This window comes from Heterocephalus glaber, unplaced genomic scaffold (genome assembly GCF_053883595.1).
Source record: "Heterocephalus glaber isolate CG9 unplaced genomic scaffold, H.glaber_assembly_v1.0 deba00001509, whole genome shotgun sequence".
NCBI lineage: Eukaryota > Metazoa > Chordata > Mammalia > Rodentia > Bathyergidae > Heterocephalus > Heterocephalus glaber.
Window position 1 is genome coordinate 17,786,489 of NW_028258325.1, and position 144,179 is coordinate 17,930,667.

Genomic DNA, 144,179 nt, shown 5'->3' on the forward strand with positions numbered 1-144,179 from the left:
ATGTGCACACATACCCATACATGCGCCACATACAGAAACACACTTGCACACCAAGCATAACACATTCATAAATACACACAAAGTACAGTTGTAAACCTTCTCACAAGCACACACACACGCAGAACACACTTAAACATTCCTGGATACATGGTGACACACATGTGAAACACAAACACATAAGCGCCACAAGCATCCCTGTACACAAAGAAAATGCACACATTCACATCCATGCATAAATGAATTTACATCCTTATTTTAGTAAGCATGGGACAGGGACAATAAATATTCTGAGAGAGCAGATACCCTGGAGTTTAGTATAGTAGCTTTAAGAACAAATCTTCTGGAATCAGACTTCCAAGCTTCTAACCCCAGCTTGAACCCATCCTAGCTGAATGGCCTTGAAAATGTTTACTTAATGTTCAGTCCCTGTCTCTTCTCATCAATAACTTGGGAAAGATAGTGAGCACTTAGTCACGGAATTGTTTAGAAATTTAAACAAATTTTAGCATGTTGAGAAACTGACGCAGTGCTTGGCACATAGGAAGACATGAATACATAGTGACAACCTTTTGTAAAAATTTAGATTCCATGCACAGAGTACAAGTCTTTGGGATCCTGTACAAGTTGAGGTGCTACAGATTTAATTTCTCAGTCATGCAAGAAATCTGCAGTGTTTGGGTGTCAGTATTTCAGTATTCATATTATGAAAACATCTTAAGTTTTCACTTATTTAAATACTCATAAAATTGTTGAAAGAGTGGGGCATTTAAGGAATTCTGAAGAATCAGTTTGTTATGTGATTTTGCTTTTTTAAATGTTTAAAAGATCTATGGACAATAATGATTCATCCCTAATCAATTTACTTATTCATTCAGCAAAATATTTACTGTTCAATGGCTGTTTGCTAGTAGTGTTTTTAACAGTTTAACTGATATATGATTGACAAATAATAATGTATATGTTTTTAAATGCATACAATTTGATACATTTTGCTATGTTCATTCCTGTGAAACTAACATCACATGAGGTTAAATATATCTGCCAGCCTCAAAAGTTTACCAGTAAGCATGTATCCACACTTTGAACCTGTCACCAGCCAACCACTGATCTGTTATTTGTCACTGTAAATCAGTTATATTTTCTAATGTTAGTGTTGTATGTGCCTAGAATTACACACAATGTTTTTTTCCTTTTGTTTCACTCAGAATAATTACCTTGGAACAGGTCCACATTTTCATGTGCATTAATAGCGCGATCCTTTTTACTGTTGATTAGTAGTCTACTGTATGAATGTACCACAATTTGTTTATTCATTAACCTGTGCTGAAATTCCGGGGCGGGGGGGGGTTGTTTCATATATTTTTTCAATGAGTGCTTATTGATAGCATGAATTAATGGCTTCACTTTGGCAGATTAATACATGCATATACCATACGCTTATCATTTTTATTCTCCCGTCACCCACTTTGCCCTGCCCTCTCTCCTATTCTCACATTGGCAAGAGGGGACTCAATGCATATAATGGTAAAATAAATAAAAATATTATATGAATTCAAGTACATGTTTTGTATGAACTTATGCTTTCATTTATCTCAGATAAATACCTAAACATAGATTGGTCTTATACCAAATACATATATAATTAAAACAAATGCAGCTGCTTTCCCAAACTGATCTTAATATTTTACATTTCCAACAGTAGCATAGAGTATTTACTTCATTCACACTACCTCTTCAACCCTTGATACAGTCAGTAGCCTTTTCATTTTTTGACATTCTAATTATTGTACAATTATACCTCATGGTTTTAGTTTAAATTTACCTAATGACTAATGATGCTGGATATCTTTTTGTGTGTGCTTACCTGACATCCCTCTTTCTTCCTTAGCTAAGTATCCAAATTTTTCAATTTGTCACTGGGTTGTCTGCTAGCTTATTAGTGACTTTAGAGAATTTTTTAGAACATCCAATTTACTAGCATACAATTGTCAAAAAATGATCCCAATCTGTAGCTTGTCTTTGCATTTTCTAAACAGTATCCTTCAAGTTTTTTTAATGTTATGTCCAATATATTAATTTTCTTATGATTTTTTATATATGTGTGTGTATATATATATCTTCTCATAATTAAATATTTCAAATATTTACCTTATTTATCTAACAGTTCCTTTGAGAAGTCTTATAATTTTCATTTTACATTTAGACTATGTTACATTTTTAATTAATTTTTCTAGATGATGCATCGTTTGAAGGCTCATTTTTTTGATATGTGAATATCCAACTGTCCAAAATAACTTTTTGAAATAAATATATTTTTCCCTTGCCTTTGTACCTTTGTTGGAAATCACTTGTTTCTATGTGTTGTTCTACTTCTAAAATCCATTGATACGTTTGATCTATCTCCAGATGACTGCAAAACTGTTTTGATCACGATAGCTGTATAATAAATTTTGACAAGGTCTCTTTCAAAGGTATTTTAGCAATTCTAGTTTTTTTTACATGCATAAGAATTTTAAGGTTAACTTGTCAATTTCTACAATATAGCCTGCTAGTATTTCGATTGCGATTATATTGAATCTGTTATTCAGTTTTGGGAAAATTGATATCTTGATACTACTGAGTCTTCACAAAAATGAATTCAGCATGTATATCTATTTAGGGCAACTTTAATTTCTCTCTACAATGTTCTATAATTGCCAAGTATAGTTTTTGTACATATTTTGATAGATTAAATATTTTTCAATTTACTCTAGGTAATATTGATTTTTAGATTTAGTTTTTTATCATTTTCTGTATATATGTAATTATCTCTTGATTACATAGACCGTATCTACACTTATTAGTTCTAGTAATTATTTTGTAAGTTAAATAATATTTTCACTGCAGCCTCAAATAGTGCAGCTTTGCTTATGCCATTCCAACCTGAATACCTCTTGTTTATCTTTCTTTTCTTTTCTTCTTTTAAAAAAAGGCCATTTTTATACTGACTAGAATCCACAGTATAGGATAAAGAGAAATTTGACATCCTTGCTTTTTTTCTAAACTTAGGAGTTAATATTTTAGTTATTCAGTTTTTGTTGTGATATTATCTGGAGATTTTACTTAGATATCTTTTATTGGGTAGAGAGGTTTCTTGCCACTGCTGAGAGTGATTTTTTTAAGTTTTTGTATTTATCAGTAATGAGGGTTTGAAGTTTTCCAATAATTTTTATCAACTATTGCAAAGATTATATGCTTTTTGTAATTTTTTTGTTAAAATGATTACTTATGCTGACTTTCAAATAATAAACTGGTCTTTACACTTCTAAAATAAATCCCACGTGATCATGAGGTTTCCTTTCCATGTATTATTCTGAAAATTTAGCAAGAATTTTTGCATCAACAGATATTATTTTGTAGCTTTATTTTTCTAAAATACGTTTGCTTTCAATAGGGTAATCCTCACCTCATAGAATATGTTGGACAGAATTTATCACAAATTCTTTGGAAGCATTTTCATAGATTTGTGACCTAGATTAGAATTATGTTTTATAACTACAAATTCATAGCTAAGAAAGTATAATTGTATTCAAATTGTCTATTTGTTCTTGACTGTAATCAGTAGTTAACATCTTTTAAATGATTATTCTCCTAAATTAGTGAATTTATTTCTGTAAAATTGATCAATGTTATCATTATTGTGGCATTTGATCTGTAGTAATACTTTTTAATTACTTATGTAGTAGTACTATAATTTCCTGTCTTCCTTCATTTTTCCTGATCAGCCTGTCTAGAAGTTCATTTTATTAATTTTCTCAAAATATTAGATTTTTATTTTATATTTTACTTTTTTATGTATTATACTTTTCACACTATACTTAATTACTCTTTCTTGGTTATTTTTATGCCATATAAATTATGAGGATTATATCTTACATATTTACCCAAGGACTACTATTTCTGGTGCTTTTCATTCCATGATGTAAATCCATATTTTCATCTGATCTCTTTTTCTTTCTGTTCAAAATATTTCCTTTAATATTTCTTGTCATCAGAGTCTGCTAGTAATGAACTTTTGTATGGTTGAAAAGTGTTCTATTTATGTTTGAAAGGCATTTTGCTATGCACAGAATTCCAGATAAAATTCTTAGTTGGCAGTTTATCTTTCAATACATTCAAGATTTTTCTCTTACTTCTTACTTGCAGTTTCCAAGAAGAAATCTGCTGTTCTGTCCTTTTTCACATTTTTTCCTGCACATTCTCTCTTTAAATAAACTTGTAAATTTTAGATTGACAGACTACGATTAATAAATTGTACTGATTTTACTCAATGCTGTTTTATAATTCTAACCTTGTCATCTAGGATACTGTATTTCCCTATAGTCTTCTCTTGGTTATGATAGTTTATAGGTGTCTCCCCTTGCTCCCAGCTAATTTTTTTAAATTCATTAAGTTTATTGGCACATTTTAGGTATACAATATGATGACATTCATCATAGGGAATTTGTACCTTTACATGATTTATCTTGGTTCTTATTTTTTCCCCCTTCCCCTGCCCTCTCTTCAACCCCTCCACCCCTCCCTATTTACAAAGGCTTTGATTTCGTTTTTTCCTTTTCTCATATTTTTCCTTTCCCTTCTTTCCCTTTCCCTATCCCTTTTGAGAAATTTCATTATAGTGTGGGGCCACAGTTTCTTCAAGTATTTTATTTTAATTCTTTTGGGGGGGGGGTTATTGAGCTTAGTGGATCTGTCTGCTTATAATTATTTTCAGATTTGAAAAATTGGGGGATACTGATACTACAAATGACTTATTTTTGCTCCTCTTCTTTTTCAGGGATTCAAATAAGGTTACCATTATGTTGTTTGCTGTTCAGCTTTTTATTCCTTTCTCTGTTCCCTTTGAATAATTTTTAACTACAGTATTTTTAAGTTAAGTATTTTTTTCTTATAGCATCTAATTTTCCATTAGTGCGATCGAATATACACACATTGCTATTTTCCTCTCTAGAGTGTGATTTGACTCTATTTTTTTATGTATTCCATGTATCTACTTAACACTTTGAATCCTTGCTTTAGCTTTGTGAACATATGGAGCAGTTATAATTGTTTTATTATCCTTGTCTGCTAATTCTAACATCTGTGTTACATCTGTGTCCGTTTCAATCAATTGGATTTTCTCTTGATTTTAGGTCATGTTTTTCTTCTTTGTATGCTTTCTAATTTTTGATTGGATGTCAAACATGAATTTTATCTTGATTGGTGCTGAATATTGTTTTGATATCTGTAAATATTTTTGACTTTTAGGACACAGTTTAATTAAAAACAATTTATCTTTTAAAATTCTTTAACTTTTGTTAGGCAGGACCAGAGCAGCATTTTGTCTAATAATTAATCTTCACTACCATGACAAAATATTTCTGATCATTCCAACCATGCCATGTGCATTTTTTTTTCTAGCTGGCTGTAAGAAATAGGGACTGTTTTCAGCTTTGCGTGAGTGCCAAACATTCTTCCCTCTAATCCTCTTATGAGTTCTTTCTCCAGCCTTTATTAGTTACCTCATGTGCATGTTCTGATTTTTACTTTCAGTTGAATGCCTGCACACTTCCAGAGATTTTTCTCCCCCAAACTCTCTCCTCTTTTATAGTCTACCGTGTGAATTCTTACCACCTGGGTCTCCCTGGCCTCTCAGCTCTTTCTCCTAAACCCAGGTTGTCAATTAGGACTCCCAGGTTCCCCCGCCCAAGGTCTCATTTTGATTCTTTCTGTCTCGGTAATCACTGGGTACCCCTTAATTTACCTTAGCTCTTAATATTCAAGGACCTCACAAATGCCTCTTCTTTCTTTGTTCACTTGTTTGCTGTTATCACTTTATCTAATTTATATGCTAATAATGCCTAAATTTATATTTCAGTCTTGGCCAATTCCACTAAGAACCTATTAAAATATGCTTAATATTTGGGTTAAATTCTAAATATCTATTCTAAATATTGGCTTAAATGGGTACTTCGAGTCTCATACATTAAGATGGCTTATATGAATCCAAATTGTGCTTCCCCTGAAGTCTTTCCCATCTTTGTTAATTGTTACAATTCCGTCCAGGTTTTTAGGCTCAAAACCAGGGGGAAATCCTGGAATCTAGGTTTTTTTCTTTACCACTAATCCTTCAACAAATCTGCTGATTTTATCTTCAAAATATATCCAGAAACTAACAATTTTTCACTACTTCCTTTGCAAAATACATTATATCTCGCCAGATATAATTTAGTTTAAATCTCAGTATTAACCAATTGCAAATAGAGTGCTTAAATAGAAAACATGTACAGAATTGAAATATGACAAATTTTGTAAGTAGAGAACAACCAGAAGAGTTACTGTATATTTGAAGCCTAGATATTGTCTAGACTTTCATCAATAATATATTTTCAAATATTTTGAGTAAATGTTTTAGTTTGATTTAATTTTATATTTATAGAAGAGTTTCAAAAGTAGTTCAGAGTTATATTTTTATACCACTTATCAAGTTTCAGTTTCTCATAATGCCATTTTTACAATATTATGTTTCATTTATGAATGCCAAGAAACCAACATTGGTAAGTTATTATTTAACTGAAGTCCAAACTTTATGTTTCATCAGTTTTTCCATACTCTTATTGATGTTCTTGGACCCACTACAGAATACTACACAGCATTTAATTGTCGTGTCTCCTAGTCTCTCCTGCTCTGTAACATTTTTTCATGATCTAAGCAGTTCTGAACATTCCTGGACAGGTGTTTTGTGGTACTTTTCTCTGAAATATTTCTCATCATTCGAATGGACTTGTTGAGTTTTGAAAGGACTTCACAGAGTTATGTCCCTTTTCCATCATGCTGTATCAGTGGACACGTGATTTCCATACGGCATCATTGATATTAATCTTAACCACAGGTAGTCTTTACTGGAATTATAAGGTACAAAGTTACTACTTTTGCTTTAACATACACTATTCATTGGAGCCAAGTCACTGAATTCAAGTCACACTAAAGTTTAGGGGAAGATTTATAGTCTTCTGTAAGAAAAATTTATTTGTTCTTCTCCATTTATTTATTTTTAGATAGTATGTCTAATGTTACTATACATACATGTTTGTTTATTTCACACTTTGGGGTAACATCCATGATATATTACTTATTTCGATGTTCAAATTTTTCTAGCTTTGTCCAGGTAGAACACTTTCAGGTTACCTCCTATGTCCCATTGACAGAATTCCATATTTTATGGCCATTTTTTCAAACATTTTACTTTCAAAGAATGAGAAAAAGTAATAACAGCTGAAAAATGTTTAGGTTTTCTAACATTGTGCTCTTTATGAAGGCAGCACATTTGTCATTGGTTTCAATTACTTGCTATAGCAAGATGCCTGGGGACAACTATTTAATTGGGTTAAGACACACTGTTAAAGTGTTTCTCTTCAGTCTAGCTCAAGGCTGACTGGTGCTTCCCAATCTACATAATTTCTTTGAATTCCTCATTATATTACAGAGTCCAGTGGTATCTGTCATAAAACAAGCAAATGTGTCTATACAAGCCCCTTTACATTAGTATACATGGATATTTTATATCTAAAATTTTTATATTTAGTTGTGTCATTCTTTAAAGAAAATAAAGTCCCTAATATATTTTCTTTTAGCCAATCAGAGTTAGCCGATCAATGTGCCTAGTACATGAGGTACATATACAATGGATGATGAGAAACTCTGAAGTCAATCAGGTGACAGCATATGTGATCAATATTTTTACATCTTTGACCTTTTTATGGTTCATAATATGAATATGTACACAAGTAAAAGCATGAACCAAATTTATAAAATGAATTTTATATAGCTAGGACTTGACTATGTGAGTTATAAAATACAATATAATATTTAAGATTGAATAAGTTAAAACTAGTATCATGATTGTTGAACATGCATTTTTATAATATTATCAGGTTTTCTATCAGACTATGCAATTACCTACATTAATATCACACAATAAATGCTCGGAGTAGACCTTATACCTGTATCTTTTTTTAATCAAATGCACTGACCAATGTTAACATTGTGCAATTCCAGATGTCAACTATTAAACTAGATTCAACAAAACCTTCCTCAGTCTGAGAATAAATGTGTGTACTGGATTTTTGGTCTATCTTAAGATAAAATAGTTGTGTTTAGTGACTGAACATATCATTACACAGATGCCTGATCCCCTTTTGCAGCTGTTCTTGCTGTTTTGGTTCTACATAGCCCCTTGGCTTGTCTTTCTTTCCTGTGGTACTATATGGGGGATGTCTGCCAGTGAGGGGTTCTGGCTGATTTTTGTAATGTGCCTGCAGAAAGCTAAGCTTGCATTGTAATGAGGTCAGATTTCATTTCTAAGCAAGGTCACACGCCAGGGTTGGTAGAGCTCCAAGGAAAATCAAAGTGCTGACAGAAACATCTAAAAGGTGGTGTTACAGTAGGTGGCACTCTTTCCTTCTCACAAACCACAAATCCTGAGGTCAGTGCTCAGGCTGAAGTTGTCTTTCAAAGTAGATTTACAACTTAGCTTCTTTTGACCATTAGGGATTCTATTAGAAGTATCTGGCGGTGGGAAGAGTGTGGTTTGTAGTTTTTCTCAGAAAACAGAAATGTTTCCTTTAGTCCCTGCATCCTGGATAAGCATGAGTCCTGAATTTTGGTTTTTCTTTACCTATAATTTTAACTTGATGAGCCAGACTTACTGTGTGGGCAGTATGCCACTGAAACTTTTATTCTGCTTGGGAAACATTTCCTTATCTCCATGTGAGCTTTCCTTTGTCAGATTATTTATGAAATTCTTGTTTAGTATCCAGAGTTGCACAGATCTCAAAATTATACTGCCCTGGAGAAGCTTCTAGTTTTAATGACTACCAAAAATATAAGTAGTGATATCTCTGTTCTTTCTTCAAGAGCTCAACAAATAGCACGCTTAGCTTTTATTACACTGACTATCAACCAGGAATCAGGGGAATGACTGATTAATGAATTAGTCTTCTTGACCAAAGTCTCTTTTTCCTGCATTGTAAAAATTTTAAAAATGAGGCAGGAACTTTTCTACAACAAAAATTAGGATAAAAAACCCCATAAAATGAAAATTCAGTCACCAGTGTTAAGCATCCTTACCCATTATAAAAAGCTGAACCCCCTTCATGAAAAGTACTCATGATGTTTCATTGTTTCATTTATATTTAGTATAAGTAATAAAGAAATGGGAACTCCCTCCCTGCCCAACCTCATAAAAGAATCTGGACTATGCTAGACAATGAGCAATGATCTAAAGCTAGTTGAAAAATTAGTTTCTCTCATGAGATTATTAACCACACTTTCTTGTTTTCTTTTCAATTTTTTCTTCCTTTTTCTTTCCCTGGTTCCATTAGTCTTTGTTTGCAATGTGACTTTGCTTTTGTTAAAACGAATAAAGAATGTCAGGTGTGACTGAACTTGGGATTTACAAAAGCAAAGGAGTATAAGTAAATTCATTTGAGATTCCATAAGTGCAATCTGAAAAGGTTGCCTGGTTATGATGGTTTGACATTTACTCTGTGCCCCTTAGAATGTTGAGCAGAAAGGAAAAGAAAATCGCATGCACTTGCTGGCACACGTGTACATGCAGCCATTCACAGACAAGTACAGATGGTCAGGGTCCACTGAGTCCGGTGAATTTGATCAGTTTCAAAGAAAAATGAAAGATACAATTTTCTAAGAATGTAATAATGATATAAACCATTATCATTCTTTGGTAATGTTCTCTGAACCCCTTTGAATGGCTTCATTTGGACCTCCATGATTCCTCTCACCGTTAGATTTGACACACCAACCAGGGCCACCCGCAAACTCTAGTTACAAAATTATATGACCTGCAAATCTCCCTAAGCTCCTTTGGCTCCTAGTCCTAGAGCAATACTGTGCTGTACATAGTATTAATTGTTTCTGATGACAGGGATAATTTTAGAGAGGAGTTGGCTGGCTTCTTTGGTCACCTTATTTGCACTTTGTGACAAGTACTGGAAGAAGCCAGGCATAGAAGCTCTGAATTCCCTAGGAAGCTAATTCACAATCCTGAGGTTATTTGCCTCCTTGGGAATACTGCATTCTTTTTCTTAAACAGGTCAGACAATGCAAAGGAGGATTTAGGCTGCATTGTTCGTGCTTGATTCTGTGTAAACTCAATCATCTTTTCTGGATCTTTTGACTTACAGATTTTGAACAAATCTTGACTGCAAATAAGAAATAACCAAAACAGTTTGGAACTGGGATAGATTAAAAAATATCATGTCTATAGAGAGACTCATCATCTTATTAAATATAGTACCTCCAACTTATTTCACTTAACAGTATGTTCTCAATTTTTTGCCCATTCCTGTAGGATCGTGACAAATTATATATTAAAAAATAAATAAATTATATTAGCCCTATCATCTTTTAACTTCATATTCTAGCAAAACTTCTCCTATGTTCCATGCTTTTGTATATTTTCTTCTTTCTCGCAGAATGTCTTCCTTGAAGAAATCCCTCTCGTATTTGCCTTGTCTGACAGCAAACTTTTATCTTTCAATATCTATTGCAGATCAACTTATCAGTGAAACTTTAGTTTGTTCCCTACCAAAGCAAATTGAGCTCTTCTCTCCACTTCCTATTCAAGGACAGGAAACGATTTTAGGCTCCATGGTATGGCCTATGTCTTGAAGTGATGATGAGTACCATCTTCTATATACATGATGGCTTTGAATTTGTTCAAAGAAGCAGACATTGTTGAGAAGCTACCACAATGATCTATGACATAAAATGTTCTCAGAAATAAACTGAACTGAATTTATCTAATATAAAACCCAGAATTTCAACCATTACTCTGTTGGAATTGAAAAGAATTTTTGACATAATTAAGTTCAATCCACTCAATGTATAGATAAGTAAATCACACTCAATGCTGTTAATTGACATATTTATTTTGCAGTGGTAGATAATGGCAGATTGGATTGGATACTAATGCAATTTTTGTCTGTGTATTCCTTCCCCAGCAGCAGCACACTGCCCAAATGGCTGAAATGAAATGGTGTTATTCCACTGGAAAAATATTGACTATAAAATCCTGACCTTGGAAAGTGGACCTGAAGAGAGACTCACATTTATTTCCAGTGTGTTGGATGACTGTGACTCTAACTAAATGGAACAATGTCTTCATCCATTTTTGGTACTCAGGTAAAATAGCACTCTGTACTTCTTTCCTTCTAAGATCACAGAGTCCTGTACAGGTATTAATTAGGCCTACTGGCACTCCCCTGTAGAAATGATCGTATTATTATGACTAAAATGATACTAAATATATTTAAGATGTTTAACTTAAAGTGAGGATAAGGTATTAAGTGGTTCATTATCAGATTCCTGGGACTGAAAACATACTAGGGTCAGAAAGCTCAGTAGAGCACCTGGTACCAACCGAGGAAGTGGACAAAGGTTTGTCGAGGGCACATCTTCCACTCAACCTGCTCTACCTTTCTCCTTTCCACTCCCTCTAATTTTACTTTCTCTAGAAAATTTTCTCCTCTTCACTCTTACCCCTTTGATGTTCAATGCAGAAAATTTCTTTAGTAACCTGATCCTTAACCCCAACAATTGCCCGTTTAAAGGCACAAATTACAATGCCTTTTGTAGGTGGCCATTCTTTGGAAAATTTCATTACTAGGCCTCTAATTCTGCAGTGCAGGATGAAAACTTATATCTGGTACATTTTATAATTTTTCATGTCACTGATAGTCTGCTCTAAGCATCTACTCAGACTTCTGCCTGGAGATGTATTGCGACTCATATTGTCTGGGAGTTTTTGTTTTGTTTGTGCATACCATAGTACAAAAATTGCATTAGGTAGAGAGGGGACATCTCATACAATGAAGACCATTTATAAAGAGAGTATAACTTTGGAGCACAGTGGTTACTGTTGAAATGGTCTTAACCTGGTTTCCCTGCATTTCCTGAATGGAGGGACAGTTTGGCTTCCGAGCCTCTCTTGGGAATTGAACATCTACATACATCTCTTGACCTGTGAAGTCATTCTGTCTCAGTATAACATTAGAAGGGCCTCTAGGAAGACCTCTTGGCTCATAAAACCTGTGCCTTTTAGTGTTTGGGAAGCTCTACTCGCCATCTTCTAATGTGCAGTTTCTTGTAACTTCCTATTCCATGACTTCCATCCTCTTTCTGCTGAGTATATGCTGAAAAACCTCCTCTAAAAGGTCTTTATAAATTAAATTCTGTCATCTCTTACTTGGGGAAGGGGTGGAAAAGAACATCATCATTGAAATTGGTTTCACGTACTCACTCTCTTCCTTCATTCCTCCTTCTCTGTTGCCTGTCTGCCTGCCTTTCATTCTCCTCTCCTTAGACCTAATCTTTACCTCCTCCATATATCTTAATAAGGAGGCTCAAACCTAGTTTCCATACTGCCCTTATACAATGCTATTTCTCTCTTCCTTACATATTTCCATTTCTGTAAACTTTCCTCTCCTACCATTGGATAAGCAAACTCCCATCTCCCAACCAAAATTAGCACTGATGTCCCCTCATTTCGTTGTTTAATAATTATTGAATTATTCCAAAATCTAGAGATATTTCAGTTAGAAAAAGATGTTTGTTAAACCATTTATTGACAAATAATAATTGTATATATATGTAAGGGGTAGAATGTGGTGTTTTTATGTATGTGTATATTGTAGAAAGATTAAATCAAACTAATTAGAATAAACTAGCAACTCATATATGCGAGGGAAGTACTCTACCACTGAGCTACACTTGGGTTTCTTTTCTAAAAGGTTTATTATTTTAGTAATTTTGAAAGACATCATGCATGATTATTAACTATGGTAAACATAATGTGCAATAGATCACCCAGTGTTATTCCTCCTATCTAACTAAAACTTTATATCCTTTGATGACCATTTCCCTTTTTCTCATTTCACACTAAGCTCAACCTTACCCCAGGCTCTCATAACTCCAGTTCTACTCTCTACCTCTATGTGTTTGATTATTGTAGATTTCAAGTGTAAGTGAGATTCTGTAGCATTTATCTTCTTGTGCCTGACTTATTTCAGTTATCATTGTGCCTCAGCAGGTGAGTGAAAAGTAGTGGCATACATATACAGTGAAATACAATGCAGCCTTAGAACAGGAGGGAGGAGAAATGTTTCTATAGTGTTTATTTTCCATATGAACCATACTCTGCCCTTTCAAAAGTCGCTTCTTTTGTAAAATCAGTTCTCAACCCAGGTGAATTATTGCTGACATTGTGCTATATTTTAATTGTTTTTTATATCTGTATTTCCAATAATTCTGAAAAGACATAGGTTACTACTTATGTCTCTGTGTTTTTAGCACTCACCGTGCCCCCATTGTCCTCTTGATTGTTTCCTTTGCAGTGTAGATTCATGTAATCCCATTTATCTAGTTTTGCAACTATTGCCTGTGCTTTTGGTAAGATAAAGGCCCAATTTCTTTTATCTGTTTATGAGTATCCAATTTTTTCAGGCCATTCATGGATGAAACTCTCCTTTGGCCCTCTGTGTATTCTTGGTACTTTTATCAAGATCATTATATTGACTTGTATTTAATGTGGGTTTATTTCTGGGTTCTCTATTGTGTTCCATCAGACTATGTACTTTGTGAGTGTGTGTGTTTGCGTGTGTGTGTGTGTGTGTGTGTGTGTGTGCCAGTACTGTGATGTTTTGAATACTTCAGCTTTGTGTTACGTTTCAAAGTCAAGTAGTATGATGCCTCCAGCTTTGTTCTTTTGACTCAGGTTTGGCTTTGCTATTTGTGAACTTTGGTCCTTCCATAAATATTTTAGAATTATTTTTTATATTTCTGGGAAAACTTCTGTGGGAATTGTGATAGGGATTGCAGTGGATCTGTACATTGCTTTGGGTAATATGGATATCTTGAGAATATTAATTCTTTCAATGTATAAACATGACTATCTCTTCATTTTTTCTCTCTTCCTCAATGTCTTCATTTCTGCCTTATAGTTTTCAGTGTATAGATCTTTTATGACTTTAGTTAAGTTTGTTTCTAACTTTAGTTAGGTTTATTGATGCTATTTCATGTGGAATTGAGTTCCTAATAATTTTGTACAGTGTATTACCATATAACATAGATAGTGATTTTGTGTGTTGATTTTATATCTTGCAAATTTGCTGAATTCACTTATTCTAACAGTTTTTGGTGAAGTCTTGAAGGTTTTCTATATAAAAGATCATGTTATATGCAAAGAGTATAAATTTAATCTCTTCTCAATTTGGATTCTTTATTTTTCTTATCTGATTATCTTAGTTGTGATTTTCAGTATTATATTGAATAGAAGTAACAAGAATGAACATTGTTTTCTGGCTCATGATCTTAGAAAAGAATCCTTCCAAATTCTGACTACTGACTATTATGTTTGATATAAGCTTGTCCCTTATGGTCTTTGTTTTGGTGAATATATCCTTGCTATATCACATGCATTAAGAGATTTTAGAACTTCTATGCTCATTTTAAACACTATTTATAAATATCTCATTTTTAACAAATTCCCAATTTCCCCTTGTTTTAGTTACTTCTTTCATTGCCAATACAAAATACCTGACATCCAAAGTTAAAGGAGGAAATGTTTACTTGGCTCATAGTTTGTAGAGGTTTTAGTCCACAGTCAGCTGGCTCCAAGGCAGAGTGGCATGCAGAGGGGTTGTAACAGAGAGGAAACAGTCCAAGGCAAGCCGGCAGGTGAGAGCACATTAGCCTTCTTTCTGTTCCTTACATTTTATGCAGGCTACATGCCCTAAGGCAGGTGTTGCATTCACACTCTTAATTACAGCCCGAACTATGTCAAACCAATCAGTGGACTGATTTAGTAATCACACATCCTTGATGCCAGCACCACACACTCTAGATCCAGCTACCACTGACCCACCCCCCCATGACTTCATGAGGCTTTGGGGGAACATCTAGACATAAACCATAAGGTCATTGAAAGGACTAGCAAGACAAAGTCAAGTTTTTTCAGAAAAAGACAATAGAAAAGATAACTCGAGTGCATCACCAGAACCAGCAGGACTCCGGCATTTGCAGCTTCAGAGTTGCAGAGGTGAAAGACTTTGCTTTGAGAAGAAAGCAGCAGAGCACCACGTTCTAGAATGGCAGTGGTCTAGAGAACTTTTCCTCAGGATGGGGTTAGCATGCTCACGAGGCATGTGACCCCTATAGCGAAAACAGAAGGAAGCTTGGCTACTGCTCCAGCTGGTGGCAGACCTTGGCATCATCCACATAGGGCTAGTTTTAGATGCATGCAGAATGGAAGAGTTGTGGTGTCAGGAAGGCTTCCACCCAGATTTCAGAAGAGGGTCTGGGAGGCCAGGCAGGGTGCCCCTGAGAGGGCAGTGTGTGCAGCTGTGGGTATGAAACTGAAGGTGTCATGAAGACCCTAGAATGTTGGAGAAGCCAGGAGGATGGATTGTCTGAGAAAAGCAGCAAGGAGTGAGCAAAGCAGTCCAAATAGACAAGCCATGGAGTTCCTGCAGTGCCGTAGAGGTAGAGTCACCCAATCCATTTGAAGTTTATATCTTGCCACAGATTGCCTCAGATGTTGGACATGGAACTACAGGACTTAATGTTTGCCCTGCTGGATTTTGGACTTGCTTGGTCCCATTGCTTTGTATCCCCCTGTTTGTAACTTTTGGAATGGAAATATCTATCTTGTGCCACTGAATGTTGGAAGTGTTTAACTTTCTTTTCATTTGTATTGGGGCTTGCAGCTAAGAGTATATTTTAAATCTCAGAGGAGATTTTATTGTACTTGAACTTTTCAGCAATGCTGAAAATGTTAGAACTTTAGCAACTCTTGGAGATGGACTCAATGCCTTTTTGCATAAAGGGATGTGCATGTGTCTTTGGGGGCCAGGGGCGGAATGTTATGGCTGTGTCTATGTGTCCTCCTAAAGTCTCAAGCAGTCATAGGGGTCTTTTCAAAGGTGGCTGGATCTAGAGTGTGTGGTGCTGGGGTCAAAGGTGTGTGATTACTAAATCAGTCCACTGATGGGTTTGGTATAGTTCTGACTATGATTAAGGGGGTTAGTGCTACATTCACCCTAGGGCAGGTAGTCTGCATAAAATATAAGGAACAAAAAGAAGACTAATGTGCTCTTACCTGCCTGCTTCCCTTGCGCTATTTCTCCTCCGTGATGATCCCTCTGCCATGTCACTCCACCTGGGAGCCAGCCAACTATGGACTGAAACCTGTACAAATTGTGAGCCAGACAAACCTTTCCTCCTTTAACTATTTGTCTCAGCAATGAGAAAAGTAGCTAAGATACCCCTACATCACCTTTGCCTGGAGAAGAGTAGAATGACAGACTTTTTGATCAGTAATGACATTGAAGAGAAAGCTGGAGTGTCATGTCTCTGGTAGCTCTCAAAAAAATCTGTCCTGTGAAAATGAAGGCAAACATTAGACAACTCATCTCTGAAGCATTTTGATGGTAAAGTTAAATGGAGTTGGGCTATTTTCTCCAAGGGTTACAAGATTGTATAAGACATTGTTCTAACATAAAAGACCTAAGAAATTATAGGCAAAGGTTTCTACGTTGTATGAGAAAAGATTAAAAAAAAAAAAGATCAGATTCAGGAGGTCCTTAAGAAAACAAAAACAAAATTAATCTGGGGAAAAGGGGAGCATATTCTTTTTCCAGACATGTAGAGAAGGTCAAGGTCTACCCAAAGATAAGGAAAGATGAAGAGCTGATATAGCAAGATATTGGGAAAAAGAATAGTAATTAAGTGAAAGAGAAGAGAAGAAAAATCACTGTCACAGATAAAATCACTTTTAAGAAAATAAATAGTATATGAAAGTGATAGAGAAGACAATTTATCTTGGATCACAAGAAAGTTTAAAACAGACTGTTGCAAATGGTATTAGGCACCCATAAGTAAGGAATGAAACAAACTTGAAACATGGAGCATTGATATAAGAAAGAAGGAAATTAGCTCAGTGGCTAACATCATCGATAGGCAAAAAGAATACAAAATAAAATGGCATCATTTCTTGTATCTGAAACTAAAAAGTGCTGAATACAAAGGAGCCAGACTGGTCCTAGGAAGGCAGTAACTCTAAGACAATTTGAGTTTCAAAATAATTAATGACACTAATGAGTTATAATCCATTGAATAAAATAATAATGCATGACCCCATACTGGTAATAAATAAATAAATAAACACTTGGAGAGGCCACAGTGGAATAGCAGCTAATGAAAGTAGAAGAAATGAAGCTAAATCATCTTTGTGCAGTCACCGTCATAATAATGGAATAAAGAAAGGATACTAGATGTACTTGTGAAACTTTGATGATGAAAATGATTTTTACTAGGCCTTAAAGTATTTTCCCACAAATTACTTAATAATAGAGGAAAAATAGTAACTGAGTGGAAAAACATAACAATCATCACTTTGACAAAGCAATTGAAGTCAAAATTACTAAAAATGATGCAAAACAATTGACATTATTTACCTCTTGATATGATGCACTGAGAATGACACAAATTTATATTTATGACATCCTGTCCTAAAAGGTCATATTTTGAATCTAATCATTAGAAACCTTTGGACACCAGACTGAAGGATATTCTACAGAATAACTGGCCTGTGCTCTAGAAATAATGATATCATAGAAAACAAAAAAAATGGCTAACAGACATTTCCAGATTAAAGATAACTGGAGTCATGACAAGTAATGAAGTGCATCATATTGCATTGAATTCTTAAACAACAACAACAAAAAGAATGAACTCAAAAAATTAAATATTGACTGCTGATATAAGTATTAATATTAAATTTCTAGACTTTTATAATTTTGCTATGATTTGATAGGACAATGTGCTTTCTTCTTAGGAAACATGTACTAAACCATTTAAGTGGACAGGCTTCATGTTTGCAATTGGCCCTCAAGTAGTTCAGAAAAGAATCACTATGTTTTCATAGAAAGAGGAAACAGAGAGACAAATGTGGCAAGATGTTAACAAGTTTTGAAACCGGATGGAGGGGATATAACATTCTTAACACTATTTTTTAAAATTCTCTGATATAATTATTCCAAAATAAAAACTGAGAAACATTGTATGTACCTGTAATCCTAGCAATCTCAGAGACAGAGGCAGGATGATCACTAGAGCCCAGAAGTTTGAGGCTAGCCTGGGTAACACAGCGAGATCTCATCTAAGAGAGAAAAGAAGGAAGGAAGAAAGGAAGGAAGGAAAAGAAAAAAGAAAGAAAGAGAGAAAGAAAGAAAGAGAAAAAGGGAGGAAGGGAAGGAAGAAAGGAAGGAAGAAGGGATGGAAGGAAGGAAGAGAAGGCATGCATGCAGGCAGGCAAGCTACTCACTACAAATAAGTAACTACTTAGCACCTACTAAACAACAGGGCTGTGCTGAACATACAGCACAGTGAAATACAATTACTACTCTTAAGTAGTTCCCAGTTAACAGGAACAAATAAGACATTACTCCAGACACTGTGAGATCAGAGCTACAGTGGAAGAAGAATGGACAGTTCTAGAAGGTGAGGTCTGAAGTTAGATTATTTTATTTATTTCCCTCCTTGAAACTTTCAAAGGGTTATGTATTGCCTGCCAAAACCCAAGGCCGAAACCAAACAAAAGTTCAAATGCATTCACCCAATGGCTATAATCTGCCTGGCTAATCCTGCTGGGACCCTGGGAGTTGTTTTAAGAAACTTTCTGGGCCACTGAGGTGCGGAGGCAGCATCTGCCTGGCATGGATGACCTGGGGTCACCGGCTCCTTCATTAGTCTCCTCAAGCTGACTTTACATGTATGAAAAACTGTAGAGCTTCAACAACAGAAATCTATTGTCTCACAGCCTGGAGGGCTGAGATGAGGGTGTCAGCAGGGTGATTCCTTCTGAGGTTGTGAGGGAGAAACTGGTCCTTAAGTCTGCCCCAGATTCTGGGGCTTTGGTGGCCATTTCTGGTGCTCTTTGGCAGTAGACACATCAGTGCCACACTCTGCATTCTTATCCTCATGGGGTTCTGCTGTATGTGTCCATGGACTTCTGCCTCACCCCCCCACCACCACTTTATAAGGACCCAGTCATGTTAGATTAGGAGCCACTGTAATGACCTCTTCGAAGATCCTATTTCCAATTAAGGTCACATTCACAGGTACTGGGTCTTAGGTGTTTCAGGAGGACACAGTTCAATCTCATTGCTTTTTCTCCCCAAACTGTCTTTCAAAACTTATTTCCTCTTCGGTCCCATGAAATTCGCTCTCCCATATAAGCCATAGTACACTTGGCATAATTGGTCCCTGGATCTGATCATGGCTCCTTCCATTCCATGTGGTCATGACTCACCAGGCTACTGGACCACTCTGTGGCTCATTATGCTGCTGAATAGCTCATTTATGGAATTTCCACTTTGATTTCTTTGTGTATCCACTGATTATTATCTGTCTTGCTACAAGATTTTAAGCTCCACAAAAGTGAAGGTTCTATTTGTTTTTCTCACTAACAAGTTCAGCCTCTGGCAGTTAAGAGATGCTGAACGTACTTGGGTTTGCAATAAGCATAAGGACCATTTGAATTTTCATTACATGTTTCATTTTTTAAAATGTTGGCCAGTTCCTCCTTCACTGGCTCAAAGTAGGCATTCTAGGTTTTGAATAAGTACATAAATAAAAGTAACCTGAATGACAATAACAAGAGATTTATGAGAACAAACAACATGTCCTACTATAGGGTATTATGAAGGCAAATTAAATGAGCATCTTTTTATGACTACAAATAGCAAAGAGAAAAACACAGCTGGAAGTAAATTAGAAATGTGAAAATGATAAAGCATAGGAAAACAAAAACAACAACAACAGCAAAACAAAATATGTAACATGAAAAAATGTTTAAAAGCACATGAAAGCTTAAGAATCTACCTGGTAGTATATCCAAATCATTGACAATGGAAAATTTGTTTTTGTTCAACTTGCTTTTGTGCAAATTGCTTTAGTGTATTCAGCTTCAGTGCTCTGTGCATTTAAAACAATAATTATCAAAGCCATACATTAAATCACTAAATATTAGTAATTGTTATTCTTATCATCAGTGGTCTTTTTATTATACACCTGTATAGGAGGTAGAAAGGCAAATGCATGCTCAAAGTTTTTAGTGCTTGGTCCAAAGTCATACAAGGCAGGATTGAGGATCCAAAAAGCCTCTTCTGTCCCTGTCCACACTGTTTTCTTAGATCATGTTCGTTCAATGATAATTTGAGACCAAACTCATTGGGGACAGAGAGCCTCGGGTCCTGTTTCACCTGGCTTTCTTAGATTCACATTGCAAAGATGTAAGTTTACCCAGTGTGACTCAGCTGCCTGCTGGGCTGCCAGTGGACAGGCACATGGTCCACCCCTCCCAGCAAAGAATGTCACTATTCCTAGTTTAGTCACCTGTGTGTGAGCAAAGCAAGAGGGCCCCAAAGGTAAAATTGCAGTCACACTGATATAATTACTCAGATGTTCTGTCCGTGCACTGGATAGCAAAGCACAGTGTGACACTGAAAAACAGACCCAATGTGACACAGAAAAACAACCATTGGAGAAAAATACATCCTTTGATGGTAAAGGGATGGAAATTGTGCTTCCAGTTTGATTTTTAACTGATATTCATCAATACTTAAGAGCAGCCATATGAGTAGTTAGACACAGTTGGAATATATTTTAGTCATAGCATATTATGTAAAGAGAAGAAGGTGAATTCTATCACTGAGTTCACATTTAGGAATGGTAAACCACCTTCTAGGAAAAAGAGAAAAGTACACATCCCTCCACATAACAAGATACCAGGGTCTAATACAGGCTGCATATGCAATGATATATTTATCATTTCTTCCTTGCCATCCATTCTTGGTGGCCTTTTGCATAATGGTAAGCTATGTATCACATACTCGACACAGAAATATATACTTTTTTAATATGCAAGTCTAATGGTTCTGTTTGACAAAAGAAATTCCAGTGATCTATATTGTCTCTTAAATTGATCCAACATGTTGTGGTGTTCAGGCCAAGTTATTTCCTGCTAATTTCTTAACAGAAAATGGAAAGACAACAGCATTAGTAAATCAAACCAAATGTGTGATTAAATGACTCTGGAATATCAGGGATTCGCTTCAGTTCCACAAGCCTGATTTGGTTGCCACACCTCCAGAGGAGGAGGTCGTGTCATTTGCATGCTACAGCAAGGTGCATTATACAAATCACTCTAAATTATCGACTGCAGTGAGGAAATGGGATGCTGGTATATAAAACTCATACATCAAAGGCAAACCCCCAGTATGGGTACACCTTGACTTCTCTTTTAAGAAGCTACACTGTGTTTCCTTAGCAGTACTTGCCTTTTCCACATACAATCATTCAAGCTTCCCAGCAGGTTTTTGGTGGCTTAGCCATCATGGAAAACCGGCAGTAACCTCCTACTTTAAAACTACTACATTTTCTGCATGTCTCTCAACACCTCCCACTTTCACAGTATTATTGGTTTTAAAGTTGGCTTTAATTCTAAACAACAGCTTTCAGTCTCACCCTATCTAGTCTTTTGTGTGTGCATCCCATCTCAGTTTGAATGATTATTCTACCTGTTCTTAGTTCTGATTTTTAGTTTGGACTACTCGGGCCAGGGATATGTCTAATTTTCACAGTGGTGTCTTGGTGCTGCTGGGCTCTCTGACACTTTCAGTCCGTGACACGGACACGTGTTATCTGGACTGTCAAGAATGATGTGAGAAATGTAGGGGCTGTGAAGTTTTAGAGCTAACCATTTCTTCCTGTATCAGGGTTCCCTCCAATTCTTCTCGAGGACCCCTTTGTCAAGGTTTTACTGAGAAAGCTCTGATTTAGAGGAAAAGGTCATGTGTGCGTAACAAAAATAGGCTTATTCATTCATTTACTTTGTATATTTATGGCTATGAAAAATGTAGAGACATGCATCAGTGCCCATTAGGGCAAAATTCTATGTCATCTTATGTGCTTGACTTTATTTATTTATTTGTTTTAGTCAGACATTAGGAAGACAACGAATACTCATGATTCTGTTACCAAAGTCCTTACATCTATCAACCCACTTCCATTTCCTATACCCCACAAAGTAATCACTAGCGTGAGTTTGTGTTTCCATTGCCTTATTTAGTTTCTAATTATTTTTCTTCATAATGCTCTCTTTATTTCGGTTGTTTTTGAATTCTGTAAGAAGGACATCATGTAGCTTTCTGGTATGTGCTATATTTTGCTCAGAATTACATTATTAAATGCATTTATCTGGTTGTTATACAGTTGATCCTCAATAATCTTACTGGCATGCTATTAGAAGTCATTGAGAATGATGAATTAACCAATACTGAATTGTCACTCCAAGGGGAAATACAGGTTTAGGTTCCTATTAGCCTCTGGTTGCAGAATTTCCATCAGCTAATCGATATATGACCTTGTTTATGGGTATACCTGTTCTTTTAAATAAAACTTTTCAAATACATATTGTTGACTTAGTAGCATTGAACTCATGGCCAATAGTACTCTAACCAATGACTTAAAACCTTATCTAGCACGTGTATTTAACATAGCAGCCTTATTGTATCCAGAAACACAAGACAGGAATTCAACCTTCACTTGTAGACCCTTCTGAACAATGACAGTATAACAAGGAACACAAAAGTGACAGAATGGGGCACTAAACAGACCATGAAAGGTCACTGGTTTACCATATGAGAAGCTGAAGGACAAAGTCAGAAAGTCTCCATGATCAGTAGTGGCTGGGAAGGTGTATGTCAAAACTCAAATTTTCCACTCCACAGCATGACAACAAATGACACCAAAAGCACCAGAAATACTGATTTGAAATTGAAATTAAATTTTATTGAGTAGCTAAATTTTGAATTATACAATCTATGAATAACTATGGTTAGATTCATTCATTTTCACTGCTGTATAATATTCTATCCTGTGAATGTGCTTAGTTTTTAAAACCACTCTTCTCTTAATTAATATCTGAGATCTTTACCTGAAAAATTTTAAAAGTATGTAATAATTTTTATCATGTATGAATTTAACACATTATTTAAGTGATTGTGTTGTGGAAAATGCTATTTTTTAGAAATAAAATATTCTGCATTTACAATAACATGATGACCATTTCCCTGTTTAAGCAAATACTATATATTTGTAACATCTGACTTTGTAAAAAACAAAGGTGCATTGGATTTAGAGCATTATAATTCTTGAAGACATATGTGTATAAAATACCTTCTGAGTACATTGCTATATACTAGAAACATAGAGATAAAAAGCATAATTATTGCTTTCCAGAAGTTTCGATTTTAGATGCATGGAAATGGTAAGCAGAGAATTCCAAATCCTGACTGCATAGTGTGGACACTACCAAGTATTGACCACAGCTTCAAAGCATCAGATAAAGCTTCCAGGAGGTGCTAGAGATACTATTGATGTTTGGCACATAATGATATTCCAATTGGAAGCTTTCTATGGTATTTTCCAGTGAAAATGTTCCCTAGGCCTAATGAATCCTTAGATTTGACATAAAGAGAGACCAGGTTTGGCTTTCACACATGGCCATTTATTTGACTCCTTGCAGGCCTCTCTGTTGACAGTAACTAAGAGCTTTGGATGCTGTAGGCTGGTTTCAGATGCTATGGGTTTTGATGGAATTTATCCACCTCTTTGTACCCTTAACGCTGTTGGTTACATGTGTATCGCACTTGTGCTGTTTATGAACATGATGGTGTCAAATATGATTTGCCATCTTTGTCCAAGTGGTAGGTTCCTCCTCGCAGGCAAATAGACAGTGTGGCTATGAAGCAGTGGCTCATCAAGTGTAGTTCTTAAACAGCAGCATTGGTGTCACCTAGTTCCGTGTTAGAAAGGCAAACTCTTGGTCACCAACCAAGACTTACTGGATCAGTGTCCCCTGGGATGGGGTCCCAAGGTTGGAGATTGAAGACTCCTTTCAGGTGATTTCAATGCATGGTATGGTTTGAAAAGCAATACTAGAAGCAAATCTGTATCGATTTAGCTTGTCCCTAAGCACCGGGTTTTGTCAAGACTGTAAATTGATCAAAGGATGTATTCTGACTCCATCTTAATTAAGGAGTTAGGGTAAGAATTAAGAGAGTAACTGATGAGAGAGCTACAAGTTATAAATCACAAGCAGTAGGGTACATAAACATCACAGAAAGTAATGAAGAAATCTGCCACTGTAGCTAAACCTGGGTGTCTGTACCTGGAAGTAGCATGTATGCCTGCTTCTTTAGAACCTCAAGTGGATTCATAAATCCACAGTACATGTCTCTGCCCATTCTATACAAAAGCTAGGCCACTCACTGGTCAGTAGCCTGGGCCTCATCTGAGGACTTTAAAAATTAAAAGAATTTAGAGCTCTGTCTCAGACTTATTGATTTGGAAACCATTTTTTAACAGGATCGTCAAATTAAAAATATCCACATAGGGCCAGGGATTTAGCTCAGTGGTTTCGCCGGCTGCTGTGCAAGTGCAAGGACCTGAGTTTGATTCCTGGTACCAAAAAAGAAAAAAATTTTAACTATAAAAAACAATATGCACATAAAGTTTTGAGAAACACACTTGCACATTAAACAGTCCATGGGATCCTGTGGGGTATTCTTCACTTTGAACATACACAAGAATGAAAAAAACATATTTTAAGCCATTTAGCCCTTATGCATTAGACAGCAACATGCTTTATAAAAACAAGTAATTATCTAACATCCACCATGTACCCATCCCAATTCAAGCATTTTATATACGTTGACTCATTTAAACCTCATACTGACCCTAGGAAGTATCTACATTTTGCCCAGGGGATAAATTGCTCTATTTCAAAGTCATTTTACTAACAAAGGATAGAGTTAGTAACTAAATGTCACAAAGTTTGAGTTCTGATTTTGTACTTCTGAGACATTTCCCCCTGATTCTCAAGTAAGCAAAGAGTGAGAATGGTCTTAATCATCACTGAGAGTTTACTAGTTGTGTATAGCTTCATGTCAAAATCATGGTAAAGAATCTTGCTCTGGACAGGGGAAGGTTATGAATCCAGTTGCAAACTTACTCCTTGTTTTTCACTGTGTCTTCTGAGGGGTCTTCACTAGAGAAGCCCGTGTAGCCTCCTGGGCTTCTGGGAGGTCTGATGGGTAAATCTGGGATGAAGATCTGGTGCCCATAAACCTTGGCTGCATCTGGGCTCTCTTGGGATCTCCCTGAGATCTAATCATTCTACAGAAAGAGGCCAACCTCTGTTTTGTGAGGCCTGGGGTTTCTAGCTCTTCCTACTACTGAGAATTAAATCCTTCAACCTAGAAAACTGACTGCTGTTATGTATCTGAAGTGCTCCCTCCTACCCACTCATCATGACTAATAACACAGATATTTTGATCCACATGTTCTCATCTACCATATTTAATGTCTCAATTGGTTCAGAATCAAGGAAGGAGGAGGGAGGAGCCATTATTTTCCCTCCTTGGAACCATTAAGGAATATTCACAAAGGGAAGCAGATGGCTTGTTCAGAATTTTCATAGCAAAAATATTCAGTCAACGAAACAGGCATAAGTGAAAACTAATTAAATCGTCACCAATAATGAGGCACCCAGACTTCTGTAAATCCATCCAAGTTTTTTCCTTTACCTTGTCCACCTGCAAAGGTCCTGCTTAGACTTTGACATAATGTCTCCTCTCCGAAAAGTCCCTCTGTCATGAAGCTTTTTTTCCAATTTCTCCAGGATGACTCTAAGATCCTCCTTTGTGCTCTTGGTGAACTCTATTGCTACTTGTATTACAATATGCTAGACCAAGCAAGTTTGAATACAGGGCATGCTTTCTTTGACAATGTAGTAATAGGGACAACGTTTATTCAATAAGTAGGCTGATTAATAATGTAGACTTGTAAGGTGAGCATATTTTGAAATTAAATGCATTCCAATCTTTGCACACATAAATTAAAATAAAAACTGTCAGACATTGGTGAAAGGCTATTTTCTCTAAGCCAGTGAAAAACCCAATAACCAAGCTGAAATATAATTGTGTAATTTTAGAATATGTAAAGAAGTTATAGTAACTAACTGTCCAGAATTTTGGAGTCTTATCAAACTGATAAATTTAGCCCTTTGTCCAATAAACCCACTCACTGGGGAGCGAATATGTGGTCACAGTACCAACAACTCACTCTGGTCTTGCACTGTGGCTTAGTGTAGGTCATTACCAAACTTGCTGCAATGGTCAGGTGGCCAGGGGACAGTGCCTGCACTTGGGCTGCAAGTGGCTCTGTGGGAAAACATACCACAGATACACTTGGAAAAAGCTCAGCTCCCATGAGCATCTCCATTACTTTCTACAGCTCTCCCTCTGCCTCTCTGGGTCAAGTTTGCCTTGAACTTGCACAATCAATGAAGAAAGGGTTGGTTAAGCAAATCCCTGTCGGAATTATCACAAATTTCAAATTGGCAAGGTCTAAATTAATGAGATTTTTACCTCACTGTGTTCCATTTCAGCTCTTCCAGATAAAATGTACTGTGGAATATTTGGAGGCGGTCCAGAAGAAAGCAACTAAAATGATTAAAGGTTTGACTAATATTCCCTCTGAGGAAAGGCTAAAGGAACAGAGTTTATTTAGCCTAGGGAAAAGAAGGCTGAATAAGGAATTAATAATAGTTCTGCAGTATATGAAGGAGTATGTGAGTGACAAGAAGCAGATTCCCTTCCTTCTAATGAGTCCAGAACAAGAAGAAAGTGACTAATGCAGAGGAGAGAGCTGTGCTTTGTCCTTAGAAGGCCTTCCTGGCTATAAGCACCGCAGACCTGGTAACTTCAGGGACCGGGCCAGGGGAACTTGTATGAAAAGCCACGTATTCACCTACTCCGTCAATGCAAGTGAAATGTTGTTTGATGCAGGTGGGTTAGATAAAAGGACCTCTCATTGTTACTTCTAACTCAGTGATTCTAGCCCATGAAAGGTCACCTAGTTGAGTTGATTAGAAAGTGAAAATTGCCACTCTTGGATCATTGACCTAATGATAGAAGAGGGAACTCCCCTGTTGTGAGTGGTCAGTTTGAATTTCCTCCTGTTGGCAGCTACTCAAAATTATGCTTCATGGCCAGTGAGATAGGACAGGTAGCACTCTCTACAGTAGTAAAAGCCTTGTAGGCATTGCTTTGAGTACTTTCTGTATTGCCTTTGAAAAAAAAGATTTCAGGACTGCATGAATATCCAAACTGCAACACCTTTTAGATTGACCTTTGGCACGAAGTTAGGAAAACCATTAAGGCTGAGAAAATAACAAGTTTTAACTTCTAAACTCCACAGGCTTGAAAACAAACAGGATAGAATTAGAAGAGGGATTCCTAGAATACAAGTCCTGCTGATAAATTGGAGAGACTTGTAGTCTCCTTATTACCACCTAAAACATAGGGAAGTCATAAACTAGAGACCCTGAGGATCTACTTTAGCAAAGGTAGTAGCAAAATGTTTTCCTCCCGTAGTACTAGAACTCTGGGAAGCTGAGGCAGAAGGATCACTAGTTTGAGTCTAGCCTGGACAACTTAGCTATTTAGTAAGATCTTGTCTGAAAATTTAAAATTTATAAGAGTTGAAGATATAGCATAGTGTGAAGACCCTGTGTGCAATCCCCAGTACCGTAGAAACAAACAACCAAAACAAAACTCTCTTCCTAAGAAATTTTGCAACTCCTGAAAAATGATCAAAGGGTCATTCTAGACTCTTTTCTTTCTCTCTAAAATTCCCTTGCAGACTGGTATCCAATTACTCATCCAGCCATTGGCTTCTTTTTTCCGTAATTATTCTTGTAGCTATTTTCTCTTTTGCATTCTCACTGCAAATCTCTTATCATATTCTTTTCATCTTCAACTGGATTCTTGAAGTTACTCCTTCACTAGTCAGCCCATCTTGTCCAGCCCTCAACCCTTTCTACCCAATAGTTGAATTGTGTAAATTGCAAATGTAATGATATCACCTTCTGCTTGAGGAGCCTCAGTTGATTCTCTTACATTCCAAAATGAATTTCTGACTCCATTATCTTATAGTATGAAAGATACTGATAGCTTTACTCTTAGCTACTTTGCTGCTTATATTCAAGGCTGCTGCCCAAAATCTCCCATTGATTTGGTGTGATAAATTTTTAGGTCTTTCAATGAGTGATGGTTTTCCAAGTCCCTATGCTTTTACCACTATTATTGTGTGTGACGAAAATGTCTCTTGATCTGTACTCCCTGCTCCATACTTCACACAAACATCTTTTCACATTTCAGTTAAAGCATTATCATGTACAACAGGAAGACTTTCTAAACTCCTCAGGGCTCTTATCGTGGTAACCCTATGTACTTCTGCATTTTCCAGACCTCAAGCTCTTTTAGTGGCAATATTCTGGTTTATGTCTCCTCAGAATCCATGTCCTCTTTTTATGATTTTCTTGCCCCATGATCTGCATTCTTGGGCGGTTTGACAGCCAGAGTATTCTACTTTCTCCCAGCAAAGTGGTGGATCGAGATAAAGCTAGACCAATTACTCTCTTGGAAGTTGAGAGCTTGAGTGGAGAGACACCAGGATGGAGAATGGTTAGTGCTGATTAAAACTAGCACTGGCAGCCTGACAAAATCCCTGATTGGTTCCTGCCTTTTATCATGGATCCCCTCTGGCTCCTGTCCACTTGGAAGCCTTAGTTACTCCAATTTTCTTTCAGTGCTGTGAGCCACTCCATAGCCTTCAAATAAATTCCTTTTTGAATTAAATTAGCTAGAGTTGATTTATATTGATTACACCAAAAAAATCCTAACAGAAACAACTCTTCTAGGACTCATCTCTGTATTTGTCTGGCTTACATAATAGGCTGTCTTCTCTTTCAGAGCAGGAAGCAGGCATTAAACATTTCCCTATGCTCATCATCCAGTATAGCGTCTGCCTTATAATAGATGCTCATAGATAAGAGAATGAATGATTTATATTATGGAATGAACATGAACAAAGAGCAATAATTAATACTAACCAAGAGGAAAGATACTAATAGCACATAAAAATAACTTTGTCCTTAGATCTATTCTGATTTAGAGTATTTATCTATGATTAGGATAAAAATCCAGAGGGCATACATATCACATTTGCAATTGGCATTAACTGGGAGGGAGAAGAGATATATTAAATGACCAAATCAGTCCCAACCAGATGTAGTCAAGCTAAAAGTATGAGCTGTACTTTAACAGTTTTATTGAGATATAATTTACCCCTATGTGCCATAAAATTCACCCACTTGAAGTGACAGGTTTGTAATATAATCACAAAGTTCTGTAAGTGCCACCATAATCTAAATTAAGAATATTTTGATCACTCCTAAACAAAACTACACATACGTAGTAGCACTTGTATTGCATTCCTTGTCTCTATTCCTAGATCTAGGCAGTCATTAAGCTACTATCTGGATCCATGGATTTACTTTTTCAGGACAAGTCATATATATGCAGTTAGCCTATGTATAGCATCTGGGTGTGGCTTCTTTCACTTAGTGTAACGTTTTCAGGATTTACCTATGCAGTAGCATGTATCTGCACTGGATTTCTTCCTACTCCTGATATTCTATTATGTGGGTATATTACATTGTATATATTTATTCATCAATTGATGGATATTTGAGTTATTTCCAGCTTTAGCAGTAATAAATAATACTGTTGTAAACATTCGTGGGTAAGTTTTACGTGGGTGTACCTTTGTCTTTCTCTTTGTAGTATGCTAGAAGTGAAATTGCAGGGTCATATGGTAATTCTTTAACTTATTAAAAAAAATTGTCAAACTTTTTCCCGAAGAGACTGCATGATTTCACCATTTTATTTTTTGTCCAACAGTGTGTTAGGGTTCCAATTTTATCACATCCTTGCCAACAACTGCCATTGTCTATCTTTTTGATAGGAGCCATTCTTAGATGTGTGAAGTGGTATTTTATTATAGATTTTTTCTGAATTTGTTTAATGATTAATGGTAGTATCTTTTCATGTGCTTGTAAGCCATTTGTAGATCTTTTTGGAGATATATCCATTAAGCCTTTTACCAATTTTCAAGTTGGGCTATCATTTATTATTGAATGATATTAGTACTTTATATATAGTGGATACAAAGCCTCTTTTGAAAATAAGATTAATAATTATTCTCTCCCATTTTGTGAGTTTACTCTTCACTCTCTTTGTGGCTTTCTTTTTTTGCCCAGGTATTTTCAGTGTTTCCAATTTATCCATTTTTTTCTTTTGTCACTTATGCATTTAGTAACATATTTAAGAAACCTTTATCTAACCCAAGGTAATAAAGATTTACTCATGGGCTGAGGATTTACCTCAATGGTTCTGCCACCTGCCTCGCAAGCACAAGGACCCGAGTTCGATCCCTGTTACCAAAAAAAAAAAAAAAAAAGATTTACTCAGTTTCCATCCAGGAATGTTGCTGTTTTAGGTCTTACACTCGGGCCTGTGATCTATTTTGAGTTAACTTATGTGCCTGTGTGTAGCTATCCAGTCAATTCACACCGTTTATTGTAAACTCTGTACTTTTACCAGTTACTTATCTTGGTATTCTTGTCAAAAAATAACTACAAATGCACAAATATATTTCTGAATTCTCCATTCTATTCTATTAATGTACATATACTTCAATGGCTTTGATATGCTTGAGTGTTACGTGCTGGAAATGTGTTCTCTGGTGTGTGGTGCTGGAAGGGGATAAGGCCTTCCACAGCTGAGAACTGCTAGGAGGTAATTAGAACATTGGAGGAACTGCCTTCAGAAGAGATTAATATAATTCTCTAAGGAACTTGGTACCCCCTAAGAGAGTGGGTTGTTATAAAAAAGGGAGTCGGGCCTCTGAATTGCTCTGAATTCCTCTTTCCAGGTTCTCTTCCTGCTTCTCTGTTATGTTTTGAAGCAACTGAGAGACCCTCAACAGAGGCCAAACAGATGTAGCCACTCATCTTAGAATTTTGGCCTCCAAAACTGTAAGTTAAATAATGCTCTTTGCTTTATAAGTACCTGGCTTTAGGCATTTTGTTATAGCAGCAGAAAATGAACTAATACATTTATCTACAAGCCTGTACCACATTATTTTGATTAATTATGCACTAAATTGTATGGGAATTCTTAGTATTCCCACTTTGTTATTTTTTCAAGATCATTTTACTTGTCCTGGGTTCTTTGTATGAATTATATGTATGTTTCTATGAATTGTTGCATCAGAATGTGAAGTTTTGCAAAAGTAATCATCTGGTATTTATATGACTTTACATTGTATGTGATGACAATAATCTGTTTAAATACATAAGAGCATTGCCAATGTGTGGGTGGAGGGGGAGGGATTGAGGATCCCCCATTCTGAGGAACCAGGGCCCTTCATATTGGTTATGTTAAGTGAGAATAAAAGATGAACCAAGAAGTGATAAAATTAATTAAAGTTAATTACACTCTTCAGTTGGTTCTTTACCTCCTTCATAGCACCACATTTCAAAGTCATCTTCTTATTTGCCAATGCTTGTCTTCACCATAAAACATTAATATTTGTAGTTTTAATGATAGAGCAGTTGGATCACTATTCTGATGCAGGCTAACTTGAAAGTGAAGTAAGTTTTGTTTCTGTTAGGGTGACAGGAAAGTTTTCTAGCCTGGAAAGGGTGAAGACCACAAACTTTTGCTCTGTAGAACCAGCATCTAGCAGGTATCATTTAGCACTCTGGAGCTCTGGCTTCCCATAATCCTTAAGTATGAAAAGACTGGCTCATCATATCCCTGACATTGAATCCGTCTAGTTATTCCCTCATTGGGTACTGGAATACCTCTAAGGGCTCTCTTCAGGCCCCTTTCCTATTTCTTCACCAGCCATTTCTGAAAAGGCCCCAGAAAATGTCTCACAGACGGCCACTAGGATCATCTTCTTGGTTCCTAAGTATCATCATTCATCTTCTTACGTACCGGCTCTAGCTCTGTGGAGAAGTGTCTGAGGCTTCAAATATATGGGAGTTTACAAAGGCCACACGGTTCTGGTGACAATCCTGTCATCGCCATGAAAACATCTACTGCACTCTCAAAGCTGCTATACCACATTGCATGGGGACCTGCTACTTTGCCAGGCCAGAAACTTCAAAAAGACATTGCAGGATCTCACTTGGATATGACGTCTAAAAAGGTCAAATACACAGAAATAAAGAATGAATAAAACAGTGGTTACCGTGGGGAAGAGGGGAGGAAATGGGGATGTGTAGGTTAGAGGATAGATAGTAGCAAAAACATAGGAGAAACAAGTCTAGATGTCTAATATATAACACAAGGACTAAAGTTATAACATTGTGCTGTATTTGAGATTTTTCCTAAGTGAGTGGACGCTAACTGGGCTCCCCCCTTCCGAGGGGTAACTATGAGAGATGATGAGAATGGTAATTTATTTGACTATAGTAACCATTTCACTGACCATATTTATTTCATAACATGTTGTATAACTTAAGTATACACAATAAAGTTTATTGAAAAAGAAAATAAACACTGCAACAAATACAGAAAAGTTGCCTTATTAGTCATTTATGTGGTTGTAAAATGGACCTAAAAATGTCTTATTCTGCATATTATTTATCCAGTTTATACCAGCCTCATCAAAATTTCCATATCTTCTCTATTTCTTTGGTTTTTGGAAAAGTCTTTTGTAAGGTAGGAGCCATATATCCCTTGAAAGTATGGGAGAAGTCAGCTACAAAACTATTAAAAATAAAACATCTTTGAGGAGAGCCTAAAATTAACATTTCAATTTCTCTAATGGTTATTGTTTTATTCAGGTTTTTATTCTTCTTGTTCCAGTTCTGGCTTTTTGTACTTTTATACAAATCTCTCTCTTCTTCTGGGTTTCAAAAGTATTAGAAATAGTTGTTATGATAATTTTTTTTTATTTTCCAAACCTCTGTGTACATATATTTATTAAATGTTATGTATTCAATATCCTGTTGCTTTGTACATTTTCTTTTACTACTTTCCTCCTAGATCAGTCTTGCCAAAGATACCTTCATCATATTAATCTTTTTAACAAACTACATTTTTGATAACATTCTCTGCATGTTGTTGGGGTTTATTTATTCTTTCATTTTTTACATATTGTTTGCAATCCTGTCATTGACGCTGTCCTAGGCACTCAGACCCAGCTGTGAATAGAACAGACTAGGGTCCCTGGCTTCACAGAGGACAGCACCTGCCCACACTGTTCTCAGTTCCAACTAAGATCATAAAGAACTCTCTTCTTACCTTATTGTCTTTCTCTGTTTGCTTGGTCTAACATTTTAAGTTGAATGCTTGTTAACTTTCCCCTTAGAAATGTTTTTGCATTATCATTCAATCCAAAGCCTGTTACGTTACAATTTCTATTATGATTTCTTCTCTCTATATATTCTATTTTTAGCCTGCAGTTAATTACATTCAACTTATAAATGTCTATTAACATACCATTTTAAAATTATTAATGACACCATCTTCTCCTATACATACATAATATGGGCATGCACTACATAGTGACATTTCTGTCAATGACAGACCACATACACATAAAAGACACCATAAAATTACAGAGGAGCTGAAACATTTCTATTGCCTAATGTCATGGCTATCATAACTTTGATGTACATTACTCATGCATTTGTGGGGATACTGGTGTATGCAAGAGTACTGTGCTACCACATATCAATGAATAGCACAAGTAATTATATGTACTATGTAGTATTTAATAATGATAACGAACAACTGTGTTATGATTTTAGATGTTTATCATACTTTTCTCATTATTTGAGAGTGTACTCCTACTTATACAAAAGTTTATGTTGTGTTTCTCAGGCAGCAGCCTCAGACATCTGTTTACCAGCCCCTTGAATGCACCAGGAGGCAAGTGATTTACCTATACCATCAAGGCTTATATAAGTTCTCTTCTACTATGTTCACACAGTGACAAAAATAGCCTAATGACACATTTCTCAGAAAATATTCCTGTGGTCAAGCTATGCATGGCTATAATTGACATTATTATCCTCAATATCCCCAGGCATTTACTGCCTTCATTTCTATAAACAATATATATGCTGTTTTTGCTTCTTTAGGCAATAAACTTGACTGAACTATTTATTCATTCCTCACCTCATGTACATATTTCATGTATATGTCATGTTCATCCCCACACATATGTTTAGCTGTATTTTTGTAGAGGTATTGCAAACAATTTGGTTTGCAAACAGAAGCTTTTGACAAAATTTTGGTTTTGTTTGCAAACTCCACATCAGGTGACAAACATGACTATGGACATCTTTCCCACACAAACAACATGGCCATTTTTTCCAAAATTGTAGAAAAAATCAAGTTCGTGAACCAAGATACCACTGTATTTCTCTTCTTTCCTCAGAAGTTTCTATGAGAATATTTTCAAAGAGGATTGTATGGGGTAAATCCTATGAGGACTTAAAATAGCTTTATTTATATTTAGAAAATGCTTTACCTTATTAAAAATTTCATTTGATGTTTTTGTTTTTCAGTACTGTGAAAATATTACCCTATTAGTTTTCCTCAAATTGCAGTAGAGAACTTTAATATTAAATGACCTGCTTTTTTGTTTGGGAAATTTTAACTTTTTTGCCATTTTTATTCTTAGCATTCACCATAAATTGTCTAGGCATAGATTCTCTTATTTAAGTCTTCAGCACCTACAAACAACTTTCATTTTGAGGTTTTTCAGCTAGAGGGCTTTCGTTATTCTCTGATCTAGTAAATTAGCCCTTATTTCTTAAAATATGCTCCCATCTCCATGTATGTGTATCCTTTTCTTTTTCTTGTTCTGTTAATTATACTGGTACATTTGAGATATACATAGTGATCACATTCATCATGGGAAATTTATACCTGTACATAACATTGTTTAATTCTTCTTTTTCCCCCAATCCATTTCTCTTCTTTCAATCATATGATCAAAAAGTTAAATTTCTAGTTTTATATTTTCATACTCCTCAACTATATTTCTAAGATTTCCATCTCTCTTTACCTTCCTGTTGTCCTGTAAAAGAATCCCTAAGCCAGGTATTCTCAGTCAGGAATCATTTTAGCTTGCTATATTTTCCTCTTTATACTTCATACTGCATCTTTAAATTTTAATTTGTTTTGGTATTTCATGTACCATTTAAATGACTTTTATAATTTTTTGCATCTCCATCTTCTCTTCACATACTTATCCTTCTATCTTTGATGCTATTTTTTGTTCCTGGACGTATCACCCTTCTACTTCACGTAACTGAGGCCATCTCAGGCCCTACACCCCTGTCCCTGAGTGAGAACGACACTGCCCTTTCTCGCACCCTGGACATCATTGTATCATTTGGTCATTTCCTTGTTCAAAACTGTTTTCAGTCTTCTTACAGTACTTCATATTTTTAAAGTTGTTTTGTTCATCTAATCCCCCCTCCTCTACACAGACCTCTGTATTATCACGTGGGTGTGCTTCAGGGAGAAAAGTATGCTCTAGCAATTCACAGTCTGGTGGAAAGCAGGAGTTGCAGGGAGGCAGAGTGAGTCTCAGCAGGGAATCCTCTGACCAGCCTGGGCTTCTGCCAGGAATGTCCCAGTATCACGACTCCTGGGTTTGCCCACACACCGATCACGTGTGCAGAAGATTGAACACCTGGGGAGAGAGACATAAAAATCAAGCCACAGGGAAATGAATTCTAACAACAAATAACATTTTGACTGAAAAGCCATTATCACCTTCCAGTGATCAATATTCTTATTTTATACCTACAAAGGCGGTGATTGAAAGATAAAAAGGAATACTCTCTGCTCTCACCTAGGCAGGCTACCCTGGAGGGTTTCGGGCAGCGTGTGGATTGATCCCGAGCAACTGGAAGCCTTCAGCATTTGCTGTCTTCTTTTCCTAATTTCTTTTCTCCTGTTTGCCCTTACTTATACACACACACATGCGTGCACACTACACACACACACACACACACACACTCCTTTATTTTCTCTGAATTCTACATTACTTAAAAACCAATTACTAATAAATAGGTTGTCAGTATTGATTATGCACTTTCTCCTACCACCTAATTGGGGAAATCTCCTCACTATTTATTACAGAGGAATCTATAGCAAATGCAGATTAATATGCTTATATTTACTATATAAAAATGAAATATTAAACAATAATGTAATGGTAACTGTATAATACTATCCTAGAATAAATTATACATACTATATAGTCTATGATATACTGACTTGTTATATTCTATATCAATGATACTATATATTATTCTATATTATATAATGCAGTAACATCTAAGTTGTTTTTCTTCTAATGAGTTTTCTAGGGCACTCTGGGTGCTGTACATGTATGTATATTTCAGAAAATTCAAATGCGGAATCCCTAATATCTTTTAGATATTAAAACAGCTATTGTTGAAAACGACAGTTCTCTGTGTGTACAAAAACCACCCCAAGCAACTTCTTGTTACCTTTGAGGGGTTAGAGAGAAAACAAGACAAGAAAACAGGCAGAGTACCTGTTCAGCTATCACCTATACAGTGACTTACACTGTTGATTTTGTGATGCCAAAGAGATAGATCCTTTTTTTTACATGTTATTACAGCAAAGCAAAAGGAAAAAACAAAACAAAACAAAACAAAACAAAAAAACAACCCCAAAGAGTATAAGAAGCCAAGGGGAGATTCCAGCACTACCTGTGGACTAGTATTTACTTGGTCTCCATGTGAAACAGACTCTTATGAATAGTATTTTATTTCATCTTCCCAGCCATGCTTTTAGATATATATTATTATGAACTTTTTACTGATAGTGTTAAGTTCAGTGTTCCAAATCATGTGAATTTCATAAAGTAATGATGCTAGAAGTATGTTTGAACCTAAAGTTTGTACTCAGTCCACTAAAATATAAGAGCTGAACAGAGAGTATGCTTCCTTAGGACAGGGCTTCCTACCCCTGGTCTGCCTTTGGTTAAATAAGAAGCAGACAAAGGTTGCCTGTGATATCTTTGCCTGTAATAGTCCTTTTTGGGGGAATTATCTTCCCTTTGCAATGTCCAGTCCCCCACAGTTTAGGTATCTGGTACTCAGATTATCTGCATTTCCTACAAGAGTCATTTTTGATAAACATCTCATCAAGATGTTATCCAAGAAACTTTATTTATTTATTTATTTATTTGTTTATTTATTTATTTATTTATTTTGGTCTGGGTGGTTTGGGGTGTTTGCTTGGGTTTGGGATTTGTTTGGTTTTTTCTTCCCTGAAGAATAATCCATGAAGAATTATTTTTCCTTTTATGCCATTTTTAATTAAAAGGAATGAATCTTTAAGTGTAGGGTTTCAATCTCTTGAACCTAGATACAGAACAGATAAGCAGCAAATTTGCTCTCAGCAAAGTGAAATAGAACCTAGCCCATTATCAATGCAACATGGTCCTTTGGCACCAGAGGTCCTAATATTTGAGAATACAAAAGAAAGCAAGTCTTGTGGTCTTTAAAAAGCCATTCCCTTGAGATAATCAAAGTGGTAATAAAGAAATCTCAAAAGTTTGGTGTGTGGCTGTTTATCTGGCTAGATACCGTCAGTAGTTTTCTGTAGCTACTTTTTGAGCTAGCTAATGTTTAATTTGAGTAACCTTGTGGAAAGACCTGTTTAAGTGGCACTATCAAACAATAGCAGCAAGAGGAGAGATAAGATGAAAATATAAAAGGATTATTAAAGAAATGCTGGGGGTGGAATTTATCTCTCCATACAAATCAGGGTGTGCTGAGCTTAATAGAAAAATCTTGTAATGGCTGGACAGATAGGAAACTGTTATTTTGCAGAACTTAGCAGCCTCTGAGTAGTTTTACTCTGATTTGGTGGCAAGGGGGTTGGGGAGGGGAAGCTGTCAGTTTCAAATCATTTTATTTATTGTATATTTCCTGAGATCCTGACTTTCCAAACACTATTTTTTTAATCATACAACAAAATGCCAAGGGATCAAAGCAGAGAAGAGGGTAGGGGTCTCAGAATGCCTACCCTAATCTTCTATTCATAATTAGGCTACGTAGGAAGGAAATTCCTTTTGATCCCTTTGTAATCCTAGTACAACTAACGGCAATACTAGAATAATCTTTGCCCTACTAAGTGGTCTGTACCATTGCAGTTGTTTTACTTAGCCTCTAGATTATAAAATTAGAGATTAAGAGAGAATAGAGAAACAAATTGCTAAAGAAAGGCTGGATTCTATTAGCTGGCTAACCCAGAACTCAAACTCTAGACTTTGAGTTTAGATGCTACAAAATTTCTAAATGTGTTCCTTTCATTTCTCTGTAACAGAGGAGAATTAATAAGTGCATGCATTGATTTTTTATTTTATGGTTGTTGAAGCAAACGGGTTGAACTAAAGAATGCAATATTCTAGGTGAGCAATCAGCTTATACTTGTTAAAGACTTAATAAACAGTTGCTCTATGGATATTTAGAGGTGGGTGACTCCCCTTCAGGCTTTAGAATGGTAAAGTAAGACGTTATAGCTTTTGTTAGGTTGCCTGTCATCTTCTTTGTTAACTAGCAGTCCAAAATTACTAGACTTTTCCAGATATATGGGTGCAGGACAATGGTGTGAACAACTACCTATGCATCCCAGTTACTTGTGAAAATTTAAAAGGTCAGACAGATCGGCTCAACTCTAGATGAAAAGAATCACAATCTCTTTGGGTGAGAGTTAGGGGGTGAATGTTTTCATTCTCCATCGCCTAAATTCTTACTTTGGATCCCTAACTCCCAAAGTAATGGTATTTGGAGAGGGAGCCTTTGGAGGGCGATTAAGGTTAAATCAGATCCTGAGAGTGGGATTAGAAGCTTCATGAGAAGATAAGCAACAGAGCTTGCTCTTCTGTACTTGCACTAGGGAAGTCATGTGCACATGTGGTAAAAAAGCAGCTGTCTACAACCCAAGGATAGAGCCTTCCTCGGAAAGTGACACACTGACACCCTAATTTCAGAGTCTCTGCTTTCAGAGCTGTCAGGACATACACTTCTGTTATGTAAGCCACTTGTCTGTAGCATTTTGTTATAGCAAACCAGGCTGACTAATACAGTGGCATTTGAAGTCTCCTATGAGCTGAGCTCCTGGTCTTTTAGCAAAATAGTAATTGAGTAATCTGCTATTTTTCCCTCTTTGTCTCACTACCTTCTAGCTATTGAATAGCAGTCACTACTGCCTCTCTGGAAGAGTAGATAAAAGTAGAGGGCACAGATTTTTTTTTTCTGAAGATCTTTTTAAAATTTTATTTTATTGGTACATTTTAGGTATACAATATGATGACATTCATCATTGGAAATTTAATCAGATTATCTGTCAAATTTCTTCCTCCCCACATATTTTGGAATGCTATCCCCCAGCACCTCAGAAAATGGCCTTGTTTGCAAACAGTACCTTTATGGAAGTGATGAAGTGAGCATGAGGCCATTTGGATGGTGCCTAATCCAATGTGACTGAAATCCTCATGTGAAGGAGAATTCAGACACAGATATAGGGAGAAGTCCAGTACAGATGGAAGCCTGCCAAAATCAAGGTCTACTGAAGATTGACAGCAAAGACCAGGTGTCAAGAGAGGCGTGGGACAGATTCTCCCTCACAGCCTTCAGTAGGACTCAAACCTGCCAACACCTCAGTTTTGTATTTCCAGCCTGCGGAATTGTGAGGCAATACATTTGTGTTCCTTAAACATCCCCTTTTCTGGTTCTTTCCTATAGTAGCCCAAGGAAATAAACATAAATCACTTTATAGCTAAAGCACTCATGATTTTCAAGAGCTCAAACTACATTGCTAGTATTTTTGTTTTGTTTTAATTTCTAGAATTTCCCATTATATGTCAGGATTCAAATTCCTGTGATACCTTGTCTACCGGCTCTTAAAATTTAGTGTATCTCAGAAGGACCTGAAGGGATTGCATGAACACAGATTATTGGACTAAACTATGGAAGTTTCTGAATTAGTAGGCCTGGGATGAGGCCTGAAAGATTGCATTTCTTAGGAGCTATTAAGTGATGCTAATGATACTAGTTTGGGAACACAGAAGAATGTTGGCTGAAGAAAGAGCCATTTTAATAACCAAAGGTAAATGAGAGTTAGAACACTTGGTAAAGGAAATAATTAAGGGGTAAATTAGCACAGAAGAGAAGCCAACTGAGGTACAGGGTTGGTGTTGGAGTTATGTAAAACAAGGCAGCATGATCAGCATGTTTCCAAAGTGTGAGAACAACTCTGCAGCCCTGTCACTGCCTTACTAGTTCACATATTATCATACACTGAGCTACATTTTCCCAAATATGTAATTGTGAGATTACTGGATTATTAGAAGTGGGGCTAGGGGGATGAACAGTAAGAAAGTTGAGGCAGAGTGAGAGTAAAAAGCATCTACAAATTCCTGTTACTGAAAGATATACTTTACCTTCAAGTTGAGAGTAATCTCTCTCAGACCTGTTTTATAAGGACACAAATCCCATTCAATCCCATTTGGCCACCTCCCAAAGGCCTTTCATCTTAATTACATCTCACTATGGGCAAAGATTTACATATACGCATTTGGGAAAGGGACATAAACTAGATCATGGCAGGCTCTGTGCAGAGAAGAGTATGAAGGCTCACTCCACTTGCACTTGGACCCTAACTGTCATATCCTCGTGAAGAATGGGTATGGATTTGCTCTCCATTTATTTAACTGAGAAGTCATTGTGGTAAATGTATTGTCAACAGGTAATCTGGGCTTGCAATGCCAGAAACAGGAAAGGACCCAGCCTGCAATGTCCAATGCCAGTTCTCTAGCTGAAAAAAAGATGTCCTTTCCCTAAAAGGACCAAAATGCTGTGGAGCAAATAACGACTAGCAGCCTACCCTCAAAAGAGCAGGGAGAATATTTTTCTGGAAAATTGTTTTATTTCTTTTCCCTATACTCCAATTGAATTCTCCCCCAAAGCCTATTCTGTACTGAGAAAGGAAAAAAAAAATCACCCAAGAGATCAATGCAAGCATCATCCCATGCAGAACAGCCCTGCTCATTGAGCGTGCCGCCTTTGCAGTCTTCCATTTCACATTGTTTCTGGTCTTACTGTGTATATATATTTTTTAAATCTTTGCTTTAAAAGTCCCCTGCTGGTCTTCAGACTGAATGTAGACATTAAAATAAACAGTTGTATGACAAGTGGCTAAAAGTGGATGGGGTCTGGCCTCAGACGGAACCAGATATCCATCTGAGTTCCACTCTCTTGAGCATAATAGGAAGCCTTTCAGAGACCCAACCATCTCATCTGTAAAGCAGGGCTGGTCATATCTTACCTCAGTGCACTGTTGAAACAAATGCATTAAATGACACTTGTAAATCTTTGAAGGATGTGATTGGCACATAGTTGTGATTAAAATAAACACTTGTTATTATAAAAATAACAGTATTTTTTAAAAGATGCTAAGTACTATGATAAATATAGAGGGCCAAGAAAATAGATGCATATGCCTAAAACAAAGCAAAACAAAGATCTATTTCCTATTAATTCCACCACTTTAAGTCAATTTATAGTTGAGAGAGCATTTGGTTAGACAATGAACTCTGTAAAATAAACAAACCTTGGTCCTTGAGGGAACTTAAGAATCACACTAAGGCACCACAAATGTTCTATGTTTGCACTGGTGTGATGGGATACCATCCAAAGGCTGGCTTGAACTATTTCTCAGTATAGATACCTGGAAGTCCAAGGTCAAGGTACCAGCAGATAAGTTGTCTGGGAGGATCTTCTTTCTGATTTCTGAGAGAGTGAGAAGGAGAGAGAGACACTCATTTATTTCATTTAGGCCCCACTTCTAAATATCATCACATTAGTAATTAGGGTCTTAACATGAGTTTTGAAGGAAAATGAATTTTAAACTCGTAGTTAATGTTTTGACTTATTCAAGGTCAAACAGTCACAGGACAGAGCCAGGGTCAAAACACATTTCTTGTGTTACTCTATCACAGTCAGTGAGACCTTGATTCATATTTGCTAGAGGGGTAGTTAAGTTTCTCTTTAGAGTTCATACATTTATGAATTTACAAAGCTGGTTCAGAGCAGGTAATTCTGTGTAACGTGTCACCCCAAAACTTGAGCATTGATTTGACAAACATCTCTATTCATGAAAAAAGTTGATGGTGATGCATGAACACATTCCAGAGACATGAAAGTGGAGAAGTGTTTTAAAAGCAAACAAACCTTAGGCACATTAAAGGACACTTGCTTTGGAATGGAACTCTGGAGTGTTTAATTATCAACATGTGCCTTTCCATCCCTGGCCTATTAAATCATCTGGCCTGCTAATAATAGCCTGTTTAGCCATCAGGAGAAGATGGATGAGTTTTAGTTCCCATTTTCAAATCCAAGGGATCTGCCCTGATTCTGAATTATCTACAGATGAAGATTAGTCACTGAGGCATCTGTAGGTTGTGTAGAGGACGTTAGAGTCTCGGCCAGCACATTCATCCTCAGCAATATGCTCCTTCCTCTCCTGCAGGCCTTCCTCTGGGAACAAGGATGGGAAGAGACAAATATAAAATGTGAAGAAAGGAACCTTACCAGTTAAATGCTTTTCTTGCATTGGATTTATTTGTTTCTTGTGTTTAAACTATCCATGAATAGATTGTATTTAGGTCTGCAAAGGAAGTTTTTACATGTATTATGACCACTTTCACAAAGCTATCTGATTTGTTGTGTGTTTATTTCAATCCATATACAGTGTCTTCATTACCTGTTGATACATGCAAAATATTCCAAAACTTTGTGTCCTAAAACAATTTATTTGGAGTAAGATTTGGTGGATAAGGAATTGAACAGTTGCTTAGCCAAGTGTCTCCTTGCTGGTCCCTGCAGTGGTAGTTAGGGCAGAATAGCTGGAAGGAAAGGAAGCTTTTCCAAGATGGCACACTAGCATGGCTAGCTACTTGGTACTAAATGTTGTCTGAGCGCTTTGCCTAATCTTCTGGCAGGGTAACTTGGAATGTGATCCATGAGGCCCTGTCTGGAGGCTGCTTGCACTTCCTTGCAGTAGCGCAATTGAATTCCTGGAGTAAGTGAGTGTTCTTTATGCCCAGTGAAAGCTGCAAGACTCCATCTGACCTGGCCTCACGTATCTCAGAAAGCCACTTCCTCTGAATTCATTGGTCAGGCAAATTATTTTGAGCAAGCTCAGATCCAAGGGGATAGAAAATGGCTCTTAATGGTAGAATATCAAAGTAATAACAGATATCATTACTATATCAAGGAAAGTTATAATTGTTAGATTTGAATTATCTCATCCATTGCAAAAATGATCTAATGGAGCATAGAAGCTTCAAAAATAATTTATCATCAGATCTCCCTCTTCTCCTGATATTTAATAGTTATTTTGTGATGCTTTGAAGCAACAATTTCAATTAAAGAATTGATCAAATTCTATTTACTTTTATGTTGATCATTCCTTTTCTTTTCCAGCCTATTCTTATTTTGATTCTAATACTCAAAATGCCTCTGTGGATCCTGTATAACAAATCTAGTCAATGAAAATACTGGAAGCTTCATCATTACATTCTCTATGAGACAGAATAAGGCAAACAATGGAGAAAACAATTAAAAAGCACTTTCCAAGTTGAAGAATGATCCTAACAATGGCAGTACATTTTGAGATATTTAGGTGGCTTTCATGCCACCCTTTCTTTTTTATGCCCCAGGGAGTAGGGCACAAAAAAGCAGTTTTGCAGATCTTATCAGTAGACTCAAAAGTAGAAATTAACTACTAGTGAGAATCTTTACATTGAGCCCCCATTTACATATATTTGCATATGAATACTCAACTAATTGTTATGAAGTAACAATTAAGAGAACAATAGAAGAAAGAAAGGGGCTTGAGGCTGCAACAGACACCTGGGAGACCCTATTTAAAAAGTTTTTTTACATATTTGATTTTATTTTTTAAATAAAGAGAAAGGCACTAATTCGTGCACACAAAGTATTACCAGAAGAGAGCAAGTGGGAGAAGGTTCCTGACCTGCTGATGTGTTTTTCTGATAGCTCTCTAATCCTTCCCACTTCAAGGGAATGACAAGGCCCTGTGGTCTGTTTGAAACTCACAGCTCTATAGATAATGCCATACCAAGTTCTGAGCTGTGCTTGCTTCCCTCCAAGCTGATAAGTTCATACAGGACCTTCTTCAAACTGGCAATTTTAAATAGTTGTTTAAAGTTCCTTTTTCAGAGTTCCTGAAAACTGTGAATGGGGTGATGGAGGCCTCCCGTTCCTCTTCTTTATAGGGGTGAATGAGTCACCTCAGCCCCAAGTTGGTGTAATTCACTCGGTAAAACAAATGCTTTGTGCATTGTTTGAACTTGTGTACCTTCTGCTGAGATGTGTCAATTATTTCAGTTGCTCAGTTGCCCATTTTTTTATTGGGTCCTTTATTTTGTTTTCTATATCCTTTTTTTTTTTTTTTTTTTTTTTTGGTACCAGTGATTGAACTTGGGTCCTTGTGCTTGCAAGGCAGGCTGCAGAACCACTGAGCTAAATCCCTGGCCCTGGGTCCTTTATTTTGAAGAGTCTACTTTTTTTTGAGTTCCTCGTATAGTCTACATAATAATCCTCTAATATAATGTGTAATATATAATAGTTTTTGAAGTATGGCCATTTTGACAATATTAGAATGGCTATCAAAAAATAATAACAAATACTCATGAGCCTGAGGGGAAAAAGGAACCCTTCTACATTGCTGGTGGGAATGTAAACCAGTACAATCACTATGGAATCAGTATGGAGATTCCTCAAAACCTAAAAATAGAAATTCTATTCTACCAGTGTTCCCTTTCTAGGTATCTTTCCTAAAGAGTTAAAGACATAATATTACAGTGACACATGTGTACCCATATTTATAGCAGCTTAATTCATAATAACTAAATCTTGGAAGCAGTCTATATGTCTATCAACAGATGAATAGATAAAGGAAATGTGGTGTTTATATATAGTGCAGTACTACTCTGTCATAAGAAGGATAAACTTCAGTCATTTGTAGGAAAATAGATGGACCTTGAGCAAATAATGTTAAGTGAAATAAATCATACACATGTGCTTAAATATCACATGCTTTCAGTTTACATGAGAAAACCAAAGTATAAATAAATTAAAGAGCTTAATAAAAGATAGGTGATAGAAAACAAGGAGGTAGATCTTCTCAGTTGAGAAGTGAAACAAGATATGGAGGGAAGATGGAGGGGTGGAAAGGGGGACATAAAATGAATTAAGATGTGTTTTGTATATACTAACTCCCATGATGAATGTAATTATTGTGCTCTGCAAACATGTGCCAATAGAAGTGAAAATTTAAGAAAAACAAATGCCCTATATTTAACTCTTCTTAATCTTGCAATTTATCAATCTTCTGAGCTATCGTGAGCATGCGCTTTAGGGATTTAGTCCTACAATCGAGTTTTAAAAATTTTACTGCTTAGAATCCATCCCTCTTCTGATAAAAGTACCTTGATGTTCCTTTACACAGCTTCTCAATCTCAGTCTCAATCTCACTGGCTTCTGAATATGGCTCTCATCCCTAGCTCTAAAAGTGGAGATAAAGCAAGACAGTCAGAGTATAGGGATAGAAAGAAATGAAGAAAAGGCAAGATAAACATAAGAAAAGAAGAGAGGAAAGAGAGAGCAGTGAAGAGAGGAGAGAGAAAGGGAGCAGGAGAGGAGAGATTGATAATATTGTTGGATATCTGGCACCCAGGAATTCTTTAAATTATATTTTCAGTTACAGGAGTCAATTTATCTGCGCCCTCCTCCTCTACGATGTACACACAACGTGCACACACACATACATTTCATACATGCACATACATATACATAAGGCACATTTATTTATATATAATAATAATAGTTAATACTACTTGTCCAGTCTAGTATGATATGAGATTCTCTTTCTTGAAATCAGGCTTTATGAATAACAGCCTTTTTATCAACACAAAGCAAATTAACCAAGTATTTTCTGAAGTTATTTATTGCATAGCCCCTAAAATGTGTTGTGAAATCTGTAAAATATATTAAAGCCACTCCACTGGTTTTTCACATAGTATGTGCAAGCCGATCAAAGTTTGTCTTTGCAAATTACTTATATATATTATAAAAGTATTCCACCACTACATTATCCAATAAAATGTATTGGGTTTATGTACACCAAACTTCCCTGTTAATATGTATTCAAACACATTCTTTTTAAAAGAAATCTTGATTCATTTTACTTTTAATGTTTATTCATTCTAAATATTTATTTATTTTTGTTTATTGATTGATATATTAATTGACTGATTGCTGTGCTGGGGCTGGAACCCGGGACCTCACACAGGCTGGACAAATGTTCTGCCAGTGAGGCCCACCCAGCCACATACTCACTTACAAAAGACAATTAGATGACATATTTTCCCCACCCTCTAGATTCCCGTACCTCCTAATATTGTCCTTGTAGCTGTGCATGTTGGATAGCTTTGATGGAGTGCCAACTCCAAAATCTCAGTGCTTTGCAAAACAAAGGTTTACTCTTGCTTATATTGTAATCATCAGGCCACGTAAGGTTCTCCTCCAGCTGTGGTTCAGCTTCTTCTAATTTAGACTCCCAACCTGAAGGATCAGCCTCTAACTGGAATGTGTCATATTCAGAACAAAGAGCAGGAGCAGGAGTCTAGGCTGTACCTTGCAATCCTATTTAAAGTTCCTGTCCAACAAGAAATACATCATGTTCTCTTGGGATCACAGCCCACAGGTTTAGCGACAGGATAGGAAAGCACATGCCCCATACACAGTGGTACTGCAAGTCAGTGACATAGCAAAAGCAAGTTTCTATAAGCTGATTGCAAAGATAGGAGTGAATGGTTTTGAACACTGATATTATCTGTCAAAATACAGACATCCTTTTATTACTTAGCTGCTGCCAAGGCCACCATTATGAGTTGGATCCAAAACTGAAGTTTTCATTGGAATCCTAGCACAGGGAAAGACCACTGACCATTGTAGTGGGAACATATCCCCAAGGACTGTGAAAGCTCAAGGTTCTTGTATTTAACAGAGGAAGCATATCCTTTTCTGTCATTGGCTGTCCTAAGACTTGAAATTCACAGACTTGGTCAGCAGGTGAGGGGAAATGAATGCAACCAAACGTATTGGTCTTAGATGTGAAATTAGCAAATATTTTTACTCTCTCACCCAATTTTCCAGACTGTTGGTATTATAACAATGCACAATAAGCATTCCTCAGATGTTGTTGCTGTTAAGACGGTTTGGCTGACAGTGGGACATAGGTTCACATTCACACCCTCAAGTGCTATAAGACTTTTAGTAAATATAATTTTCTCCATCTTGCTACATTTCCAGTGATTTTTTGCCAATCCCTTGATGGGGACCTTTGTCAAAGTAGTGGCTATGTACTAAATCACCTGAAAGTTTACCAGCTTAAAACAGCAGGAATCATTTACTATCTCTCATGATCTCTATGTTCAAAATTTAGGAACATTTCAGTTTTAAGGTTTTGATCTCGGGTTTTTCATGAAGTTGCAGTTTCCATGGTGCCTCAGGATTTCCCACACACATAGGGAGCTAAAGCTGGGAAGACTAGAACATCTGGGAGCTACAGGGCCTACCCAACCATCTCTTCGTAGCTTTCTGAGATGTCTCTACCTGATCTCCAACATATTGATTCAATGCTTACAGGTCAGATTAAATCTGGGAGAAGGCAGCAGAGTCAGGCAAGCATAAATTCTGCCATGTTCTCTCGTGTTTGAAGCAGCTACAAAGCCAGACTCAGATTCAGGTAGATGAACCAAATCCCTACTTCTCAAAAGACAATTATCAAAATCATTTTGTGAACAGAGCATATGCTATGAGATTAATATTGGTGTGACCATCATTAGAAAATCAAATTTGCCAAAGATACCCTGGCCACCTTTCTACTTAATCAGGTTCTGATGAAACATACTGAATTTGAATCAAATAATGTTATAGCTAAAAGGAAAAGACCATAAAATCATCTCATGCAACTTTTTCCAATTACTCACTCAAGGAGTTTAAGTAATTGCCCAAGGTAAGACTGATAATTAGATATAAATATACCAAAATTAAACCAGGAATCCCTATCCTAAACTTCTTTCATAGAATCACAGTAGCATGATTTATTTTATTAAGCTCATTTTGTACAGATCATGGTCATGGTACAGTTGAAATAATATGCCTAAATCTGGAAATCAGCTCCTATTTGGTCTTGCATACTTAGTTGACTTTATTTCTTAGCTAGTAATGATAAAAACTTAAATTATTTGTCAAAATGGAATATTCTAGAGTACTAAAGATATAATGCAATATTTGGTGAGATCTTCTTTTTTAGCTCAATTCTGTATGAAATAAACCATATTAGCTGTTTATATAAGGCCTGTGAACTCAATTTCAAAAGAGTTGGATTCAATATCTTTTGTAGTTACAGGACTAGTATAGTTTATTTCTTACCAAATAAGTAATAGTACTTTGTATTTTGGAGGGGGAAGTCTATTTCACCTAAATTGTCAAATTTATATGTATAAAATTATTCATACTATTTTTGTTACCTTTTAGTATATCTTCAGGGTTTGTAGTGGTATCTTGTGCTTTATATATGAAATTGGTAACTTGAGTACTTTTCCTTTTTTTTTCTTTCTCAGTCTTGGTAGCTGTTTGTTAGTTTTATTGATTCTTGCAAAGAATAATAAGCTCTAGGTTTTTTTTTTTGAGTTTTCTGTTGTTTTTCTATTCTCAAGTTCATTGATTTCTCTTCTTATGTGTATTTCCTTTATCTTTTAATTTTGATTTTCTTTTTCTAGGTTCTTGATAAGGGAGCTTAGATTATTGATTTAAAACAGCCTTTCCCCCCCCCACCTCACGGTTTCTATAAATTTCCCTCTTAACGCAAATTTTGATACATTGTATTTTCATTATCTTTCAGCTTAATGTACAATTTGTGAGAGCTTTTTTGACCTCATATATTATTTACCAATATGCTATTTAGTTTGCAAATGTTTGAAGATTTTTGTGTAATTATTCCCATGGTTTCTATCTTGAGCCTACTCTGGTCAAAGAATATTATGTTCAGCTTTTTATTGCTGTGAGAAAATATCATCACAAACATATTCTGTGTAATTACAGTTGGTTACAATTGTTAAGGTTTATTCTATGGCTTAGAATGGGACTCACCTTGGTGTGTGGTTCACAGGAACCTGAAAGTGCTGTATATTTTGCTAGTGTGTGTTCTAAAAATGTTAGAGTTGGTTGATGGTATTGTTGATGGTAAAAATGAGGATAATCTTGTTGAATTCGTCTGTATCTTTTTGTTTAATTCCTTTCACGTTTTCTATAAACTGTTGAGAGAGGGGTATTGAGGTCTCCATGATAATAATAGGTGTTTCTGTACTAATGTTTAGATCTTTGATCCATTTTGAATTTAATTCAGTGCGTGAGGGATAGATGTGGGTTTACTCTTCATCATACGGAGAGCCAGTTTTCCCAGAGTCAGTTGTTAAGGAGACCATCTTTCCTCCAGTGAAGGGATTTGGCTCCTTTCTCAAATTTATTGTAAATGAGTTGTTTCTGCACCTGGAGTTGTTTCTGTATCTTCTATTCTGTTCCATTCATCCACAATCCTAGTTTGGTTTTTTTGTTTGGTTTTCCTGCCAATATCATGCTGATTTTATCACTGTAGCTTTGTAGTATAGCTTCTTGTACAGGACTGTGATATTCCCTGCCTTGCCCTTGTTGCCCTTAATTACTTTTGCTCTTCTAGTTCTCTTCTGATTCTATATGATTTCAGGATTTCTTTTTCCAGTTCTATGTAGAATGCAATTGGTATTTTTATTGGGACTGCATTAAACCTATATGGCAGTTTTGGAAGTATGGCCATTTTCACTATATTGGTTCTGCATATCCAGGAACAATGGATACCTTCCCATTTTCTGATATCCTTTTTAATCTCCTTTTTTTCAGATTACTATGATTTTTATTTTAGAGGTCTCTCATTTCCTCAGTTATATTAATTCCTAAGTGCATTAAAACCTTGGATTGTAAATAACTTGTTCTGCAAGTGTTCTACAAGACAAGCAAACATTTCTAATAAACTTTAACTTGATAAACATATGATGTCTTGCAAGATGAGTAGTATATGATGCCTAACATCACATCATCACAGCTGAACTAGTGGTTTTCTCTCTCAGTGCAAGAGTGTACATGATTGTCTCAGATGCTCGGTCTCAGGCCTCAGTATTTGGCAGAAATCATTGATTTTTCAGAACGTTGAAAGATGGAAGATGCTCACAACTGGCTCTAGTGTACTGTTGGTCACTTCAAAGCACTTACGGACAATCCTTTGCTTTTCCATCCAAGAGTAAGCTCAGCAGTGCTGCTTCCTTCTAGATCAGGGTGCCTGCAGATATAGACCATGTCCTCTGCTGCTGTATTACCAGTTACATTAAATACAGTATATGACAAGAGTTTTTAAATATTGTACTGTAGTCAACATCCATGCAAGCAAATACAAAGGGCCCTATACAGAAAAAAGAAACACAAAAGAAAGCGATGATTACAGTGGAAGTCAAGAAGAAAATCATCTAGAAGTATGAATGAGATATGCAAGTGGCCCTAATTACAAGATTGTATAAGAAGTCTATGTTTGCACAATATTAAAGAAGAAAGAAAAAATAAGGGGGCTAGATACAGAAAAATGAGTAATGAGAATATCAAAGCAATGGGCACATATTCCAGTAGATGTAGAAAAGTTGCTTCTGATTTGGATAAACAAGAAGCAACTAGCAGGTGATATACTGTGACTGAGAAGTTCACCTGTGAGAAGGCAAAGGCGTTGTACATTGACCTTGAGAGTAAATTGCCAGGTACAACAACAGAAAACAAAGAAGGCTTTAAGGTGAGCAGAGGATGATTTGATAACTTTAAGAAGAGAAGTGGCTTCCGTAGTGCTATAAGGCATGGAGAGACTGTGAGTTTGAATACTAAGGCAGCTGAAGCACTCTCTCCAAGGTCCAGAAGCTCATGGTTTCTTAGTGTTACCTGCCAGAGCAAGTTTATAATGGTGATGAGACCGAGCTTTTTGGGAAAAAGATGCCAAAAAGGGTCTATATTACAGAAGAAGACAGTGCAATGCTGGGTCACACCCCCATAAAAACTGTCTCACCCTATGAATTGTACTAATGCAAGCAAGGTTTTCAAAGCCAAGCCCCTGCTTGTGTGTCATTCTAAGAATCCAACAGTCTTACAGAAATGCAAAGTGCAGGAAAACCAGTTAAATGTTATGTGGAGGTCCAGCAGCAAAGCTTGTGTCACTGGTATCTTGTTAGTTGAGTGGTTCACTAAGGTCTTTGGTTCTGCAGTGAAGAAATACCTTTTAGAAAAGAATCTGCCACTCAGAGCCTTGCTGGTTATGGGTGAAGCTCCTGCTCATCCTCCAGGCTTTGAGGACAACTGACTGGAGGAATCTGAGTTCATTAAAGTCAAGTTCCTTCCCCCAGCTCCACTCCAATCCTCTAGCTTGTGGATCTGCAGGCCATTTCAAACTCTGAAAAGCTTTACAGTGGACCCCAGAAATTCACAGGGGTTATATTCCTAGAGCACCCGTGAATTGTGAAAAAAAGCAAATTTCATCCTGTTTCACAGTATCTGTTATGCCTTTTGATCCTTATTTACACTTTCAATTTCTCACACCAGAGAAACTATTCTGTATTTACATGTGTACTTCCTAAGAAAAGGCCCAAAGGGAAAGGGGAAATGGGAGGGATTGGGGAAAGGAAAGAAAGGAATGAAATTAATATGAAAAAATAAAAAAATGGAAAGAAAGTCGTTGTAAATAGGAAGGGGTTAAGGGATTGAAGGGAGGGCAGGGGAATGGAGAAAAAATAAGAACTAAGATTATGTAAAGGTACAAATTTGCAATGATGAATGTCATTATATTGTATACCTAAAATGTACCAATAAAATTAATATTTTTAAAGAAGTAAATTTCAGATATGGTTAGAAAAATGCCTACAAGATGCTTATTTTTATAGTTTAAAACCTAAATATGCTATGTCTTCTGCAGTTATGTAATTTAATTTAATAAAATACAGTATTAATAAAACCTTAGATGGTGCAGGGTGTTTTGGTGGCATCTTAGGGCTTTAACTAGAACAAAACGGAGAATACTCAAGATAGCTACACTCAGTACAGCAGCCTGTTACCAGGTGGGAATGCTGGTGCATCTGCTGGAGATGGATTACAGGGCAGCAGCCAATCAGCATCAAGGAGAACTGAATAACCTTCTCGGATTGGCTACTTGGAAACCTCCCGCCAAAAAAATAATTGTGAAGGATATTTGCAGTTTTCATGAAATTGAAGGGGTTTCCATGAGTTAGGTTAGGTTCTAAGGAAAAATCCATGAATGACTGAGGCCATGAACGCTGAACCGTGACTTTGCAGGGGTATACTGTACAACAGTTATTTCAGTGATGCTTCAAAATGACTAAAAGAACAATCCTTAACCCCTGAGAGATTATAAAAATCATTTCTATATTGTGAACTGTCTTGGGATCATTGATAATGCCTGGGATAAAGTCACTAAGAGAACCCCCAATTCTGTTTAGAGAAAACTGTGGCCTGATTGTGTTCTTGGAAATGACTTGAGGGGCTTGCTAATGAACAGGAGCTGCCAGTTGTCCATGAAGTTGTGTACTTGGGGAAGACCATGGGACTTGAGGTGGATGAGGCGGATGATATTCAGGAGAAGGTGGAGGAATGTGGCTAGGAGCTGACCACTGAGGAATCGATGATGAGTCTGCATCACAAGCAAAACCAAGAGACTGTGGAAGAGATATCCTCTGTAGAGAAGGAGGAGAAAGAAGGCAGAGGAATCCCTCACTTCACATGAGATCAGTGAAATGCATAAAATGTGGGAAATAGTACAAAGTTTTGTAGAAAACACCACCGGGAATAAAACTTTAGAAGTGCAAGCTATTAATTTGTTTAACAATGATGCAATGTCACATTTCCATGAAATCCTCAAAAGGAGGCAAAAGCAAGTGTCATTGCATGGATTCCTTATTAAATTTGCACAAAAAGAAAAAGATTCTATTGATCCGGTAGATATCAGCGATTCTGGTAATGAGAGTGAAAGTTGTCTCACACAATAACCCTCCTCTCCCCTGTCTCTCTCACACCAGCCAGGAAGGTTTCCAAAGATAACTGAAGGCTAATTTATTTTTCTTTATATTTTGTAATTATTATTATTATTATTATCATTTTGGTACTGGGGATTGAACTCAGGACCTTGCGCTTGCAAGGCAGGGAGCAGCACCACTCAGCCAAATCCCCGGCCCTATTTGGATTATATTACCATATTGTAAAGATTTTATATGAATATTTTGGAATTGTGGAACAAATCATCTGAGTTTCTATTATTTCTTACGGGGAAGTTTACTTTGATATCCAAAAAGCATGTTTCTGGAATGAATTATGCGTGCAAACCAGTGTTTTGCTTACTGTATTTTATCTTTCTTGATGCTGTTGTGAAGGGTGTTGTTTCCCTAGAAAAAATAAGTAAAACTCTTGAAGACATGTGTATAGGAAAAGGCTTTATGATCAAAACCCTGGTTACACAAGAAATAATACCAAGAATCAACAAATGGGATCACATCAAGTTGAAAAGCTTTTGCACAGCAAAGGAAACCACTAAGAGAGAAGGAACAACTTACAGAATGGGAAAGAAATGTTGCCAGATACTCCTCAGAGAAAAGGTTAATGTCTACAATATGAAGAATTCACAAAAAATTAGATCCCCCAAATTTAAAGACTCAATCAAAAAGTGAATAAACACTTTTCAGATAGAGAACTACCAATAAATATAATAAGAAAAATTCAACATTGCTAGCCGTTCGAAAAATGCAAATTAAAACAATACTGAGATTCCATCTCACTCCAGATAAAATGGCTTCCATCAAGAAATCAGAAAAATAATAAATGCTGGTGAGGTTGTAGGGAAAGTAGAACCTTTCTTCATTATTGGTTTTAATATAAACTGATAAAATCACTGTGAAATTCAGTACAAAGATTCCTCAAAAGACTAAAAATTGAAATTCAGCTTGACCCAGCTATTCCCCTTGTAGGTATCTTCCCAAAAGAGTTAAAGAAGTCATACCACAGTGATGTATGCATACCCATGTTTATAGCAGCACAATGTATAATAGCTAAACCTTGGAAGCAGCCTGTATTCCCATCAACAAATGAGTAGATAAAGAATATGTGGTATTTGTATACAATGAAGTACTACTTTGCTATAAAAAGGATAAACTTGAGTTGCTTGTAAAAAAATGGATGAGTCTTGAGACCATGTTAAATGAGTAAATCAGACACACAAGCTTAAATGTCACATGGTTTCTCTCATATGCAGAATTTAATATATAAAATATAAAAGAAAAGACAGCTAATAGAAAAAAAAGAGAAAAAGGTTATTGTAATCCAGCACAGAAAATGTATCTAAAAGTGTACCTTGACTTATGACAGTTGTCTTATGTGTTTTATATACATGTTTTGTCTATTAGATTGGTGTTTAATCTGTATATATGATAATTAACTTTATAAAATCTTATAAATAAATATATCTGATGCTGGAAAACTGATAGGGGGCAGAGGGAAGGGGAAAGAATTAAGGTGTGTTATGTTCATGTACCAATTTCCTACAATGAAGGTAATCATTATTTACTGCAAGCATTTACTAGTACAAGTTTGAAAAATTTAAAAATGATAGATATCTATTTCTTATATTAGTTCTATGAGTTTCTACCTCTCACATTCTGTAGTTCTGCTGTTTGCTGCATATGTATTCAAGATTTTTTTCTTTCTGGTGAGTTTATCTTTTCATCAGTATATAATATTCCACTCTGGTAATTGTTTTGACTCTAAAGGCTACTTTATCCAGTAGTAATATAGGCATTCATGCTTTGATTGTTTGTATTTTATTTATTTTTATGCTTGGGTCATATTTTATAATTTTTTTGCAAATATTTATATTTTAGTTGGTTAAGTTACATCATTTATATGCAACATAATTAATGACGTGTTAAGCCTGACATTTAATTTTTATTTTTGGTTTATTCTTTCAATTTTTCAGTGGATTAACTTAAAGTTCTTTTCAAATTCTATTTTCTTTTGATATACTCAAAATGTTATAAAGCTCTAAGTAATATTTTTAATGGGTTTTCTATGTATCACATACATGTGTTTGTTGTATATATTTTATCACCATCTATTGGTGTCATTATTTTATAAGTTCAAATGAAATATAAAAACCATAATTCTATTTAGCTTCTCTTACCCTCCTTGTTTACAATTATCTTAAATCTTATTCTGGATACATTTAGAACTACTGCTATAAATTATTGTTTCAACTATCAAAATATTAGAAATTCAAGACCAGGAGGAATGATTATTGCATTTTTCTATATTTTCCTTATTTTTTTCCTCTTATGCTTAAGGGTTTCTTTTTTGTGGATTCTTTATATTTTGGTAACTTAATTTAGTCATTCATGTGGGACAGGTCTGAGAATAAATAGATTCTTTAGGTTTTTTTTTTTTTCATCTTAACAATAATTAAATTTCATTCCTCCCTAAATGATACTTTTGCTGGGCATAAATTTCTGTGTTGAAAGTTCTTTTTTTTCTCTCCCACACTTCTAAAAATAGCATGTCTTTCTACTCTGGCTTCTATCATTTTCTGATGAGAAACCAGTTATTATTTGACTCATTTTACTCCTAAAGGAAAGGCATTGTTTTTCTGGTCACTTTCAAAACTTTCTTTTTTGTCTTCGAGTTTCAAAAGTTTATTATAATGTGTGTTTTCATGGATTTTGTTTGCATTTTTTCCCATTTGAGGATCCATTCATCTTGAATTTATAGGTTTATGTCTTTTGATAAACTGGAGAAGCTTTTATTCATTATTTCTGTGCATAGAATTTTTAAACCCCATTTCTTTACTCTTCTTCCTCTAGGACTCCAATGGCTTAAAGGTTAGATCTTTTATTATAGCTCAACAGGTACCTAAAACTCAATTTATTTTTTTATCTTAGTTTACTTTCTCTTTCCTGTTCACTTTAGTTAACTTGAATAATTTAACCTTCCGGTTCACTGAATATTTTATTAGTCTCATCCATTCCCTTTTTGAGTTTTTATTTTAATAATTATACTTTCAGTCATAAATTTTCCATTTTGTTCTTCATATATATTCTAACTTTTTATTGAGACTATTTTTTTCATTTGTTAGAATCATGCTTATTTCACTCATTAAACCACTTTCACCATAGCTGCTTTAAAACCTTAGATAGTGTTAATATCCTTGTCATGTTACTGTTGGCATCTCTTGATTATCTTTTTTCATTTAGTTTGAGATCTTCCTTGTTTTTGGTATAATAAGTAATTTTTGATGGATACCTGTTCATTTTTGTGCTATGATTGTCAATCTTGTTAAATCTCCTTTTAGCTTTTTTTTTTTTTTTTTGACATTACTCTGATGGGGAAAGGAACAGAAGGGTAACACATTTTCCTGCCAGGTAATGGTAGATTTCTGGGTTCGTCACTCAGTCTGTATTGCCACTTAAATTGGACAAGGCCTCTCATTACCTGTGAATAGAGTTCAGAGTTTGAACTCTCATGTAGGCTCCGTGGATAGCAGCAAGAGTGGCCTTGTTACTCCTGGATGACAGTAAGAAATCAGACTTTCCATTAGGCACTGATGACACCACCTGGTTGGCAAATGGGAACATAATTGCCATGGATGGGTAGAAGTGCAGGCTCCACACATGGGCTAAACTGACATTGGACTGATAATTCTGGTTGGTAGGGATTAAAATTCTGGCTTCCTACCTGGCCTTTTCCAGTTCTACCCCAGGAGGAGTGCTGGAATTCCTTATAACAACCTTGAGAGGATCCCCACTTAGTATTTGCTAGTAGGGGAGGCCAGAGTTTTATTTTAGTTTTGTTGGGTTGTGTCTGTGCCAGTTGGTGTTTCCAGATTCCTAGCTTCATTAGCACACATCAGGATTTATGAGGTAGAGAACATCTGGTACAGTGGTACTTTGGTTTACAAACTTGATTCTTTCCATGATTCTGGTTGCAAATCGAGGTGGATGAGAACCGAATCAAATTCAGTGGTTGGGTTTAATGTTGACCTTATGGGGAAATTTGATTTGGTTCCCTTCCAGTTTTGTTTGCAGCCAGAACTGTGGAGAGAATTGAGTTCATGAACCAAGGTCCCACTGTACCTAACCCCCTTGTTATTCCTTAGGTCCTAAGGTCCCTTACCAGTGTGCCTGCCCCTCTTTTTCTTTCAGAGATGTCTTCTTATGTTTGTTTTACATACAATGCCCAGTATTCTTTGTTATGCTCAGTAGGATGGTGAGGGGAGTATGTCTGCTTCATTACTTGGAAGCAGTGGTCTCATTAGCAATGCTTTTATAAATAATTGCACTTATAGTTAATTTCTTTAATTTCTTCTGAAAAATCCACGGTCCAGTTCATTTGAGAGATTACCTGGCAAATGATAGATTCACAAAAGGAATATTTGCCACAGTGGTCAGCCAATTAAAGTGAGTGGGTTCCAAATGCACTTCGAGTGGATTTAAAATACTGACATCCATGCACTCTCCGAAGACTGAGAAGACCAATGATGTGTCTCCTCTTGCAGTTACTTCACACAGGCAGAACCTGAAGCAAACACACCCAGCACAACCTTGTAATAGATGTTAATACCAAGAAAGAGGGGTGGACACAACTGAACAGACAGTCCTGAGAGGAATAGTCTCTCATGCCATCTCATGTTATCTTACTTCTTTCTGAAAATAGCCTTAGAAGTTATTATAAGTGATTTCCATTTTACAAATGAAGAAAAGGATTAGGCGATAAATAATTTCTCCAGATATTTGAAGCTACTCCTTGGACAATCCATTGCTTAAAACTTGTCTGACTGTAATGTCTAGGTTCTTGGCTACTATAGGTCAGAGACAGATAAAATGACTCTAATACCTATTAGCTTTCCAGATTGGCATAGAGCAATAATATCCAACAGTCACATAACAATGACATCCCAAAGTTACAACGGTCTCTAATCTCAGTACCTATGATAAGTGTATTAAATAAGTCAGTTTTCCTGTCACTGAGACACAGTACCACAACTTGAAGTAGGAGAGATTTAATTTAGCTCATGGCTTCAGCAAATTCCATGCTTGGTGAAAACATCATGGCAGCAGGGTGTGGTAAAGCCAAGGAATTCATTTAGTTGATGGTACCTGGGAAGCAGAGTGAAGGTATAGCGCTAGAGAAGACCACTCTCTGATATAGACCCTCAAGGTCACACCCCCATGAACCACTCAGACACACCCCAAAGTGTGCTTTTCTAATTTGCTGTGTGGCCCCCAAACCAATCAAGTTGATATTCCACCTTAACCATAGCAACATGGGTATAGCTGGAAGCTTCCACCAGAGGAGCAAGGCCTCAGTAGAAGGTCCCAGGGCAAATACTATGTAATTGCTTGCAGAGATATCTACTGGCAGCACTGGAAGAGAAGTCCGGAAGAAGAAAGCATAAGTTCATGGACTAGGATCAGGATGAGGATTTCTGGACCTGTTTAAAGGGATTCCATGGAGATATAAGAAGTGGGCAAAGAGCTCACAGGGAGCAGAGCAGATTGCCCTGGTGACTTGAATTTTACCCTATAATCAGTAACCACACTGCTAATGATGACTACCAGATATTGATTGCTTGCAACACAGCAAGGGCTGAGCTAGACGCTTAGATATGTTTCAATAATTGGAATAGGCAGCAAGGCTCAGGCTTAATTAAGTGTGCAGTGTTTCCTTTATTACAATGGCACATCCTGAAAGGATGTATGTGGGATTCCAGAATTCAGCACCAGAAGCTTCAAGGTCCTTGTTGAGAGGACAACTGTGTAAGAAATTCATGAATAAAAGAATGGGAATTCTCAACTCCAAGTCCAGGATGCTAACCGTTACACCATAAAGCCCTTCTTAAGAGACATTTATATCTATTTCCTATCTCAAGTTAGGGTTGATCTGGAAGCCAGGGTACAATTGAACACATCTATGATCTATGAGAATTAGAAATAAAGAATTTAGTCATGAAGCCTCACTTTTACACTTGTTTGAAATTCAAGGGATGAAAAAATCAATAAAAGATGCCATTCCTTAAATCCATCCACTCATCAATCATTTATTCATCCATTCAATAACTAGTTACTGAATATCTGCCCTGTGCTGGGAACTGTGCTATGTCCTCCAGTTACAGAGGAGGGCAAAAAGGGTCAATTTCAATTTTAGTATAAGTGCTGCTGAAGCGAGCACTGGGGCCAATTGCTATCTTTCCAGAGCTGGCTGCTGAGGACCAGAGAATACACAACACAATGGATTCACTGGCTAATCACAGGGAATACATGAAACAGTGGATTGACCTCTTATATTCAGAGATCCATTCCTTGCCATGAAGATTATATAAAAGTATGTAGCAGAGAGGCATAAGCCAGCCCTGTAGAACAGAAAACCTTCCCAGAGGAAGTGATACTTGAATATCTGTTGATTCTGAATGAGGTGATGTAGGTCAGTGGTATGGAGGTTCTAATCAGTGAGCAGCCTATGCAAAAGCCCTAAATCCAAAACTTACACAACACCCCAGAGAAGCTCAGAAAATGTGGCAGCTTACCTCTGCACCTATAGAGGCAGAAGAGAAAATCTTAGAGGGAGAACACAGGGTACAAGCTGGTTGGCACCCTATATCTATGAAGTGCTAGCTCCATTTAGTTCTTTATGGGTGACACGAATCTCTGTCTAACTCTCTATCGCCTTTTCTGTCTTTGTACTAAGCACAAAGGGCAGGAATGTGAAAGGTGCTCTTCTTATATCTTGAAAACCTCATCTTCTCTGCAGCAGGAGCTCTCAAATTGTCCCGATTGGTATTTGGAGAGCAGTACTAACTCTGCCCTCGTGAAGAATCATCTACAAGCAATGGAAGTTAATTCTGTGTCAGCTCCCTGGATCAGAGGCAGTGGCTTCCAAGATCCTAGTGGCCTGCTCCGTGTCATCATGTAGCTGATGAAAGGGGGCTGGAACTCTCCCAGCAACCAGTGCTAGTACCAAGGAGCTACAGGGTGTGTTTTAAGCTTCTCTGAAATCTGAAGATTTTTTTTCTCTCTTTGAAGCTCATTATGACACTGAGCCAACTATTGATAATCCCACTGATTTTGATATGAAAGAGCACTAGAGAGGAATACTTTTCAGATCCATTCAGCTGTTTTGCTGAAACCCATATCATTGTAAAACTACAGAATAGTGGATATCATGTATTCTTTCCCCATTTACAAATGGAATTATTTTAACAGGATTTTTGTTTCTTTACATGAAGAATGGATGTTCTACTTTTAATAGGGTAATTAACAACCACATGTGGGTAGAATAAATGAATGCATTGACAGCACTGATTTATTTCATTTATTCAATAATATTTAATAATTCCAGCTACCTGGCAGACACATTTCTAAGGGTTAGAGATGCAGTGAAAAAGACATACACCAAGTTCTGATTCATGTGGGGCTCATAAAGTAGAGTTGAGGCAATAAATAGGTAGCCAAATTTTTTTAAACAGAAGGAAATAAAGAGATTGAATAAGAAAACAAAACATAAAGGAAAGTAGGATAGAGGAAGGGAATTGTTTCATTCTACTTCAAAACTTGGTGGCTTAAAAAACAGTGCGCTTAAAAATTGAGAATCTTAGAAGGACTCAGATGTGTGGTTTTTCTTTGACTGACATCATCGCAGGTGCAGGTGGGACAGCAAGATCCAGTGCCCCAAACCCTTCACATGTCTAGCACTTCAGAGGCCTGAGATCTCTCTTTCTGTGAGCATGTGTTTTCTTCTATCTCTGTCTCTCAGTGTCTGTCCACATGACATTTTATCCCTCAGAACCTCTTCAAGGAGCTCGAGCTCTTTAAAGCATGATAGTCAAAGAGGAGTCACACTAATACAACAACTTGCTTCTAATATAAGTAAAAGCTGATGGCCTCTTAAAGCCAGAGCCCAGGAATGGGCAAAGCATCACTCTGCTTTCTGCTTTTGGTGTGAGTAGCCACACCCTCCACCCAGATGCAAGAAGATGGTATGAAAACCCTATGTCTCAATGGGAGAAGTCTCAAGGTGTATGTGGTCATCTTTAAGCTACCATGGGGTTCCTGACATAGCACTGAATGAGAGAGGATGGCTTTCCTCAGGAGATGGCATTTGAACTGAGTCATAAATGGCAAGATGAAACTAAAATGCTAATAACTTCTGAAAGCAGCTCATACTAAGCAAGGGGAATAGCAAGTACAACAACCCTAAGGCATGAATGATTGATGTATTTGAGAAGAGAGTGAAGGCTAATACGGATGGAGGTTAAGGATTGAGAAGGAGACCTAAAGGAGATGAGAATGGAAAAGTAATCAATAGTCCGTGGACAGGGGAAGCCACTGGAAGCATTTGAAATTAGCATAAACTAGTTTACATATTTAAAGGATTATAAACATTCAAGAATGGCAGTTGGAAAAACTATAACTCTTGTAATAATCTGAGTATGAGATAATGAAAACTGATGAGGTTGATTTCAGATGGAAAGATATGGGATAAAAGTTCATATAGGTATAGATACACCCAGAATTGGGTAATGTAAGTAGGGGCACGGGTGTAAGGGTAGGGGTATATGTAGGAATAGGTACAGGTATAAATATAAATTTAGATAAAGGTTTAAAGATAGAGATAATATATAATGCATATAGAAATTGATATAGAAATATATATATTTGAAAATCAGTTAGATAAAGATAGAAATATAGACTGAGGTACAGAGAGATGTGAATATCAATGTAGAAAGTAGCAAGGATTTAGAGATAGAGACACAGCCACAGATATAGCTACATCTGAAATGGAGACAACAGAATTTGCTAAATAAAGTAAGAGAATAATGATATAAAACAACTCAAGTATGGCTTGACCAATAGGGTGCAGAGCAAAGCTGTACACTGAGTCAGCAAGACCGCTTCATGGCAATCATTTCATTAAAGAAGAAAAATAGACCCAGGAAAACCCCTAAACTTTTAAGTACTTGTGAGGAATAGGTCACATTTCTGTAGTTCCCACTGATTTTTTTTCATCTTCTTGATCAATGAGCTCTCTCCCTTTTCTTATAACATTCCCCTGTACTATTATGATGGAGAGAGAATCATAGAATTTGGAGGAAGAGAGGGCTGTATTTAACCCCAGTTCCTCACCAGTATAAGCTTTACCCTGTGGGCCAATTACTTTACTTCTTTGAGCTTCAGTTTCTTCAACTTGAAAGGAATAACTTATAGAGCTGCTATGAGAACTTAAAGTAAAAAAAAAAAAAAGTGTATGAGATGAATTTAGTGCTATATCTAGAAATGAGTTGGACTAAAGAGGTATTTGTCTCCTTTTGGTTACATGATCAAAATCTTACTTGTTCTTCAAAATCCAACCTTTCTCTGATACTCTATAAAACTTTTGCAATCATTCCCATTGCATTATTCCAAAACTTTTTCCTTTGAGCTAATGCAATCCCCAGTTAATTGTAATTTTCTTGTAGGTAATGTTTCACTGGTATGTATCCTCCATTTTCTGTAACCCTCAGCCCAGTGCTAAGCACTTCATAAGTACCATATAAATCCCTGTTGATTGATTCCTTTTTCTTTCTTTCTGGTGACTTTAATTCTACTTCAATATTAAAACTCCAGTGAAAAATTTACTCTAAAAAAGTATTTCACTTATTGACTTCCATAGATGTTCTTAACTAAATAAGACAAGGACTATTTCAAAGTTTTTAACACTTTTTTTATCCTTTTAAGGTGGTTTTGTATTAAATTAAATGTTATAGATATAAAAATGAAGGTCTCTGTAATAGATGAATTTTTTCATCAAGTCATCTGAAGGTTAGACAGTCGACATCTACAAATTACATTGATTTGTTGTAGATTTAACTGAATTTTATTATATAGGAGCATTTGTGAATATAACAGAATTGTTCAGTACTCTTGGTGTAAAATTTACCTTTGTAAATTTAACTTTCTGAGGCAAATATTGTATAATGTTTTCCAAAATGTATCTGTTGCAAATAGTTCATTTTATTCAAAATGTAATTCCTGGATAAAGTTGCATATTAAAATAGTATCTTGCTTGCCTCTGTATTTCTGACCCTGACCATGGAACAGTTCTCTACCTAATAGTTCCCAAAGATCCAAATGGTTGGGCTCTTCCTATTACTACAAAAATCTATGACCTTTCCGGACCAAACGTGGTCTCCAGTTTTCATCAAATGTAAACAGTGACATCCTTGTCAAGATTCCTTCAGGTGAAGAATTTCTCTTCCATGAGAATCTTAATCCTGTTTTTGTAAAATTATTTCTCTATGACTCATGAATCTTTGCTCCCCATGAATAATTCTCATTTCACTTAATTATTGACCTAGTAACTTACTCATCCTGGCATCTAAAGTTCCCCCACGTAATAATTAAATTTATTTTAATAACTTCATCTCAGGCAATATACTTCAAATAACACATAAACTCAGATCTTCTTTCTATACTATTCAAATCCCTATATTAGCAAGTTCTTGTCATCAAAATCACAGACTAAATTTTCTATAACACACACTACACACAATGACCACTACAGCAACAACACACAAAGAAAAATTTGCAATTGGAAATATTAAACAACAAAAATATTCCTTTCCTTGGTATAAACATTACAAAAATAGATTCCTTGTATGTAACCTCTTGATGAATGTTGCAGTATGGCCTATACTACTATTGAAAAATTGGCATAAAAATCTGTGCCCCAGATAGATGATTCAGTGCACAAAGGAAACAGTTAAAAATGCCCACAGCCCTTTATCTGACAATTTTTCACCTGCATCTGTTGCAGATGAGATGAAAACATATCATAACATGTTAATATCTTTCCATCTTTGAGTGTAAACATCATGCCCACAGTTTGCCTTTCTCCAGGTATTTGAAGTACAGCTCTCTGTGTATCCCACAGAACAATTTATTTATTTCAGAACCACAATGTGTGACCTTTGTACATATCTGTGGTTTGTTTACTCTCTTCCTCACTAGAGTGAGAGTGTCATAAGAACAGGGAACATGTTAGTCTCAATTGTCACTCTATTTCGGGGCTCATGAAAGTACTTCCACATTGTGAATGGTCAATGCTTTTTCTGCATCTGTCAATGAATTGTGCACTTAATTCCATGAAAATGCAGTGTGTAGAAGTCTAGGGGACTTCGTGATCAGCTTCCAAAAGCATGGTTCTACCGCCTTCTTGATTTATTGTACTACTTAGGGTTCTCTAGAGCAACATAATCAATGTAAATATGTGTGTAATTATGCAAGGGAACTTACTAGGTAGAGTTACAGAATGAAAAATGGGAGAATCCCTAAAGGCCTTCTACATGCTTGAGACCTGGAAGATTCACTAGCTACTCTGCCCAAGGAGGAGAAAGTAGCAGAAAAAGAAAGATCAATGATGCATTGCCAGTCTGAAGACAAAGACCTGGAAACTCACTGGAGAATAGCTGCTATGTTGAGGGCTGAAGAAACTGGAGATTGATATCCAAAGGCGATGGCAACAAAATATGGACTTGCTCAAGGAGAATGGAGCTCTTCAAACACACAAATTCCTTCTTTCCCCTTTTTTTCATGCAGGCTACAAACCCATTGTTTGGTGCTACCCACCATAAGAGTAGATTTCCTCCCTCAGTTTGCTGGCCTATGTGACAGTCATCTCTGGAAACGTCCCACAAACACACCCAGAAGTGTACTTTCCTAATCTTCCAGGCTTTTCCCAATCATACATATCATGATTAATGTTCACACTAATGCATTTTCCTTTTACCTTTCCATCACTCTAACACGCAATAAAATCATGCCTTTTGGAGTCAGATTATCCTGAGTTCAAGTCTCGTCTTGACAAGCTTATTCATTAATTCATCCAGCAAAATGATAAGCATGATGTTTTATGGGAGCATTCCCAAATAGCAATACCGTGGACAGCTATGAGATAATGAAAGAACTGAAGTACAGCACAGCTATTTTTCAAGTTGGTCTATTCAATAGAATTAAAGGGTTTTACAAAAGTATAAAATTACAGTATTCTACCCTCTTCCACACCAACTGAAGTACATTATCCAGATGTGGCACTCGGGAATCTGGACATTTCACAACAATAGATGAGTCTCTTATGGTTAAAGAACTTTAAGGAGCACATGTATATTCCATACTGAAGATTTTCTCCTGAAGACTAGAGGAAAACAGTGAAGGACTTTAAGCAGGGAAGCAATCTTAGGGAAGGATTTGCTCGTGTCTGAGTTAGCAGTCAGAATGAACAGGAGGTGATGGTTTGTATGATATTAAAAAGGGAAATGGAATTGGTTTTTGCCAATACTTAGGTTTAGGAGCTGAAACTTCTTCCTGGGAAAAACCTGGTGGGTAGTATAGTAATGACTTTTGCTGAAATAGGACCTAGGGGAAGAGGACAAAATAAAGAGTAGGTGTGTGTGTGTGTGTGTGTGTGTGTGTGTGTGTGTGTGTGTGTGTGAAGCTTAGTGGTGATGCATGGTCTATGGCAGGAGTTTGGGATGTATCAAATATGAAATGCCTGCAGTACATTCAGTTCTAATGGGCCATTAGAAAAAGTGAGTCAAGTGTTGAAGGAGAGATTTGGATTTGAGATGTTGATATGAGAATGGCCAGCATAGAAGAGGGAGGGAGGGAGAGAAGGAGAGAGGGAGAGAGGGGGAGAGAGAGAGAGAGAGAGAGAGAGAGAGAGAGAGAGAGAGAGAGAGAGAATAAATAGGAGTGGGCATTGGTATATTTCCAATACTTAAAGAACAAACAGAAGAAAGAAAAAAAGAAACTGAGAAACAATGCACAAAGACATAGGAAGGACTCTAGGTAATGACATATGATGTGATGGAAAGAATCAAAAAGACTTCTAAAAGAAAAAATAATAATAGTATTAAATTTTGAAGAAATCAAGTAAGAGCAGAACTCAAAATGCTTGTTGCCTTTATAACCATCATAAGTTACATTTCCTTGTGAACTTTCAATAGACAGATGACAATAAAAGTCTCATTATTATAAGTTTGTATGTATAAAATAAGAACAGATATCTAAGACATTTAGTTTCCCATGTATAAAATGGGTACAGTAATATTTGCTTTGAGGAACTTATGTGGCAATTTAATGATGTCACTGAATTCTAACACAATATCTAGCACCCAGTAGCTATGAAATTATTTTGAAAGAATAATTTTCTTACATATAATTAATATGAGGACAAGGATTATATATTAATTTCATAGAATTTAGTTCAATTTATACAATTTAAAAACGAAGGCTCCTTTAACAAATATAGTTAGTATGATTCTTCACTAATGACAAGGACTTAAAATAATACTTTGGAGCACACTGAGTTTGTGAATTTTATCTAGATGAAACATACTGCTCTGGTTTGAAAAGATCACCCCAAAAGCATGTGTTGGAAACTTAATCTCCAATACAACACTTTTGGAAGGTGGAGGCCTAATGGGGAGATTTTAGATCATGGGGGCTCCTGTCTTATGGATGTATTAATCACAAGTATAAAAGGTCTTCCCCTGCTTGCTGTCTCTGGTCTTTTCTTTGCCAGTCTACACAGGAAGATGCACCAAAAATGCTAATTCCAGATGTTAGCTCCTCCAACATGGCTTCCAAGCCCCAATAATTGTGAGCCAATAAATTCCTGTTTACTTATAACTTAGTCTAAGACATTTTGTTACAGTGCCACATAATAGGCCAGTTAGACATGCTAAACTCCTATAAGTAAAAAGAAAAGCTAATAATTTCAGTTATATTGATATATTTTGATATACTGAGGAGCTTCATAAATCCCTCAAAACAAAACTGCAAGTGTACAAAGACTGATATAATTTAATGTGACTAATTCATATTCATAAGTCAAGCCTGTCCTCAAATCTAGTATTACAATGATGCTTATATACTCTATTTCTGTGAAGAAAAAATCCATAGGCAAACATCATTTTTGATAATAAATTTATTTTTGTTTATTGTTTTAAGTGAATTCTCTAAGTCAATAATGCCATAAGAAATGATTTATATCTGTTTAAACTCTAAAATAATTATGAGGCATAAAGTTCTCATTCTTTTTTTGCAGATGAAAAGGAGGTACACAGCAAATGAGAGTTGTTTGGGATGCACAATAGCATTAGTGTTGAAACTTGGTTTTCGACTCTTGAACTCTAAGCAAACTAGGATGTCTATTTCCTTTGCTTATAGCAACTCTAAAAATTAAGGCATTGGACTATGTTTGTGGTTCAGCCTTCAAAAAAAATCTACTGATTATGTATTATAGTCATAGGACTCTGTAAAATCTGTACATGTCAATAGGTATAAGACATTGTTCTTTGATCATTAAAAATGAACTAAAAGTGTAAATAAGGTTCAAATGGTATAATTGATGATGTGAAGTAGGAAGAAAAGGTCTAAAGGAGTTGGGGAAGTGGGAAGGGTAGGGGAAAGGAAAGAAGGGAAAAGAAAAAATATGAGAAAAGGAAAACATGGAAACAAAGTCTCTGTAAATAGGGAAGGGAGGAGGGGGTGAAGGGAGGGCAGGGAGATGGGGAAAAAATAACTAAGATACATCATGTAAAGGTACAAGATCCCAAAGATGAAGGTAACTGTATTTTATACCTAAGATGTACCAATAAACTTAATGGAAAAATAAAAACTAAAAAAAATTAAAAATGAGTGAAATAATGACAGATGGCCTCAAAGGATATAATATTATTAGTCATGACAGTAGCAGAAGCACGTACCTGCAAAGGATCAAAGTCTTTATGCTTCTTTAACTTCAAAAGTTTGAAAGCTGGAGCTTTAATCTGTATTTGGGAGTAGCTTTGTTCTCAATGTTTTCTTATACAGAGTTGGCACTCAATATTGTTTATATGGACTAAGAAATTAGCAAAGGAGATGAATTACTGTGATCCCTAAACACCGGGAAATCTATGGAGTCAAGAATGCAAACTCTAACTGGCCTACATTATACCTGGAGAAAGAGAGTCAAGAACTCTGTGTCATTGGTGATGTGACTGGAATTGTTAATTACCTTGATGATAGTGATGATCTCATGAGTATGTATTTATCCACAAACTAGCAGAGACATATATTAAATATGCACAGCTCCTGATATGCCAATCATATTTCAGCAAAGTGTTTTAAAGGGGAAGAAAATGGTCAGAACACGAAATAAAACTCCTCTTACCCATCTCTCAATTAATAATAAAGCTTTATGAACTAGTTTAACGATTATCAGAAAAATGTCAAAATTAGCATGCTACTTAATATAATGGTTATTAATAAAATCAGTTTTTATTGGTACAAGTATTGAAATTAAATAGATTGACAGAAATATTTTAGAGAAATTCTCATTGTTGTAATATATGGGATGGACAGATCCACGTAAATCTATCTCTAGCCTGTACTTCAGGAAAATTTCCTAAAAGTTCCTGTGCCATGCCATTGGTTAAGATCTCTGGTTGCTGATACAGAGGATAAAGGCCACGAATCAGTCCTTGGTGAATGTTTCATGGAAGATCCTGCTCAGAGTACACAAGAGGACACTGAGCTAGAACTTTATCAAAGTTACAGAATCTCCACGTGAATATTTAAAGTCTGCTCCTGAATAAATGTTTAAAACTAGCAGTTTAAGTCAAAGATATTTGACTGAAACTTGCTATTATTGTAATTAAGTAGCAATCAAAGAGAGGATTAGCCAGACCTAGCTTTCCCCAAACTATTGCTTTGCCTATTTTCTAACAGTAGGAATCTGTGAGTTATAAACATAGAAATTGGCTGAAGTCCTTGTGCATATATGAATATATATGGACCAAAACATAATGGGAAGAGGATTTTTGATTATTGGAAAAAGACATGGTTTCTATAATAAACATTATCCAGGAGTGGGAAAAATACAAAGGCCAATAAGTCTGTCTCCGACAATGTCACTGTTTCTCTACTTTGTGTTTCATCTGGGATCCCCTTTAACACTAACAATGATCTTTCCTATATGGCTTAGGCTCCCAGAGAACATTGCAGATAACATTGGTATATCTCTCTAATAAAAAGGACTTATTAAAATTGCTCCTTACAAAACTACCCACTTGGCAAACATTTTTCCAAAGCATCTCACATTTTGGAGTTTACATATTAAAAACATACACTTCTAAACACTTTTATTGGTCATGTTCCAAATGAATGTGCAAATCTAATAGACCTTATTCTGTATCTAATGCAGTTGCAATTGGATTTTAACAGAAAATATGACCACTGATGTTATGTTGCCTCATGTCTAACATTACATTCACAGACATGTTTGAAAAATTGACAGAGCTCTTTATCCAAACAAATTGTCTCTCTAGATCAGCACAAAGTTTGGCTTCACATACCAGAAATAAATCTATATATCTTGTAACATTTAGATTGTATCTCCACTCTTCCTCCTGGGAACACTGACCACTAACTTGCAGAGATTACTTTCCAAGAGAGGAGAACATGTACAGGAGAAACATAATGGAATGTGATTCTGAATCCATTCTAAAAATGTTTGATTGGACGCCTGTTAATTCTGTCTTCTTAATTTTGCATATGGATAGCATGTTTGGTGCCAAGGCAACTCAAAGTTTGTTTTGTGTTAGGGTTTCAATGTTAATAATGGAATGGGACAAGTTAATCTGTCTACACAGTATTGCCATGTGACTAATATGCTAAAACCACATCTAGTGGGACGGGGATCTTGCCAGATATTTTTTTTTCTCTTCTCTCCCTCGGTAACATCTGGACCAGAACCAGGGTAAAAACTATCATATTTCTGGAATGTTCCAAGGTCATCCTTCTAGGAGTTACTCCTCTTCTTTTCTTTAGATGCATGTTTTTTGCACATTCATATGGACTTCATCTGAGGAATAATTATTTTAATAGAAGTTGTGTCTTCTAATACAAAATCATATCATTTAATGGGATGGGGGAGGAGAACTAATTTTTCACAAGGCACTGTTCCAAATATCTCTAGTCCTATAAAGTACTTCTTCTTCATTTCAGGTGTATCCTTGACAGAGCCTGGAGTTAGCCCCAGGCATAAATGCACATTTTTAGGAAAAAGTTTTGCATCTTCCAATGCAGATTTGCATCAAGATTTTTTGTTTTCACCTGCAAAAGGAGATTCTCTTAAAATGCTGCATTGAAAGTCCTTGTCATAGCAGCAGACAAAGATGGGGAATGCAGGCACGGGCATAATGGATGGCTAAATCTATCTCACCTCAGTGGACACTTTGGTATTTAGGTTTTCAGTGATCTCTTAAATGCTCTGCACATTTCCAAGGGTGTTTGCAGGCAATTCATGTAAGAGGGAATAACAGGCAGTGGTTTGGCTTTGCAAAACACATGTATTTTACAAATTAAGTTTTGCTTTAATTTGATCTTTTGATACATTCCTTGTATTTTTTATCTCTTTCAGATTTAGAAAATGTTTCTTAGTAGATTTCCAACCATTCCTACAAAGAAGTAACAAACTCTCCTTTTCTTGGTAATCTTTTCAGGGGTATTCTCATAACAGAATTATCAGAATTCCTTTTCCCGTTCTAGAATCCTGAATCAGCAAAATTTACACCTTTGCTGCATACTTAAAATAGGGTTGGCATGAATCTAGTATAGTATTGCTAGCATCTATCATTTTTAAAAATCTGTAGGGTCTTCAGAATATGACCAGTGCATGAAAAGAAAGAATATCTCTTCCTAAAACATATCAGTGCCTGCTGCTTTTCTATAGTGTAGCCTGTGTGCTTCAAGAAGACATGACTAATGATTTTGAGTTGCAGTAGCCTGGTGACTTGTCAGTAACAGAGAGAAATGATGGGACTGGCCCTGTCCTCACAATCCCCCAATGTTGGTCTCTTTTTAGCCATTCATAATCAAGATTCAACGTTCGTCTAGAGAGATGGCTATTGGAAATCAAAAGAGGACATTACAATGTGGTGGAAACTACAGTTTCTTGAATAAGTGAAAGCTTGGCTTCAGAGTACCTAGGAAAAACACTTCAAAGACAAAAGGAAAACAACCAGAACCAATCCATAAGAGTCTTCATTTGTTCAATTTTGGAAAACTCCTCTCTTTCTTAAGTAGGAGTGTTCTCTGCAGAAATATTCTCTGACAATTCTGGTGGCTTTGCAGCTTTGCGTGCTTAGGTGTGTTTGATTTTTCATTTACTGCTTACTTGTGGTTGCGAAATACAAAGGGTACCATTTCAGGCTGCATTTACACTTTTCTTTCTCAAAAGTTGGAATGAACTCCTGGAGAAGATCCCCTAATACTATGTGTATTATTTGTTCTAGCTACCAGTCATGTGTGGGTACTTTCTAAAACCTCCCATATTTCCTTTCTTGGAATCAACCCTCTTCATTGACTGCAGTCTGGCTGGGCCACAGATCCCTCATTCCTGCCACTACAAAAGCTGAAGTACTCGGAAGCACAGCAGGGTGATTTGACCAGGTCTCTTCTTTCTAACTCTGGATAGCCAAGCATCAGTAAGCACTTGCCTTGAACTCAATCAGTCAGATTCTTTTTCATAGAACTTTGAATTTCAGCAAGAGATTTTTTTCAATGTGAAAACATGTTAATGTTCATTTACTTACACTTAAAACCTTACCATCTTGGCTGAATAGTTCTTCTTGCCATTAGTGTCTTGTCCTGTTTGGAATTTTGTATGTGTGGTCTAAATTCCTGATATATACATTTATTTTGTGAGCTACCCAATATCTTTGTAGCAAATTTAGTTTTGATTACATTGCCCATAATAGATTTTTATTATTTGAAGCCAAAAACAAACAAATTTAAAAGCTAAAGGATATAACCATTGTATACTATATCTGGGACAAGGTTAATTAAGTATAAACACAAGCTTTTGGCATAATGCATTACTTCAGGGGAAGTGGCTGTTATTAATCCTCAGCCTTTCTTTATGAGGTGGCTGTAAAGAAAGTTTCAAATACTGATCTCATTTAGTCTCCAAAAATGTAATAAACATCTGCTATATGTCATAATCCACATGAGAATAGACATGGGAAAACAATGAAGAAGGCACCCTTCAGGTGCTGGTGAGCCAGCCTAAGAAATAAACACAAATGATTTCAAAACAACACTGCAATCCAAATCAGCATGTACTGCTATGAACCATTATTTCAACTCCTGGCCAATGTGGACATTGAACATCTTATTGACTAAGCAGATCGTCTCACGCTGATGTGTTTAACACCAATACAGATCTCCTTAGAGATGTATGGGGAAGAAAATGGAGATAATTAATATCCCAAACCAGCTTCATATGTGTGTTTTTCACAAGTGTTATTTCTCAAGCCTTCTTTTGGTGCTATCTCCAGGCAACTTTTGTTCTTTCTCTGGTCTTGCCAGCAAATGCCTTCCTTAACCCTTCCCCTTCTCCTGTGCAAACTAGGTTTTTGTTTTTCAAAATTATCATTTTTCCAAATTTTCCTTAACCCACATCCCTCTACTCAATCAAGTATCTTTTGGTGAAAGGATTATTATGCTTAGAAGACAATGGAAGAGAATAAAAGATTTTTGATAAAGCTGATGATCATACGTTTTATGATATAGATCTGTTTATATTTAATACCTGCCATTTTATATAGGTCTACATGTCTTATAATCTCTCTGATTTTTATTTTCCTCAACCTAACTTACATGTACTTTCTTCTAGGATCTGTTTTGAAGTTAACCTATGTGGTTGTAAAATTTTCCATATTATAGATGCATAAAAAGATAAAATGCCGTATCACTGGTGGTTTGGACTAGATCACTTTTAAGCTGATTTTGTCTGAGGACATCATCTGTTACATGAATTAGTTCATAAAAGAAGCCCAGAAAAGAAGAAAAAATAGATAAAAAGAAAATCAGGAATTCCAAAGCAATTATCTTTGCCTTGTGGAGTTAAACACTTTTATAAGAGAAGTAATATTTTCATCTCAAAGTATTCACTTGAACACCACTAAGCTATAATCAAAAGGGCACCTTTCCATACCTATTCAGTGAAACTGGGTCTAGAAGGATGAGGTTACGGGCAGGGAGACAAACTCACTAGACACTAAAAATATTCCATTCTAGCAAGTTTTCTTACCAACCCCCCCTCGTGTGTGTTGTAAAACCAAATCTACTTGGAATCTTGTTTTCGTAGTTGATAATGATTTTAAAAAGGGTGTTTCTATTATTTCTGAAGATTCATTCTCCTTCCAAAAGAGTTGACTTCCTCAGAAATCAATCGATACTCACCAGAGGAAATTCTTAAAGTCTAGTTGAAGATCTTCAAGATAGGGGTCCTGGGCCATCTCTGGGGTAACAAATCTTCTCTTTCACTCTTAGCAGTTATAAAATCTTTAATAACAGATTTATTTTAAAAAATTAATTATAGAATGAAAACTATGTGGTTAGTCTTCCACTAGATTTGGTGGCAAACGGTAGGAACATCACAGCTAATGGACAAGTGGGATGTGGTCACAGCTCATTATGTGGCCTTGTCAGGGGTATGTGTATTAGCAGTCACTTTTAAGCAATCAATTTTATCTGAAGTGGGCTTAATGGAGTGTTTATATATTATTGTGTTTAAAAACACAGGCAACTTGTCCTGTGGATCTGCACTGACATAATACAGAGGAAAGTGAGGCTTTTCCAATTCTCTAACAAGAAATTCTAAGAGAACTAGCTTCTTTGTAAGAAACAATGATTAAGATAACCTCTAGCCCCAATATAGGGAGTAAAGCAAGAAACTCTGGTTAAACTTAATCCTACATAGAACTTCCCAAAGGCATGTCTATCCAGGCTAGGGTATTTTTAAAATTACCTTGCCCTGGCCAGGCAAGCTCAACCTTGCCCTACATAACAGGTCTGTGTGAAATACACCTTAAAAGTCTGCCTTTTATATATTTAAATCTGGCAGCTGAACAGCCACCTATCTTCTGTCCAAACAAGACTTTCAGTGAGGGATTCCAGGGAGTCCTGTGAGGACAGACCTGGTTGCTTCCTCCTCACTGGGTGACCCATCACCCCAGAGCCACCAAATACCCCAGGAATGTTGACAGTCTTAACTGAAAGAAAGCCCAAAGCAAAAACATGGCTCCCATAAATTGAAGTTTCTTGCACTGTGTTGTCAAGTTAACACGATACAGGACTCTACGAGTTTACAAGAGGGACACCCTGCTCTTCTAAATTCTCACTGTATATCTATATCTATATCTATATCTATATCTATATCTACATCTATATATCTATCTGTATATCTATATCTATATAGAGAGAAACATTCAGCAAGTATTAAAGAAGTAACTAAGATATGCTTCACATGCAGCTGAAATCTAGATAAGACAGTCATTCCCTTCTTTTCCATTTCCCATTGCATTGAATTTCTAAATACATGAACTTGAATCAATCCAATGGACATGTTTAGTTCAGCCAATTATTATGGCTTTTTAATTTCATTAGAGATTCTGATCATAAGATTCAAAAGAACGTCATTCTTAAGCTTATAAACAACAAATAGTTTTAAACTGGACTTAATGCTGACAGTAAAGGTATTCTTTGCTTCAGGTTAGCAAATATTCAACATGTCCCTGGATGGCATGAACTTTTCAGGGGAGAATAAATGTACAAAGTGAGGAACGACTCACATATTCTCTTAAATCTGCTCCAAGAGACACCGGAGTGTTTTCAGGTATTCCCTGAATTAACCCTGACTGACCTGAAAAACAGTTTCAGGTGATAGGATGAATCCTTCCTCCCACCTCTCTTGTTAGGAAAAGCAGAAGGATACTTACAGGCATCATGGCCAATTCCAGCTGAGAATTAGACACCCAAGTGGTGATTACATGCAGATGATGATCCTGGCACTAGTAGATGTTGCACTCTAGTTTTTAACAGAGTTAGTCTCCCTGAAGTGAAGTTTATTACATATTCTCTAGCCCATGTATTTTCATCTTTCTGGAAAACATGTCCCAGACTCACTTTCTAGTTTGAGTAGGGGGTGATGTAATAGGGAATTTTGTTGGATTACCAGCCCATTATGCCCTGTGCCCAGCCATTCTGGCAGCTCCAAATGCAAACAAACTAGACTTGAATGCGCTTGCTGTGGAATGCACTAATTAATTACATTTACTTTACATAATTGGCATTAGGGCTTTTTGAACAAAAATGCAAATTTATGGAAATTGGTTGAAATGCTTATGCAAAATAATATAAAAATGGACCCCTAAATTGTTGCAAAAAATAAAGTAGTTTTAATTGAACAGCTAAAAGATTCATACTTCTTTATATGATTACATCTAGTAAACTCAATTTAAAAAGTTCATTTGCTTTTATCTAACCCTTCCATGTCTTGCTCAGTATTGTTGCTGTAATTATCACCAATAAAGGACCAATCTTATTTTCTATCTCTTTTTGCATCAAGCGTTAGTTCTGTAAACAGAAATGGAATATGTTATTCTTTTCAACAGAGCCTCGTGCATTACAAATCAGGAAGTGTTGGGGCCAGAGAGTTGCAAAGCAGCCAATTATTGCTTAAAGGGACTTGATGCAGCACCCTGCTTCTTTGCTATTTTTCAGGGTGAATAACTTTGCTGTTGAGTAAGACTTTCCCCAAAGGAACACTGTAACGCAGTTGTAAAGTAGACGGCCTTGCAATTAATAGGATGTGTCTGGTAACTGTGGCAAGGAAGGTGTACTCATGATGAATATGAAGTGAGTAGAGCCATAAAAAAGAATATTAAATTATGGTGCCCTGTTCATGACATAGGAGTCAATACTGATAAATGGGTACTTAAGAAAAGAAGATGTCAAGAAATGTGGAATATAGATGGGTACGCTGCATGACAGGAGTGAGAAATAAAACATTGCCAGGTTAAGTGACATAGACATTTACACACAATTAACAAGCTGTTAATTATTGATGGACAGCTCCCCAAATTCAAAGAAATCCAATTTAATATATGTTCAGCTAATCAAGAAATTAGACCGACCTCTCAATTCCAAGGGTATGGAGAGAGGTATCAGGAGATTCAGCTAACTGTGTCAATGTTACAGCTTTCTTATTCAGTATTTTTATTTCTTGGAGGGGTGGGAGTGTTGTGGAGCAGATTGAGGTGGATTTACTTTTATGGTGCTAATTGTAGTACCTCCTCTTGGACAATTATTTCTTAAAACATTCTCAGGGTTCCAGTTGAATACTTTATTCTCTTTAGGTTCTTACCATAAAATGTAATGGAAGGTTGTCTGAAACTATTTAAAACCTGTCAACTCTCATCAGGAGATGGTGGGCGAACTGATCTTCATAAATAGAAGGCTACATTCTCATACCTTGTTCCTCCAGCGTGATAAGTAAAGGACAAGTCTTTTCTAACAATTTGAAATGGAGAAATGAAATTAGAAGGCCTTAAAAACCACTGCCTGAGATATTCAGATTTTGAAAATCCAGATGGGCTGTGTTCCTTTGATTTCCATCATATTTTTTGTGTGTGATGATACACACTAACTTCTGTTTTCCTCTGTTATTTTTCAGTTTAATGCACTACATATTTATGTTGCTCTGACTATGTACTAAATAGTACAATAAGCTATAAAAAGAAAAACTAGAAATATAATCCACGATTCTTGCTTTCCACACAGACATACACAAAACAGAAGAGGAAATACTTGTGATGGTTATGGTTTGAATGTCCCTTCCAAAGCTCATGGTGAAATTTAATTGCCGCTGCCATGGTATTGGAAAATGGGATCTTTAAGGCTCCACCCTCATGAGTGGATTAAAGCCATTATTATAGAGTTTAATTATCCACAAATGGCTTTGTTACAAAGGGGGCTCTTCCCACTTTACCCCCCACAGGCCATATACAGGTGATATTTTTCTACCATGGGATGAGGCAAAAAGAAAGTTCTTCCTAGTTGTACCACTTTGATCATGGGTTTCCCAGCCTCCAGCCCTATAAAGAATAAGTTTCTTTTCTTTGTACGTTACCCAGTGCATTCTATTCAGTGATAACAGCACAAAACAGACTAGGACAACAGGCTGTACTGCAAAGAGAAAAGGATGAAATTTAAAGATAATTAACTTAGTCACTCCTAGATGAGAGATAGAACAAACTGACATAGAAGTACATCTCTAAGTTAGTGATTGATATCATATATTTCCCTACAGCATTGTTGTAGAAGACATTAACATAATTGTATCACTTTCTCTTCCTCCCTCCTTTTTCTCCAGCTTCATTCATTATTCATCCTTCATTTAAAGCTATTTGGTTTGTCCATGCAAAGTTTCTAGGAAAATGTTCTCTGCCAAAACTGTGAGAAGAGAAAATTGTTGAGTTGTTCACTTCAGATGGGTGAACATTATACTGTATAAATTAGATCCCAGTAACACTGGTAACACGATAAAAATACTGAGCTAACTACAATGTTCATACCAATAAAATTATCAAAATAATTATAGTCAGCTCACTAACTCATTCACAAATTCATTGAATATATTGTTCATCAAAACTTTGTCTTGGTGTTGGAATCATATCTATGTGTCTAAATCAGCTCCTATTTTACCACCCCCAGGGTAGGAAAAAAGACATAGGCAAAGGCACCACCAATGAGCATGCTTAGAAGAATGCTGAGTAGGCCAAAAAGAAAGAACTCAGGACCTGAAAATGGAGGTTTTAGAAGGGAAGATGGGGTGTCAGGAGGGTCAGAAGTGTCCTTGGTAAGGTTTGACAGATAGACCTTTTTTGGGATAACAAGTATGTGCATTTGAACTGGGAGAGTCTATAGACTAGGAGGCATTAATCTTAACAAGTGTACTCAGAAACATTAAATATTTCTAGAGTTCCTAGAAATGAGCACCTATAAGCAGGTCAAATCACATAAGGTTTTGGATGTCATAGCAGGGACTGTAAATTTGTAATTAACAAAGCAGGACCTAGGAAATTTCAGGTATAATTTTTCCAAAAGACAACTTCCCACAGTATCTTATTTTATTTTGCTTTTTTTGCAATGCTTTATACATCTGCACAATGACCCAGGTTAGAACCTTCTAATGGACAAAAGAGAAGGTTCTCTTTAACTCAAATATAAGGGATGTATATTTTTTCCCTACTTTTAAAAATGAAGAAATAGCTTAGATTTTTAGTCTCTCTTCTGGCCAACTCCAGTGTTCTGCTTTTAATTAATTAATTAATATTTGATTTATTAATTTTTTATTAAAGAAATATCTTTTATTAAGCATCTACTATATGCTCAATAGAAGTATGAAAAACATTAGATTTGTGAACTTCATTAATATTATTTGAAATCATTAATACACAAAGAACAATAAATTTTGTGCTCTTCTAGTTGCCTCAATGTCTTGAGTCAATAACATTTATCTTTCATTGTTATTTTGAATATGAAGAAGAGCTGGAAGTCGCAGGAGACAGATTTGGGGAATAAAGTGGATGAGGACATACTGTACCACTTTTATTTGACAAACTTGCTCTAAATATTTTGAATCAATTCAGGACATTGAGGCAGTCATGAAAAGACAAGAAAGAGAAATTCCAGAACGGCCTGAGAAAGTTGTGAGAATGATGGAATGAATACATGTGTTCAAGCAAGGAGGAGGATTTTGAGAAAAATTAAGGGAATGTGTCTTTGACTCTAATAGTTTTAAAAATTTTAAATATTCACCATGTATTTTAATCACACCTTGTCCATTTCCACATTTCTTTCCTTGCTCCAGAAAGCATCAGGAACTCGCACAATTGTACTACATATGCCTTCATTACCCCACTTGCGGCAGGAAGGCAAGAGTGAGGCCCCAAGGTGAACAAACCTGCCCCTGCCTCATGGCTCTTTATGGGTAGAGCAGGATCTTGACATGAGATCCTTGGATGGAACTCAGGCTCTTCCACCAAAGATATCAGACTCACATTCCACCCTTTGGGCTTCAGAAATCCCATGACAGGAAGGCAGAATGAAGAAAGTCTAGTGGGATAGCATTATAGGAATGAAAGGAAAACTTCAGTTTTGGCACATACGTGTGGATTTTAGGAAAGAGAGGTTAATTGTAAATGATTATTTTATAGATTTCCTTGAAATCAAATCTCAGTCATTTTTATTATGTTATTCTAAGATTGCAAAAATGGACGGTTAACACTTAAATTTTGATAGTCTTGGTCATTAGCCCAATTAAAAAAAGCCAATACTTTTATACACACACACACACGCGCGCGCGCACACACACACACAGTGCTTATAGTGTCTCTCAGGGAGTAAGTTTTAGCCAAAGAGGGGGCTCTCAAAGTACAAGTGACCCAATGCCTTTTGATTTTTCATATTTAAACTTATGATTTTGTCTTAGCCACTTTGATAATACCAGGTATAAATATATTCTCTTGTAATTCCTAACATAATACAGTACCAAGTTGAATTTCACAAATTAGGAAAGCATAAGTACCATGTATGTAATGTAAAATAATGTCTGTCTGATTCTAGAACTATACACTTAATCCTGGTGTCATCAACATTGAAATAGATACAGTACTTTGAGATCCAAAGTGGCTTGAAAGGAAAAAAAAAATGCAGATGAGTAGAAAGGCAAACAACTTACAAAGCAATATTATATTTAGATTTGATTGTCATTCAGTTAATAAATGTAAAAGATTAGAAAATTGTTTAAAATTACAGAAGAGATAAAAGAAACTTTTCTCACTCCACTGACTTATTTTCCATCCACACTCTCATCAAGAAATGGCTGTGTATCATTTATTTTCGTTCAAATGGTAACCACCAAATACATGTAATATTTACTGACTTTAACAGCTATATTGATTTCCAATTTAAATGATATTTCTCAGTTGTCTCTCTGATTTCTTTTCTATTCACTCAAGTTCTTTCAGCAAGTATAACTCTTACATTGTCAAGATTCACAAAACTTTCATTGATTTCAGTAACTGTAATGGTACTAGCAGCTTTACCTGACATATTGTCCAAAAAGCTGAAAATTTATTAAGTGGTTAATTTTAAACTACATAGTCTGAAAAGATCTGAAATAAACATTAAACTGCACCATTTTAAGATGTGTTATGTACATGCACCAACTCCCTTTGAGGAACATAATCATTGACTACTGCAAACATGTACCAATAAAAATAAGATGTTGATTAAGAAAGAAAAGATGTGGACAGAAAAACATTATACCACTTTAAAGAGAGTATTTTGCTAGTCTAGATTAAATTATCCTGCCTCAGTTATTCATAATCATGCTGAGTATTTTAGCCCTTTTAGAAATTTATTAAATAAATTTATTAAATTTATTATTTATGTCTCCTTTTAAACTTCTCATTGCATTGAAGTCAAATAACCCATTCAATGAGACAACAGTGTTCTCAAAGTGGCAAAGTAGAATGATTAGAAACTTCTTTTATACAGTGATATTTTAGTTTTTGGATTATGATTTAGTTTTAATTAAAGTTTAATTCTAAAACTTGAAAATCAAATCTTCGTGACCATATGCATACTATTCACTGCACTGATCCAAAGTCATATATTTTCTTTATGTAAAACTTGGTCTTATTTTATATTGTATTAAAAATCAAGATTTGAAGAAACTTTGGTAGGGCTCATGAAATCCATCTTTCCTTAATCCATAAATTCCTCCAAGAACCCTTTCTCTTGCATCCTCGCTTTATAATCCAATAGACAGATTTTCTGCACAAACCACATCCTAGGATTTAACTTCCTTGTGGTTCTCATGATGGGAGGCACTGCTATCTAGAAATCATATCTTTCCCTTTTGTTGTGTTAGAATATATGCTGAAATAACTTAACTAAAATGGGAGGGTAGAGTATGCAAGTAACTTTCTAACGAAAAGAGAATGTGTCAAAAATGTCTAGTTTATCTTGCAGAACTGATTGATGATTTACATGATTAACTCGTTCTTGACTGAGGAGAATATCCTAAAGATCTTTGAATGTAGTGCTTAACATTTTCTAGTAACCAGGATTATTAAAAATAAATAATCTCTAATTTTTCCTTTATCAGGCACCCTGTATTTCTGTTCCTTTATGGTCTTCCCTTTATCTCTATTGGTCTAAAATTACACTGTAAGTTTTTGGGTGTGCGTGTATAAATGTTCCATTGATTTTTTGTAGGACTTTGCTAAATGGAAGATTTACACTAGCCAGTCCTTAAAAATTTTTATTATCTAATTAATTATTTCCTCCTGTACATTTATCTTTATTACTCTTTCTGATCCATACTTAATTCTAAGACTAAGAAACAACTGGCCTTCTACATTGCTGGTGGTATATAAGACAGTATAATCAGACATTTCTTTATTAGTTTTTCTGTTTGAATTTAAATATATTAGAAAATCATTCAATTGTCCATAAAAGCAAAACAAATACTAATAAAATTGTCAAAAATTAAAATTTTCTGAACTCTGGAAGTGAATCAAAGAATTATAATAATCTGTGGGCATTAAATCAAGAAAAATACATCTTGGTAAGAACAGCAAATTTAGCTTGTCCTGTTTCTGTCACTCTTTTCCTAGCTCTGAAGTAACTGCCTAGGGCCCGGGTAACACACATCAGTAAAATTTGTGCTGAGCATACACAAGTCCTTGAGTTTACACCCTAGCAACAACAACAACAACAACAGCAACAACAAAAATAATAAGACTCACACCATAGCAGGTATAAAAAACAGCAGCCTACCAATAACTGAATAATGCAGTGCAGACTAAAATTTCTTCAAAAAACCCAATACAGAGAATTGTAGTTATTTGTTCTGTCGGGCAACTCTAGAACATCTCCATTGGTGGGACTTATCTTTACATGGTCTGACTGATAGCACTTCAGACTCATAACCTAAACCCCAAGTTCAAAAACAGTTAATTCTTTGCCATTGTAGATTCTTGATGTCACTGTACACAGTTCAGCAAAAACGAGGCTAAAATTCTTAAAAGGAAAATTTGGGAAATAAGATGCCCATAGGAGAATTTGAGAAACATTAACACATTCTCAGACATCTATACGGCCATTTGAATCTTCAGAGTTGAGTAACTGCCCAGGAAAGGCCTACAAAGGCCTCAGTCTCTCACGTGTAGCTTACCTATGAGCTGCACACCAGCAGGAAGTGAAGACTAAGGAAGGCCTGTAAATCCATGGTGTTGAATTTATGCTCCCAAACAGACATAGCACCTCATGCAAAGTCTGGGAGGTTTATTTGTTCAAGTCATGTAAGAAAATCTCTGTCCAATCATTATTTGAATATGAAGTAAATTACCTAAATAAATGACTTCTAGATTTGCCACAGTATACCACTTAAAATAATCCATTTTAGACAGAAATTATACAACAGAGAAAGAACAGGACAGTGCATTTCAAGCATAAGTCAAAAAGCAATCAATAGAAACTGTCTCTGAGAAAATCCTTTCATGAGAATTATTAGACAAAGACTTAAATTAGCTATGATAAATATATTCAAAGAACTAAGAGAAATCATGTCTAAAAATTAAAGAAAAGCTATAAGAATAATTTCTCAATGAAGAGGAATAGAAAATAATAAAGACATAGAAATTATAAAAAAGACAAATAGAAATTTTTAGAGTTGAAAAGTACAGGAAACAAAATTGAAAATTCACAAGGAACTCAAAATCAAGGGTGAGCAATAAGAACAAAGAATTAATGAACTTAAAGAAGACAGACTAATTTATTGTCTAGTCCAATGAACAGAAACTTTTAAAAAATATGATAAAATAGGTAGTTAGCTAGATATGAGCTAAAAATGGCAGATGGTAGCTAAGCCCAGGGATAAAATTCTGCAGAAAGAGTATGGTCTAGATTTCCTGCATGTATAGTGCTCAAATTTCTTGAAAAGAGCGATTAAGCCTCCTCTGAAATCTACCACTTACCTGATTTTACACAATTTGAGCACATACCATTGCACCTGAGGGGGTGCAGACTACATGGTGACCCATGGTGATCTGCCTACCCAGTAAGGTCTCATTTACACTGGTGTCTTGGCACTCCTACTGGGTTTAACTATGCTTTTCTGACAAAGACTATGCAAGTTCAAAATCTCCACATCTCTAGAGAAATCCCATTAGTTACCACCCTGGAACACTGGCCCAAATTCCAGGAAAGCAAAAGGCAAACCAATCCCAGACAACCCTTCAGTTTCCATATCTAGGCTCTATTTGCCCTCCTTTCTCCAGTGTGTAATTTCATAACTGGAAAGTGGCCTCCTCTAGGCTCAGCCCACTTGGACCTTTACCAAATGTACTCCTGCTCAATAAATGTACCTTACCTTTTACTCAATAATGCACTTGCTAAATCTCCTACTTTCTGATTCTGAGTCCCACTTTGTGGACCTTCTTGCAAATCTTGGAAAGGATGCAAGCTCTATGACCATCACACAGCGTAAAGTATCACCCAGCCTAGGCTGACCCCAGAATTCCTATAACAAGTGAAAAAAAAAACAAAACACAAAAATGTATGGCTATTGAAGGTGGGGTGGTAAACAAACAGTGCAAAACAGATGTTTAGGGAAGTAAAAATGTTCTGTATATTATTGTGGTGAATACATGCCAGTACACATTTGTTTGAACTCATAAAATGTACAAAACCAAGAGAAAAGTGAAGTAAACTAGATTTGGGGTGATAATGATTTGTAGATGTAGATCATTAACTGTAACAAATGTGGGAAATATTGATAATAGGGGAGGGAATGCATGTGTGGGGAAAAAGAATAAGAAGAAGCCTCTGTACTTTCTGTTCAATTGTAGTGTGAACATAAAACTCTCTTTAAAAACTAAAATCTATTTAATAAAACCCTATATGTGCACCCATGTTCATAGCAGCACAGTTTGTAATAGCTAAAACTTGGAAACAGCCCAAATGCCCATCAACTGGAGACTGGATAAAGAAAATGTGGTTTTTTAATAAAATGGAGTACTACTCAGCCATAAAAAATGAGAAATTAGAGACATTTATAGCTAAGTGGATGCACATTGAGGCGATACTCTTAAGTGAAATAAATAGGACACAGATGTGTAAATACCGAATAGTTTCTCTGGTGTGAGAAACTGAAAGTGTAAATAAGGTCTAAATGTATAACAGGTCATGTGAAATAGGAAGAAAAGGGGCAAAGGGGAAGGAAGTGGGAGGGCTAAGGGAAAGGATAGAAGGGAATGGGATTAATATGAGAAAATGGAAAAATAGGAACAAAATTTTTGTAAATAGGGAGGGCTGGAGGGGTTGAAGGGAGGGCTGGGCAAGGGTGAAAAACAAGAACCAAGAGAGACTATGTAAAGGTGCAAATTTCCAATGATGAATGTCATTATATTGTATAACTAAAATGTACCAATGATTAGAATGAATAATTGATAATGTAAAATAGGAATAAAAGGTCCAAAGGGGTAGGGGTAGTGGAAGGCACAGGGGAAAGGAAAGAAGGGAAAGGAAAAAATGATGAGAAATGGAAAAAATGGAAATAAAGTCTTTGTAAATAGGGAAGGGTGGAGGGGGTGAAGGGAGGGCTAGGAATGGGGAAAAAATAAGAACCAAGATGCATTATGTAAAGGTACAATTCCCAATGAGAAATGTAATTGTGTTGTATACCTACAATGTACCAATAAAATAATTTAATACAAAAAACCCACAAAAACCCTATGGAGCACTACCAACACATACATAATGTAAGAATCAAAAATAGAGAGAGAAAAGGGAAGAAAAAATATCTCTGGTAGCAAAATTTCTGTCTTAAATCCTACCTTCTTAGTAATTATATTAAATGTAGAGGGGACAAACACTCAAATCAAAACACAGAAAATGGATTTAAAAAACAACTGTCCCACTATATAATGTCTATAAGAAACACATGTTACATTGAAAGACACAATTAGTTGAAAGTAAAACAATGAATAAAGATATACCAGAAAATCAATAACTATAAGACAGCTATAATGGCTAATAATATCAGATAAAATGGATTATAAGAAAAAAAATTACTAAAGAAGAAAATTTAATCACGTTTTCAAAATCTTTACCATAGAGGGTAACATTCATTGCCTCTAGGGATGAGAACCAATATCTTTTGGGCCATAATTTGGTCCACTACACACATTAACTGAAAAGGGGAATGATAAAAATGTTCTAGATTTTGTTTGATAGTGTATAAAGAATGTACTCTTTCCCAAATGTATGAAAATAGGTACTTACTAGTGTGCTTTTTAACTGTAGTGTTCATAAAGTTGATTTTTTTAAAGGACTTGATTTTTTTAAAGGGATGAGAAGAAAAAAGCTTTTCAATGTATAATTTACTTTTTTATTTTCTATTTTTAAAGTTTGAATTTTCCTTTTCCCTATCTATCGCCAGATGATTTATAGCTTCCTGAGCCACGTATTTTTAATTCCGTCTTTGGTTTATTTAGGTGTAATAAGCACAAGGTAATTGTAAGACACATTAGATAAATTCAGTCTTTAAAGTCTTTATGTATTGCTTTCAATTGAAGTTTATTGGTTCTGAATCATAATTCTTTGTTTCATTTTGTGTTTGAATATTTTTCATTGCGCACTATTCTTTGTCTTTGAAAATTTATGCTGGGATATGGATTACATAGGATGATTTCATTTCCTGCTAGGTTCTAGTAATTCACAGTCACCCTAAACCAAAGCATGTGTTTATTTGGAATTCCCAACAACGTGAATCAAGACTACAAATCTGAGTAATGGAAAAGCTCTGACTACAACTCGTTTGAAGAAATATATTTAAAAAATTCACTTTCCTTAGTATACGTGCTGCCAAAGCAAGCACTAAAATTCACTTTCTTTATTCTTCAGCCCCAAGGGGTTATCTCCGATGTCCTCAAAGGACAGAGTGACTTGGCCTTGCCCTTTGTCGTCCGTCTTCCAGAGGCAATGTGGGACTGCCTCCTGCTCAGTTAGGATGAGTCCTGCTTGCTAGCCCTAAGGACTCCAGTTTTCTAGCAGCAGGAAATATCCTCAGAGAAAACACTTCTCTCTTCCAGGGCAGGGCACCACAAATAACTCTGTTCCTTTATTCTCACAAAGACTTCACTTAGTAGTTTTTTGCTCTTCTCACTTATTAACATTTTAAATCATATTTATATATATTATCTAGCAAATTTTATTATTTTTAGTAAAGGTATTATTCTAAACAACCTAGATTTTCATTACTAGAAATAGAATTCCTGTTTTATTTTCTTTATCCTTGAAATTCAGTTATTTTACTACTATGATTTGGTATTCATGATATAGGGTTGGGAGTACTTTTTTATTTTAAAAAACAAGATTTTGCTTAAATTTCATGATAGCTATTTTATTGCATATTTTAATATTTTTATGTCCCATATGTTCTATTCTCATGTCAGAATAGAAGATCATTTCTTTAAATGCATTTAAATTTTCTTTTTTGTCTTCCACATTGGGAAGATTTTTTATAATAAATTTTAACTATTATGCTAGTCTGTTCTATTTTACAGAGTCTCCTTAAATCTACTTGCCATGTTCCTGACAGCTTCTCACTTTTTTCTATTGCAGTTACGTATTATTATTTCTTACATGAATTTCCTTCCCATTATATTCTCATTGTCCTTTTTCATATCCTTCATGAGTTCACCCTATTTGGTTTTCAAGTCTGATAGTTGTTTTCTTCTTCAGATCATTGGGTCTTTTGTTCAACTCCTTCGTTCTTTGTTTCAATAAATAAAGTCTGGTTTTGCCTTAAGTCAAAGGCTAATTAACTGTCTGAACTTTTTCTGGTGTTTCCTTGGCTAGTTCTGTTAGCCTGTGAAAATTATTTTCTTATTAAATTGTGTTTTTAAGAAAATAATTCCAGATGACAGATACAAGAGTATTGTTTGGAGATAGTTAGAAGAAGATTTGGGTTTTCTTTAGATCGACACCTCCTGTATAAACTGCGGTTGAACCTTGGATACTAAGATTTAGCCTTCCAAGCCAATATATGTAAGTTGGATGGCCAAGAACTTTGTTTTTCTTTACATAATTACACAGTGTTCACTCCCTTCTGCTCTTTTAAAGATTATCTTTTCCATATCTTAATTGATGTAAGGTTTAGTGAGAGTTCATAAACTACATTACAATATAAAAAGGCATTTTAACAAATTGTCTAATCCATGTGTAATTGTCCTTTGAAAGTATAATATTATCATTATTATTATTATGAGGATCCAAATGAAAAAAGGAAAGATTTCTTTATTGTAGCCTGTAGTTGTTTTCTTCTGGTCTAATTCAAAGAAATGCAAATGACACTTGAATTCTTTTCACATAATTTTGAATCTCTGAAGTGATAGTATGTTCCTGTTTTTTAATGAGTTGACTGATATCTGGGAACCTCCAGGTAGCTTCAGCCTGGGAGCTTATCACTAGAAAGGCCAAGGCAAGATTAGAGGGTTAGGACTTACTTTTTCACCTCTCATCTTCCTAAGAGGGGAGAGGAATTAAAGGTTAAACTGTTCACCAGGGGCCAGCTATTTCATCAGGCAGGTCTCTATAATGAAGCCTCCATAAGGAAACGTCCCCAAGAGGACAGGGTTCATGGTGCTTCTCGATAGCTGAACACACAGAGGTTCCCGTAGGGTGGTGACCCAGACAGGGTGTGGAAGCTTTGGGCCCCTTCTTGGTTTATATATATCTCTTCCTCTGAATGCTTTAGACTCTCCACTACTCACAAACCTATGTGTTTTAGTGAGTCCTGTGGGACTCCCAGTTTGCTGCTTGAGTAAATTAATCAAACTCAGGATGGGGTTGAGGAACCCTGATTTATAGTTGGTCAACCAGAGCACAGGTGAAACAACTTAGGTGGCAACTGGCATGTGAAGTGATGCTGTTACAGCGTCAAATTGTGCCAACACTGAATTGAATTAGAGGACCTCCTGCTGGTGTCTTCTGCAGCATCAGCTGTGTGCTTGGAGTGTGAGGATTTCTTCCACACCTTCTGAGGTCACCAAGGTCTTCCGTGTTGACTGTTGTGTGAAAGCAGGGAGCAAGATCTGTTTTTGTGCACAGGTATGCTCTAGTGCCAATATGAATACTATCCTGATAGACAGAGATAGACATATGAACTCCAAGTGGAGAAATCCATGTGGAAACAGAGGCAGAAGAGGAAGGAACGTAGCCACCAGCTGAAGAATACCAGTGACTGCACGCAACCAACCAAAGTTGGAAGAGGCAAGGAAGATTCCTCCCCTGCTCTTCAGAGAAATCACAGCCCTGCTGGCACTGTGATTTCAGAATTCTGGCCTCCAGACCTGTGAGAGAATGGATTTCTGTTATTCTGAGCCATCCAGCTTGTGGTTGTTCATTGTGACAGCCTGGGAAACTAACCCATCTTGTGTCATCGTCTCAGCTCTCAGGTGTATAGAACCATCATTTCTCATATTCTAGGCTCTACAATTTTTTTCTGCATGGGTTGTATTCTCCCTGGGGGACAGGTGCTTCATAGGGCTGACTTCCATGTTGCTGGTTGGAGGGTCCACTGATTTTGCATATTACCCCATGGTTAGTGATTTCTTTCTCCATCTTGTATTTATCCAAGTGACTTTTCTCAACATAAAATATGTCTCAGACAAAATTTATTCCTATCTATGAAAGAAATGAAATGTTCTTATATAAAGGATTTGAAATTATACACATTAGCTTTAAAAAATCTTGGAGAAAATGTACCAGCTTTCCTCATGTCATACTCTAAGGAGAGTTTTTGTAGAGTCTAAGAGAGGAGATTCTTTAAGGAGATTAGTGAATTAAAATTAAAAGACAACATTGAGTCATGTTCACAAGCTCTTTCATTAAAGTTGTAGGAATGTGAATCATGGTATATCTAAAATGATAGTTCATTAAGTAATCCACTGTTCCTCTGTAGGGAAAGACAACTGCTTTATTCACTTCCTCTATTTATAGGAAAAGTGTAACTAAGTTCTCATATTATATGTGGCAGCACCTTGCTCAAAAAGCCTTTAGTATCCGCTGCTTTGAAATTCTGTATCTGCATTGGCTTATGGATGGTAAAAAATAATCCATGTTTATCTTTTGTAGTGCGTCCTCATGATTTTATCATCTGTTGTATTTCCTCATCATTTGAAGTTATATGCAGTTGTAGACATAATGAAGAGAGGGAAATACCCCCCAGAAACTGCAGAATTTCTCTGAGGGTCGGAAAGACAATAGGCTTTTCAGAGAAGTAACAGGGGATTCTCACATGGTGGGGATTACTTGATGGGGTTGAGCTGAAAGCAAAGCATCTGGCTTACGAAAATTTTTGCTGTCTCTGCTGGAGCTAGTCAGCGTTATGCAGTTCCTTGATCATGAGGGACTTTACGATCTGTCTTAAGCTATTTGTGCACTAACAATAACTCTGTTCATTCCATGATTTCTTCTACTTGTGGAGAAAAGGAGTAAATAGTGTCTGAAAAAATCTTTACATAAAGAGATGTTAAAATAAGGAGACTAGATGTTTAAAGCAAACAAACAGAAATGTAAAAGAACACCAGGAGATGCAATAAATCCAAACGGTTTCAAAACAAGAAGGAAAAAAATGGGTAAGGCAAAACTGAACTGAAGGATGCCAATAAATAAGTAAATTTCTCATTCAGGATCCATTTGCAGGCTGTATTTCTTTGCAGAGTTACTGCTTATTATTTTCATGTTTCTAGATTCCCATCTCCTTTTGTCAGTCTATTGAAAGCTTGTTAAAATCTTATTTGCTTTTTCTCTTTCTGTTGTTGTTTTTGCCTTAACTTTAGTGTTAAATCATAAGGAAGGAAAAAGAATCAATGCATAGTCACTGCAGTGCTCCAGTTTTATGGATACTTTATATATTGATCAGCTTATGTTTTATTCAGACTTGATGGGAGACAATTGGGAAATAAGGAAGAGTCTGTCCCTTAAATAGTAAACTGCAATACTGATGCAAAATATCAAGGAGTTTCCTGGATAGACTTGGTAAGGTGGGTAAGGTCTGAAAGGGGCACTGAATAGAACAGAAATTACCTGTCGATATGTAGGAATACTCCAAAAAAAAGTTGCTACCCTGATGCAAAACCTCTCACACACACACTCCCTTTCTGTGTAGAGTCCTTGGCACATAGTTGACCTCCAATAAATACCTGATGATGGTGAAGAAATGTATAAATAAATAAATTGATGCTTTCATATACTGTATATCAACCAAACCAATTAGAAATTATACTGGTAAACAGAGGTTCTTATGATCACAAAATCTGAACTGCATGGAGTCAAACCAAAGACCATTTGAACGCAAACTCTATGACCTGAGCCACAGCAACATTTAGAGGGCACCAGCAGTATGTGTGACCTTGGGCAAATACCATGACCTCTGTGAGCCTCCACATCTCATACTGAAACAGAATTATAACTCAAAACATGGTTTTGAAAGCAATGAATAATAATATGCATTTCTCATTGTAATCGAGTAGTATTACTCATGAATATTACGGGATCTTGCATATAATCAACGTCACTGGCAATGGTGATATGTGGAAAGGAAGAGTTGCACTAATTGCTTTCTTTTCTATGCCCAATTGCTCTAACACTCTCTTGATTCTCAGCATCTTCCACAGAATTTCCTCGATTATATTTTCTCTTGGTAGTTTTCTATAACATGATCAATATGGGAGTTATATCATGGAGGACCATTATTACTTAATATTTGTTCATTCCCTTCTGATAACTACTATGCCAGGTCCTGATTTAACAGCATTGGACTCCCATGTTGTAACAGGAACTGGAGACACTGCAGTGAAGTATGCCTGGCCATTTCAATTGCATGCATGGAATCTTAATAGACTGACAGTGCCTTGCATATGGTATGACTGTATTAAACATTTATCTTGATTTGAATTCTGCTTTACTTTCTCCTGCTACGTACACCTTCTAGCAGAAGTGAAGACAGATTCATACACCTGGTGTTTCTGTTGTTGCTCTTCTCTTACCTTTTCAAATCTGAGAATAGACTTCTACAAACCAAATTGAGACAGCTATTCACTTTGGTGCCTGCATCAAAATCCTAGCCATGAGTACATCAAGGCAATGTGTCACAATGAGAGACATGCTATGGAGTTTGACTTTTTTGTTGTTTTTTCAGGAATACTTTATGATGGTTCTTTCTAGGAGATGCTATGCTGAATATTGTTCAGTCTGAGTATTCAAATTCTGTATTAAAATTAAGTGAAGTTGGGGTCAATATGCCCAAAGGAATGAGAGAAAATGAATCTAAAAAATTAAGATTACCTCCATCTCCCCTCCTTCCTCCCCTCCTTCGCTAAACACCATCACTTCTCCCTCAAGTCTATTACACTGGTACTAAATATAATCTCTTACCAGTGTGTGCTCTGTGTATCTGAAAATCAGGCAGTGGTGATCCTCTTGAGTGCGTTCCTTTCTTTTTTTATTAATGAAAAGGTTTTTATTTGTGCCCTCTGTTATTCCCAGAAGTACAGCACAAAACAAAATGGGAAGCCATGATTTATCTTCTATTTGATAAAAACATCTGCAGAATAAAATGAGCCTCTTGATGCCGGAATTGTCATCAATGATGACTTTGACAAAATGAGCAATACATAATTTGCTAGCTCCCTTGTGAAGCTGAAACAGATTGTCAAATAAAACACTGGAGGAGATGCATATGGGCCGAGTAGACTGGCTTTGAATAGGCTCACAGGCAGGTGGTGGTTTAGTAGTGGCTCTAAGAAGGAGGACTGCCCTAATTTGGAGGGTCATTTGCATTTGAAAATGCTCATTGCTAAATAGTGAGTATTCCCTATAGGAAAAGAATGGATCCTGCCAAAACTGCAGCTATTTTTGTTCCCTGGTAACTTGAATAAACCAGAAAGTCCAAGGCAAAAGAGAGAGTGGGTGACACTCAAACAAACCATCCTTTAATGGTGGCCTTATAGAATACAAATCAGTAATATATGAAAACGACACTCATGAAAATCAATTGCTCTATGGTTAAAAATGGATTCTCCATCAGCACAAAGCATGGAAAGTGTACTAATGGGTATACTTTGTATACATTTTATGAAATGGCAATCAAATACTTTTATTAGTCTTTATATCTGAAAAACATGGCAAATATCATATTACTATTTTAGATCTGAATTTCACAAGTCAGTCCTGATTGCCTGGATACACACTCAAAACTTCTATATTCTTAAGATTTGGGTCCTTTACCTGAGCAATTTTTCCTTTATGGATATTTTTAAGTTCAACCTTTTAATCACAAGAAAGCAGCAATTGATATTTTTTCCAAATTAGTTACATTATTTATTGAACATTTTTATCTTGAAATTCATTTATATTTATAGACAAAAGTCTTAATGATAGTACAGAGGATTTCCATACATTCCACAAGCAGTTTCTTCAATCTACAACCTACAATACTATGGCACATTTGTCGAAAAAAGCAATCTGCATTGATGCATTTTTATTAATTGAAATCTGTACTTTATTCCTATTTTCTTAGCTTTTGCCAAAATGTACTATTTTTTGCCTCAAGGTCCCACCCGGGATCCCACATCAGATTTAATCATCATGCTTCCTTAGGTCCCTCTTGGCTGCTACAGCTTCTCAGGGGTTCCTGGTTTTCAGTAGTCTTGTTTTGAGAAGTCCTGGTCAGTGTTTGGTAGGAAGCTCTGAAGTTCATCTGATATTTTTTCTTGTAGTTAGACTGGCATTATGAGGTTTTAGGAGGAAAACCACAAAAGAGAGATGTCATTCTCATCAGTGATTTTAACAGTACATGCTATCAACATGACTTATATTGAAGTTAATTTAGTTCCCCAGTTCAGGTAATATTTGTCAGGTTTCTCCATAATAAAATTGCTCTTTTTCTCTCTTTTCATTCACTAGTCTTTAGAAGCAAGTCACTGAGTACAATCTGCATGCAAGGGTTAGGGGATTAACCTCCAGTTACTTAGGAGAAGAGTGTCTACATCAATCTATGTCAATTATTTAAAGCCTTTCTCTAGGACAGATTTGTCTCTTTTATACCAATGACCTAACAATTTAGTCATTCATTTATATCAATAGGGAATTAAGAACACTTTTATATGTGGGATTATAACCAATGCTACCTATAAGTGTTCTCCAGAGAAACACATCAATAGAATGCATATCTCTATCTCAAACTCTAACTATATGTGTGTGTGTGTGCAAATACATATTCCTATAGTATATACTGTGTGTGTACATATGGATTGATGTGACTATATGTGTGTGTGTGATTGAGAAGTCTGGTAAATATGAACTCTGGAGGATATGCCAGCAGGATTGGGAACCAGGGAAGAGTTGACATTGCAGTTTGAGCCTAAGGGCAGTTTGTTGGCAGAATTCTCCTTTTCTTTTTTCTTTTTGGTACATTTTAGGTATACAAAATAATGATATTCATCATTGGAAATTTGCACCATTACATAATCTCTCTTGGTTCTTATTTTTCCCCATTCCCCTGCCCTCCCTTCAACCCCACTATCCCTCCTTATTTACAAAGACTTTGTTTCCATTTTTTCATTTTCTCATATTAATTTCATTCCCTTCGTTCCTTTCCCCTACCTCTCCCATTTCTGTTCACCCTTTGCCCCTTTTCTTCCTATTTCATATTATCTATTATACCTTTTAGTCCTTATTTACACTTTCAGTTTCTCACACTAGGGAAACTATTCAGTATTTACACATGTGTGTCCTATTTATTTCACTTAAGAGTATCACCACAATGTGCATCCATTTAGCTATAAATGTCTCTAATTTCTCATTTTTTATGGCTGAGTAGTGTTCCATTTTATAGAAAAAAACACATTTTCTTTATCCATTCTCCAGGTGATGGGCAATTGGGCTGCTTCTAAGTTTTAGCTATTACAAATTGTGCTGCTATGAACAAGGGTGCACATATATCACTGTGGTATGATTCTTTTAATTATTTGGGGAAGATACCCAGCAGGGGAATAGCTGGGTCAAATGGGACTTCCAATCCTAGTTCTTTGAGGTATCTCCATACTGATTTCCACAGTGGTTGCAACAGTCCACACTCCCACCAGCAGTGGAGAAGTTTTCCCCTTGCCCCACAGCCTCACCAGCATTTGTTATTGGTTGATTTCATGATAGCAGCCATTCTTTCTGGGGTGAGGTGGAATCTCAGAGATGTTTTCATTTACATCTCTCCAATGACCAGTGATGTTGGACATTTTGTCATATGTTTATTTGCTATTTCTACTTCTTTGTCTGAGAAATGTCTGTTCATTTCAGATGCCCATTTTGGGGCTGGGTCTTTAAATTTGGGAGGTCTGATTTTTTAAAGTTCTTTATAGATTTGAGATAGTAGACCTTTGTCTGAGGAACAGCATGTGAAGATTTTTTCCCAAGTGGTAGATTGTCTCTTCACACTGTTGGTGGTTTCTCCTGCTGTGCAGAAGTTTTTTAGTAGGAAAAGATCCCAATTGTTGATAGCTTGTGCTAGCTCACTGGCAACTGAGATTTTGTTCATAAAATCTTTTCCTACACTGATGTCTTCAAGAGTTCTTCCTAACCTCTCTTCCAGCTGGTTTAGTGTTTCTGTTTTAATATTTAGATCTTTAATCTGTTTTGATTTTAATTTAGTGCATGATGAGAGATATAGGTCTAGTTTTAATCTTTGGCAAGGGTTGAAACCCAATTTTTCCAGCACCATTTATTAAAGAGGCTATCTTCCCTCCAGTGAGGGTGTTTGGCTCCTTTGTCTAAAACGAGGTGACTGAGTGTGTCTGGAGTTGTTTCTGCACCTTCTAATCTGTTCCACTGGTCCTCAGTTCTGTTTCTTTGCCAGTACCATGCTGTTTTTATCACAGTAGCTTTGTAGCATAGTTTCAAGGTGGGGATGGTGATACTCCCTACCTTGTCTTTATTGCAGTATTGCTTTTGCTAATCCAGGTCTCTTCTTGTTACAAATGAATTTTTGGATTGTTTTCTCCATGTCTGTGAAGTATGCTTCTGGGATTTCAATTTGGATTTTATTGAATCTATATGGCAGTTTTGGAAATATGGCCATTTTCACTGTGTTGATTCTTCCTACCCAGGAGCACAGAATATCTTTTCATTTTCTGATATCATCTTCAATCTCTTTTCAGAGTGCTATAGTTTTCAGAGAAGAAGTCTTTGATTTCTTTTGTTATGTTGATTCCTAGGTATTTCAGTTTTGAGCTCACTCTGTTTTCCTAATGTGAGTATTCACTGCTATGAATTTCCCTTGTAAGACTGCTTTTCTTGTGTCCCATGGATTCTAATATGGTGTGTTGTCATTGTCATTTAATTGTAGGAACTGTCTGATGTCTTCTTTAATTTCCTCTGTGACCCATTGGTTATTCAGAAGTGTGTTGTTCAATTTCCATGTGTTTATGAAATTCTTGTGGTATCTTTTGCTATTGATCTCCAATTTCATCATATTATGGCCTGATAATATACAGGGGATAACTTCAATTCCTTTGCACTTACTTAAACATGTCCTAGGAGTAAGTATGTGGTCTATTTTGGAGAATGAACCATGTGTAGCTGAAAAGAATGTGTATTCTGATTTTGTGGGATGGAACACTCTGTAAACATCTGTTAAGTTCATTTGTTCAAGAATTTGATTGAGTTCTGGCATTTTGTTGCTTATTTTTTGTCTAGTTGACCTATTTTTGACAGTGGGGTATTGAGGTCCCCTACTACTATTATATTAGTGCTTATATGATTTTTCATGTCCATTAGTATTTGTTTATATAGTTGGACACACTAGTGTTTGGTGAGAATATATTTATGATTGTCATCTCTTCCTCTTGGGTCGTTCCCTTTACAAGAATGTATTGTCCTTCTTTGACTCTCTTAATCAGTGTTGGTTTGAAATCCACTTGATCTGCAAAGATGATGGCTACTCCTGCTTTTTGGGGGATTCCTGTCACATGGAGTATTGTTTTCCACCCTTTAACTTTCAGTCTATGAGTTTCTTTTTGAATTAAGTATGTTTATTGTCAACATCATATTGTGGGGTCTTACTTCTTGACCCATTCTGCCAGTCTATTTCTTTTGATTGGTGAATTGAGACTGTTAATGTTGATGGTTTAACTGAAATGTATTGACTTATCATTGTCATGACTTTTTCTTTTGTAGGATTCTGCCCTTTTGTGTTTAATTTCTTTTTCTGCCTGATGGATTTATTCTGGTGGGCTTCCTGGGGTTGTGATCATCATTGTCTTTTCCTAGGATATTTTCTAGAATTTTTTGGAGTGCTGGTCTGATATTCAAGAAGTTCCTAAGGTGCTCTTTGACATGAAAGTATCTTACTTCTCCATCAACGGTGAAAGATAGTTTTGCAGGGTACATCAATATGGGTTGGAGGTTGTTTTCCTTTAGGGCTTAGAATACATCCCTCCAAGGTCTTCTTGCCTTGAGGGCTTGTGTTGAGAAGTCTGCTTTAATTCTGATGGGCTGTCCTTTGTATGTGAGTTGTTTCTTTTCTCTAACTGCTTGTAGAATTTTGTTCTTCTGTTGGGTTTCTGGAATCTTAAGCATTATATGCCTCAGTTTGGTTTGTTTTTTTTTTAATCAAGGCTAGTTGGATTCCTATATGCCTCACTTATCTGTATGTCAAGTTCTTTCCCCCTGACTGGAAAGTTTTCTTCCATCACTTCTGTGAACAGATTTGTATGTCATCTGCACTCTCTTCTGTTTCTTCATTGACTCTGATCAGTCTTATCTTATTCTTCTTTGCATTAATATTTTAAAGAAATTTTTATTTTCCTGCTCACTAAATACAATCTTATCTTCTATATCTGAAATTCTGTCTTCACATTGGCTCATTCTGCTGTTTAAACATTCAGTGGGGTTTTTAATCTCCTAGAAATCTGTTTGCATCTGTTTTATGGATTCCATTTGTTTCCTATGTTGGGATTCCATCATGTCCCTCAGCTCCTCTATTTTTTTATCTATGCCCTCTCTAGATTTATTAATCATGTCTTATACTATGGGCACAATCTCTGCTGTTATCTGAGAAATTATTTCTGATTTCATATTTTTTTTTCCAGATCCTCTTTAGTTGCTAGTTCAGGGAGTCCAGATAGTTGAGTATCAGATTGTTCCACCTTGTTTCCCTTTGGGGTTGCCTTAGGTGATCTGGAAGTCTGGTTCTGAGACTTGTTTATGTGTCTTCTCATTTTAGTGTGAGGGAGTGCTGCTGGCACCTGCATGGCTCACCTTCTAGGCACTCTGGGGGTGGAGGCTCTGCTCCTTGGCACTGGGGGAGGAGGTAAACTGTGGAAGTGTAGCAAGAGGCAAGGGCATTTGAACATAGCTGGAGTGGCTGAGAATTCCCCTTTTCTTAATGTAGGGCAACTTTTTCTTTTCTATTAAGGACTTCACCCCATTGGATGAAGCCCACTTACATTACAGGGGACAATTTGTTTTAGTAAAGTGTAATGAATTAAATGTTAAGTTTGTATAAAATCTAGCCTTACAAGAATATATAGAATATTGTTTCTAGATGAATATTGACCAAATATCTGAGTAGCAAGGCCCAGACCAATTGACACATAAATTTACTACTCACACTACTTTTTGTTGTTCAAAGTTTTTTGAGATTTAACTATAGGAAACTTTTCTAGAGGTTTCCAATAATGTTCTTTCCTACACCCGTCATCATGGGTCTTTGTTTTTATTATGGTTTTTTGTTTGTTAAGAGTTCCAAAACTCTAAGAAACTCAAACACAACTTATACATTTGTCACAGTCCTAAATCAGCCCTTCTGAAAGCATACTACTTTCTTTTATTGAAGAATGCTACTAGAAGCCAAGATATAGGTGCTAAGTATTCTTGTTGTTATTGGGCTATTATTCTTTTAGGTCCTCTTAGCTAACAATTCAACATGATATGTGTATGCACTATCTTAATGTAAATATTCAGGTCTATAAATAACCAAAATATGACCTCATATCTCTGATATTTTGCTTTATAGGGACACTAATCCTATGAGACCAAGGGCCTGCTCTAATGATTTTTATCATAATTACTTCATTAAATGTCTAACTTTTTTTTTTTTTGGTTACTGGGGATTGAACTCAGGACCTGGCGCTTACGAGGTAGGTACTGTGCCACTGAGCTATATCCCAGGCCCTTAAATGTCTAACTTCTAAATACAGATAAAGTGGTGATTAAGTCTTTAGCATATAAATTTGAGGAAACACAAGCATTCAATTCACAACATGGTTTTCTTATACCAGAATAAGTTATTTTACCATTTCTTCTAGGGTAGGTTGACTTATGTCAAAACTCCTCAGTTTTTATTAGTCTGAGGAAATTTTTTTTTCTCATTCACTATTAAAGAATACTTTTTGCAAGATATGAATTTTAGGTTTGTAAGGTGGTGGTGGTGTTTTCTTTTTTTTATTTATATATTAATTGGTACATTTTAGGTGTACAATACATTTACATTTATCATTGGGTGTTTGGACCTCAACATGATGTATCTTAGTTCTTATTTTTTTCCCCATTAACTGTGTGCCCTTCACCCCCTTCACCTTTCCCTATTTACATAGACTTTGTTTCCATTTATTTTTTTCTTTCACATAATTTGTCCTTTCCCTTCTTCCCTTTCCTCTTCCCCTCCCACCACCCCTCCACCTTTGGACCTTTTCCTATTTCAAATTATTAATTATTCATATTAATCATTTTCATCCTTATTTACACTTTCAGTTTCTCACACTAGAGATACTATTTGGTATTTATACATGTGTGTCCTATTTATTTCACTTAAGAAGATGGCCTCAATATGCATCCATTTAGCTATAAATGACTCTAGTTTCTCGTTCTTTAAGGCTGAGCACTCCATTTTACAAAAAAACACATCTTTATCCAGTTTCCAGTTGATGGGCACTTGGGCTGTTTCTAAACCTTAGCTACTACAAACTGTGCAGCTATAAACATAGGTGCACATATATCACTGTGGTATGATTCTTTTAGTTCTTTAGGGAAGATACCCAGTAGGGGAATAGCTGGGTCAAATGGGACCTCTAGTCCTAGTTCTTTGATGTTTCTCCATACTGATTTCCACAGTGGTTGCACCAGTCTGCACTCCTACCAACAATGGAGAAGGATTCCTTTCTCTCCACACCCCCACCAGCATTTGTTATTGGTTGATTTCTTGATAGCAGCCATTCTTTGTGGGGTGAGGTAGAATCTCAGTGTTGTTTTCATCTGCATCTCTCAAATGACCAGTGATGTTGAACATTTTTTCATATATTTATTTGCTGTTTTTACTTCTTTGTCTGATAAATGTCGGTTCATTTTAGATCCCCATTTTTGAATTGAGTCTTTGGATTTGGAGGGTCTGATTTTTTTCAATTCTTCATATATTCTAGATAGTAGCCCTTTGTCTGAGATACAGCTGCTAAAAATTCTTTCCCATATTGTAGGTTGTCTCTTAGCTCTGTTGGTAGTTTCTCTTGCAGTGCAGAAGCTTTTTAATTAGATGAGATCCCAGTTGTTGATTCTTTGTGTTAGCTCCTGTGGTACTGAAGTTTTGTTCACAAAGTCTTTTCCTATTCCAATGTCATTGAGAGTTCTACCTAACTTATCTTCCAGCAAGTTTACTGTTTCTGTCTTGATACTTAGCTCTTTAATCCACTTCGATCTTAGTTTAGTGCGTGGTGATAGGTATGGGTCTAGTTTTTATCTTTGGCAGGTTGAAATCCAGCTTTTTCAACACCATTTATTGAACAGGCTATCTTTTGTCCAATGAGGGCAATTGGCTCTTTTGTCAAAGATGAGGTGGCTGAGTATGCCTGGAGTTGTTTCTGCATCTTCTAATCTATTCCACTGATCTTTGGGTCTGTTTCTTTGCCAGTACCATGCTGTTTTTATCACAGTAGCTTTGTAGTATAGTTTCAAGTTGGAGATTGTGATACCCCCAGCCATATATCTGTTGCCCAGAATTGCTTTTGCTATTCTAAGTCTCTTCTGCTTCCAAATGAATTTTTGGATTGTTTTCTCCGGTTCTGTGAAGTATATTGTTGGAATTTCAATCAGTATTGCATTACATCTATATAGTAGTTTTGGAAGTATGGCCATTTTCACTATATTGATTCTTCCTACCCAGGAACAAGAGATATCTTTCCATTTTCTTATATCCTCTTCGATCTCCTTCTTCAGAGTGCTTTAGTTTTCGTTGTAGAGGTCTTTTGTTTCCTTTGTTAGATTGATTCCTACATATTTCCTTTTTTTAGAAGCTATTGTAAAAGGAATTATTTCTTGAATTTCTCTCTGAATGGGTCTGCTATTTGCATATAAGAAGGCTATTGTTTTTTGAGTGTTGACCTTATATCCAGCTACTTTACTGAATCTGTCAATTAAGTCTAGAAGGCTTTTGACCGAGTTTTTTGGGTCTTCTATGTAAAGTATCATATCATCAGCAAATAATGACAGTTTCACTTCTTCCTTTCCTAACTTTATTCCTTTTGTTTCTTTCTCTTGTCTAATTGCTATGGCTAATGTTTCCAGAACAATATTGAACAGGAGTGGTGATAGTGGGCATTCTTGTCTTGTTCCTGTGAAAGTTTTCAGTTTTTGACCATTTAGTATGATGTTGGCTGTTGGTTTTTCATAGATAGCCTTAATCAGGTTGAGATAAAGACCTTCTATTCCAATTTTCTATAGGATTTTTATCATGAATGGGTGTTGGATTTTGTCAAATGCCCTTTCTGCATCTATTGAGATGATCATATGGTTTTTGTCCTTAATTCTGTTAATATAGTGTATTACATTTATTGATTTATGGATGTTGAAGCATCCTTGCATCCCTGGGATAAATCCGACTTGGTCAGAGTGTATGATCTTCTTGATGACCCTCTGTATTCTGTTTGCCAGTATCTTGTTGAGGATTTTTGCATCTATGTTCATTAGGGAGATTGGTCTGTAGTTCTCTTTTTGGGTTGGGTCTTTCCCTGGTTTTGGAATCGAAGTAACACTTGCTTCCAGGAAAGAATTTGGAAGGCTTGCTTCCCGTTCAATTTCCTTGATGAGTTTAAAGGGTAATGGCAATAGTTCTTCTTTAAACATCTTGTAGAATTCACTAATGAACCCATCAGGACCTGGGCTTTTCTTTGTTGGTAAATTTTTTATTACATTTTCAATTTCACTCATTGTTATTATGGTGTTTAAAATTTCTATATCTTCTTCATTTAACTTTGGCAATTCATATGTATCTAGGAATCTGTCCATTTCTTCTGTGTTTTCCATTTTATTAGAGTACTGGTTCTCAAAGTAGGTATTGGTGATCCTCTGAATTTCTGCTGGATCTGTTGTGGCTTCACCTTTTTCATTCTTAATTGCATGGATTTGAGTCTTTTCTTTCCTTTTTTGGATAAGGTTGGCTAAAGGTTTATTGATTTTATTTATTCTTTCACAAAACCAGCTCTTTGATTCATTCATTTTTTTGTATCATTCTCTTAGTCTCCATTGCATTGATTTCTGCTCTGATCTTTATAATTTCCTTTCTTGTACGAGCTTTGGGCTTGTTATGCTCTTCTTTTTTAGGAGCTTGACGTTCTGCATTAGGTAATTTAACTGAGTTCTCTCTGTTGTCCTAATATGGGCATTCACTACTATGAATTTCCCACATAGAACTGCTTTCATTGTGCCCCACAGATTCCTATTTGTTGTACTGGCATTATCATTTACTTGTAGAAACTGTCTAATTTCTTCTTTAATTTCCTCTGTGACCCATTGGTTGTTCAGGAGAGAGTTATTCAATTTCCATGTGTTTGTGGGTGTTTTGCAGTTTCTTATGTTATTGATCTCCAATTTTATTGCACTATGGTCTGATAATATACAGGGGATAACTTGAATTCTTTTACATTTACTTAGATTTGTCCTATGAGCTAGCATGTGATCTATTTTGGAGAATGACCCTTGTGCAGCTGAAAAGAATGTGTATTCTGATTTTGTGGGGTGGAACAATCCATAAACATCTATTAAGTCCATTTGTTCAATAGTTTGGTTCAGTTCTAGAATTTCATTGTTAATTTTTTTCCTAGATGATCTGTCTATTTGTGATACAGGGGTGTTGACTTCTCCCACTACAATTGTGTTATTGTTTATTTCGTTTTTTATGTTCATTAATATTTGTTTTGTATAGTTGGGGGCATTCGTATTTGGTGCATAAATATTTAGGATTGTCATCTCTTCCTCTTGGATTGTTCCCTTCACAAGGATGTAGTGACGATCTTTGTCTCTCTTAATTAATTTTGGTGTGAAATCTATTTTGTCTGCAAATAAGATTGCTACTCCTGCTTTTTTCTGGGATCCTGTCACGTGGAGAACTGTTTTCCATCCTTTTACTTTCAGTCTATGAATTTCCCTTTGAATTAGGTGTGTTTCTTGTATACAGCATATTGAGGGGTTTTGCTTCTTAATCCATTCTGTCAATCTGTTTCTTTTGATTGGTGAATTGAGGGCATTAACATTGATAGTTATAATTGAGAGATATTGACTCATTCTTGCCATGATGTTTTATTGTTTTTGGCTCTTTTCTTATTTTTCCCCCTTTCCCTTTAGTGCCTTACCTTGCGTGGTGTCTTCCCTCTGTTGGTCCTCATGGAGTTGTGACCTTCATTGTCTTTTTCTAGGATATTGCATAAAATTGTTTGGAGTGCTGGATTGGTTTTCATGAAATTTCTCAGGTGTTCTTTGTCGAGAAAGTATCTAATTTCCCCATCGATTTTGAAAGATAATTTTGCAGGATACAACAGTCTAGGTTGGAAGTTATTTTCTTTTAGGGGTTGAAATACTTCACTCCAGGCTCTCCTTGATTTGAGGGTTTGTGTTAAGAAATCTGCCGTGATTCTGATGGGCTTTGCTTTGTAGGTGATTTGTTTCTTTTCTCTGCCTGTAGAATTTTGTTCTTCCGTTGGGTTTCTGAGATCTTGACTATTATATGTCTAGGTGTAGATTTTTTTTAATCATGGCTGGGTGGATTTCTATATGCCTCACTTATCTGTGTGTCCAATTCTCCATCTCTGTCTGGGAAGTCTTCTACTATTACTTCTGTGAACAGTTTTTTATGTCAATTGTACTTTCTCCTGTGTTTTCGTGGACTCCTATCACTCTTATGTTATTCTTCTTTGCATCATCTAACAGCTGTTGGATTGATTTCTCATAGTCCCTTACTATCTTTAAGAAATCTCTGTTTTCATGGTCCTTCACTGTGATCCTGTCTTCTATATCTGATATTCTGTCTTCAGATTCTCTTAGTCTGCTCTGGATGCTTTCAATGGAGTTTTTAATCTCCTGAATATCTGTTTGAATCTGTTTCATGGTTTCCATTTCGTTCTTATGCTGAGCATTCATGGTTTCCAGTGTGTTTCTGATCTCATCTATTTTCTTGTCTGTTTCTGCTCTAGAGCCTCTAATCATGTCTTTCACTCTACTCACCATCTCTGTATTTATCTGGGAGATTATTTCTGCTTTGAATTTTTCTAGAGCCTCATGTATCTGCTTTGTTACTTCCTGTGCTATCAGTTCAGGATGTCCAGGTGGTTGATTATCCGACTTTTCCACCTCATTTCCTTAGAATTTCCCTTTTGTGGCATGGAAGCCTGCGTTTGTGCCTTGCTTAAATGTCTTCTCATTTTTGTTTTTGGTACTGTCCTTGGTTTAATTCCTGGGTTGATATTTCAGAATTGCTTAATGCAGGTATCTTTATTGCTTGTGTTTAAAACCCTTGTGGAATGATTGCTTTTCAGAGGTGTCTTCCAGATATGGCTTGTGTTTAGGTTTTGAGGCTCTAATGGCTTTGAGGCTATTTTATTTTCCTTATACCAGGAAGGAAAACTGATTAGATCAATCACAACATGTTAGGCCAAATGTTATAATCAGCAATACCATAGCATCAAGCGCATCTTAGAAAATGACAATTTGTGGTAGTTATTAATCTATCACATTTAACTATGTGAAGTATAATCCCCTGTGCCTCTGTAGTGCGGGACTAGGTAGCAGAAGAGCCAGAAGGCCTGGGAGTGGGGGAGGAATTGGGCCTTGCAGGCACCCACTTGGCTAAGCGGAGCACTGGATGAAGGCAGGGGTCCAATCTGCTCCCGGGACCTCACCATGCCATGGGCAGGAACAGGAATACAGTCAAGGAGCCTCAGGCTGCTTGGCCGAGCCCCGGAGAAAAGCACTGGATGAAGGCCAGTGGTGGTGTTTTCAATACTTTAAATATTTCATTCCACACTTGTCTTGTTTGAAATTTTGTAACAAGATGTAATTAATCTTGTTATTCCTGTATAGGTAAAGTGTCCCTCTACCATGATTTTCTTCATGATGTTTTTATTTTCTTTTCTCTTTTCTTTCTTTCTTTCTTTCTTTCTTTCTCTTTCTTTTCTTCTTTCTTCCCCCCCCCACCTCTCACTCTTTCTTATACTGGGATTAAACCAAGAATATTTGCACTAAACTGCATCCCCAACCACTTTTAACTATTGTTTTATTTTTAATTTTTAGTTTTACTTTGAAATAGGGTCTCAGTAACTCGCTAAATTGCCCAGACTGGGTCCAAACTTGTGATCTTCCTCCTCAGCCTCCCGGTGTTCTGAGATTATAGGAGTATACTGCCATTCCTGGATCTTTAAAATTTTTCTGTAGTTTTAGTATGATATGTCAAAGCATAGTACTTTGAGATGTTTACCCTGTTTTCTGAGCCCGCTGGATATGTGGTTCTCTATTCTTCATCAGTTTTAGAAAATTCTCAGCTATTATTACTTCACTTATTTACTTTCTTCCATGCCAATTAATGGGACAGAATTCCTATCATCTCACTGTCCTTGTATATCTATTCTGCCTTAATTTTTTCCTTGCTGTGTTTCAGTTTGGAAAGTTGCTAATGGCCTATCTTCAAGACCCATAATTCTTCCCTCAACCTGTCCAGTCTTCTGATAAACTCCATAGAAAGCATCCTTTATTCCATTTACAGTCTGGCAATATCGAGCATTTCCTTTTGAATCTTCTTTAGAGAATCATTTCTCTCCCTATATTCCTCACCTGCTCTTGCATAACTGTCTAGATTTTTTTCTTCATTAGAATCTTTAAACATGTCAGGTATAAGTATTTTAAATTCAAACAGTTTCAAAATATGTGTCTTATCTGAATCTGACCTCATGCTTGCTCTGTCTCTTGTTTTTGTTAGTTTTTAGCCTTTTAACATGTCTTGACCTTTTTATTTCAAAGTCAGGCATGTTGTATCAACTAATATGAATTGAAGAAAATTGACTATTAATGTGATAATTTCATTTTTTCTGTCTGGTTGGATTGTCTCTAATGCATGCACTAGCTGCAGATGCTGGAGGCTTCCAATTCCTCCACCTAAAATCCACCTAGTGTCCCTGTTTGTGTTTTTCCCATGTGTTCTTCCTAAGAGAGTTTTATCTGTAACTTGCTCTGCTGCAACCTATTGCTTGAAGACTGGAGCCCTGATTAGGCACTGGCAAAGTGACAAGGGAGACAGAGTATATCACAGCCTTCAATTAAATTCCAGTCATTTAATGGGACTTCCTCTAAGGGCTGTGACTGTCACAGGTGTTTCTCCTTCACTGTAACTTTTCTCTCACAGCCATCTACTCCTTTCATAGAGCCACTGTACCAAGTTTGTTTCTTTGCAGTATTGCATAGGCTATGGTAATTCCTCCCTCCAGTGAGATCATAAGGCTAAAGAGGACTGGAGTGGGAGGAATTCCACCTCCCAGCTGGGATAAGGCTCTAGCAAACCATTCCCTAAAGAGAAGGCTTTGCTATGTGGAAAGTTCTAGGTGAAGCCTTAGGGTTAGGGCTATGGAAGGTTCTGAGTATATTTTCCAATGCTTACTCTTCCCTGCCAGAGCCTTGGGGGTATCTTTCTTGAGTCTTCATCTTAAGAACCCAGTGGAATGACTGGAGATATCATCTGTAGAATTGTGGAACCTCCCTGAAACTACGGCACAAGGAATTTTTCAGCCTTAAACTAGTCTGTATCTTAGGCTCAGTTTACCAAAATTATCATTTGCTATGATCTGAATTTTTGTGTGCCCAAAGTTCAAATGTTGAAATCCCAAACCCTAAGGTATGGCTTTAGGAGATGGAGGTGTTTGGGAGATAACTAGGTCACAAGGTTTCTTCTCTCATAAGTGGAATAAGTGGCTTTACACAAGAGGCCCCCAAGAGGCTCATTGTTCCTTACTGTTTAAGGGAAGACCCTGAGCAAAGGTACCATTGTAAACCAGAAAGTTGGCCTTCTCCAGACCCCAACCTACCAGCACCTTGATGTTGGACTTCCTAGCTTTCAGAACTGTGAGAAACAAAACACCAAGAACTCAGTTCATGGTATTTTGGCACAACAGCCAGAATGCATTGAAACACCATTTCCTGGTTCTTACCTGTGCATGCTTCCAGGACTTCTGTTTTAAGCATGCAGATCCAGGATGTCTCTGCAGACAGCAACTTTGAATTGCTTCATAAATCAGAGGTGAAGCTGGCAGTCTGTATTTTAAAGATTCTACTTTTACTGGTCTTACATATAACTTGTACTGGCCTTTCAAATGAGAATTTCTGAGTGACCATGTCATACAAACTGCCTTTTTACCTTCCTTTGCAGATACCTTCTTGATGTTATCTAGAGATCCTCTATCACTGCCAATTTATCACAAGGGATTTTTAATTTCTTCTTTCTTCCTCATCTACTACATGAGTTGCATCAGTTCCCCATTAAAGACTAAAGTTTAAATTATAACAATTCCTATTTTCTTAGATTATAAGATACTAAATAATCAATCAGAGTAATTGATGACTAAAGTACAACTCCAGGTATCATTCTTCAAAGGGACACAATGACCATGATGGCCAAACTAAAATGACAGAAATAAATAGAGTTTTCAACTGCACTGCACAATTCCTGGTTATTTTTGTTCTCGGTTTTTCTGCCTGTGTTGTATTCATGACTTTTAACTGTTTTATAGTTGGTTTTGCTTTTGTAGTTATTTTGTTTGGGGTTTTTGCTAGGTCTTTATGGATTCAGTAATTGAAAATTTAGAGTCAGGTCTAATGAATATGTCAAAGCTTGGGACAAAGTGTAACCTAGTGCTTCCTGGCAATAAATGTTTCATCCTCCTTCCTTGGAGACTTCAGCAAAGTCCAGTAATTGAGGAAGCAGGAATATCTAACCCCCGAGTACAACTTTTTATGAACACTGTGTACTTCATGACACACAGGGGATCTTTTAAAAACAGACATTGGTGTTCAGTAAGTTTACCCTTTGACAAATGATTGTTTTACTGTACAATACTCCCTACAAAACTTTTACCACTATTACACAAAAGGGTAATAAAATGAGGTACACCTTTTCCCCTCTATATATTTCTCTCACCTCTGTAACTAAGCATAATGTTTACCTGAGAAGGGAAATAGTCATTCCTAGGGAACTTTGCACAGCACTGATTAAATGTGCAATGAGCCAACCTAAAGAGCAGTTACTGTCTGCTTGCTGAATGATCCAGACATTGTGTAGTGTCACACCCCACCTCACCTTACATATTGTCCAACCACAGCCACACAACTGAGGACAGAGATTCTTCCAAAGGAATTGTCACTTGAACTTGATAAGAAAATCTCTCTATGAAGATAAAAGGTATTTTCCATTTAATGATTAATGTTTTCCTCCACCATCCTATTGGGAAATTGCTCAATTTTGATGCGGAAATTTACAAGTCCCTTTAGACTCCCTCTCCCATCCCCACACTGTGTGCTCAAAAGGAAATTTTTGCCAGAGATGATATCATTTGGAAATAACAATACACCCCATTAATTACCCTCTCCAAGGAAGAGACATGTGACAGGTCTTACAGAATCAGCTCAAAAGACAGCAAATCCAGAGCACTCATTATATATTTTCTCCTGACATAGCACATTAAAATTTGAAGAAAAAGAGCATCTTATCATAAAGTCAGCAAAAAAGAAAACAAAACAAAGCTCCTATTTGCACACCTCTGGCCTTTGGAAGATTATGCATTATGTTACAAATATTGTTTTCCAAAGATCCCATGTAGTGTATTGGAGGGAACATGGAACTGCTCCTTAAAAATAAATCATGTCTTTCTGACTTCCTAATCCATGTGATCTTTTAAGAGTTACTTAACCTCTCTGTTCCCCATACTTACATAGTACCTATCACCAGAGGTTGTAGTGAGAATCTTTATGAGAGAGTGAAAGAAAATCACCTGGTACTAGGCTGGCACAGAAAATAACTTAGCAAATACTGCCAAGTATTTGACGATTTCTTTTTTCCCAATGATTTTTAATCAGGCAAATGTGACCTAAAATGTATCCACAGATCCTTCATTCCTTTCATCACCAGTAAGTTTGAAGACAGAACCTAGAAGCACCAACAATGTCATTTAGTAAATATTTCTTTCTCTTCCTCTAGGTTTCAAGTGGGTTGCCACCACAGATATGCAGCATTCTGGGAACAATGGATGGGTCAAAGTGAAACCCATCAGGAAGCACCATTTCTCACCCAAAATGGCCACAGGTTAGAAAGGAAATTCAATCAAGGCACGTCAGAATTTTTCACTAGATATTTTCCAATGGTTTCTGGAACGATAGAAATCCTCTCTCACCTTAAGAAATAAGAACTCGAAACTGGGTGAGGCAGCTACCTTTCCTCTCTAGGGGAGAAAGCCAGTTGCAAACAAAAGAAACAAGGCTGACCAACAAAAAGAAGATTCACAAACTTCCATGTCACTGGCATCCTCAAAACTTCACGGTGCTCTTTGTAACAATGAAGTTACTCAGCCCTGGTGAATTTTTCTCTAGGAAGTCTGGTGTGACCCTTCCAGGATTGATTTAGGCTCTACTTTCCATATTTCTACAGAACTCGTGTCTATCTCTGTTGTAGCATGGACCACTGTACCGTGAGTTACCAATCGCTCTTCTGTCTTCACTACTGGTCCATTAGAGCCAGAGAGCTGGCTTTGACTTTCAGTTCCTGCTACTTCTTGTGCTGAACATTTCTTTGTCTCTGCGACAAAAACATGTTATTTTTGTCTCACAGCAGTCCATAGGTATGCCATAATAGTTAAAATTTTATTTTGATGTGTCTTTATGGTTGTTTTGATTGCTCTGTTTAAGATTTGGTGACTTCAGTCCATCCACACCTTTATTTTAGCTTGTCTTTACTACCCTTCTAGGCAAATGGAAACTTTCCAGCAAAATAATCCTGGAAAAAAGTTGTATCTTTCAGGAAAAATATGCATATAATTGTAGAAAACCTTGCTCATGTACACATACGTTACTTTTTGTAAATTTTGGCAAGAAAAGGAGCACATTGCTATTAGAAGTTTGTCTCACTTTTTAAAAGTTATCCTACTTCTTTATATTAATTATAAAAGTACCTAAACTCACATGTAAAACATCACATGTTAAATGCCAAAGATCCAAAAACAGACACAATCTTTTTATACTTTAATTAAACAGATTTTTGCTGTTTAATTATATAGATTGTTAAATGTTCAAGTTCTTAATTGAATTCAAGTGAACCTAAAAGTGAAATGATTTTCATACTCCCTAAACTTTCTCTAGGAAGCAATAATCAGAACCCAAAGTTGGAGATGCCTCCAGGCAAGAAGTATTTTGAAAATAGGTAGGAAATTTTGCAAAGAAAGACATGAAAAAAAAAGACTGGTTTAGTCTCAAACTTTTCATTGTTTAAGAGGAGAATTCATGGCATACTCTTTGTATTCACCAAGTCCTTGGTATCTAACAAAGATACTCAGCAATTTGGAGCTTCTTTTTAGATTTCAGTTTCTGAAAGAAAAGGCCTTCAAGCCAATCCATGTTCATCAGGAGTTGTAGTTGACTCCTTCATTTAGATTTCTCCAAAATAAGGAGACAAAGTATTGCTCCAAAATCAGCCAAGGTATTGGAGCCAGGGAGGCTTGTGTTGGAATCCTGTTTTTTCAAAATCTGTCTGTGAACTTCAGCAAATATCAGCATCCTTAAGGTTCAATTTAATTGTATGAAAACTAAAGCTAAGTAATATCAACTTCTTAATGTTACTGCATGGGAAAATAAGATTTGTGTCTAAAGTATGTAGCATAATCTATGAGAAAGACTAGGTGCTCAACAAAGGTAACGATTTCTGGACAACATTAAAAATAGTATTTGTTTATGCCAGGTGTTTTGTTTGGTGCCAGTATAGGAATGAAGTCAAATTCTTTCTTTCTAAGAGCTTACCTTCATTATGAGACAGAGCAGTAAAAATACATTAATGAAAAAGTGAATGAATAAATGAATGGGTAGGTGGATAATTATAGATTGTAGAAAATACTATGGAGAAGATCAATAACAAACAATATATTGTCAAGGGAGGGAGGGAGAGAAGGAGAGAGAGAGGGCATTTCCATTTATATTGACAAGTGGTATGGACTGAGTGGTCTAGATCAGGAAAGGAGGACATTTGGGAAAGGAAGAATATATGAAAATGTCCTGGGATAGAAAAAGGCCTAGCTTTCAATGTTTAAAGACATAAACAAAAGTTTAACTTACTCTGACTAATCTGGTGTGTGTTGAATAGATTGCAATCATGCCTGGTTAAAACAAGGGAATCCAGCTTGAAGATTATCAAAATAGTCCAGTGAAAACATCATCATTTACATTAAAGTGATTGTCATGGAATTAAGGGTATTTGGGTGGACATATCACAAATATTTGTAGCTTATGATTTTTTATTAACAAACATGACATCGAAGTACCTACACTCAGCATCAACTCCAAGCTTCCTGAAATCCTCACTTCTCTACTCCATGCATTATGTTTATTAGTGTCTGTCTTATTATTCTTAGATCAAAAGATCTTATGGGGCTTCATTTCACCTATACCACATGCCAGATATTTTTGTCTCTTCATTCCTACCCTAGGAACATGACATCTGTGAAAAAAAAAAACCCCACAAAATAAAAATGTCCAAAGCAGTAAATGATGAACCTAACAGAGGACAGTTTGCAAGGATAAATATTCTCTCTAGTATTCTTCCTTTCTAGAAGAATGTTGTAAGCCTCTTTCTTGAGATGCCCTGACATACTTCAGAATGCTACCCACACCAATGGTGCAGAAAATTCTGCCTGATGATGTGGTTAGGAAATGGTTTCTTTGAACATCCCATCACCATCAAGGTGAGGTCCTGCCTCTGGCATTATCGCTGGTCATAATTAGCTCTAGTTAAAGCGCCTCTGTGCATCCTGGCAGGAAGATTGCCTACATCAATACTGCAACTAGCTTAGGTCGCTCTGGGGAGAGATTATGTATGACAGACTTTATCTTCAGGGTACACTGCCAATGAATGCAGTTGCACAATCCTTGCTCTGTAGCTGTGACCGTATTTGATGGATGAGTCTTACGGGTGAATGTCGGAATAGGGCACTAGCCATTACCATAACATGATACCACTCAGCCAGGGATTGCAGAGAATTTCATATGGACTAATTAATTTTGACAATCCCTTTGTGAGCTAGGTAAGTGTTATTATTCCCATTTTACAGATAGAGAGACTGAGTTATGGAGAAATTAAGCAGCCTACCCAAGATAGTTCAACAAGGCGATGAAACTCATAAAACACCTCTCAGCTTGAGCAGCTTCTGTCTGCTATGTCAATTAAATGCATCAGCTTATCATTACTTGAAGGTTCTTAAATGATGATCTTTTATTAATGAATACTATTAAGCAGCTGCCAAGAGGTGGCTATCTTTCAATCAAGGGAGTAATTCCGGTTTACAGCAACTTCGGGAGCAAACGCCAAGGGAAAGTCAAGCTGCCCACCTTCCATTCTGTCACTCACTCTTTTCCCTACATGACTTCAGCTTGAGAAAGTCAAGCCAGAAGATTTTGATAGACTGTATTACACCTAAAGCTAACTGAGAGTAATTGTTGGTGTATGAGAGAAACAACAGGCGGCCACATTTTTCAATAAGGGGGAAGAAAACTGTCTTGTTGTTAAGAAAAAGTGCACTATGTATTAGTTTACATTACCAATGAGAAAGTTACTATATAAACGTGTGAAAGGTCTAGCATAATGAATCTCAAACTTTGAAAGACAAAAAGAGTATAAAGGAGAACTTTTTAAAGTCCTTACTCTGACCAGAATGTGATAAAATTTCTTTGCAGGATTACAAAGTTAATGGAAAGGTGAAGGGCAGAGAAGCCAAGCCTGAGACAGAAATGAAGAAAGGGATATTTGTTTTTCAAGGCCCTCCTGTGACCTTTTCTTTGTTTGCTTTCTTGAGCTGTAACAAGTGGCTCCAAAAGAATGCGGGCCTTAGGAACAGGGAACTATTTTGCCACTTTTAGTTGAGGAAGATTTTTAATTTTTCTAAACTCTTGTTTCCTGGTTTGTAAATTTAGAACATTATTTATCTTACAAGATTGTAAAGAAGATTAAATGAAACTATAGATTAGTCTAGTTTAGAGCTTGACACTTAATAGATGCTTAAGAAAAGATTAGTAATGCTACTATTGCTAGTGGTCTCGCTTTCTCTCTCTACCGGGAACTCCCTCCACCCTCTAAATCTGCTAACATACTGTACTCACCAGCTCCCTTCTGATCCAACAGGAACTGGTCCTCCCGTGGATGTCTCCACTTCCTCCTTTCCCTTCACACTACTCAGCTATTACTGCAATCCAGTCCTTTGGAATGTCCTTGATCAGAAAGGCATCAGTCAGAGCCTTCCAGGCTTCCTCGGTTAAATGAGAGTAACTCCGTGTTCCACCTACCTTATCTTATAAAAATATTATATGCAACAAATGACAGAATAACTCAGTTTTCATTGTAAACTCCAGCATGCAATACATTTCAAATTTTGAAACATTACCGTGATTATTTCCTAAGGCTTCACTGAGTGAAAAAATCCTGTTTTAATTATTCACAGTAAGACATTAATGATAAAAAGTAACTAGTTTACCCCTGCTAGGTAGCATTGGTTCATTTTAATAAAAACCTTTCATGCCTTAATCCAAAATTGGAAATATTCGTGAAAATTCAAGGCATAAGAAATAACAGAGAGGAGAATTCATTTGAACTGAAGGAACTCTTAAATTATCTTCCATGTGTTTAACTTTTAAACAAGGATCATCCTGGCACATTTTTATATTTCTGCAAGCATTTTGCACTGTCCTCACAGGTGATTTTGGTAGAAGAAGTATAACAGAGAAGAATTTCATCATCTGGTCACCAAACAGCCAGTTTGGTGGCCCCCACTGTCCATTCCATGTCTGTCTCTGCTCCCTGTCCTGGGAAGTGTTTCTCTGTACAGTCATCTCAGTTGAAGCCTGCCACCTCCCCGCCCTGTGGCTGAGGACAGTGTTTCCCTGCAAGTGTTAATTGTCCTGACAAGTAAGACTGTCCTCTTAATTTGCAGCAATGGCTGTGCTAAATGGTGCAAAATATGCAAAGATCTATCCTTATGCCCCCTGATTGGAAATGATATTAAGCAAAAGTCTTTTTTTTATATAAAAATTCTTCCCAACTGTTTCAGAGACAGAAAAGTCAGTGCAATATAAATAAAAAATCCAAGTGCCAAAAAGCTAATAAAAAGATAAGAAGATCCTGGCACTGATTTTCAATGCTTTCAATTGACGTGCTAAAATATGCCAAGTCATGCTCAAGAAGAACATTAGGCTGTTCCTATAAATGGGACCTGAAGATCAGCTACAGCAATAGAGTCTAATTGCTATTATTAATAATAGTAAGAGTATATTAATCTCTCCTATCAGCAAGCAGGTATAATATTGACCTTTTCCTTCAAAGACAGCTATACTGCTATTATTTACTATGCTAGACATTTTATTCTGCAGTAATAATCACAAAATGATTAACACAATGATGTCCTATGCTACACTATCAAAATTCTCTTGAATTCTGTTGTACAAAATGATGGTCATGCCCTGAAGAACATAAGGGTCACATTGTAAGTAAAGCAGAGTGGAAAATAGATACCACCCTCACTAAGAAAATAGCTGAAACTGTGACAACCAGTGAAGGATCTCACATTTTTCCATCCGTGCATCTCTCTTATACTTACCCTTTGCAGTCTGCCTCTACTCCACCAGCATGGACTGAGGAAGACTCATACTACAATCAAAGTCCCAGAGGAGATCAAGTATAGCAAAGATAGATTGGACTCAATGAATTTCATGCATTCTTACACATTTTCATGCGGGGCCAATAAAGTTTGTGTATATCAGGAAACTGAGACAAAATAACATCTTTCACTATAGAGGGCTGTAATATTGATCACGCCCAAAGCAAGCATTCCACCACCTCCCAGTAACGCCCCTCTTCAACATACGGGGCTTTGGAAGACATTGGACATCCAGACTGGGTGATCCTTCACATTGCTCAAGCATAATTTTGGAGGCCAGGTGCTCCAAAAAGCATACCTCCAAGAGGGATGAAGGTCACCCAGCACAGATCAGTGTCTGTGATTAGTGCACTGGTGCAGGGCAGGATTTCCCTTGCTGTGTTAAGCCACTGAGTTTATGAGAGTTTGTCTATTTTAACTTTCCTGACGAACACATAAAATGCCAACACTGTCTTAAACATGTGCAGTGAATTTGGACACTTTCATTCAACTTCTTGGAGTCTGTTTTTTCATAGATAAAAAAATGAAGATCCATCTCTCTAGCATTCTACAGTTTGTAAAAAATTCTTTGAGAATATAGAAACAAATCAACAGCTATTCAATTGTTAAATTTAGCCTGTAGCTTTCTCTTACCTACAGACAAACTAGACTGTTTTATCATTAATGTTCTTAGGCTTTTGCTGTATATCTTTTTGGTAGTATTTACCCACTGTATTGAAGCTACTTGTTTTTGCATCTCTCTGGTGTTTTGCATAGAACTGTGAGCTTCTCTAGGAGAAGAAATTGTCTTTTTGATCACTTTGTCAACAGAACCTGGAATGATGTTTGGCAATCAATAATATTTTTTTGAGATGTAATTATGAATCTTGAAAAGAAAACTTACATAGTTTATTTGTCTCTTCCCTGGCACCACATAGGAAAAATTTCTGTATGGGATGTGTAAGGAGCTTTCAAGAATGGAAGAGCATACAGAGGAGGGACATAGGCTGAGGTAGAGAGGATGAAAAAGCAATTGAGAAAACTAGGGAAGAGAACAGGGATAACTTATTGATGTCAAAGGGAACAAAGAGAAGGGATGAGAAAGTTAAGCAAGATAACACAGTAAAAAGTCCAGGTCAGACCACAAAGGTCACCCCTAGCAGAGCACCTAATGATTTCTGAAGCAGAAAATGAAATGTGAGTGAGAATTGGGAGTTCAGTGATGGAATGATCATACATCCAGTATTTTTTTTCCTTTCAACTGGGGACATGCATTGCAGGGACTTAGAAGGAATGAAATTTTGAGATTTGATGGCAGGCCTTCAACTCTCCATATGTCTGGGGCCAAGGAATACAAGGAAGCGTGAATTGGTCAGGATGCTGGTAACAGTTTCAAACTTGTTTGACAAGTGGAACAAGACAGGATGATAGGACTAGATGCCAAGTGGAGTATGCAGCCTCTGGTGTTGTCTCAACTAATGTAATCAGTGGAAGAAAACATTCTTCTCTGTCTAGCACTAAAAATGTCCAAGCAAAGATGGGAATCCCAACAAAACCAGTGCTCTTGAGCATGTCATCAGGCTCCTTAGGAGGCCACTTGTTCTACAAGTGATTAGCAACCAATCCTTACCTGATTGCTTCCCACCACTGAAGCAAGAAGACTCGCTCTTCAACATGATGTCTTTTTGTCCCCCAAACTGATCTTTGAAATATCACCCCCAATCTGAGAAACGTGACAAAGCCTGCACAACAACAATCGGCAGCAAGTATCTCCTTGACCCTTTGTTAAATCCCACCTCCACTGGAGCCCAGTGAAGTGAGACCAATTTGCTACATAGCACTTAGAACTACTACATAGAACTATTTTCAAATTAGGCATTTAAATTCAAGGTAAAAAAATTAAAAAGCAGAAACAAAAGTATATTCGAAGGCAAAGTGTTTAGAAAGTGTTGAAGTGAGTCAAGTATAATTCCTGAACCTACAGGCAGCAGCAAGAGCAAAACTAAGAAGTGAAAGTCAAAGGCAGAAGACAAGGGCATTAGAACACACAGGAGGAGGAAAGGAGTAGGAGATGAAATTTCCATATCAGTATTTTCCTGAATGTTTTTTAATAGGAATGTAGCTTTCAAAAAGTTCTGCCTCTGTACTTTATTCTGAATATAATGCATGATGAGTTTGCTTAGCACCTGAGTTCACCCCCGCCAAAAAAATCCCACTTTTGCATTTCACAAACCCAATGACTTAAGCCTTTCAGCTTCTCTGTGCATCATAGTGTTGGGAATGTCCAGAGCTAAGGCCTGAGTCTCTCTACTGGATGCACCCTTATTTGCCACCTCTTTCTTCTCATGCTACAGTAACTGCTGAGACCTCTTTACCTTCTTAACTTTCTTCAGGACACTGTGCTTTAGTTGTAAATGTTTACCAGCTGTCTCATACTCCAAGACCTCTCTTCTCTCTTGGAAGATAGCTTTATATCTCACTTTTCCCAACTAAGGAGAACTCGGTAAGCTTCTTGAAATCTCTGTTTGAATCTCTTTGGCCTAATTTAGCAGAATGTCAGAGTTTGGATGACTTTATCAATGAAGACTTATTTCTCACACTTCTGGAGGCAGGAAAGTTCTGGGAGCTGACAGATCTGATGTCTAGGTAGGGCACTTTTCTTAGTTTGCAGATGGCCACTGGTCCCAACAGGGTGGAATGAGGAATCATTACTCCTGTATCTTCTTTTGTAATCTTGATGTGATTTTATTACTTCTAAAAGGCCCTTTCCTCTAATGCTATCATGTTTAGGCTATTTCAACATATGAATTTTGGGTAACCACAGACATTCCACAATATTTTGTCTCTGTCTAAATTTCATGTCCTTCCTTCTCCTATGGAAAATACCTTAATTCTATCCCAATAACCCCAAACTTCTTAGGTCTTTTCATCATCAGTTCTAAAGTCTATTGTCCAAGGTCTCATCTAAGTATAAATAAAATCAAATATGAACAATACTTGAAGTACAATTTATCCTGAGGCAAAATTCCTCAACAACTCTGAACTATGAAATCAAACAAGTTATGTGTTCTCAAAATATATTGGTGGAATAAGCATAGTGTAGACATTTCCAGTGCACAAGGCACAAAGCAGAAAGAAAGAAGTAACAAGTGCCAAGCAAGTCCAACACTTGGCAAGGCAATCTTGGATCAGTTTAGGCCCATTGGTGTGGCAATATCAGCTCCAAAACATAGTAAGTTGTGCCTACTCCAACTGCCCTCTGCTTCTGCTCTCTGCATTACCCTACCCTACTGCTCCCTGCAGTGGCTGGTTCTTCAGGCACTGGGTGTAAGCAACTTGAACCTCCAAAACCAGAGAAGCAATCCGGTCCTTAAAAGCCACAATGGAACTGACACTTTCCTTGAGCCTTGGTGGTAATGGCAACCTTATTGAACTTAGAATTTCCTTGGGATCCTTCTTTCCTCTTCTTAAAGATAGCATGTGTTTGCAGCCTTCTTAATTATGTCCCATTTTCTGTTTCCTTGAGTCTCATCTGGCAGTGTTTCTGCTCCTTTGCTCCCATCGCCATTGCTGGCTTCTGTTGCAATGCACAGTTAGATGCTCTGCTGACATTCATTCTAACCTTATCAAATAGTTGCTTAGCCACACACTCAGAGCTCTCTTCAGACATGTATTTGTTTTTCTCTTTTCATTTTTTGCAGTATGAATATATATATTCAACATTGAAACTAAGCATTGAATTTGATTCAGTTCTCATTCGATTTGGTTTGTGATCAGATCATGGAAAGAATTAAGTTTGTGATCTGAGGTATATATATATAATATATACATATACACATATATATAATATATACATATACACACACACATACATATATACATATATGTGTGTGTGTGTCTGGATGTGTCTGGAGTTAAAAAGTAGGAGTGAAACTGAGGAGAGAGCAGCTTGAGAATGTGTTCAAAGAGCATTCCCTATTTCAGACTTTGTGATTTCCATGATAAAATATCTAGGAAAACACAAAAAGAGATGAGAGTGCATAATAAACCAAGAAACTAAGATTGACAACTAATCTTCTGCCAAAATCTTAGAGGAATTTCCTCTAATTATAATATTCATGAAGTGTAAAAGAGAAACACAATTGTCAGGTGACATTAGCACATAGCTTGTCACTTGCAGGAGATCAAAACTGCCAACTTGAAGGACAGTGCGGAAGTACATCACCATATTTGCCTATGCCTTGGCTCAGAAATGCAGAATCTGCAACAACTTTCATCCCAGATTGACCTTATAGCTCCAGCTCTACCAAAAGGAACGTGGAACACACATTCTAAAATAGCTTCATGATGTGATATGTGTCTGGGTGTGTATAATGCATATGAAAATGACTACCCACAGCCTCCCCCACACAATTCTACCCCAGGTTCTCCAATTCAGACGTCTCCTTTTTAATATATTCAGAAATAACAACTTTTAGGAGACCTGGAGGCAGAAGCATTTTGCTAAGTCATATTTATATCTTGAAGTATAATCTCATTAATATGAAAACATGGCAAGAGAAAAAAGCCCATAATTGAAACACTGAGTTTTACCAATACTGCTTCAGGAAAAGAAAGAATTATTCAGCCCTTTAGATTATCCATAAATACGTTTCCCTCAAGTAATAATAATAATAACAATATTTATTAAACATTAAATATAGAACTAGATAACAGGTTGCCTGAATTCTAATCAAAATTCTATTTTATAAGTTATGTGACCTTGAAAAACTTAATATGCAACTGCCTCAATTTCTTTTCCTATAACATGATGATAATAATAGTTATTCTGTGAGTTAATATGCTTTAAGTTCTTCAGTCATTGATATGTTTGATACTAGTATCAATCATCATGTGACTCAATGAAGTATGTGCTATTATAGAATTATAGTGCTTATTTCACAGATGGACTAAAGTAGGTCTTGAAGTAGATAAATTACTCTTTTAATCATTGGTGGACCCAGAATTCTAATGTATAATTTTAATGTAAGAGCTAAACCACTATAGTATATAGTCTCCTCACAGCAAATAAACAATAAATCAAGAATAAGGAACCTCTCCTAAGTTCAGTGTCATCGTTAGATAAATGACTTCTAGACATCATAAATGTGGCATTGATCCATGACTATCAACGAACCTTTATGCTTGAGATCTGAGAGTAATATTCCTTTTTAACAAGAATCTAGAACTGAGTTTAAGGGAATGATACAGTCTATCATCACCCATCAATAGCTACTTCATTGTTAAAAAGTAATGACACTGAAAACAAAAGAATAATGGTTCCATTGAAATATTCTACACATTGAGATGAGAAAAGAACAATTAAGTTGCAGAAAAGGTATACTTTAAAAAGTCACAAAAGAAAACACAAACTGCAGAAGTTGTCTGCTTTGTACTCTCAATAAAGTTTAAAAACTGTAGTCTCTGAATAGAGAGGTGAAAGATGAAATTATATGAAAATACATTGAGATAAGAGGAGAGTTGCCTGAGTGGCAGATAGAAGCAAAAACAGGAGTTTGGCATGATAAAGATTACAAGGAGATTAAAAATCCAAAATAGAATAGAAATCTGCACTGAAAGCAATAAAGAGCAACATTCAAGCTATGGAATTAATGATGATGAGTTTAAACTCTAGATTCTGCAGAAGGTATCCAGAATGAAGAAGAGAATTTCAGAGACTCAAACAATGATGATAAGAATGAGAAAGAGTGAAGTCAGATAAGAAGATCCTTGGAATTTTAGAAGCATAGGACACAGAAAAGCAATTATTAAAGATATGTTTGAATAAATACAGAGCATGAATGTAATGCATTTGCAGATCAAAATGGCTTATTTAATACATGGGACATATATGCTGACATTTTGATGTTTAATGCATCTGTATGTCAATGTTCCTAAATATTTATTACATGATTCTAATATGCCCATTGAAGAAAAATTGAAAAATAAGAAAATAATTTAGTCACTATAACACAAAAATACTACCAACTATACAGTGTGTATGATTTTATTGATTAGATCATACAAGCATATAAAGTATGCATGAGGTTTTGTAACATATGTTTAGTCTATAATTTTACTATAATTTTTCTCTTCATAAGCAACATTAGAGGCCGTGCATATGTCTCAGGATAGAATGTATGCTTAGGTACACAAAGCCTTGAGTTCTATCCTCAGAGCTATACACACAAAAAAGTAAACAAAGACAGATGAGGAGGTGTACACCTGTCATCTCAGCATTTGGGAGGCTGAGGTAGTAGGATTGCTGTGAGCTCAAGACCAGCCTGGGCTACATAGTGAGTTCAAATCCAACCTAAACTACATAGCAAGACCTGTCTCAAAAAACAAAACAAAACAAAGACAAAAAACAAGTGAACAAGTCAACATCTCTTATTTTGGAGGAAGGAACTCAGTGTGGAGGGGGTAGACTCACAGTTTAAAAAATCCATGGAATTACTGAGAAATATGAATAATAAAAATGTAAAAATAACCCCAAATGTCATGGGTCCAGCAATAAATTCTGCTACCATTTCAAAAATCATTCTTCTAGGCATCTTTCTATGCAGATGGGGCTCATAAATAGAGTAGGTATGGAATTGAACAGAGGTAAACAGAAATAGATTAAGATAGAAACAAAGTTAGATACATTTTTATACATGAATCATGTAACCAATGCTGTATTAATGTATACATCCATGCCAAATAATAAGTTTATTTTATTTCATTGATTTTATTAGATTCTTTTACATCTATGCCTTGACTTATTTACTGCATTGCCTATTAATGGAAACATATTTATCCTCTCTGTCCCTTAATTTGTTGGCATATGTGATGGGAATAAATATTACTACTTTCAGGATAATAATTTTAGGTGGATAATAACTATACAGAGCTTGATAAAATGCTTAGTATATAGTAAGAGCTAGGTAAATATCTGATATTCTTTCTTAAATTCTTTTATTGATACATTTTAGGTATACAACACAATTACATTTCTCATTGGGAACTTGTACCTTTACATAATGCATCTTGGTTCTTATTTTTTCCCTATTCCTAGCCCTCGCTTCACCCCCTCCACCCTTCCCTATTTACAAAGACTTTTTTTCCATTTTTTCCATTTCTCATCATTTTTCCTTTCCTTTTTTTCCTTTCCCCTGCCCCTCCCACTGCCATTACCCCTTTGGACCTTTTCTTCCTATTTTGCATTATCAATTATTCATTCTAATCATTGGTACATTTTAAGTGTACAACACAATGACATTCATCATTGGAAATTTGCACATTTACATGAACTCTCTTGGTTCTTATTTTTCACCCTTGCCCAGCCCTCCCTTCAACCCCTCCATTCCTCCCTATTTACAAAGAATTTGTTCCTATTTTTCCATTTTCTCATACTAATTCTATTCCATTCTTTCCTTTCCCCTACCCCTCCCACCTCCTTCCCCTTTGCCCCTTCTCTTCCTTTTCCCCTTTTCTTCCTATTTCACATGACCTAATAGTTTCCTATTTCACATTACCAAATAGTTTCTCTGGTGTGAGAAAATGCATATTTTAGTCCCCATTTACACTTCCAGTTTCTCACACCAGAGAAACTATTTGGTATTTATACATGTGTGTCCTATTTATTTCACTTAAGAGTATTGCCTCAATGTGCATCCACTTAGCTATAAATGTCTCTAATTTCTCATTTTTTATGGCTGAGTAGTACTCCATTTTATTAAAAAACCACATTTTCTTTATCCAGTCTCCAGTTGATGGGCATTTGGGCTGTTTCCAAGTTTTAGCTATTACAAACTGTGCCGCTGTGAACATGGGTGCACATATATCACTGTGGTATGATTCTTTTAATTCTTTGGGGAAGATACCCAGCAGGGGAATAGTGGGGTCAAATGGGACTTCCAGTCCTACTTCTTTGAGGTATCTCTATACTGATTTCCACAGTGGTTGCACCAGTCTACATTCCCACCAGCAGTGCAGCAGTGTTCCTCTTTCCCCACAGCCCAGCCAGCATTTGTTATTGGTAGATTTCTTGATAACAGCCATTCTTTCTGGAGTGAGGTGGAATCTCAGCATTGTTTTCATTTGCATCTCTCCAATGACCAGTGATGTTGAACATTTTTTCAAGTATTTATTTGCTATTTCTATTTCCTTGTCTGAGAAATGTCTGTTCATTTCAGATGCCCAGTTTTGGATTGGGTCTTTAAATTTGGGAGGTCTGATCTTTTTAAGTACTTTATAGATTCTAGATAGTAGAGCTTTGTCTGAGGAAGAGCAGGTGAAGATTTTTTCCCACATTGTGGGTTGTCTCTTCACACTGCTGGTGGTTTCTCTTGCTGTGCAGAAGCCTTTTAATAAGAAGAGATCCCACTTATTGATTGTGCTAGTTCATGGGCAACTGAGGTTTTGTTCATAAAATCTTTTCCTACACTGATGTCTTCAAGAGTTCTACCAAGAGTTCTCTGTTGCAACTGGTTCAGAGTTTCTATTTTAATATTTAGATCTTTAATCTATTTCAATTTTAGTTTAGTGCATGGCAAGAGATATAGGTCTAGTTTTAATCTTTGGCAAGTTGAAACTCAATTTTTCCAGCACTATTTATTAAAGAGGCTATCTTTCCTCCAGTGAGGGTGTTTGGCTCCTTTATCAAAGATAAGATAGCTGAGTGTGTCTGGAGTTGTTTCTGCATCTTCTAATCTGTTCCACTGGTCCTCAGGTCTGTTTCTTTGCCAGTACCATGCTGTTTTATCATGGTAGCTTTGTAGTATAGTTCCAGGTTGAGGATTGTGATACCTCCTGCCATGTCTCTGTTACCTAGAATTGCTTTTGCTATTCTGGGTCTCTTCTTGTTCCAAATGAATTTTTGGATTGTTTTCTCAAGGTCCATGAAGTATGCTGCTGGAATCTCAATTGGAATTGCATTGAATCTATATAGCAGTTTTGGAAGTATGGCCATTTTCACTATATTAATCCTTCCTACCCAGGAGCACGGGATGTCTGTCCATTTTCTGACTTCATCTTCAATCTCTCTTTTCGGAGTGCTATAGTTTTCAGAGAAGAGATCTTTGATTTTTTTCATTAGGTTGATTCCTAGGTATTTCAGTTTTTTGGATGCTATTGTGAAAAGAATTATTTGCCCTATTTCTCTCTCAGTGAGTCTGTCATTTGTGTAGAGGAAAGCTATTGATTTTTGTGTGTTGACCTTATAACCAGCTATTTGACTGAATTTGGTTATTAAGCCTAGAAGACTTTTGGTGGAATTCTTGGGGTCTTCTATATAAAGTATCATGTCATCTGCAAATAATGACGATTTGACTTCTTCATTTCCTATCTTTGTTCCTTTTTTTTCTTTCTCTTGTCTAATTGCTATGGCTAGTGTTTCCAAAACTATATTGAACAAGAGTGGTGATAGGGGACATCCTTGTCTTGTTCCTGATTTTAGTGTGAAGGATTTCAGTTTTTGACCATTTAGTGTGATATTGGCTGTTGGTTTTTCATAGATGGCTTTTATCAGTTTGAGGTAGAGACCATCTCTTCCACTTTTTTTGTAGGGTTTTTATCATAAATGCATGTTGGATTTTGTCAAATGCTTTTTCTCTGTGTATGGAGAAAATCATATGGTTTTTGTCCTTGGCTCTATTGATATAGTGTGTTACATTGATTGATTTGCATATGTTGAATCATCCCTCCATCCCTGGGATGAATCCCACTTGATCAGGGTATATGATCTTCTTGATGGTCTTCTGTATTCTATTTGCCAGTATCTTATTAAGGATTTTTGCATCTATGTTCATTAGTGAGATTGGCCTCTAGTTCTCCTTTTCAGTTGGGTCTTTCTCTGCTTTGGGGATCAAGGTGATGCTTGCTTCCAGGAATGAATTTGGGAGCATTGCTTCCCTTTCAATTTCATTGAAGAGTTTAAACAGTAGTGGCAGCAGTTCCTCTCTAAATGTCTTGTAGAATTCAGCAGTGAAGCCATCAGGGCCTGGGCTTTTCTTAGTTGATAAGCTTTTAATTATGTTTTCAATTTCATTGGTTGATATTGGGTTGTTTAGAATTTTTAGTTCTTCTTCATTCAACTTTGTTAATTCATATTTTTTGGGGAATCTGTCCATTTCTTCTGTGTTTTCCATCTTATTGGCATATAGGTTCTGGAAGTAGGTATTGATGATCCTCTGGATTTCTGCTGGGTCTGTTGTAATTTCGCCCTTTTCATTTCTAATTGCATGGATTTGGGCCTTTTCTTTCCTTTTTCTGATAAGGTTGGCTAAGGGTTTTTGAATTTTGTTGATTCTTTTGAAGAACCAACTCTTGGCTTCATTGATTTTTTGTATCATTCTCTTAGTCTCCATTGCATTGATTTCTCCTCTGATCTTTATAATTTCCTCCCTTGTATGAGCTCTGGGGTTGTCATGCTCTTCTTTTTTCTAGAAGCTTGAGGTTCAGCATCAGGTTGTTTAATTGGGCTCATTCTGTTTTCCTAATATGCATATTCACTGCTATGAATTCCCCTTGTAAGACTGCTTTCACTGTGTCCCATAGATTCCGATATGTTGTATTGTCATTGTCATTTAATTGAAGGAACTGTCTGATTTCTTCTTTAATTTCCTCTGTGACCCATTGGTTATTCAGAAGTGTGTTGTTCAATTTCCATGTGTTTATGAAATTTTTCCAGTTTCTTTTGCTATGGATCTCCAGTTTCATCACACTATGGTCTGATAATACACAGAGGATTACTTCAATTCTTTGCACTTACTTAAACATGTTCTATGTGTATGTGGTCTATTTTGGAGAATGACCCATGTGCAGCTGAGAAGAATGTGTATTCTGATTTTGTGGGGTGGATGACTCTGTAAACATCTGTTATGTTCATTTGTTCAAGAGTTCAATTGAGTTCTAGTATTTCATTACTTATTTTTTGTCTAGTTGATCTATCTATTTGTGGCAGTGGGGTGTTTGAGGTCCCCCACTACAATTGTATTAGTGCATATATGACTTTTAGTGTCTGTTATTATTTGTTTTACATAGTTGGGTGCACTAGTGTTTGGTGCAGAGATATTTATGATTGTCATCTCTTCCTCTTGGATTCTTCCCTTTACAAGGATGTAGTGTCCTTCTTCATCTCTCTTAATCAGTGTTGGTTTGCAATCTACTTGATCTGCAAAGAGGATAGCTACCCCTGCTTTTTTTGTGCGTTCCTGTCACATGGAGCATTGTTTTCCACCCTTGAACTTTCAGTCTATGAGTTTCATTTTGAATTAAGTGTGTTTCTTGTATGCAGCATATTGTTGGATTTTGCTTCTTGACCCATTCTGCCAGTCTATTTCTTTTGATTGGTGTATTGAGACCATTAATGTTGATGGTTATAACTGAAATGTATTGACTTGTCATTGCCATGACTTTTTCTTTTTGTTGGGTTCTCCCCCTTTACATTTAATTTCTTGTCATGCCAGATGGCTTCATTCTGCTTTGCTTCCGGGGGTTCTGATCCTCAATGTCTGTTCCTAGGATATTGTGTAAAATTCTTTGGAGTGCTGCTTTGGTATTCACGAAGTTCTGGAGGTGCTCTTTGTCATGAAAGTATCTTATTTCTCCATCCATTTTGAAAGATAGTTTTGCAGGGTACATCAATCTGGGTTGGAGGCTGTTTTCTTTTAGGGCTTGGAATATATCACTCCAAGCTCTTCTTGCCTTGAGGGTTTGCATTGAAAAGTCTGCTGTGATTCTGGTGGACTTTCCTTTGTATGTGATTTGTTTCTTTTCTCTAACTGCTTGTAGAACTTTGTTCTCCTGTTGAGTTTCTGGAATCTTAACAATTATATGCCCATGTGTAGTTTTTTTTGATGAAGGCTATTTGGAGTCCTATATGCCTCACTTATCTGTATGTCAAGTTCTTTTCCCCTCCTTGGGAAGTTTTCTGCCATTATTTCTGTGAAGAGTTTTTTTATGTCATCTGTACTCTCTCCTGTTTCTTCATTGACTCAGATCAGTCTTATGTTATTCTTCTTTGCATCATCTAGCAGCTGCTGGTTTGATTTCTCATGTTCCCTTATAATTGTGAAACAATTTTTCTTTTCCTGGTCATTAACCATAATCTTATCTTCTTTTATTTCCCCCATTAAGTTTATTGGTACATTTTTGGTATAAAATACAGTTACATTCATCATTGGGATCTTGTACTTTTACATGAGTATCTTGGTTTTTATTTTTTTTCCCCTTCCCTTGCCCTCCCTTCACCCCTCCATCCTTCCCTATTTGCAAAGAACTCGTTTCCATTTTTTTTCCTCTTTTCATATTTTTCCCTTTCCCTTTTTTCTCTTCCCCTACACCTCCCAATCCCCCTGGTCTTTCAGACCTTTTCTTCCTATTACACAATATCAGTTATACATTTTTTAAATTACAATATTAAGATCTAGGAGACATTACCACAGATTTTACAGAATTTAAAAGGATATAGAAAGCATATTACAAAAATCTTTTTTGAAATAAATTTGGCAACTTCTAAGAAGTACCTTGGAAGACAAATTAATGAAACTAACTCTGGAGGAAATATAAAATTTGAATAGCACCTATTAAAGAAAGTATATTCCTACCTTGAAAACCTACCTATATGACAACAGCAGGCTCATAAACATTTTAACTGATAAATTATATCAAACCATTAAAGCAGAAAAAAGAAGGAACACTTCTCCCCTCATTTTAGGAATTCAACATTGTGCTAATCCTAAAACTGGACAAAGATAATAGAAGAAAAAAGTATGAACATAGATAGAAATTTGTTTAACAAAACAAACTACTGGAAGTCAGATCTGGCAGGATGTAGAAAGTGGCTTTGTTATAGGCATGGCAGTGTTGGTTCAGCATTGGAAGATCCACCTCCAAAAGTCATCATTTTAACAGAGGAAAGGAAAAATCCATATGATCCTGTCACTAGTTGGAGAAAAAATATTGGGCTAAATTCTACAGCTGTTCATGGTACAAGCTATCAGGAGCCTAGAAGTAGAACAGAAACTTCTCAACAGATTAAAGACATGTACTCCATACTTCCAGCGAGAATGCCTTATATAAATGGAGAAGATACAATGCTTTCTCCTTAAGGTGGGGAACAAGGGTAGATATGCTTACTCTTTATCTGTCCATTAAACTTTGAAACCTAGGCCCCACCAAAATAGTCTGGCAATAAAATGACACAACTATGATAGGATTGGTATGGCAGAAGCAAAATCTTTATATGTAGATGAAATGATCATCTACAGAGAAAATACTAAGAAATCTCTAGGAGCCCCTAGAACTTGTACTTGAATTTAGCAGGATTAGAAAACACAGGGCATATATAAAACTTCAGGTCTGTGTATACTTGCTATAAATGAAGAATTGGATATTGAAATCTAAAAGTTATGTAGGAGTACAAAGGACCTAGAAAAGTTAAAAACAAAAACAGAAACAAAAATAGTGTTGGAAGACATTTAGTACCTAATTTTAAGACTTCTTCTAAAGCTACAGTAATAAAGGCAGTGTTGGTGTAAGAAAGACATATAGATCATTTGAATAAAACAAAGAATCTAGAAATAGAATCACACATATATGGTTCACTGAGTTTTGAAAGATTATTTAACATTAGCATTTTATAGAATATAAACTCAATTCAAGAGCCGAGGAAGAGAGAGTGTTTGCAGCAAATGGCACTAGAATGCCCGGTATCCATATATAAAAAATTAACCTCAACCCTTTTTTTCCATACATGAAAATAACTTGAAGTGATCTATAAACCTAAATAAGAAAGCCTAAAAGTATAAAACTTTAAGAAGAAATTATAAGGGAAAATATTTATGAATTCAGGGCAGGCAAGAACTACCTGGGATACATAAAACATGATGTATAAAAGAAAAAAATTGATAGATGGGATTCCATCAAAATTTAGAATTTTAAATGACATCATTAAAATGAAAAGTAGTTCTTAAACAGGCCATATTTACAATACATATAACCTATGACCAGAATATATAAAGAATTCTTAGAGCTCATTAATAGACACCCCAATTAAAATGTAGACATAAGAAGGTGATAAATAGCCAGTATAGCACAAGGAATGGTGTGCAACTCTAGAATCAGAAAAATATTAATCAGTACAATAATAAGATTGAATTATACACTCATTAGGGAGATAAAGTTCAAAGTTTTAAAAGCCTTGTCATGACTTTTTCTTTTGGTTGGATTCTCCCTCTTTGCACTTAATTTGTCATGCCCAATGGATTCATTCTGCTGGGTTTCCTGGGGTTGTGATCCTCATTGTCTTTTCCTAGGGTATTGGCTAAAATTTTTTGGAGTGCCAATTTGGTATTCATGAAGTTCCTGAGGTGCTCTTTGTCATGAAAGTATCTTATTTCTCCATCCATTTTGAAAGATAGTTTTGCAGGGTACATCAATCTGGGTTGGAGGCTGTTTTCCTTTAGGGCTTGAAATACATCACTCCAAGCTCTTCTTGCCTTGAGGGTTTGCATTGAGAAGTCTGCTGTGATTCTGATGGGTTTTCCTTTGTATGTGATTTGTTTCTTTTCTCTCACTGCTTGTAGAATTTTGTTCTTCTGTTGGATTTCTGGAATCCTAACTATTATATGCCTATGTGTAGATTTTTTTTTGATGAGGGCTATTTGGAGTCCTATATGCCTCACTTATCTGTATGTCAAGTTCTTTTCCCCTCCTTGGGAAGTTTTCTGCCATCACTTCTGTGAACAATTTTTTTATGTCATCTGCACTCTCTCCTCTTTCTTCATTGATTCCAATCAGTCTTATGCTATTCTTCTTTGCATCATCTAGCAGCTGCTTGATTGATTTCTCATGTTCCCTTAAAATTTTAAAGCAATTTTTCTTTTCCTTCTCACTAATTGCAATCTTATCTTCTATATGTGAAATTCTATCCTCACATTGGTTCCTTGTGCTGTGCAGATTTTTGATGGAGTTTTTACTCTCTTGGAAATCTGTTTGTATCTGTCTTATGGATTCCATTTGTTTCCTATGTTGGGATTCCATCATGTTCTTCAGATCCTCTATTTTTTTATCTGTGTCCTCTCTAGATTTATTAATCATGTCTTGCACCATGAGCAAAATCTTTGCTGTTATCTGAGTAATTATTTCTGATTTCATTTTTCCGAGATCCTCTTTTGTTGCCAGTTCAGGGAGTCCAGGTGGTTGAGTATCAGATTGTTCCATCTCATTTCCCTTTGGGGTTGCTGTAGGTGATCCAGAATTCTGTTTTTGAGACTTGTTTACGTGTCTTCTCATTTTCATGGGAGGCGGTGCTTCTGACACCCATGTGGCTCACCTTCTCTGTAATAGGAGCTTGGGATGGCAGCAGGGGAGCTTCCTTCTGGGTTCTGGGTCCAGCTCAGCTTCTCTGCCCTAGGAGCCTGGGATGGCAGAGGGGAAGCTTCCTTCCAGGTGCTGGGACTGGCTGAGTTTCTCTGCCCTAGGCGCCTGGGATGGAGGCGGGGAGCTTCTTATAAGATAAGTAATCTTATCTTCTATATCTGATATTCTGCCCTCACATTGGCTCATTCTGCTGTGTAGACTTTCAATGGAGTTTTTCATCTCCTGGAAATCTATTTGCATCTGTTTTATGGATTCTATTTGTTTCCTATGTTGAGATTCCATCATGTTCCTCATCTCCTCTCTAGATTTATTAATCATGTCTTGCACTAGGAGCACAATTTCTCCTGTTATCTGAGAAATTATTTCTGATTTCATTTTTTCCAGATCCCCTTTTGTTGCCAGTTCAGTGGGTCCAAGTGGTTGAATATCAGAGTGTTCCATCTCATTTCCCTTTGGGATTGCTGTGGGTGATCTGGAAGTCTGGTTTTGAGACTTATTTATGTGTTTTCTCAAATTCGACTAGTGGGGGTGGGGGTGGGGTGCTGTTGGCGCCTGCGTGGCTCACCTCCTCTGAGCTGGGAGAGGTGGGCTGGGGCTAGGAGCAGCGGTAGAGATGGTGGCCCAAAAGCCCCTTCCTCTGGGCTGGGAGCGGTGGGACGGTGGGACGGTTGGCGGCCTGGAAGTCCCTTCCTCTGGACCAAGAGCAGTAGGACGGCGGCTCAGAAGCCCCTACCTCTGGGCAGGAATTCTTTAAATGCTGAGAACTTGATTAGCTCCAGTACAGTGGTCTGGTGGTCCAGTGTCCTCTGCGTCTTTGTAGTGTGTAACCAGATGGCTGTACAGAGAAGAGGCCAAAGGGGGGGGGGCAGTCCAGTGGATTGCTGCCAGGGCACGGACTGATTCAGTGTTTTCAGCGCTACTGGTGACTTCGGGACTGCTTCCGCAGACCTGCCTGTCTGATATTATTTTGTTGACAGATTGTGCCTTCTTTTTCAATCAAAAATGTAACTATGATAAAGAAAAAGATATACATTTTATAAGCTAGTTTGTCTTTATTCTAATTAGGGCCAGACTAAATTTTAGGGAATCTGAAAATGCTGTCTTCAAGAACTAAAATTTAAATTTAAGCACAAAAATATTTAAGGTTTGGCTAGGTGATTATGCAAATGAGGGACTCTAAAGTTTAACCTTTCTTGCCTTCATGGAAAAATATGCCTCATTCCTTAAGAAAAAATTTTGAATTCAAGAAGGCAGGAACCCTGTCTGTTAGAGCCATGTTTTTTTTTCAAAAGAACTTAAGCACAAGGATAGGTATTTATTTATTTATTTATTGCATTGTCAATAAAGATTGGTATATAAACTAAGGGAAATTTTTAGATCAGAGAGAATGAACATTTCTAATATTGTACAATTGGTGAACTCAACTTCTAAAATATATCAATTTAAGTTTTCCAAAATATATATGAGTGCCCATTTTTTCACAGCCTTGGCAATACTGGCTATTTTGTTTAATGTTGTAGTTTTGACAACTGAAATTCTTGAAATATAGATTCAGATTTTCATCTTTTTAGAAAACAGCTTCTAGATTTCACATGATATTTAGAAAGGGCTTCTCAGTTTCAAGGTGATAAAATAATCAGCCACTCATGTTTTTATCTAAGTATTTTATGATATCATTTTTATGTTTAAATTCCTTAGTGCCCCAAGATCCATTGTTATCATAAGGAGTTATTTATAAATCCAATTCTTTACTTAGTAAGTTTCTTCTCAAATGTTTGATTCTCCTGTCTGATATAAAATGTTATCTATATCCTGTACTAAATTCCACCATATGATTAAATTGGTATGTGGAGTCTCCATTTTATTTCAGCTGAATGGATTAATACATTGCTAGAAGGAAGTCATATTTTTACATTAAATATTAAGTCATCCTACTCAAGAATGAGGTCCTTCTTTCTCTTTACTAAAGTGATCTTTTCTGGCTAACAGAATTTTTAATTTCTTTATATAAGTTTTGAAAATTTTGTTGTTAGCCCCAGGAAGTTTATGATATTTTATATTCTTGGAGATGTAATTTTTACTCCTTGTGTAGCCTAATGACTACTGCTATGATCTGAACATTTGTCCTCTTTGAAAGTCAGGTGGAAAGTTAACCTTCAAAGTCACATTAATGGTATTTCAAGATGGGACCTTTAAGAGATGATGAGATATAAGAACCTGAGGTTGGGAACCCTCAAGCACATGCTAGTGGCTTTCTAAAAACAGAATGGAGACTAAAATCAGCAAACTTATTCTGTCTTGACCTGTGATCCCCTCTGTTATGTCATAACCCAGGATGAAGGGCCTCACTAGGTGTCATGCCAAGTAAACAGTCCTGTGCTCTTGAATTTAGAAAGCTATGATTCAATCCACATCTTTGTTTCTTTTTCTTTTATATATTACATAGTCCATAGTATTCATTGAGGGCAATAGAAAATTGTCTAAAAGATTGGATATGCTAAAATTGCTTTAATCTATATTTAATTTTATAATCAGTGTCTTTAATTTTCTTATTAAGGGATTTTCCTTATTCTTGTAGATTTTCATTTGATTATTTGTACATAATTGTTTCATTTTTTTGTAATATACCTGTACATTTTAAGAAAGGGAAAAAATAAAAGAACATTATTCCATATAATCTTGCTAGAAATAATAATATACAGTTGTAAGAAACTAAATTAATGCAGCTATTTTGGAGAACAGACAACTCTTGAAGAAAACTAAAAATAGGTCTATCATGTAATATAGCTATCCCACACTTGAGCACACATTCATTGGAAGGAGATGCTTGCATACTCATTTTTTTGGCATTATTCATAATATCTAAGATAAGGAATTTATCTAGACACCCATTAACAGAAGAATGGATAAAGAAAATGTGTTAAACATACACAATAGAACATTATTCACTCATAAAGAAGAATGAAATCCTGTTATTTGCACCAAAATGAATGGAACTGGAGGTTGTTATGTGAAGTGAAGTGGGACAGCCACAGAGACTGGTGTTGTATGTTTTCTCTCATATATGACAGGGAAATCTTTTGTGAAAAAAAAGTGACTTGTGAGAAGAAGAATAGTGATTAATAGAGGTTGAGAAGGATATGAGGGGAAAAGGCGAATGAAAAATGTCTGGATTTGATTAGTGCATGCTACATGCATACGTTGAAATATGACACTGAACTCCATTAGCATAACTTATATATGTAATTTACATTATTTTAAAAATTTAAAAATCTCAACTCGTATTTTGATCTATTTAAATAAACAGTATGGGAAGATAGACAAGACATATAAGTATTATTAAATTTTTTTAAAACTTAATTTCATCTGAATTTAAAGATTATTCTTAAAATGTACCCAATTTAAAGGAATTAATATCTTATTTAAAAGATGTTTTATTTAATTTTCAAACTATGATATATTGAATCTTTTAAATACTGCTAGATTAAAGAAAATACTGAGCACATGTTCAATGGAAAAACACTTAATGATTCCTTGCTAATAAATGTGAAATAGATACATTTTTCCTCACACTTTATTCCTTCTCTATCATTTTTGATACACATAATTTAGTTTAAATTTTCTAAGATTAATACTATTCTCTGTGACCATATAAAATTCCAAGGCACTTAGTTTTATTTGTACTTTTAAATACAATTAATGATTTTATACATGACCCACCTCATTCTGGGGCTCTCTAATTCAAATGTTCATTAATTTTACAATATATTTTTGCCAGATCAGAACTTATGGCTGTTATTTTCTCCAAGTTTTTTCAATATTATATGTCTTTTGTTCTATATGTCTATTGTCCTCTTTACTTGAGAATAACTTGGCTAGGTATAACAAATTTAGGTAACATTTTCTTTTCCTTAGCATTTGATAGATTACCATCATGTTCTTTGGGTCTAAAATGTGAAATTTTTACCCCAGAATATACTTACTTTGTCTATATGGGTAAATTTTAAAAATCTTTCCTTATGATATAGATTCAGTACTAAGTGAAGAAATAGCTAGATACATATTCTATATAATTTGTTAATTATGTATTGACTTTAAAGATTATTTGAGCTTAGAAGATAAGTGTACAACAACAATTTCAAACTTTTTATTGCTTAATGGTATTTTTAGTCTGCATTTTCATAAATTTCACTTTTAATAATCCTAAAATCTAAAACTTAGATTTAGACTTTTTTCTTATTTACCCTTTCAGAAACTTACTAAATTATTTCAATATGATGTCATTTATCTTTAATTTGGGGAGACAAAATGCCATTATTTTGAGAATTATTGCTTTTAATTTTTTCAAATATTTCTTATACTAAGGCAGTTTTTATTTTCATGTGAGATTACTATTTGACAGATATTTGTATTATCACAATTTTATCTTAACTTCTATGTTTGTTTCTTCATATTTTCCTGCTTCCTACTGAAAACATAATTTGATCTTCCAACTCATAGATTATTTTTACTTGATATTTTATCTCTTGTTATCTTTTCCATTTCAATTATATTATTTAAAATTTTCTGTTTACTTTATTGCTTCATAAATTTACTGAAATAATGAACCATATGTATTGAACCATATTTTTAGATTGCTAATGTGGGATCACTTCTGTATTTATAAACAAAAGTTGAATTTTTCACTCTCTAAACTCAACATACATTTTATTTAGAAATTTGATATCAATATTTATAATTTATAGCAACCTAATTTGTGTCGGTACACATGTTGCGTATGAAATTTGTGCAGTATGTATATGATTATGTGAACTATCATTGTCAGAGTTAGTATCAGCATTATTTTGGGCGGGTTTTTTTTTGGGGGGGGGTACTGGGGGTTGAACTCAGGACCTTGCACTTGTGAGGCAAGCGTGGCTCCACTGAGGTAAATCCCCAGCCCAATATCAGCATTATGGTAGTTTCTGAAGAAAGAACTTGGATTACTTCTCTTTTTCTGCATGTTCTTTGATGTACAATATTGATCCTTTTTTTTTAAAGGAAATCAATCTTTTGATCATACTAATGAATCCAATTATTTAATGTCTTTGTTGAAAGTATATTCATCTGCCCTGTGATATGGGCCTTAGTCATTTCATTTGGCTTGGCCAACAGAATGTTAGCAGATATGACATGACCGATGGTTCAAAAACATATGTATTCTTGTTCTTTCTTTATTCCACTTTTGTCATTTCCAAAAAAAAGGTTGCCTGAGCTAGCTGACTTGTTCCAGGAAAAGAATGATAGAGACATGGAAAGGAGCAAATCCACACAACCAAGTTTGCCTCGCTCCGTTGCCTCCTATCAAACCCTCAGATTCATGAGCTAGCCAAGGTGAGATAAACAGACTGCCCGCGTCAGGCCAGGACGAGGGTATTGCCAGCCAATCTGCTGTGTGTAGCCAAGATCTACGTGTTTTCCCCCTAATTATCTTAATATGTGGAAATCCCCCATTTTAATTGGCAGTTATTTCAAGTATTTCTGATTTTCTCTGACATTGTTTTCTGTGTTCTATTTTCTAATTGTTATATCAATTTATCTTACTTTTCTTCTGAAACCTGTCTACTTTCTTCTAGGACTGTACAATATTATCTTAAAGTTTGTTTAACTTTCTTAAGACAACTTAACTTGGTGTAGTTGAAGTTTGCTTGAATTTCCTGTGAAAGGTATAAACATAAACAGTGAAGTGATTTTACAATATTGCTGAGCATCATTCTTGTTTTGCTTTTGTTTAATCTTAATCATGATCTATTTCTTCAGTTTTTAAGCATATAAATTTTTTCTTTAATAATTTCACCAAGGTACATGTTACTACAGGATATATCAAACTAATTTTTCCTCATGTAAAAACTTTTAAATTAATATGTAAGGATTTATTTTATTCTTTTCTACCTTACTTACATGCTTAAAATTAAACTAATTTTCATTTTATTCTTGCTATATTTCTTAAATTTCTGACTGTGTTATCACCTCATCTTCTTCCTCATGTCTTTAAACACATACACCCACGCACTCATATGAAGACACACACTTTTTCTGTATATGACCTCCTTGCTTCACAGGGAAAATAGAACTAACTCATAGGCAGGAAATATAACAGTTCCATTGATTACTTCTTTATTTTTTATCTATTATCCCTTTCCATTTTCCTCTCTCGTGATTTTAAATATAAAATTATAAAACTCATTTTCCATTATTCTTTTGTATTTTTCTGGTCAACATTTTAGTGTGCTCAAATTTTATCTAGCCTAAGAAAACTTGAGACCTTCTTTTATTTATCTACTCCCTCTTCTATCGAAACTCTGGAAGACATCGTATAATATACACATTTGGTTCATTTCCCTTTCTCTCTCCCACACTCTTGGAGCCATTATATTGCACTGGTATTGCCTTACCTGTCTCCACAGAAATAACAAATAACATAGATGAAAGTAGCATAGATGATTCTCACATCCATCAAAGGACTTTTAGTCATCAGATTATTTCCTTTCTCTCTATCTTCTTATTGAATCATTCACTTTAGTTGGCTACCAAAATGTCACTCATTGAAAACTCTTATCTATTCCATAATATGATTTCTAGATCTCTTTTCCTAGTCTTCCTTTTTTGGATCTTAAAATATTGAAGATTTTCCTAAATCCTTCCTATTATCATGACATTCTTTTGTTAACCATCATTCTTAATATTCTTGTCTTCAACTGACATTTGTTTAACCATGGATCTCACATTTGTATATTAAAATAAGACCTCCGCAGAGCTCAAAAGGAATAGGTGGCACTCACATCTTTTACTCCTGTCCTTATTGCTAAAGGAATTTAGAAAATTTAAAAAACACCACTAAAATCATTATAAAATGAAAGTTTATCCAGTGAATGTTGACAGAACTTGGTTCAGACAATATTCACATATTATAAGGAATGAATGTGCTTATTTTATACAAAGAATTTACATGCAAATAAGGGAACAGATTACTATTTTGGAAAAATAAAAGAAATATTTTATGGCATGTCCACACTGATAACTATTATATTGTTATTTTAAGTAAGGATGTAGAAGAGTATTGAGCAATTTAGAAAAGCAAGATATTTTATTAATTCAAAAGCAAAATGTTGGAAAAATATTGTTACATATAGTCTTTTGATTTATTAGAAAATTATGAATAGAAGTGGAAAAGAAAAAATAGAAATAGGTGGAAGTGTTATCATAGAAGGAAAAGGATGAGAGAGAAAAGGTGTTAAAAACGCAACCTTCAATCTCTTCCTGCCTTGTTCAAAGTCTGGACTTACCTGTTATGAACAATTTAGATCATATTTTTTTTACCTGAGTTTGTCTTAGTTTCTTCATTTGCAAAATGGGAGTAACAGTAAGAGAATGTCCTTTACAATGTTGTTTTGAAGTCTAAATAAATTAGTATATGTAATAAAACACTTATTTTGTGCACAGGACATTTTTACATTAAAATATGCAAGCTATGTTTTCAAAGAGGAAGAAACTGGGAATATACACATCAAAGAATCAAATCCTTCAGTTTTACAATTATGTCTACCACCCAAGGATTCAGCCTCTAACTCAGATTCTCTGAATTGAATTACTATTTCTGCCTCTCAGGACTTTTTCTCTCTTCAGGCAGGTTGTTTAACTTCTCAGTGTCTCAGTTGTCACATCTGTCCAGTGGGATAACAATTTTAGTATGTAGTAAACCTTTCAAAGTTGAAAGGTTCAGCAAATTCCATCACAATGTAAACATTCAAATACTCTTTGTATTTTCTTTGTAAATGACTGATCTATGTGACATTTCTCATTATTAAGTTGTTTCTCCTTTGTAACTCAGTTTTTTGAAATTTGAACTTTATTCTTAAACAAATATTTATGCATATCACGGAACTAATACTAGGGAACTAATTTCTTTGGAGAATCTTGTCGCTCAAAGTGTGAAGGCCTGAAATTGGGAGTGTCTGACATCTGTATCTCTCTATATTTTAGTTAAAAGTTAATAATGAAAAAGTAGATATTCAAAGCCATATCTCATAGGTTAGAGCTATGTGGCATCTGAAAATTATGTAATAGAACACAGGATGATCTTTTGGGTCATAAAAAGTGTACTTAACATTGAAATCTTGTACTAGCTTGTGTAAGATTTTTATTCTAAGGAAAGTTCTCATTCGCATCACTGACATAATTTCTAGGTAAACTATAGGGGACCTTGCCTATTGTTGTGCCTGGCCCTCTTCTGCAACCTAGAAAAGCAACAGTAAACAGTACAAACAACATCCCTGTCTTAAGTGAACTTGTAAATCAATAAGAAGAGACACTCATAGCAATAGAATGATGGAGAGTGTGTATAGGCTAGAAATTAAAATTAAAAGAAAATCCGATATGCACATACTTTTTAATCTATAAACAAAATAATCCCCATTTTAAAATAAAATTTCATCTTTAACAAAAACTTAAGTTTGGTACCAGAGAACTAGGATCATTTCTATGACTTTACCTGGCCATGTGGCTCAAGAGCCTTTGGAACTGGCTTGTGGGAAGGGGAAGAGTTAGGAAAGATTCAAAGATGCTAGCTGAAGAAGTAGAGCTGGAAAGCTTAGGGTGTGCTGTATGAGAGATTCTGGTCATAATTCAGAAGACCAGAAACCCAGTAAAGACCAGACTTGAGACATTTCTGCTGGGAAAAAGGACTGCATTGGCTGTTGGATTCCAGATGATGTGTGTTATGCCTTGGCAGAAAGTTTGTCTGCATTTTTCTTGTGTCCAAAGACTTTGCCTGAGACTGAGATTAAGGGTGGCAGACTCGTTAATCTGGCAGAAGAAATTTTAAGGCAGTCTAATGTTGAGGCTGTGGCATTGCTACTGTTGGGGGATTTTAACCAGATCTATGTTGAGAATCAAAAGCAAAGAGCCCAGCAGAATGATTTAAAATGTTTTGAGTTTAGCCAGAAAGGAAGCTCCGGTAAAGCTGTGGACTGAGAATATAGAGCAGAGAAGATCTTGACTGCTGAACAGGAATGAGAGAATAGAAATGATGGCCTGAAGGCATCACAAGAAGCAGAAGGACTCCATTCTTTGCAGTCTCCAAATTGCAAAAGTGAAAGACTCCTTTGAGAAGAAAACTCCAAAGCATAATTTTTCCAGAATGGCAGTGGCGTAGAGAATTTATTCCTTGGGATTGGGTTAAGAGTGCTCAGTGATCCAGACACTTGACCCCTATGGCCAAGAGAGAAGGAAGCCTGACTACTGTTGCAGATGGCAGCAGACATTGGCCCCATCTATGTGTCTCTGATTTTAGGTCCATGGAGAATGGTAGAGTTGTGGGATCAAGAAGGCTTCCACCCAGATTTCAGAAGAAGGCCTACGAAGTCAGGCAGTGTGTCCCTGAGAGGGCAGTGTATGAAGCTGTGAGTGTGAAGCCAAAGGTGCAGTGGAGAAGCCAGAAGCATGGATGGTCTGAGGAAAACTGCAAGGAGGGAGCTGAACCAGCCAAAGAGCAAAGCTGGGGAACTACAGCCATCTAAAATTTGCTACAAATTGCCAGAGATGCTAGAAGTGAAATTGTGGGATTTAATTTTTTCCCTGGTGGGTTTTGGACTTGCTTTGGCCCCATTCCTTTGTATCTCCTTATTTGTAACTTTTGGAATGGAAATATACATCTTGTGCCATTGAATATTGGAAGTTTTTTATTTTCTTTTCATTTGTACTGGGGCTTGCAGCTGAGAGTTTGCCTTAAATCTCAAAGGAGACTTTAGACTTGGACTTTTCAACAATAATGAAACCTGTTAGGACTTTGGCAACTCTTGGAGATGGACTAAATGCTTTTTTGCAAAAAGAGATATGCATAAGTCTTTGTGGGGCCAAGGTTGAAATGTTATGGCTGTGTCTAGATGCCCCCCAAAGCCTCATGAGGTCAGGTGGCTGAATCTGGAATATGTGATGCTGGGATTAAGGGCCTGTGATTATTAAATCACCACACATGAGTGACTGGTGTGGTACCACCACGATTATGGTAGACTGGATGGGATAAAAGGGGTGAAAAGATGCTGTTATGGTCTCTTGTTGCTTTTGCTGTCTTCCACTGCCACCATGAGCATTGCTCCTCTTCCACTCTGCCTTGGAGCCAGCCCATTATGAACTGAGGCCTCTGCAAAGTGTAAGCCAATAAATCTTTCTCCCTTTAACTTTGGCCATTGAGTATTTTGTCTCAGCAATGAGAGAAAAGTAACTAACATAAACTTAAAAATAATAATAAAATTATTTTTCATATAAGCAAATAAATGAAAGCAGCATAACTATCCAAAGACAGAGAAATCCTCAAATAAATTATGGTGCCCTCACACAATGAAAAATTATGCAGCTCTCTGCTCTGAGGGAACATGAGATTAAGTAGTCACAGGACTCTACTCTCTGGGCATATCAATAGTAGCATTATGAATTGGATATCATTTCAGCACATTGAAGACAGAAACAAGAAATAGATCTTCTCAGCCACCATGAGTCACCTGATCCTATTTGTAAGGCTCTTGAACATTAAATGGCTCTTTGAAAATAGTCTTTTTATACCTTAAGTGCAACTCGAATCAGAAACATATATATTTTGCAGCTATTTGAATCACAAAAATGATTGAGTTTTTGTCAGTTTAAAAGGGACTATCAACTCTGCATATCATATCTTTGAAATGTCAGTGGGCTCTCTTTTACATGATTTTGCCTGGGAGAAGCAAATAGTGTTGTCTGGTACAACTTGCTTTGCATCTCAGATTTGACCATCACCTTTGTAAATTTCTATAGTTTATTAAGAATATTTTACTTATAAACGAAGATTACCATGAAGGATTTTAAAGCAGTAAATGAGCTCAGAATTTTAAAATATGTAGAGCTGTATTTGTCTCATGGTTGGCTTGTGAAAATTGCTGGCATTTCTTGTTCTTTTTTCTTTCCTCCTTGTGTACCTTCTATATATCAGATGGGAAGACCTAAAAGTACCTAGCTTTGTTTGGGAAGTTAAATATTCAAGACAAAAGAAGGGAAGATGGAACCTGGGGGTTGAGGTGCTTTTCAATAGTGGATAATGTTGGATCTGCCTCCATTCCTAGCACCCTGAGAGGTCACATGTTATCCAAGATGGAGCTCAAGCTAGTTCCCAGAACTGGCTGGGGATAAAAAAAGATCCTAGCAAGTAAGAGGAGTGCCAGGCAAATAAAGAGCCAGAGACAATTTGGGGCCCAGACCATCTGTGTGACCCAGAATCATAATAAAGTCAGATAAGACATGAAAGCCTAAATCTGTCATTCAAATAATCTGCAGTTAAAAATTTCAGACCTTCTCAAAGTAAGTTAGAGACTCAAGCCAGTGGTGACATACGATGTGATTTTAGTTGATAAAAATATTACTAAGACTTTCTATGATTAGATAAAATGGTTTATGAAATAAATAACACTTTCATTTATAATAAATCCAAGTACTTTTTTAAAAAGTACACCCCTTTCTGAGTCCATTTGGGATGCTATAACAAAATCTATTAAACTGAGCAGCTTGTAAACAAAATAAATCATTTCTGGAAAAGGCCTAGATTGAGGATCTGTTAGATTGGGGCTATGAGGTCTGCTTCCTGGTACACATATACCCATCTTCTCATTTGGTCCCCTCATTGTGCAAAAGGCAAAGCAGTTCTTTGAGGCTTCTTTTGTACAGATGTTAATCCCATTCATGACGACTCAAAGCTCCTACCTCTATTACATTCTTAGTGAGATTGCAGCATATGAATTTTAGGGAAGGGGTAGACCAAAAACGTTCAAACTATAGCAATTGATTTTATAAAAGAAGTACAATAGTACAAGGGATCCTCAGATAGGAATGAAGTAATGAAGGTGGCATACTTGAATGTCTAAAGTCTAAAAGGGAAACATTCTCTTAGACACAGTTAAGGAGGAGGGCTTAAGGCATAAAGCAATGGGGTATTCCTAAGATAAAGTTTAGTTGGGGCTGCCAGATATTTACTGCTTGAAAAATAAAGTGCTTCTTACCTAGCATTCAGCATAGTGCCATGGACGCAATTTATAGCTTTTGAATCTTGATTTTTTATCTGTTTTTTGACACTCACCCTGATCCTTGGCATTTAAGCCCCATCCCCTGGTGATTAGACTCCCATTGTGCCTGTCAAATGGGCCACAATCAAAGACACTAAATCCCATATCTTCTCCTGATCTGGAAAGCCAAGGCCTTGACAATTCAGAGAAATGTCAAGCTTTGTTAGAAACTTTCCCAAATTGCACACTTTTATAAACTTTCAGTAGGACAGGCAATTCTCTACCTCAATCTTAGACAATTACTCTGCAAAATCTTAAAGAAAATCAGTAAGAGTAGGACTTTTCCACTTGAAGAATAAGGAAGTCGAGCTAGTGTGGATCTCTTCCATTTCAATTGAGAACAGGATTAAGCCAAACTGGCACAATGATCACTACCAAGAAACATTGTTATAGGCTGGAGATTCTATTGTGAAGAGAGTGCAGGCATGCAGAGTATCTGCTGACATCTGGAAATCAAACATCCCAAATTTAATTGGACACATGAACAAACCAAGAAATCAGCATGGCTAATGACAAGGAAGGGACATTTTAAAATACTAATACATTTTAAAATAATATGACCTGTCAATTCCTGTACAGAATGGCTTGGGCTCAGAAAAGAAACACCACTTAAAACGTACAGTTTGGTAAATAAAAACATGCAATTAGTTAAATGAAATAAAATCTTTAAAGTCCTTATTAACCAAAGTTCAGGAATATAAAGCATGGAGAGGGGCAAGAATATGTTTACCAAGTGTTTTCAGCATTATCACCACAATAAAAAAAAAAATAGCTGTTTAAAATAAGCAGAAAAGGAAAGTGTTATTCATTAAATTACCATCATGTTTCAAGTGTTTTATACATGTCATTTATTTATTCATTCAACAGATATTTATTGCGCACATACACATTATTATATGACAGCAGATATCAAAGTGAAGAAGACATTCTCTTTGCTTCAGGTAGCTTAGAGTCAGGGAGAGAAAGAGCAAGTAAAATAACAAATACGCAATATAGTTTGAGGTATGGATCATTGTTATGAAGAAAATTAAGGCAGGGGAAGACAGGCTATTGTGTACAAAGTGATTCCTCATAAGGAAGTGATTTTGAGCTTACAACTTCAGCAAATCCCAGAGCAAGATGAGTGAAAAAAAAAGAAAAAAAGAAAAAAAATGCAAGGATAGGACCAGCAATGGGGGAGCAAATGAATGGACTGGAATGAACTTAGTCTGGTCAAGGAGGAGCAGAAAAGCAACACTCTGGATGCTGATTGATGAAGAACTGGAAAGAAAGGAGTGGGATAGTCTGGCAGCCTTCAGATTCTGGAGAAATCTATTTTTCCTTGCTGGAATTTTGGTCTCCAATTTGTTAACTGTCTTAGTATATATGATTTTGAATAAGAGATAAGGCCATGGTAGAGAGAGAGATAGACAGCTAGATAGACAGACAGATAGACAGATATTCGGACAACATAAGAACCTAAACCCTAAAACTGCATATCTAACTCTCACTCATATCACTGTATGATAATTCTAAAATTACACCCTTCATTATTCAAAAGTGTGAATTATCAGCCAATTTGATAACAAATCCTCATTTAGAGCTTTAAAATTGCCATATATATACATATATATATATATATAATTTATCTCAGTGCTGCTAAGGGTAGGAAAAGATTTTAAGTGAACACTTGCATTCAAGGCATTTTCAATCTTTATGGGGACAATATTTCAATAGCAATTGAAATAATTTTTGCAGTTCAGACAACTATAGAGAGTAGAGATGGAAAATATGGCCTAAGACACTGGTTGAAGAAGCTGGTTTGATTGAGTCAAATAGAAAATGTTGGATTTCCACCCCCCCCCAAAAAAAGTTTCTTTGGAATTAACAGTTTAAACAAATAACTTCCATGTAGAAAAATAAATTAATAAGAGCATGAAGGAAAACTGTAAAAATGGAAGGATCAGAGGGGCAGAAGACCTCTTTCATGTAGGAAAACATCATATAGATCATCTTTAATTAAAGTCTATGTTATTGATAGATGAATATGCGCACAATCCAAATGAAGCAAGATAGA

General features: G+C 36.1%; 2 long non-coding RNA genes across 3 annotated transcripts; one reads left to right on the forward strand and one right to left on the reverse strand.

Annotated features, from left to right (window-relative positions):
- The first annotated feature begins 11,032 nt into the window (after positions 1 to 11,032).
- On the forward strand, positions 11,033 to 113,210 carry LOC147825078 (uncharacterized). The gene is made up of 3 exons (XR_015441297.1): positions 11,033 to 11,223; positions 31,003 to 31,105; positions 108,908 to 113,210. It is a non-coding gene; the product is annotated as an uncharacterized LOC147825078 (long non-coding RNA).
- Positions 92,772 to 113,156, reverse strand: LOC110349660 (uncharacterized). Of its 2 annotated transcripts, XR_002395802.2 has the most exons (4): positions 113,065 to 113,156; positions 108,011 to 108,097; positions 106,866 to 106,968; positions 92,772 to 93,139 (listed from the first exon to the last, which is right to left on the reverse strand). It is a non-coding gene; the product is annotated as an uncharacterized LOC110349660 (long non-coding RNA). The 2 variants fall into 2 exon arrangements; XR_002395801.2 differs by lacking the exon at positions 106,866 to 106,968.
- Positions 113,211 to 144,179: the final 30,969 nt, after the last annotated feature.